We start from the raw sequence: 144,179 nt of genomic DNA on the forward strand, positions 1-144,179 counted from the left end.
AGGAATAGAAACTAACATAATTGTAAATTCACTAATGGAAAAAACTATACCAAATCATGCTTTTTAAGTTTCCTATAGTTAAGATTTTCAAAGCATTTGTATTCTATCCACATATATTGAGTTGTTCTTAACTTCCTGAAACTTTAACTTTCTGGGTTGAAATTCATTAGGCTTAGTCTCTGCCTGAAGGTAGGTACTTATGAGCTCTCTCATAAAACAGGAAGAGAGAATGAACTCCTACTGAACATCTGTCATTTAATTCTTTTTTCTAAATACCTCTTCTACCATTCCCTGTGTGCAAAATGTTCAACTTTGGTAGGGTAATGACTGTTCTTGTGGAGGAGTCACCTCAGGGCATTCTCATGGAAATCATTCTGACTTGGCTGACTTTTAGAAACTACTGCAATACAGGTTCATGAGTCAGAAGTACCATTTAAAGCACTTCTAGCAAAAGAAAGTGTAACCCAGGCGGTATTCCAAGGCCGGGTGGACCACAATATCTTTCAAGGTTAGGTTAACCACTATCACTGTAACCGGGTCTTGGTTGAGCCCTTTTGTCTTGATCACGCCATCAGGGACCCTCAGGGCACCAGGTCTCTCTCTCCCGATGGGGGTCTCCACCACCAGCAGCTTACTCTTTTCATCCTTCTCAATCCAATTGCATACAGTAGACAAAACCCATTGGCCCTGTGCAGGGACTTGCTGGGGCTTTGCTCCAGAGAAGTGCAGGGTCCCCACAACCTCAGAGTGACCCCACATCTCTCTATGCTCCCATCGGTCATACGCCTCTGAGCACAAGGCATGCATCGTTAACCGTTGTTGGTGATCTGGGCCAGTCTGTTGTTTACAGTAGCAAGCAAGAACCTGGAAAGGGATGGAGTTGGTCCCTAGAGTGGCCCCTTTCATCCACCCCAGATCAGGGCACACTAGAGCGATGGTTGACACTTCTTCCTCCACTGCAGCTATTTCAGCAGGGAATTTTAGCCTCACATTCACATAACCCCTGTAAGGATACTGTTCCTGGCTTAAGCCACAAAGTCCCAACCCCATAAGGGGAAGCAAAGCCAGGCGTCTCAGATGTTCCCCGTAGAGGGATTCAGATACGATGATAACCTGGGACCCGCTGTCTAGAATGGCCCAGCACGGGCGACCATTCACCCTCATGGGGACCTCTGCACGGGGTCCCACTAGCTCCCTTGGCAGTGAATTTACTGAGGGTAATGTGCGGGAGTCTGTCTGGGTCCAGAGCAGAGCCAACTCCATTGCTCTGCCCCTTCCCCATTTCCTGCTGCCCAGCACCCTTTTAACCTTTCAAATACCAATTCAGGGTTCTCAGGCTGGGTGCACTCCCGAGCCACATGCCCTGGCTCCCCACATCTATAGCAGAACCCCGGGGCCCTAGAGTGGGTATGGGGCCGAGGTCCTCCCGAGGCACAAGGACAGGGCAAGGGCTGATCCCTGGGGGGGTTCTGGGCATGGCAGCTGCTAGTGCTGGAGCCACAGGCTCCTCTTCCACTCCCAACAAGGTGTCCTTATGGGGAGCCACAGTTAGCACCCGACACATGGGTCCTCTCCGGGAGGAAACATCATCTGGGACCCACATAGTCTCTTGGAGCCTGGATATCTCTTCCTCTTCACGAATCTCTCGGAGGAGGTGACTGAAGTCAGGTGGGCTGCTACTGCTCCCCGCTACCTTGAGGTTCTGGAGTAAATCTGAGCTATACCATGCCTCAATACGAATTTGCTGTAACTGTATCTGATCAGTGTCAGTGACAGTAAGTGCTCCTTGGGTCACCAGGCATTGTAACATGGGCTCTAAGCGAAGGGCATATGCTGAAAGAGTCTCGTCCTTGCGCTGGAAAGTTCCCAGCAATTCGTAGTACGCCCCCCCCCTCCCCCCGTGAGTTGGCCAAAAGCATCCTGAAGGACCTGCACGCATTGCTGGGTGGTTATAGCAGGGTTCCAGAGTTTGGCAGTCCTCACAACCCCAAAGGCAGGCTCCCTCAGGACCTCCAGCAGACGGCATCCTCATCAGGTATTTGCCAAGTCAGTAAAGTCTCTTGAATCTGGGAGAGCCAAGAGTCAAATCCTTCCCCCCCTGCAGGGACTGGCAAGGTTCCCGAGAAACTCCGCGTCTCTTATAGGCTGCCTGGTCACTGGAGGAATGGGTCACCTCCCGCAGAATCTGCTGGAAAACCCCCACCCATTCTGGGGTAGCTTCAGTACCAGCAGTTTGCCCCACTCCCCCTGCACAGTCCCATCACTCGCGGAAGGTACAGCAGACTGGTCAGCATTGGACATGTCTCCTGGTGGCTCTCTCGCTCTCTCTCTACAGGGGTGCACAGCGCTTGAATAATATTCTAGCACCCGCTACGCAGGAATCCCAGACAAGCCCCCAAAATGTAACCTGGGTGGCACTCCAAGAGGAAACCCCTCTCCAATTGAAGGGATCAAAGCAGGTGCACAAGCTCTGTGGGAGGTGTAGGGACTCTCCTCCTCCTATAGAGCAGAGCCAGACCACCAGTGGGGACTTCACCATATACCTTTTACTACTGGGAACATAACAGGCATAAATCAGAGGGTATAGTGGACACTACAATGCCTCAAGGGGGCAGGATTCAACAAAGGTTAGACACTTACAGTCATTGACAAAAATACAGGGTTAACAAAATATAGAACACAAACAGCAGAACAAACAATATGGGTCGGTGAAATATAAAAAAGGGAGAAAATGCAAAATGTCAAATGACAAGGAAACATAGGGCATTGGTAACCTGGAGGGGGCGAAAAACACAACGGCCCCTTTCTACTGAAAGAAGATTTGCTTCTTGTTAGCTCATTCACCCCACACCATCTCAGCTGGGACTCGAACCCAGATATCCCATGTGGCAGGCAGACACTGCCACCCAGCCGGCAATGTTCCTGCCTGCTAGGGGTCTTGACCTTCCCGGAACCCCGGCCTCACATCAAGCTGCCTAGTCACTGATTGGAGGAACTGGAAGCAGAGCTGGGAACTTCTCATGTCACTGCTCAGATCCTTGCTGGAGCCGGGGGAGCCTCTGCTGCAGCCTCTCCCAGGGGATCCTGGAGCCCAGGGGGGAGCCTCTCCTGCCGGCCGCACTGCTGAGGGTCCCACTGCTGCCTGCAGGTCCTGCTCTTTCAGGCTCTTCTGGGGCACTGCTCCTACCCTGCTGGCTCAGCTCTTGCCAGCTCTGTGAAGCTCCTTCCTTGTTGTCCCTCGCTGGTCTCTCTCCTGAGTCAGCCCATGCTGCCCCTTTTATCCCCCTCCAGGTGACCCAAAGGGCTAATCGAGACACGGGAGGTGAGTCTCTGGGGCCTGATTGGTGTGGAAAGCTAATCCCAAGTCCTCCAATCATCTTTTGCCCTTTCAAAACCCCTGGGCCAGGTCACTGCCAGCCAGCCCGTCACAAAAGAATAGAGCTAGAGAAGGTACCAGAAGAAGAATAACTGGTATGCAGGAATGGATATAATTTGGGGAGCAAGATGAATCATTGGAAAGTTCTGTAGATGAGGAGGCTTGGGATTTCTCAGAAACAGAAGCTGGGGGGAAAAAAAAGAGAGACCGAGGGTTTATGGGAAGGGTAGAAACTTCCCTTAAGGGTATGCTGTATGGAGACTGCAGGCAAAGCATGGTATGGGAGCCTACAGGTGAAGCATGGTATGGGAGCAAAAGCCTATTCCATAGAAGCAAGAAGAAATCACAGTGATGCGAGACAGACAAGTGGCATGAGATGGTGGAAAGGAACTTGTAAAATTTGAAGCCAGAATGGATTAGGAAAGTTGGAGATGTTTTTATAGCACTGCAAAAAAATCTCTCTGTCCTCACATCTATGAAAGGCCTCTATTTCCAAGATAAGTGTTATATAGCAACACCTGGCTGGAAGAGACACATCTATCACAGTCCCCAAAGACATTCTAGACAGGTACCACTACAGTGTTGATTAAATTTATAGAGAAAAATATCAGTATTTGAGGAAGGAATGGAGACAAGACATTGATCTACCTTTAGATTTCCCAATATCAAATAGCAAGCCATTCAAATTGCAGTAAAAGCAAAATATTATGTTAAGGATCATAAAATCCAGTTATAGAAATTATACAATTTATGAATATTTTAATTTAATGTACATGCAGGAATATGCTTTTAATTAAAATATAGTATCAGTTCAAGAGATCATTTTTCAGTTTCCTGCTCTACACAAGCTTCCTTTTGAGACCTTAATAAATCATTTTCTCTAACCATGCCTCATACTCCCACCAGTAAAAGGGTGTTAATATAATCTCATCTCTTGCCTTTGTCTATATTTAGGCTGCAAGAACTTTGGGGTGCAAACTTTCTCTTTGTGTGTTTATCTAACACCTAGCACAACAGGGCCCTGATCTCAGTTGAGGACTCTGGGCGTTACAGTAATGCAGAGATTTCATAGAATCATAGAAGTCTGGTCGGAAGGGACCCTGTAGATCTTCAAGTCCGACCCCCCACCTGGGTGGGAGAAAAGACTGGGCTCAAATGAGTCCAGCCAGGTAGGCATCAAGCCTTTTCTTAAAGATCCCCAGGGTAGGAGACAGCACCACTTCCCTAGGAAGTTGGTTCCAGCTCCTAGCCGCCCTGACTGTGAAGTAGTTCTTGCGGATGTCTAATCTAAACCTACTCTCTAATAACTTGTGTCCATTGTTCCTTGTCATGCCAGGTGGTGCTAGGGGAAACAGTGTCTCTCCCAAACCCTTCTGGTCCCCCCCAGTGAGTTTATAGACAGTCACCAGGTCCCCCCTCAGCCTTCTCTTGTGAAGGCTGAACAGGTTTAGGTCCCACAGTCTTTCTATGTAGGGTCTGCCCTGTAGTCCCCAGATCATGCGGGTGGCCCTCCTCTGGACCCTCTCCATGTTGTCCACATCCCTCCTGAAGTGGGGCGCACAGAACTGGATGCAGTACTCCAGCTGTGGCCTGACCAGCATCGCATAGAGGAGGAGGATCACCTCCCTGGCTCTACTTGAGATGCACCTGTGGATGCACGACAAGGTCTGGTTAGCCCTGCCAACCGTGACCTCGCATTGTCAGCCCATGTTCATCTTGGAGTCTTACATATTTATTTACTTACATATTTATTTCCAGTATTACCTGGTGAGTCCAGCTAACCCCTAAAAACTATTACTATGAAAAGGCTAGTGCAAAGCCATAATTTTCTCTCAAGTCCACTTTTGACTTGGCATTTCTGGGATGCTGGGTTAAAAAAAGGCAAAAAAAAGAAAAAAAAGATGAGCACCACTTCAGACAAAGCATGAACATAACAAGCAGCGACCTAGTTTAGCAGGATTTTGGAACAAAGATAGGGAAAAATTTAAAGGAAGTTATTTGGAAGAACTGTATATTATTAAGCACATATGGAAACAAGGTATCAGCATTCACCTTTCTCTGTACACGTCATGCCTTAGTAACATGGAATATTTAGGTAGGGAAAAAAACCTGTATGAAGCTGCTGCAATAAACATTCAGTTTGGTATAACTGTTACTCAAAAGATGATGTGCTGGGAATAGCTAGAACTAAGACATTTTCCCACTTAGACAACAGTTCTTCAAAGCAAAAGCCCAAAAACACTTTGACTCCATGAATGGAAAATGTAAGTCACTGGAATTCTAGAGAGAGAGGTATGAAAAGCAAGTGCCTCTCACTTCAACAATCTCTCCTACTTCTGTATGAACCCTTCTTTACCGGACTCTCTAGAAAATACAGGAAGGAACCAGACAGTGGTTGGAAGCATTTTTGCTGGGTCACTGAAGCAGTAGGGGCATCAACTTTCATGTACAGGACAATGCTTTCTGTCCTCCTCTGAAGTACACACTGGGTGCGTCTGCACATTCATTAATGTGCCTTTGCTACTGCTGATTAAGTTTAGTACTTCTAAAATGAGGTACTAGATAAAGGCGTAGTAACTGCACTAATGTGCAGTAGAAAAGACAAACTTTTTGTGTAGACTAATTTTACTGCGCTTTAGCATGGTTTTTGTCATGGCGTGCTAATATGCAGTAGAACAGTCCACGGCACATTAAGGTGTCTCATTTAGAAGCAGCCGCTGTGTCCCATATTGTCACCCTGCACACACCCAAAGATAACAGGACAGGCATAAACAAGGTGCATGCACTTATGTGACATTCCAAGTGAGGCACACTCTGTGGAGTAGAGTTTTTTCTACATCCTATCCCCCTAAAACTGAACTGTAAAGACTCCTCACCTAGATGTCCTTTCTCCACTGAGGTGAAGGCTTTTGAAACATACATGTAATATATCTAAAGATATTCTTCTCTTCCTAGTGATATTGACATATCTGCACAATATTTTTAAATGCTCTATCACTTCTCCTTAAACAATGACCCTTGCTAAAGAACACTTGGTACTTCTAAATTTGCTAAGACTAGTAGGCATAGTTCTTTAGTGTTATGTATATTATTCTGCACAATTCAGTTTACCATAAGCCCTCTTGTATTGCTAATTAATGTTAAATATTGTTTTCTTAAAATTCAGTTAGACCCCAGACATTACTTCCATATCAAGTCTGATGGTTTTCTCAGGAAAAAAATGTTTCTTTCAAGTAAAACTCATTTAAGGACATATTGACCTGAAATGCATTATTTCTTGCATCAAATTTAATAACTAAAATTCACATTAAACACATTCTCTTACTGTCATATAATTACTTAATTTTAAATAATTACATGCTTAGCACATGCAAACAGACACACATACACGTACATGTGTTTTTTCTGTTTACATATGCTAGGTATGTAATTATTTAAAATTAAGTACATGTGCATAGATAATGAATCATAACTCGGTATACTATGCACTCTGTTTAATGGTTCATAATACTGTTATACAAATCCAGGCAAAGAGAGTCTGATTCTGATCTCTTAATGTAGCATAATTACCGTATTTACTCAAAACCAAGATGAGATCTGTCCCCCACATCAACATGGGGAAAAAAAAGCCTTGTGTTAGATTTGAGTACTAGCCTGGGGCAGGTGGTAATTCAGTCCCAGCTTCAGCCCTAGAGCCAAAGCCAGAGCTGAGTCACCATCTGGAGGGGGTGTGAAGTATGGGGGGTGCACAGTGGGGTGGGAGACACACAGAGGAGACCAATGGTGTGCAGCTTGGAGAAAGCACAGGAGAGACCACACAGCCACTGTCTCCCTCCCTTCAGCCACTTGCCCTCTCCCCTTTATTTCAGCTGTGGCTCCAGCCCCAACTTAGCAGGGCCCCAAGCTACTGCCAATACTTCTGTCTGGTCAGGCTGGGCCAGGGCCCACGGACTGCCCCAGAGCCAGAGCAGAGCCAGCGCAGAAAGTAAGCAGCGGGGAGATGCAGGTAGCAGGGGGGGAGGAATAGTGGGTAGAGGAGATAGGCCCAGGCAAAGCAACAGGCACAATAGGGTAGGGCAAGTTATGGGCAAGCAGACATCACAGCAGCAAGTGGAAGGTTGAACAGGTGGCAGGGGGGCAGGAACAGGCATGGGAGAGGGAAGGGCAGGGGTCTGATCCCTTGCCCCTCACTGCTGCTTTCCCAACAACGTTGGTGGAGGGGACAAATTTGAGATGACCCCCACCAATATTTAGATTCCATACATGGAAAATTATAACATATTTATAATTTTCCATGTATTTGAATCTAACTCTTAACAGGTCATCTTAGATTCAAAGTCATCTTAGATTTGGGTAAATATGGTAATTGTTATATCAGATAAAAAATAAAGTGCGATCAGACTAAGACTCATAATTGTCATTTGTTTTACATTTTTTTATCCACATATCCACTTTGCTATATACGTTAAGCAATATTAAGCCTCCCTTTTAAAAATTATTTTGCAAAATGTATTCTCAATTTGTACATTTAGTGTGACTCAGTACTCCAGTCAAATTAAGCATACAATCCAAATTTGGCATTTTCTTGCATTCCTTGATTTCCATATATAACAGCAACAAGTTATAAACCTAACCATTTAAAAATTGAACTTGAAAGTTGATTTTTTATTTTTACAACAGGAATCTGCAAACTCCAGAATACAGCTCAGATCTAAAATCTAGACTTCTTCCTAAACCACAAGAAGCCAACTTATTATTTTTCTTATTCCTCTTTCATTGCAGCACTTTTGTAGTGCATGCATTTCATTTCAACTGTGCCTCAGCATGACCTGAACCTGTAGCATTCAGGTTACAGTAAATGTATAGAGGTGTTCCTCATTTCAAACAATTCTCTTCCATGTGTCCACTGCACCCTGCAGTAAGAGGAAGCTAAATTTCAGCAATTAGCAGCCGTTTCATCCTCTTGTAAGTTGCCATGGTTTAGCATTACTAACTGCAGAAGGAAGAGAATGGACACAGTAGTTATAATGGATCCACTGACATGCACTAACAGGCCGCATCCACACACATGCGGACGTTTGGTTCGCTGGGGACAACTAGAAGTGGCGTACCTTATGCTGCTGCTACTTGTCCCCGGGAACACCTGTGCCACACGCCCTCTAGCACACAGCAAGTTACACTGGGTGGGGTAGCGGAGGCTGGGGCCCGCACTGGGGTTGTGGGCGCCTCCTGGGGCTACCTGCTGTGTGGAGCCTGGCTGGCAGTGGAGCACAGCTCCAGTTCTGAGTTGCACACACTGCCCCTGCATGCTCCACTCCACGTTTTTTCATGGGTTTTTTTGCCCCCTAGGTATTCCTCCCTCCCCCCACTCTGCACTCCCTCTGCCCTGCGCTATTCCCTTGCAGGGCAGAGAACAAAATAAACATGCAGTATGTGCTGCTGCAGATGTGTCCATGGCACCACATACCACAGTCGCGCTTATCTGAACACAGGCTCAGGTAGCAATTTCCCCCCCACTTTAAATCCATTTATGTGTTGAATCTGTCTAAAACCTAACACATTTAGGTGAAATTTCTTGTTTTACAGAAAACTAGTTAATCCTCATAACATGCATGTTTTATGTCCACCCCTTCCCCCCTCCCTTTTTTTTCAGTTGACAGTGCCAGTCCAGAGCAACAATTGAGAGAAGAATCTCATGAAGCTTGGATTACAGAGGGTGAAATCATAGCTTGACTGAAGTCAATGGCAAAATTCCAGGATTACAGGCAGTCTTTACAATGATTATAAACAAGGTAGGTGATCATGTCTTTTAAAAAAATGAGAGTACTTAAGAAACATTCCCCTCTCTGGAGAGCTGCCCCTTAATAAATATATAACCCAAAACTTTCAGCTCACTATCATACAGTAATGAGAGTAGCTTTAAGTAAAGCATTCAAACCTCAGTGGGTCTATTAATTTTTAACTCAAATCACAATTGACTTAGTGCACTTCTTGGTTTTAATCACTTAGGTAAATTTATTTCAATATTCAGGAGTACCCAAAGCTTATTTAGTAAGGACTGTCAGCGTAGTTCTGAGATAACTCAGTTTTCCCTTTTTTTGTTTTGCTGTATGCGCACACACGCAGAGTAGCCAACCTTGTACACACACGCAAAAATTCAGTAGCCTACTTTCTCAATGCACTTCCAGTTCTGTTTCATGGAGTATTTCTGACAGTTTCATTACACTCAGGTCAACAGAATGGGTATAAAAAAAATCATACCTGTCTAGCAGAAAAACTCTTACCCTTATTTGTTTGGCTTTGTATATATGTAACATGCTAAATTTTACATTAAAAACTTTCTCCTTATAACCTGTTTATGCTTAAAATGGCTGTGTCTCATTCTAGGAATTTAAGTTGCTTTTTCAATCTGCATTCTACAGGACCAGTGTGCAGCTCTATGTTATGCAAAATTCAGTCCTTCAACTGCTGGTTCCTGTAAGTTAAATGCAGAGCAGGAAAATATTCAATTTAACCAGCTTGTAAATAATTATTTAAATTTAATAAGGAATTGACAATTTGTTTCTGATTAAAAATGTTTTATGAAATTATCATGTTGAACATGTCCTCTGCTTCAGGATTTTGAAGACAAAGTCCTAGAAGCAAGAGCCTTTATGACTATGAACCTCAGTCATTTTGTAAGTGAATCTATTTAATCCTTTTACATAAGGTCTTGAATTCTAACAAGAAAATGCTCTTAAATGTTTTTCTTTTTATTTTAGACCAAGACCGTGAGCCAATCCATTCAGGAATTATGTAATAATTAGTAATTTGGTCAGTGCTTAACTAACAAGTTGCCCACGGTTGGACAATTCCACTGCAACATACTATAATGATGAGATACTATGGCTGCATGTTCCCCATCAGTAAAAGACTTGTGCATCATCAAAAGCAATTCACAAAACTGCCCCCAACTAAATGCATAATCTGATGGCACAGCAGTGTCTCGCTGTGCTCAAAAGACACCCAGTCCCATCAGCAAGGCTAACAGTCATAACACAAAGAAAAAAAATTATCACAAGATACCACATACGAACATAATGCAATCTTCATATTATAATAAGCTTCTGTTTCCTTGTTGGGGGGAGGGAAGTCTGTTGTAATTAAATAGGCATCTGAAGGAAAGGGAAACAACAACCTCTACTAGTCAGTTAAAATAAGACTAACATAACATACAGGCAGTACTCGGACTTATGACACAATTGGTTCCTGAAAGCCATGTCTTAAGTTGAAATGTTGCAACTCAGAACCAATTTTCTCACAAGAAACAATGTTATAAATGGGGGATTGGTTCCCGAACAAGGCCCAATACCCTATTTTCACCAAAAATACCCCAGAATTTTGTACTCGATCAATTATAGATGAGTAGTATAGCTACATTAATATATTTATATTGTAAATAGCAATCATATTGATTTGGAAGGACTTCTTTGAGGTGACTTTGCTGGACTTTTTGAAGGGTTCTTGGCTGGAGTCTTCTCAGGAGTCCTGGCTGCAGGTTTTTCTGGAGTCTTGTCAGCTTTCTTAAAGGAAGTGTCCAAGGAAGTTTGAATAGATGTTCTCCAGGGAGATGAGCAATGCAGCGAACTTGTTCGCTGGCATGGCGTGGCGTTGCATCAGATCAAATGTTGTAAAGTCAAAACTGACGTCAGAACATTGAAACAGGGTGTCGATTTATAAACATTGTAAGTGCAAAACGTTGTAAGTCGAGGATTGCCTGTATAACTAAATGAGCCCGTTAGAGCACAGAATGACTTCTGCAGCAGCTACATTGTAGGAGGTTGAAATGGGCCTATTTGCAAAGGAAGCTACTTGTGCCCACATAAATTTTAAACTGAAAATACATTTTAAAACCTGTCTATGTTTAACCGAGATCCATATACTTATCTAAATTTACTTGGCTGGTTTTAAACCAAATTAAGACAGAGTGGGTGTAGCTACACTTTCAATTAGTGCAACACAATAAACTCCAGCGCAGTTCTTGCTGGAGTTAACAGCTCCCAGGCACAGTGTCTACACATGCACCCGGGACTGCAGCAGGTTGAGACAAGGCAGAGCAGCCCTGGGCTTGCAACAGGCTCGAGGGGTCAGCCCCAGGCTCCAGGTTGTGGTGTCAGGCAGCAGAGTGTGCCCAAAGAGCAGAGCCATGTGGTTAGGCAGCAGGCAAGGATCTGGCACAATTTACACCTGAGTCAGCATTTATACACATGTTTAAGCACCGTTATTTTCACCGCTGTAAGATAGTACTATCTTACGGTGGCAAAAATTAGTTTGCTGTGGTCAAATAGCGTTGCACATGTAGACTGTGACATTTTACACCACAGCAAATTAGTCTACTGTGTAGTTAAGTGCACATGTAGATGCTTCCAGTAAGGCTAAGACCCTCTAGAGTCTGTATCATAATATTAACACCTTAGCCCAGGACTGTTCAAGTGATAGCTACACAGGCCACATGTGGCCACTCAGAACTTGGACAGCCCTGCCTTAGCCTACCATACAAGTATAGAATGCATGTCAACAGAAATTTTTCTTCAAAGAAAACACCAGTTTTCATTTCAGTAAGAGCTGTCACGACCCATTCTATCATTTTGTGCAGCCTTCATCTAGTGCAGTGGTTTTCAATCTGTGGTCTGTGGACCACCCGGGGTCCATGAAGCATGTCAAGGGGAACCCGTGGTTGTAAAGATGGTGGCCCTGCCCAAAGGGGAAACACCACCAGTGTCGCTGCTGCTCCAGCTCCCCGCACTGCCGGGGGCCACCTGAGCACCAGCAGCAGGCAGCCCAGCACCAGCAGGCAAAATACGGCCAGACAGCCTCAATTCATTGTGCTGCCACCACTGCGTCATGTGGCACATGGCAATGCTGCAGCCCCGTGGGTCCTCTGCTTGTCTGGTGATATCAATCTACAAACTGGAAAGGGCATGTGAGAGTGCGTACCAGGTTGGATGGAATTTCCATTGGGAAAACTGGCAGTGTCTTGAGGCATCTATGGAAAGCTTTATTTGGAATAGTAAGAACTGCATAACTTTTTACTGAAAGATTAGCTCCTACAAAACTGATAGAAGGGCAGGAGCAAAAGAGTGGTGCGGTATAGAGATAGCTCAGTCTGTGCCCCAAATTTTCATTTTCACAGTACACCACCTAATACATGTGAATATATGAGGATCTGATATGGAAATCTGGAGGAAACCCTGGGTGAATAGTTACCTGCTGGCTTTCATCAAGATGCTTAGGCTGTGTGTAGACAAAACAAGGGGCATGTGTGCACGACACTTTAAAGCAGGTTAAATGTTTTTGCACCACTTTAATGGTGTTGGTGTTTGCCCACATCAGCAGCAAATTGCACAGTAATTCCAGCTGCTGTAACAAATTTGGCAGCGTAATGGGCCTTAAGTGACTCGGGGTGCAGCAAACTAAAACTCCTCTGAGGAGTTTCAGTTTGCTGCCCTACAGCCGTACAGCGAAGCACCAGGCTCCATGCAGCTCAGGGGCGTTGCAGGAAGCTATGCAGACAGCTTGCCAGTAGCCTGGGAAGGCAGGCTCCGCCCAAGAAAAAAAAAGCAGCAAGCCTGATCTTTTTTTTTTTTTTTTTCTTTTCCTTCCCCTGGAGCCTGCCTGCTGGAGCTGGGCAGGGACCCGGTATTTCCTTCTGCGGCTTCAGTATCCCCCGGGACTGCCCGAGCCAAGTGCCTGTGGGCAGGTGCTGCAGGGGAGGGAGGGGTGGAGAGGGGGGCTGCTGCTGCTGCCAAGGGAAGCACCAGCCCCACCCTGCAGCCTAGAGAGTGCTCCACCTGCCGGCAGCTTGCCCTCTCTTCCCTACCACCAGAAAGGCAGGTAAGTGGACAGATGCGTGCATGGCACAGGGGTTTACTTGGCCCTAAATTGAAGCAGTACTTTTAAAAACCCACCGCGTCAATTTAGGGCCCTCAGTTCCTCTATACACACCCTTAAACTCTGGGTTTCTCAAATAAGAGAAAATGACTTCTACACATTTGAAACCCTTGACAGCTTTGGGCTGAAAATGAGTTGACGCTGGACAGTGATGTGAAAAGCAAAATTGAGGAACATTTGCTCGTGCTCAAATCTGTTTCACCAATACTTTCCTGAAATGGGCAAAGAGAATGAGCAGATACATAACTACTTTGTAGTAGACTACAACTTTAGGTTCTAACAGCAAGAGAAGAGCAATTACTCAAGTTATCCTGTAACAGGGGACTGAGACTTGAAAATCAAGCATGAACCCTTTACCTAATTTGGGGGGGAAACAGTATCCTGATCTGACAGATAAGGCCATTAAAGCCTTGATACCAATCACCATCGCATAGATGATGTTCACCATTAATTTAGAACAACTAGACTTATACACATCCATGGGGCCAGATGGAACGAACCCAGGGGTGCTGAGGCAGTTGACTGATGTGACTGAAGAACCACTGAACATCATTTTTGAAAACTCAGGGCAATCAGAAGAGGTCCCAGATGACTGGAAAAGGGCAAACATATGCCCATATTTAAGAAAAAAAGGAGGATCCAGGGCACTACAGACAGATCCAGGGCTCCCTTCTTGAGAGCACGGAGGCGGAAAGGGATCTTGGAATCATTACTGACTCCAAGATGAACATGGGCTGACAATGCGAGGTCACGGTTGGCAGGGCTAACCGGACCTTGTCGTGCATCCACAGGTGCATCTCAAGTACAGCCAGCGAGGTGATCCTCCCCCTCTATGCGATGCTGGTCAGGCCACAGCTGGAGTACTGCGTCCAGTTCTGTGCACCCCATTTCAGGAGGGATGTGGACAATATTGAAAGGGTCCAGAGGAGGGCCACCCACATGATACAGGGACAACAGGGCAGACCCTACAATTAGAGACTGCGGGACCTAAACCTGTTCAGCCTTCACAAGAGAAGGCTGAAGGGGGACCTGGTGACAGTCTATAAACTCACTAGGGGGGACCAGAAGGGTTTGGGGGAGACACTGTTTCCCCTAGCACCCCCTGGCATAACAAGGAATAATGGCCACAAGTTGTTGGAGAGTAGGCTTAGATTAGACATCCGTAAGAACTACTTCACAGTCAGGGCAGCTAGGATCTGGAACCAGCTTCCAAGAGAAAGGGTGCTGGCTTCTACCTTGGGGGTCTTTAAGAGGAGGCTTGATGCCTACCTAGCTGGGATCATTTGAGTCCAGTTTTTTCTCTCGCCCAGGCAGGGGGTCAGACTTGAAGATCTAAAAGGTCCCTTCTGACCCTACTTCTATGATTCTGAGACTAGTCTGCCTCACTTCAGTCCCTAGAAAAATCATGGAACAGATCGTCAAGGAATCCATTTCTAAGCATTTGGAGAAGGTGATGATTAGGAACAATCAGCATGGATTTACCAAGGGCAAGTCATGCCTGACCAACCTGATTGATTTCTGTGATGAGATGACTGGTTCTGTGGATGTGGGGAGACCAGTGGAGATGATATACTGTGATTTTAGCAAGGCTTTTGGTACGGTCTCCCACAATGTTCTTGCAAGCAAGCTAAGGACATACGGGCTGGACAGACTGTAAGGTGGATAGAAAACTGGCTGGAGTATCAGGCACAGAGTGTAGTAAACAATGGCTCGATGTCTAATTGGCGGCCAGTATCAAGTGGAGTGCCCCAGGGGTCGGTTTTGTTCAATGTCCCCATCAATGACTTGGAAGATGAGATGGAGTGCACCCTCATCAAGTCTACAGATGACACCAAGCTGGGGGAATATTAGATACACTGGAGGGTAGGGCTGGGATTCAGAGTGACCTAGACAAATTGGAGGATTGAGGCAAAAGAAATCTCATGTGGTTCAAAAAGAACAAGTGCAAAGTACTGCACTTAGGATGAAACAATCCCATGTACTGGTACAGGCTTGGGGCTGACTGGCTGGGCAGCAGCTCTGCAGAAAAGGTCCTGGGGGGTTACAGTGGACAAGATGTTTAATATGAGCTAGCAGTGTGCCCTTGTTGCCAAGGCCACTGGCATACTAGGCTGCATCAGTAGAGGTGTTGCCAGCAAGTCCAGGGAAATGGTTACTGCTCTCTATTCAACACTGGTGAGGCCACATCTGGAGTACTGTGTTTTGGGCCCCACACTACAGAAAGGATGTGGGCAAATTGGAAAGAATCCAGCAGAGAGCAACAAAAAATGGTGAGCGGATTGGGGGACATGACTTGAGGCAAGGGGGAACAAGGCTTATTTAGTCCAAAGAAGACTGAGGGGGGATTTAATAGCAGTCTTCAACTACCTGAAGCGGGATTCAAAACAGGATGGAGCTAGACTATTCTCAGAGGTGGCAGATCACAGAACAAGGAGCAACTGTCTTAAGTTGCAGCAAGGGAAGTTTATGTTAGGTATTAGGAAAAACTTGCTCACTAACAGGGTAGTAAAGCACTGGAACAGGTTACCCAGAGAGGTTACAGAATCTCCATAGTTAAGACTCAGCTAGACAAAGCTTTGACTGGGATGATCAAGTTGGGGCTGGTCCTGCTCTGAGCAGGGAGTTGAACTAGATCAGTGGTTCTCAACCTTTTTTGTACCAGGACCCGTTTGTAAACATCAATGGCCAGTCCCAATTCAGTGTCCGACTTCTGACCGGCTGCCCCCAGGTCCTCAGTGTGTGGAGCATGGAGGCCTCAATCAGCCCCTCACAGGCTGGAACTGAAGTCGTCACCTACCCTATCAAACGCTCATATCCTTGAACTGACAACAAAATAATGAGTTCACAAAGTTGTATTATTGTTATTTTAACACAACTGTTCGTCACTGTCTACTTATGTTCACTATACACAATACATTTCCAAAGGAGTCCATGCCACTAAAAAATGTTTAGGGGTCCATGAATGAAAAAAGGCTAAAAACCACTGAGCTAGTGGGAAACTCAAAGAGTACAGAAAAGCATGGATTTCATCCCTGAAGTTCGGGTCAAACTTGTCCAAGTAGTATTTTAAATCAAAAAGGTACCACATTAACTCATGTACCACACACTTTCCTACAAAAAAATAAAATAAATAAAATAAATAAATAAATAAATAAATAAATAATCAATCCTCCAAAACTGAGTGCGGGCGGCAGGAAGAGGTTAAGCATCAAAGTCGATTTTCTTTGCTGGAACAGAAACATGAAGATGCTGTGCTGCAAAATGGCTACCAGCTTCTCTCTCAGGAAGTACACAGGAAAAGCAGAGTCTAGTGTTAACCCCTACACAGCTGCACTCAGCTTGCTGGCTAGAGAAGGTAGAGAAGGTGGCAGCCACTGTGCAACATGGCCTCTCCATGAAAAAACCAGCTCCAGGCCATGACTCCAAAATATATATTTCCTACATTGTGCTTTTCAAAAACAAGGTGTGCATCTTAAGGTGCGTGAGGCATGTGCAAAACCACACTGTATTCAGTTAACTGGAATTAACATTGGTTGACTATTTACTTATTTTAAAACATGACAATAAGATATTTTCTTTCCTCACTGGCATGTCTTATTTAAAGACATTAGGCCTAAGAGACAACACCAATTCTGAGATTAGGCACTGTATATTACTTGCACATTTTCCTACTAACCTGTTGTCCAAAGCATCTATTTTATCTAGGGGTGAAGACAGAAGTGCAACTCTTAGCTGTACCTCAAAACATTTTCTGCAAAGTGTGCCAAGTTACAGCCTTACCCCAGACCAAACAGAAGTTTGCTGTTGGTTGCAGGGAGGAGGGGAATCTACTTGCAGGCTATGAGCCTGCAGCCAGGTTCCCATAGCAAGGGCCAGGGCTTTCTGCCAGTGCTCAGTTTTCAGAATGGGAGGAGGGAAAGGCAGCAGAGGGAGCTCATTCTTGGGGCTCCCCAGCTGGTGCTAAAGGGTGGGCTGGGTGAACTGCAGCCCCCCCCAGAGGGGCTCCAATTCACCCACCCTGCCCTCCAGGGGAGGCTTAAAACCCTCCAGACTTAACTCCCTCTGCTCCCTTTCCCCACCTCCCATTCTGAAAACAGCAACAGGCTGAGTCCTTGGCAGACAAGTTACAGATGTTATGTTTAGAAACTTCTTCATCTGATAACCTCATGCAATGAAAGGTTAGATTTTCACCCAATCAGCCATTTTTAAGCTGTCTGCAGCCACGCATTTGTGTTTGGTCACAGCCACAGACTGCTTTCTGTGGCCAGATTGGGCAAAAATTGGCACTGCTTCCTGCGCTCCATGAGAGCAAATAAAAAATTCTTTGGTTTGTGTCATTCTTATATCCCCATGCCTTTCATCAGAATTTTAGGCACAGTAAAATACATTAACCTCTCACAAAAAAGAAAAATCATATCAACTCTGCTTTTAGTTTTTATTTTTAATAAAACAAAAATAGCCTCCACCTTAGAAAGTCAGGTTGTTGCCATCTTAAATTACAGAATACAAATCTGGAAAAAAAGCTATAAAAACAAAGACAGGACTTCAGTCAAGTATTCAGCTTCTTATTGCTGTAGTTTTAACTCAAGTCCACAGGAAACCCTATGTTTTGGCAACTTACAGCAAGAACACATTCAAATGTTTGGAACACTACCTCCTATATAAAAGTTTAGAACCTACACAAATACCTCCCCTCCTCTGCAGTAGGACACAATCCTTGGGAGATTAGTACAATTACAGTCTATTTCAAAGCCAGAACAGCAGCATTAAAGTGCTATCACAAAACCTTACAAGAACCTAAATGCAGTGCATGAAAGAATGCAAGTCCTGCTTTGCAGAGATTCATTTGATCTAACCCTGGAATGAACACATTCATAGTTTTATCCCAAACATGATGGATGAAATTTTAATTTGGTTTCTTCCCTGTATTTTTCAAACAGAAGCTTTTAAAATTTATTGCTAAAGCCAAAATTAGTGACACACACAAATACTGTGTTGAACAAAATTTGGACAATAAACGGTACACCTGAGTTCAGTCTTACAAACTATTTTTGTAAGTAGTGATAAATTAATATATCCATGTCTCCAATATGAATCTAAATGCATTTCTTACAAAATGTGTTAATAAAAAATATCCAGGCAAATATATACCATACAATAGCAAAAAGCTTTAAGCCCCATTTAATAAGATGACATCTGATTAAAAAATAGGAGGCAATCAGAATTTACTCAAAGTTACATTAAGAAAAGCTCTCACAGTGCAATATTGAAACTGTCACAAAGTTAAGAAAATACTGATATCAAAGTACAGTCACAATATTTAATAGACAAAACTACTGTAGAAGGGCATCTTGTAAAATTAAAAGGAATGAACATAACGCAGGGGGTATTTAACAACCCTGCTCTAAACATCTGGTTTCCTAGTCTTTAGAGTCATAATCATGTGTTGTTTTTTCTGACATTTGTTGAAGTCTCATTAGAAATAAGGAGTTGGTCTTCTCAGTAGCATGAATCTTGGATCATGATTCCTTCATGGACATTCTTCATCATTGCACAATTTCAAAATAGTGTAATATAGCCATGATGTGCTGAGGCATGAACACGTAGCCAGTATATAATGCCATCCCAACGACAGAAACTAGCATGGAATCTGAGGAACAGTTAAGGAGGGATGTTGTCTGAAATTGTACTGAGTCACATAAGAATGTTTTAATACTGTATTAACTTGTCCTTTTACATTAGATATATTCAACTATATTTATGTATTAATACATGTAGGAAAAAAAACCTGTAAGTGTAACAGGTAAGAATGACTAGTATGGTAACAGCTTGCAAGTTTTCCACTGTGTCTCTTGCAATGAGCATAAGAGTACTGTCCATTTCTTGAGGTGGGGTACAGGGACAGACAATAAAGGGTGTTTACTGCAGAAGCTCATACACACGCCACATTTTGTAAGAGCCCCAGAACAGCTGCAGGTTCTAGAGTGGGAGTTCATCCAGTCAGCAAAAAGCAAGGACATGGGTTTATATTATATTTTCATAAAGTTAAGATATTGTTCTCTGAATACTGATCATAAGGGCTCTCCTAAATGTAACACAAGCCATTCTATTCAAGTCTGATTGAATCGATAAGGTGCAAATCTACCTTGCCTTATGCTTTACAAATAATTTACATTACAAATTTGCATGTTACAGAATTTACCATGTAAAATGCCTTGCAAATTAACATAATGTGTGCATGTACATGCCTGGACAGTGGTCTTTTAGTGTAAGCCTGGACCTGGATTCCATTCCTAGCAACTATAGACAGCTTGTATGCTTGAGGTCACTTAATCAACACATCTCAAAGTCTAACTTCAGTTTGAATTCCAACCACATTTGCAAGGCAGCTTTTTGCTTGTATAGTACTGAAAATAGTTTCAGCTCTTTACAAACCTTTTGTAATATCTGATCATCTACAAAACATCTCCAGGCTACTATTTTGCTAGCTTATTTCTAAGTTTGAACACCAACTTCCTAGGGGGGGGAAAAAAATAAAAGCTCTGAAAAAAGTTTTCTAGTCTTAGGCCCAATTCCAAGAAATGCAATAAGACTGAACCAAACCAAATCTCACTGCTTTTGCACTCTCTAGAAGTAAAATAACAAAGTAACCATAAAGCTCTGCTCACAAACTACAAGTGTCAAAATAATCAAAAACACAAATTAATTAGGCGTGGCGGGGTTTGAGTTCTGAAATCGAAAAATGCTGATTTTACCTGACACTTATAGATCAATGAAAAAAAAATATTTCCACTGGTAATCATTAAGATTTATAGAACACAATAGGGCCAGGGGTCAAACTCCCACCAAACCCAGACCAGTCCCTGCATGATCAGGTATGCTTTATTGATTTATGGATATAAATTTTTTTTATATTTCAACACGTGATTTTATTAAAAGAAATTACCAGTATGCTGAAGTAGCTAAACTGTCTGCCCCCATGCCCCTAATTTCACATAATCCTGAAAAAGTTAAATGGATTTAAAAAAAAAAAAGAAAAAAAAGAAAAAAAATCAAAAGAAATGCTTAAAAATAAACAGATTTTAGCCATCAAAATTATTTAAAAAATAAAAATCAGATTCTGCCAGACCTGCTAACAATTATCCAAACCATGCATGTATCCAAGCGAGGACATGCTGCCAATCTGCATGGTGTACAGTGCAAGCAAGAGCAACAAAAACAAAAAAGAAGCAGAACTGCTTTAATAATTGAGAAATAAGTAACTGAAATAAACTGAGAAAAGGCAAATCTGTTACCAAGCTTGCTGTAGAATATAGCACTGGAAAAAGCAATGGTAAACATCATAAAATTAAGCAGTAACAAAATTGAAGCTTACAGCAGCAAGTTATTTTCAGCAAAAGGCACTCAGGCATGAGAATGCTTGAAAACTGTTGATAATGAAGTACTCAATAGTGCTATTTATTTGTGGTATGTGTAAAAATGGAGCCAGAGTGTACTAGCATCATAACCAGTGATTAGAGAGAAAGAAATCTGGATGAACAAACAGATGGGAGGCGGTCCATCATTTAGATTAAGTTCTGGAGAGCTTAAAAACTTTCAGTCTCCAGCTGCCTGACAAACATTCTGAACGTGGAAGGGAATGAGAGGGGTAAGAGAATATGTGCACGGATATGAAGTCAGCTAAAAAATTTAAAAGCAGAAGTCTCATTTCTAGTACCGAAGAAAGACCTCAGTCAAGACAGACCAGACAGCAGCAGTGAGATAGGCTTTTACTGGAAAACACTTCCTTTCAATGTCTTGGCATCTCAACAAGGTGGGGGGTGGAGGGAAACAACACTTAATTATTAGTTTAGTAAGAAAGGACAACAGTGCTTGCATGTTGTAACATCACATGCTTATGAAAATTACCTTGCAGTTGCATGAAAAAAATAAAAATCAAAGAATCCAGAGGGCTTTAAAAACATTAAAGTGACAGACCAAGCATGACTAATCACAAAAATATGGGTGAATGAACACAGCTCTTTTCACCAACTGGCTTTATTAACTGTTTGTCCCAGCTGTGAAGAAGCAAACCAAAAATAAAATGAAAGTAAAAGGAAAATGTATCAACCTATCCATCTCAGAACAGCTATGGATATCAGATGATGCTACTGAATGTCTTTTTCTACCTTCAACATAATTTTATTCTTTCAGCTTTTAAATCAAGGGGTTTTAGAGAATTACAGAAAACAGCACTTAGATACCTGCCAATTTCTGAAATCTGAGTCTGACATCTTTACCTTATGGAAAAAGTCTGACTCAGAGATATGCATGTGTGCACTGAACTGTCGAATGTACACAGCTTCAAAGAAATGGTGGAAGCAAAGCCAGTGTCTATAGCTGATGGGAAACAAAAGCAGCAAAGTGGTTCAAATAACGCCCCCAAAATTTAATTATGATGTAAACATTAAGACTTTTGTAGATGATCTACAGAAAATTCCAGGACATGTGAAATACAATCCTAATGATGGCAGTTAGAAATTCAAACTCTACAGCTTCTAGATAAGAAAACACAAATGCAGCTATGCTGGAGAGATTGCCAATTAAGATAACATTGCACTGAACAACAGCTGTGAAATCACTGGTTGTTCTGAAGCTATAGTAATACTTTAGGAGGGTATTAAATGGTAACCCAAGGCAGAATCCACAGTTTGTATATTTAAAACAATTGAAAGATCTTGTTGCTGGGAGAAAGTTCTTCGAGACAAACAAGACTAACCATGTTTATTAAGCCTTCACATTCTTAGATGGGACTGTATACTGCATATGCTTCAAAATTAAGTTTATAATTGGAAAAAGTATTTGTGTGTTTATCAGATGTCTATCCTACCCTATTCTATAAGCTCAGGGCGTTAGGCACCCACTGATTTTATAAACAGGTTTTGGTTCTAATTGATTTGGATAAGTGGCACTCCACTGTACCTGCAATTACCTTCATTTTAAAATGCTCAAGTCTAGTAAACAGAAAGCATTATAAACCTTATAAATATTGTGGTATATATTAAGGGGCCTTATGATAGAAATATCTAGTTCCACAGTTTCAGGAGAAATCAAAGAGCATGAATTATTAGTCATTAAAACACTAAGATTTCATAAATCTACATATCAACATGACTACTTACTTATGATTTTGGGAGTCTAGGATATCAGATGCTAGAATTACTTAGCTCTCTGGGGCAGGTATCTTTTTTGTTCTTTGTTTGTACAGCATTTAGCACAGTGCTACCCTGGTCCACAACTGGAGCTCTTAGAAAGTATTGCAGTAGCAACGAAATCAGGAATACAGCCCATTATCAGCAATAGTAAGTAGTGGATCTTGATAGAGTCAAGCCTTCTGTAGCAATGCTGTCTAAAGCAGAGCTGCTTTCAATGGTCCAAGCAGAAAATAGTTACTTTCAACAGCACATCATACACCTAGTATTGACAGACAGTCATTAAAATCAGATCTCTATGTTGAGGTGAGGGAAGAAATGATAAGAGATGCAAGTTTAAAGAGCACATTTTTGTACAAATTTTGAATATTTTGTATAAATTCTACCCTCACTCTCTCAAACACAACCTAGAGTTTACCTTAACCAAACAGCTTGAGTAAAAGTCTGTTTTTTCTGTTTGATTATTTTGTGCATTTCCGTTTCACACTTACAGCAGGTGAATTAATTTCCCCTGGTCTAAATTTTCTTAATTTTTCCAAAAAGGGGAAGCATGTAATAAAGTCCTTTCCAAAATGGATATACCTTGGCAGAAAAACTGGGAGCTGTTATACTAAGAAGTTAAATAGTTTTTTTGGGTTTTTTTTTAAGATAGTGGACTTTAAACTGGTGATGTACACCTTTAAAAATTAAATAGAAATTTGATAACTATAGCTTTAAAAAAATGGTGTTGAACTATTTTACTAACCCTACTTGGTTTACAAAACATGATTTGTATTGTACTGTTTATTGCTGTTTTGCACCATATTAGTCATTGTACAGACACAGAACAAAGAGACAAATAGTAAGCTTTTTGAAGTTTGCATTAAAGGAAAACAAAGCGATGGAGAAAGACTTAAGAGTACAAGGGAACATAAAAGAACAGCTCTGTTGTATCAACAGACTCTCTCCGAGCAGACCAGATGCAACCTTCATAAAGATTACTGATCTCTTGGACAATCAACGATATATTCAGCTTTGGAAAAGGTTTTTGTAGCAAGTCTAGGAACTTAATTTATCATATATTTTAAATGCCTGAAGAGATTTCAACACCAGAAGAGATTTTAAATTTCTAGAACACTGGTTTAGACACAGCTGAGGTCAATCTCCATAAGCATCTGGCAGTCATTCAACAGCTTACATGAAGTAAGTTAACAATGTCAGGCAGTACCTGTCCTAAGAGGTCTAAATCACAACCAGCCACCTTACTGAAGCAATTAGAAAGACCAAGGCCCAAAAAAGGATGGTGGCCAATATAATATTCTCCCCCAAACAGCCTCATGTCCACTGGAAAAATACCACAAACTAAATTTTTTCCAAGTTTCATGTGAAGATTTGCTGTACCATGGGCATTCTTCCTTTTTAAAATGAGAAGTTAGACTCCAAGCATTCGAACTTGCATTTCTCCAGATGTTAACAAGCTGCAGCTTGCTCACTCTAAGAAAGTTTACAGTCATTGCTAAAGCAACAAAAGGTGATGGGCAATTGCAACCCCAGAATAAGCAGCAATGACATCACTGCAGTAAGAACAATGAAAGGTGTTTGTCAAATTAATTTTAAACTATAACCATCTTAATAAATTACTTAAGTTTACTACATATTTGTCCAAATAGAACTAGAAATTGAACATTAACTTGACAATGTTTCTGCATTTTGCTTGAACAAGTCCAAAGAATAAGGAAAATGTACATACTTTTCATTTGCTCAAACATTTTGCTCGCATCACAAAGAGAAGAAGAGATTCAAGCCCAACTACTGACAAAGTATGATGTGCGTAGACTTAGAAAAGAAAGATGTCTCATCACTAACACTTGGAATAATATAGCATTCTTCTGCACTCTTCCTATGTAGTCTACTTTGTTGCTTCATTTTCATAGTGGGCTAATCAGTTTTCCCTGTCCCTGAAAGTATCTTGTGAGCAATTTTCTTCTACAGAAATAAAAGGACGCTCCCACTTAACAAACAAGTGAAACAGACATTATGTGGATGTATGTGAACCTAACAGAAAGTCTATCTAATGGTCTGAAGTCTATCTATATGCTGTGCATTTTTTTAGGTTTAATGTGGTTATATAGCTGTAACTTGGGGGGGTTGTTTGTTTGTTTTTTGGGGGGTGGTTAACTAGAAGAAGCATTTTTGTAGACTGTCATCCCAATGAAGACACCCTATTAGTCACCCATTATCTCTCCTCTGTTATTGACAAGATAAAGTTTTCTCCTCCCCTCCCCGCTTTTTTTTAATAATATAGTGCAAATGCTTGTTGAGGTCATTAAAGAGCAACTTGTAATAATAAAGTGTTATTCTAATGAAGGATTGCCTAACTGCCTCTCTATAAAAATTCTTCTGGACTAAGCCCTGAAAAAGATAGCACACCACTCTCTAGAAAGAAATGAAAATACAGGTCTCTATGTAATCGTCCTGCCAGCAGAGTAACTGCAGTGAATTACACAAGACCAGTGACTTTAAGACAGTGTAAAGAATGATGTTGTAGCCACACTAGTTCAAAAGCCATGAGAGAGGTACTGATTTCTTAGGGCTGGGTTGATCCTGCCTCAGGCCCTAGATGACCTCTGGAGGTACCTTGCATCCCAACTTCTCTATGACCTACCTTTTGTTGGGCTGACTATGTGGTTGGAGAAAAGTCAGGCAAGCTTTCCAGTGCAAGGTATTCTTCCTCAGGTCTCCAAATATGGGAAGCCAAGCACAGCAAGCTGAGACCAGCTCAGGAGAGGGGCTGAGACCAGCTAAAACATGTTCAGGGGTAGCAGCCATACAGTGAGCAAAAGAAGCCACTGAGTACTGGAAGATCTCAACAGTTTTTCCTTTGATCCTTATGGGGCTGCTTCTCAGCCCCTCCCTTATGCTGTAGGGAGCTTGCTGTGCTTGCCTTCCCATATTCCAAGACCTGACAAACAAGGTCTTCCATAAGAAAGCTTGCCTGACTTTATCCCAACTACATAGCTGGCCCAATAAAAGATAAGTCATAAAGAAGTTGGGCTGCAAGGAACCTCCAGAGGTCATCTAGGGCCTGAGGCAGGATCAACCCTAGCCAAGGCAGCCCATACAACCACGATGTAAACTCTACCTGAAACTACCCTCAACCCCCAACGCAGACCAGCCGAACACCCTGACCTGCCGCAGTAAGGCGGGGGAACCACCAGCCAACATCCCACTTCTGTTCCTTCCTGACCCCAAATGTGCAGGACGGTCTGAGCCCCAGCAGAGGGTCAAGACCCTCCAGCCAGAAGCCTCCAGCTTTGCTTTTAGCAGCACAACCGGGTGAAGTCCCTCGTCCTCCCCTCCTGTCTGTAGGCAGCACCCAGGCCGCCTGGCCGCTCTCAAGCAGAGGATGACAAAAGAAAACAAAATCCCAGCCGGAAACCCGGGCTCGCTAGGTCAACCGCCAAACCCCCTCCCCGCCGCCTCCAAAGGAGAGACAGAGCTCGGAGGGCAGAGCCCGGGGCCCGGGGCCTCGCGAGGTGCCTCTGTCCCGCCCAGGCCGAGGCAGCGGCGGGGCTGGGGCCGCCCTCGCCGGCCGCTCGGAGCTCGCGCACTTCCCCGGCCCGGCCCGGCCCTCCCCGCCTCCGCTCCGGCCCGGCCCGGCCCCAGCGCCTGGCGAGGCAGCGCCCCCGCCCCCAGTCAGCGGTCCGCGCCGCGCCGCCAGAGGATACTGAAGACGGTGCGCTCCCAGGGCTCCAGCATGTAGAGCGCCGTGACGAGCAGATACTGGTAGTAGAGCCACGACACGCGCTGCCAGGCCGAGCCCAGCGCCATCGCGGGCGCCGCGAACGAACGGACCGACCGACCCCGCGCCTCCGCGTGCGGCTGCCACTGCGCCGCCGCCACCCCTCGCGGCCCCGGCCAGCGCCCCGCCCCCACTGCCCCGCCCAAGGGGCGGGGTCACTGGCGTCACAGGGGCCTCCCCGCAAACCTTTCACTTGGCCCCAGACCAGAGGTGGTCACCCAGGGTGCTTGGAGGGGAGACCTTCTGGGCCCCGCGCCAGGCCGGGTTGGCAGCAGGACTCACAGGACACACCACACTTACCCGGCAGGGGAAATACCGCATATCTGGGTCCATGAAGGCAGTATGCTCCTCCCTAGCTTGCCCCTGCGGCCATATGACTGAAGACGGATGAAACTCGGGGGCACCCAGACCCCGAGCCTCCAGGCTTGGGCCTGCATGCAGGATGCCCGCCAAAAGACTCTGGAAATATCTGAAGCCCCTGGTGGGGGTGGAGGATGTTTGCCAGTTGTAGGGCCACTTATGGTTCTGGACTGACTCATAGATTTCTAGGGTCAGAAGGGACCTTGTAGATGCAGAACCCGCTGCTCTAGGCAGGAAAGAGCGCTGGGGTGAAATAACCCCAGCCAGGTGCCTATCTAATCTCTTCTTGAACACCTCCAAGGTAAGGGAATGTACCACCTCCCTTGGAAGCCATTCCATATTTTGGCAACCCTCACTCATGGATATGGACTTGATTTGGCTGGGAACATGAAAAATGTCTTTAAAAACAAAAATTAACATAGTAACCCATGGCATTCAAAGCCTTCTGGCCTGTGTCAGGTGTTTGCAACAGAAGACTTGTTCTAGCATTTTCCTGTAGTCAACAAACAAATGAAAACTAAGGTGGCAATTTCCATGAAGTGCCTCGAGCCTGAAAAGGTTGAGAACCATTGCCCTAAAGTATCCCTAAGCATCAGTAAATTCTGTCCATGCCAACTAGGGGGTTCCCCCGTAAATACTGGGCTGGTTCTCACAGATACAATATACAATACCTTGCCAGTTTCTAAGTGGAACCCTTGCATCTATACCATAAAGGTGTACAAGTTGTGGCAATATAAAAATTGGCCCCCACCTTCCACATGGGTCCCTAAACATTGGAACAGGTCTCATAGGCAACACTTCCTCATCTGAGCAAAACCCAGCAATCTCACTCCTTTCACGAAGCATGGTTGCAGTTGGGGACTGGATGAAGGGAGCCAGCTGAAGCTGAATGCAAACAAGACAGAAGTGATGGTATTGGGCAGACCATGTGATTTTGGGGGGATTGGGACATTTATCATTGATGGGATATAGTTTCCTGCTGTCACTCATGTTTGTAGCCCTAGTGCTCTGGGTCCTCTCCTGCATTTGGAACTTCAGGTGACAGTGGTGCCTAGAAGCACCTTTTACCAGCTCCATCTGGTGAGAAAGCAGTGGCCCTTTCTTTCAGATTCAGATCTGGCTACCATCACCTATGCCTTTGTAACCTTGAGGTTAGACTACTGCAACACACTCTACATAGGACTACCCTTTCAGACTGTCTGGAAGTTGCAGTTTGTGCAGAGTGTGATGGCCCACCTGACAGGGATAGGCTTCCATGAGCATGTAACTCCAGTGATCCAGTCTGCACTGGCTCCCAATAGATTTCCAGGTATAATTCACCGTGCTGGTTTTGCCCTGCAAGGCCCTAAACGTATCGAGGGGACTGCCCATGTACCCAATTGCAATCTCCAAGGTCAGCCAAGAGCAAACTCCTACAGGTACCATCAATGCACCAAGTCTGCTTGGCAAAAGCATTTTTGGCATGTCATTCTCAGTAGGTGCGCCTCAGTTCTGTAACTTCCTCATCTTTTGGTATGCCAGAGCCTGAGCCTGAACATCTTTCAGAAGGTGCTGTAAGACCTTTCTATTTGGGCCGGTGTTTAACAGACAGAGGTAGGCTAGGATATTGGTTAGAGCAGTTCTGATTTATCTTAATGGTCCAGTTTGTCTTTTAAGTTATGTTGTTCTCTTGCTCATTCTCCTGCTTTATAATCAATTTTGTCCTCTTATTGTAAACTGGTTGAGTCTTTGTTGGGAAGGGTGGCATATAAATCAAATAATAAATGAACCAGGTAAATGACTGTGAGAATATATTGGGCAACACAAGGCCTGATATGTAAGCACTCTGGAAAGCGCCAGTGGCCTAGAGAACATACCATCACAAAACCATATGCTGTTCATACGATTACTCGTCAGGTTTGCAACAAGGAAGCCAAAATAACCTGCAACATCTGTGTATAGTTCTGGTACAGCTCCTAGTTAAAATACAATTAAAAACCACAAAAGTAAGCGAACTATCCAACAGAAGCTAATTCAGTGCACAATAATCAACACTATTGCCAAATAATACTCCCTTCTGCTACAGCTACAAATGATTTTTCTCATGTATGTAGCATAGCATATATAAGACAGTGTTTCCCAATCAGTCAGTCAACCCAAAGGGACTGGAAAAGGTTATCAGGAAAGGAATACGCCAAAGTAAATCCTGCTCCACTACACATCAATTCTGGCTTCTTATTCTCCTTGATGCACAATTTTTCTGTCATGGTAAATATAAAAATTTGTCAAAAAAATTTACTTTATGTAGTCATCTTTCTAAAGAGGTTGAGAAATACTCAGCTACCCAGAAATAGGAAAGGTGCTCTTAGCCAATCAAAAGCAAGAGTTTAGCTATTCAGCGGATCTAGAAATTAAACATTAACTTGACAATATTTCTGCATTTTGCTTGAACAAGTCCAAACTAAAACAGAAGAAAAGCTATGTATTGTTTCCATACAGAAACTGTCAGTCTACTAAGCGAAGTTAAAAAGCAAACAGGCTATTTCTGTGGCCTGTTTGAATTGATTATGCAAAATTTTTCCTAAAATGTGTCCAGTGACTATAAGCAAAAAAGTAACACAAAAATATCACACTTCCTCACCTCCAATCCATGATTCAAGCTACTTAACTAAGATTTAATATATTTGTTTACAAGAGATGCAGGGAACAAGCCAAAAAGAATGTAACATGTAAGTAAAAAATGTCCATATTTAGATATTTTAATAGCATCTGGATATTGCTACATCTACAAAATTCTCTCCTCTAATACCCACCTTCAATAAAACCAAATCAACTGGCCAATAAAACCAAATCAACTGGCCAACTTAGCGAGTCCACCAACCAATCTAGTTCATCAGCACTCCAAAAATCATACTATGTAGGTAAAGAATTTATATAGTATTTAGTTTAAGAAACAATTCTAACATACATCAAGATATTTCCTAGTAAGTACACAAGTAATGGTTCTAATACACAACAAATACTGCACACTGCATACACAAATTTAAATTTTTTGTTCTCATTACATGAAGGTCTGATAGAATACCATTCTCAAATGCAACAATTTACTGTTTCCCTTGCATAAATTTTTAAAGAGATGCCAGAAAGATAACAGAAAAATGCGAGTTTAAAAATGTTTAAGTGATATGAAGGGACATTTAAAAATATATACAATCAATATTTTTGAGGCGTCTCAGTCTTGATCTTGAAGTACTGAAGTTCTTTTTACATGTTAACAGTGGCTGGCTAGAATATTGAAGAAGTGAAAAACTTCATCTTTATCCATGACAGCCACTTCAGTTGAACATTCATTACATCTGACTGGATGATATATTTCCTCCTTTTCCTCATCTCCTTGGACACTGGTGGTCTCATTGCTTTGTTTCATTTTCTTATTTCTTCTTTTTATTCTCCTGTTCGCTGGGGCTTTATATTTCAGAATCTCCTCTTTGCTAACAGAGCAGTTCATCACAAACATTGCTCTATACTGTGTTTTGTACGATTCATGTCTGCAAAGAAGGGGAAAATGCAACAGTCATTTCCTATACATAGAACATTCTTCAGGCACAAAACTAGTCACTATTGCTGAAAATGGGACTGAAGACAGAAAATACCAAACTAAAGAACTAGGAGCCAGTCACAAAGTATTAAAACCAGAAAATGAACTCTTTGGTTTTTAAATTAAGCTATTTTGAGATTGGTAGATGGATTATTTTGATAAAATATCCCTGAAATATAGAGCCATCTTGCTATGAAGTAACAAAAGACAAATTTACAACTAAAGATGGGAGAAAGATTAGATGGAAGAATTTGAACCATCTTTTGCCCATCATCCCACCCAACCTGTCTGTCCCCAACTCCTGCTAAATTGGTTACTAAACTCTGAAATTGTGGTTCAGCCCTGAAACGGGCCAAAATATGCCTATTGTAAAACTCAGTTGTGCCTACCAAACTGTTTCTCAGTATGTCAAAGACTCCCTACATTTCACCAAAATAGTCTGCTCAAAGCCTGAAGTTGGCAAATAGACATAAAGAAACAAAGGCCTGGAAAAGAATTCAAGTCAGTCAAGTCCAGTTCCACACAATCCTTGGTAAGCATATAACGAAAATTTGCCCAAAATGGTCCACAAGAACATTCATTCTGTCCCCTCCCACACATCACAACCATAACATACCCCTGTAACAAGTGTAGGGGAGGAGAGGTGGAACTAAAAATCCTACCAAGTGCCACAGGAAGGCAACAAGAGAGACAAGGGCAGGGCTCATGTCCTGGGCCCCTGTAACAACAGGGAAATGCTTTAAGATAAACAGAAGTTGGAAAAATCTGAACAGTTCTTAGGATTGGACCCTTTTAAATATCTTTATATAATCCCTACAGTCTAATCCCTACAGGTTGCTCCAGGTGAGTGTGGGACCTTTTTATACAGCACAGAGCCTCAACTCTAGAGAAGTAGTAAGCATAGTTCAAGGGAATTATGGAAAAAGAGAGGCTGATTTCTCTTTCTAAGCAGACAGGTTTATGTGAAAAAACTGATGCACCCAAGTAAATCAGTACCTAATGAGAAAACTAGTTTTGTGGTTTATTCATTGGGCAGTGTGCCCAACCCACTAATAAACAGCTTGAAAATACTGGTTGCAAAGAAACCTTGATAAGAACAGGTTGTGTACAGCATTAGATATTGTCCAAAGTACGCATCATAAATACTCAGCTAATTCAGAAATTGCTCTTCTACAGAGTATTTATTTGTTTGCTGATCCTTCCTTAATCCCTCCCTAACAAAATCTGAGATTTGTTGTTGTTTGAACCTAGGTGCTGTTCAACACTTTGCTGGTGAACCTAGGTGAAATATAATTTAATATACGTGAGCTAGATCCACACATTTGCTTCAACCAGGCTACTACAGAACTAGCACATGAAAATTACATATTGCATTGTGCCTGAAATTAAGACAACCTAAAAAGATTATGTCATTTTTAGTACCTCTGACAATCTAGACACAATGTTATCAAGCAAGCAGGACAGTTCAAAACAGCATCACTGTTTGGAATGGCTTGCGATTTAAGCTGCTGCTCCAGACCTCTTCTTTGATTGTGATACCTACCAACAGAAAATCCAATGGGTAAAAATATTCACATTTATAAATAAGAAATCTAAAAATTGAACCTCAAAAACCATATTAACATCCAATCACATCCACGCGTCTATAGATGCCCTTCCCCCACCCTCCACCCCCTCAATTCAAAGATCCTGGCTGGAAAAGCCATCACCATTTTTTTGGTATTTGTTTGGCATGAGGGGTTTTCCCTTGGCTGGATTTATGTACATAGCTTTTACCTCAGGTAAATAAAAGGGTGAATTTTTTTCTGTGGGCAACACATGAGTGGCATAAGAACTGCTGAAGCCAAAGATACAAAAGTTGGCTTGTCTTGCATAAGCAAGACTAACCACTTTTTTTTTTCCAAGTTTACTGCAGGAAAAAAATCTCACCCAAAAAGCATCTCTGGGCTTTCCCTTTTATCCAAATACAGTATAACCCCACAAATGCAGCATGCTCAGGACTGGGCACCTGCCAGAAATTTGAAAATTCTGAACTTTTAAAACCAGAGCAGCAGCTGGTCACAGAGCAGGGGAGAGGGGTTAGCAGCACCCAGTCCTGGAGCAGTGGTGGCACAGGGTGGTGGATGGTAGCAACAACCACCATGTGCAAGCTTCCTCCTCCGCTGCTCCAAGACCAGCTGCCACTACTCCCCAATTTAGTGTTTTGGGTTTTTTTTGTTTTTTTGGTTTGGTTTTTTGTTTTTGTTTTTGTTTTTGTTTTTGTTTTTTTTTTTTTTTTTTTTAGAAGTGTTGGATTTTCAAGCATTCCAGACTTTTGATATCCAGCTTTATGAGGTTATACTGTAGTTCTGCCTCATTAAATTCCAAGACTGGCATAAAAAAACAGCATTCACATTGGTTTTAATTAAACACTAACCAATTCAGTGATCAAAATATAATAGTATATTAAAAGGAACAATTCACCAATCCTGTAAGCTCTCTATTTATCTGGAGCATCTGCTGAGATCTCTATTGTAGAACTGGCTTAAGCATTTGGACCATTTTTGTAAATAAATAAATAAATTAAAAACTGTCATAAGAGAAAAAACACTTACATCAATTACTTCCTTTCCCAAGGTCAAATCCTGCCATCAGCGGGGAGTTGGTAAAAAATAGGTTTTAGCCCTGAGTACATACTTACTGATTCACATAACTGGTAAACACTACATTAAAACAGGCTTTTACATTTCACATTCTTTAAATTAAACCCTGAATAAAACAACTTTTAGAAAAAGTTGACATTATAGCTAGCACTTTCAACAGTATTTTAAAATTTGAGTTGGAATATTTACAGCCTCTTACCCTCTTCTCTGCGAATCTACCCATTCCTGGTCTCGATTGTCTTCCTCTGGATCATACAGTAGCTCATCATTAGTAGGAATCCGGCGTTGTTGATGTCTCCTTTTCTTCCTGGCAACCTCTGTAACTAAGATTTGTGTAAATGAACTTTTATGCCACCTCCCAAACAACTTGATTTATTACACAAAGCACAGTTATCTATTTCACTAATAAAAAACCTAAACAGCTGCTTCATGTTTTATTGTCTATACTCACAAAATCCAAACCAGACATAAAGGCTAAGGTTGTTCTAGAAGGATTAATGCAGCACCAAACTATAAGAATTATCAGCTACTTTGCAGCACCGTAGTATTGGCAAGATAACACTGGTCTCCCAAACCTCCCTTCCTGCCGTCAAAACTCCCAGCAACATATCCTGACTCAAAGAGGACTCAGTAGGGTCTAGAGCAGAAAGACACTGCTGTAAAGCTGCCAACTCCTTTCTCAGTCGTTTACCTACTTTATCTTCATCCTCTGAATCAGAGTCAAAATAAATATCATCGTAGTACTTGGAAGTGGTAGCTGTTCCAGCTGATCCAGTACTTGTGGGAGTACCTATTTAAGAAATTAGAAACAAATGGTCAAAATCAACAATATTGAATCCCACTACCCTGTATCTCTGAGTTAAAGGAACATCACTGGCACATTTCCCCTGGGGCCTATTCTAGGAACTTCACTGCACTTCAGGCTGGTGAGTTTCTGTTATAAACAAGTTCCTAATTGGTGTGCCCTAATCCAGTTCTTTAAATGTTATGTAAACCCTATTAAACTGACTAAACTATACTCCATTCATTGACTACAGTGGGACTACTCACATACTTAACTTTATACATTGAAAATCCTGGCAAGACTGGAGCCTAATTAATGTACTAATGATCTGTGACAGCACCCCTAGGCATAGATATACCAACTGCAAACAATTAATGGATGCAAGGTCAACTCAAATGGATAACCAGAACACAGTTCAGAGCCAGCTTTCATTTGCAAGTTAACAGAACACCACCTGAAGAAGTGTCATGTTATCTCTTTTTAACAAACTGGAAACGACACCAGATCATGTTTGCTTATTCAACTTGAAAAATACAATTAACCTTGTTGACCCCATTTTAAAATGAACCTTCCAATTGGTAATTTGGGATTCTAATAAGACTGCCTCAATATTCATTTTGTAGCAGGAAAAATAGTTTAAAATTTCTTCTGTGCTCAGTTATTGTGTCACTCTGGATCAAAATAACTGACCTATGTCTAAAAGAAGCCCTCTCAGTAAGATACACAATGCATTCAGAGGGAGGGCTCTGACCACTAGCAGGTGTTCTTCAGCCCTGCTGTAAATGGGATAATTTTATTGTCAGTTTAGTTTAGTAATCGATTTTTTCTAAGTCAAAAAGTTACTATTTAAAAATTCCTGTTTTTTTCCTTCCGGATTTTGATTTTAACTAATATAAAACCGATGTTGTTGGAAATGCTGTCCCTGAGAAACATTTCTGGATTCAATATACACCTCCTACTAGTAGCAATTTCACCTGTAAAAACACAAACAGCATGCATCCAGACAAGCGCACACATACAGTCAGCAGGACTGTACATGCCACACAAGCAGACATTTCCCATGCTGCTAATTTGCAACACAGTTGGAAAAAGTGAGGTGGTGCATGTGGCGGGAGCATGCACTGCCCAAACCCAGAGCCTGGTCAGCCAGAACCCCACTCCAGCTGCCGGATTGCCACTGGTAGAGCCCCAGCAACCCCCAGGACTCCAGGTAAGGCTGCTGGGGCCTGCCCAGTTGCTGGCCCCAGCCTCCCCTACCCCACTTGGGATAATATACCACACACCAGAGCACACATGAACAGGCATTCCTTGGGGACAAGTAGCAACAGCACATATTGTACCGCTGCCATCTGTCCCAGGGAAAAAAGTGTGTTCCTGCAAGTCTGGATCCGGCCACAGTGGCAACAACCTTCACTTACTGTGACAAGTTATCAAACACTTTAAAACGTGACTAATTCAGGAGTTGATGCTTGCAGCATCCACCATGGAAGAAACTAGTGTAGGTGCTGCTGGAGCTTCAATAGGCAGTTACATTTTTACGTAAAAAATCTTCTAACCAATGAAATGCTCAGAAATAACTTAAAACTTGGCAGATTCCAAAAGCAGCTACGTGGATGTACCTGACATCTTTACATTTAGACCAGCACCAAAGGCTGAAAAGTGACAGTGGCATCAAAAAGCTGCAGGTTTATTATTATGCAGAGAATGTGAACTACAAACACTAATGTGGCATACCTGACATTAATAACCATATTACTCAGCTGACTTAACTGACAATCAATTAACTCAAAAGAACAACCTCAAAATCTAGTCTAGACCAGGGGTTGTCAATTAGAGGTGTGTGTACTCCTGGGAGTACTTGAGAATGCCCAAGGGGGTCTGCGCAGGCAGGCAAGGATGGAACTCCACCACGCACTCCCCTGCGCCACCGCGCAGGCGCCACCCACTCGACCGAATGTGGGGAGTAGGGGAAGCTTGCGTGCGGCGGCTGCTGCTACTCCATGTTCAGCCACGTGCCCCCCTGTCCCCAGCTCTGTGTCCAGCTGCTGGGGGTACATCGTTCCACAACTGGCCACTGGGGTTACACTGATCCAAAAAGGTTGAAAACCCCTGGTCTAGACAAACCCTTAGCACAGTCCTATTCTCCAAATACATTTCTGATTCAGGAGGCTCCTAGTACAAGTAAAAAAAAATACTTTTCACTTTGGGGAAAAAATGCTATTTATATTTTTCTCCTATTTCCTGTAGGTGAGCATATCTTCTAGTGCCCTATGTCCACGGTGCCAGATACTAACCACAGGAATGATAGCTGACAGATTCAACTACAATCTGCAGTGGATGAAAGAAACCTGATGTTATTCAAATCCTGGCAATGTCTGGAAGGGGTTTAAAGGAGGGGAAGCACAAGATGCTGCAGTGACAGCAAAAGCCCCCCTTAAATGTATGGAGGGAAAGGCTGAAAACAGGAATGGAGACCCTTAAATAAGACTAGTCCAAGAAAGGCAAGTCATCAGCAAAGGAATATAATCTAGGAAAAACCAGGAAAAGAAGAAAGTCCCTAGAAGTCTGAATAACCCTATTCAACTAAATGAGTTTTTCAGAACATTACAGTAATCATTTAAGTGGCTAAGAAAAGTATTTCACTGCTGACCACTTTACCAAGAAGCAACCATCCATTCTTCAATGATCAGTGGATTGTCAACAGAACTCTTCTTTTCCATACCCCAGGGGCAGAATAATGCATAACGTAACTCCTTAGTGAGCCCACACTTCACTTACAACTTGACAGAAAAGCAAGTGTTAAAATACATGTACCTGCTTCTAATGCCTTCCACTTCCCCTCCATGGTTTTCATAGTGCAGTCAAGTTCAGCCTCCATCTCCTTCTGGAATTCATCTTCACTAGAAGACTCACTCTCCCCAGTGAGGCACGCCCGGATCAGTTTGCGCTTCTGATCAGGGGTGCCATGCAGGAGCACGTCCACTTCATCTTCTGAGCTATGAGAGATTTAACCATTCACATTGGTTATTAACAGTCCAAAAGTTCCATGCTGCCAAGACCCCTCCTCCCCCACTTCAAATGGTTTGAAGGCCTTGAGAAACACGTTACCGACTTATGAGAAGCTTTTGTGGATCCCACTCTATCCTACATGCTAAAGCCCCAAGCCCACAGGTGACACCCCGTGACCCAGCACTGTCCCTGCAGGACCCAGGTTGTGTGCTGTCAGCAGGGCTCCATGCCAAGGCAGCAGCTTGTGAGACAGCACTGGGATTTCTCACTATTTCCATTTAAACCAAACCCCACCTCCCCAGACTCTACTTGTAAACAAGCTTCAGCAAAGACCTTGGAAAGCAGGAGGGGTTTTCAAAGACGATGATGAGGCTGGAGTGCGGGGGCTGTGCAAACTGCCACCTCACTGCACATGTGTATCTAGTCCCACCCCACTTGATGCACTGCGGGGCCGGGGCAAGTGATGGGTGACAGGTAGGGGCAGGAGTCTACTCCCACTGCCATCCCACTCCCACACCCATCACTGCCCACAACTCCCTGGATGCTGCTTCAACCAGTGCTGCCAGGTCTTAAATATGAAATTACTATATGGGAAGCTCAAAATTATCGTATTTGCTGAAAAACTACTGTACACTGAAAAATATGCAAATAAGTATGCATATATGTCTTCAGCTTACTTTGTATTACTCACTATAACTCGCCAATGAGTGAGTGAGAACTGGGTCAATTGAAACATTTCTTTTAGGGTATGCTAATAGAAATATTTTTGGCCTGATGGCCAATTAATGAACCATATTGGCCAATACCATATGGACCAATGTATTGGTGCACTTCTAATTTCTTTATTTGGAGACAAACAGCCCTAACAAAGTGCTGACAGCAAGCTCAAAAGCCAGCTAAGACTCCTTGATAATGACCTGGGTTTTGCACCTGCTGGGTCAATTTGCTGCCTCAAATATTATTGTACATTTGGCAGGGGTGCAGGTTGTGGCTGTGTTGGTCTAAGGACATAGGCAGACACAGTTCTTTGGGTGAATCTGTACAGGTACTTAGCAAGAAACATTTTCCTATCTATTTAAGTTGGTCTAATAAAAGATATCAGATTCACCCAAAGAACCTCGTCTGCTCCCATACATTTTGAGCACTTTTACTATTGATCGTACATGTACGAGGACTTAAGTTATCGTGCAGATACGACACCGGCTTCGCTCAGGCGGCCCAAGCGGGGCAAGGCCTAGCACCCCAGCAACAGCCAGGCTCCGGGAGGGGGGCAGCTCGGTACCTGCTCTGCCCCGGCTCCTCGTCGCTGGGCTCCTCAATTATGTAGGGGTCGTCGTCCTCCTGCAAGCGGCTCATGACAGCGGCCACGCTCCGCGCACCCCCAGGTACAGCTGCGTACTCAACCACCCACCGCTCCCGAGCCACCCGGAAGCGCTCCCGGCGCACTTCCGCTTCCGGCAGGCGCCTGCTGTACTCTCGGCGCGCGGTGCCTGGCGGGAGGAAGTCAGCGCTGCGGTAGCGGGGTCGGGTCCGCCCCCGCAGAGGCAGCAGGCAGCCTTGGTGACAGCGCAGCTGCGGCGTGCGGCTCGTCCGCCTTCCCGCCGGAGGCGCCGACCCGTGACGTCAGCGATCACCGTCACCGCCACCGGTGCAGCAGCAAGTTATAGAGCTGCCGTTTCCCTCCCCCTTTGCCCACATGCGAGGTCAGTGACGTTTAAACGTAGTTCCCGAGAGCGGCCCTCAGGTTCAGAAGAGAGGAAGCTCCCCTGAGCCGGCTGGCCTCCTTCCTGGCTCCCGGCCGGCTCCGCAGGGGAGGCAGTCAGTGGTCCGCATAGCAACACGGCAGCCCTGGCCAGGGTGATTCATGGAGCAGACAAAGTGGAGTACACAGCAGAAAAATGCAGGGCAAAAAAAGACTTAAGAGTTCAAATGAGACGCACAAAACAGCTCATCAACAAAAGGATGCACAGGCTACACGGTCTTAACTCTAAATTGTTATTTACAAATCTGGGGCAGAGAAATGGGACTCTTCCTTGTCACCGTCTCACTGGATTTTTTAGGACAGGGTGGGAAGGCAGAGCATCTTGCCTGTGACCAAGAGGAGATGCCTTATTTTTACCACTTTTCTTCTCCTTGCCCACCAGAATCTGGAATTAAACATTACTTTCTTGTAGAAAGACAACCACGTGCAAAATAGTATTTGAATGCAAGCACTTTTAACAAAAAGGCAAAAAACCAAGACATGTCAAAATCTGGGTGAGAAATGGCACGGTATGAATCCAGGGAGAAGTATGATCAGCCCAGTCCACTACCCTTGTTCATTTAGAGAATAAGTAGCAAAAGTGTTGATCAAAATAACCAGACTTATTAGGAATACTATTAAAACTATTACAGATGATACAATCTCTGCATAATTTTAGAAAAATCATGGATTTCACAGTTTATTTTACAATAATTGGGATTAGTCTACAAGTTAAGGCAAACATACTAATGCATTTGCTTTTCTTTTTAGATCATAGTTATAAAGATTACATAAAGTTTCCTCCAAAATCTCTAGGAAATGGTTAATTGAAAAAAAAAAATCAAGTTGTAAGAGACTTGATAATATCAGTACATGGAAAAACTAAGACAATGTATACAATGTTTTATAGTAAGAATATTCAAACATCTAATGGCAATATTTAATCCATCTGAGCAGTGTAATTCAAATGGACAACTTTAGAAGTTACTTACAATGGTAAATAAGATTGGCAGCCATACCATAATACTATTCATAACATGAACATAATTATATTGGCTACTTTCACAAAAAACAGAACATTTGGTTTTTGAACAATGAAAGCATACAATGATTAAATAAACGTATGTGCGAATATGCGCGTATAATAAGTATGCTGTTGCTTCATATAGTCTGGAACTGCTTTCAGGTGGCTTCAGTTGTTTTGTTTTACTTGGTTTTTGTTTGTTTGTTTGTTTTTAAAGAAGAGGAGCTTGTTTATGTGCACTTGGTCAACTGATTTCTCCAGTGAGCTGTAAATAGCTATCTGAAATCATGAAAACAAAATCCAAGAGGGCAGCCCTTGTTAGAGGAGGGATGGATAATTATTTATGTATCTCCATTTAACACTGCCAAGCAGCTCTGCAACAGCTGTAAGTTGCCCTGTAGAAATAAAGAAAACTGTGACAATTTCTAAGTTTTACTCTGGTAAAAAAAAGTGTTTAAATACAGTTGCAATTTGTCACTCATGAGCAGGGATCCTGGTTTTCTCTGAATAAAGATTGAAATCTGTGATAAAAATTAAAGGCCTCCTCCCCCACAAGCCCCACCCCCCCAGCGCTGCTGGTGCCGCCCCACACTCCCCCCAGTCTCAACAGCCCCCGTGATGTCCCTCACAACAGCCCCCCACACATGCAGACACTGACACCCACCCCAGCAGGTAGGTGTGGGGTGGGGGGGGGGGGGAAGTGTCAGGGGGGGAAAAGAGAAGGTGCTGGGGGGGGTAGATCAACAAGCGGGGAGTGTGCCCCTGTGCCCACTCCTAGGAGCAGGGCCCAGGGGTGAGGGCAGGGGTGCCACTCTATGGGCCACACACATGCCAGCGAGCTTGACAGGAGGTTCACACACAGAAGCCACCACTGCAAATCTGCCACCGCACCCTGCGATACCATCCCACGGCCACCTGCATGGTTGTGGGCACGGGGCGCAGCAGTGGCAGCACAGTGGCAACCACTGCGTGTGGGCCACGTATGTGCCGCCCAGCGGGGGGGGGGGGGGGGGGGGGGGGGGGGGGTGAAACGGGGCTTGCATGCAACAGCATGCCCCGCAACCGGCTGCACAGCTCTGCGGTGGTGCAGGGTGGTAGCAGCTGCATGGGGGGGGCTATGCAGGCAAGCACTGCCACTGCAGAGCCATGCCCTACGCCCCTGGATCCTAGAGATAAGTGGGGCTTGGGGGCTGTGGGGTAGGACTGGGGAAGATAGTTGGGGGCTGAGGGAGTGGGGGGGTGCTACCAGCCCCAGGCGGCACACCACAGCTGGGAGCAGAGCCAGGGGTGAGGGCAGAGAAGCTTTGCAGGCAAGCGATGCAGGGTGCAGCGTGGTGGTGCCCACCATGTGCAGGCCGCACACATACCACCTGCCCAGGGGAGGGGGAGGGGGACGCTGGCATGCAGCCAGAGCACAGCTCCATGGCCGGCTCTGCAGCCACAGTGACAGATGGGGCTGCAGGCCTGGGCTTGTACGCGGCGCTGCTGCTTACCTGGAGGCCTGTGATGGCAGTGACGGTTGCTGCCTAGAAAGCCTCCCACTGCCGCCACAGAGCCATGCCCAGAGCTGTGTGGCTGGCCGCTTGGCGGCAGCAGCAGTGTGGTGGTGGCCAGGCAGCAGGCAGCCATCCCCACCACCATCCCGCACTGTGCTGCTGTCACCAGCCGCACAGCTCCTAGCACAGCTCCATGGCTGCAGCGGGAGGTTTTGTACACAGCATCCATCACCTCTGTCCCTCTGTCTATGTTTATCTCTGGCCATCCATCTATCTATCTCTGTCTTCATCTGTCCATCTGTCTGTCTCTCCATCTACCTCTCTATCCCTCTCTCTCTTCCCTGGTATTTCTTTTCGTCTCTCCATGTATCATTTATTTATATGCATCTGTCCCTCTCTATCCATCTCTTTGTCTCTATTGTCCTCTCTCTCTCTCTCTATTCTAGATATCCATCTCTCTCTATGTCTCTGTGTACCTATATCCCTCTTTCTCTATTCATCTATCTCCCTAGATATCTCTATCCATACATCTATCATCTACCTATCTGTCCATCTCCATCCATCCATCCCTCAAACCAGTCCATCCATCCAATGAGCTAGACCATCCATCTATCTGTCTGTCTATCCATCTTTCTCGATCTGTCTACCTACATAGATATTTCTATTAGTCTATCCATACGTCATCTAGTTATCTGTCCATCCGTCCATCTAGCCAATGAACCAGTTGGCTATTTGTCGGTTTCCATAACCCCATTCACCCATCATCCAGCCATCCATCTCCATAACCCCTGTCTATTCATCCATCCCTTACTCCCCTCCACATACCAACCGTATAACCCTATCTACCTGTCCACCCACACATCCGTCATCTCTCTCTCTACCTAGGTATCGCTATGCCTCTATCCATACATTTGTCATCTAGCCGTCTATCTCTATCCATCTCCACCTCTCACCATTCCTGTGTTCCTGCTTTCTCTCTTTCTCCCCCCATCATCTTTCTTGTGGTGCAAGACCCACTGAGCTGCCAAATGGTGGCAGAGACCCAGAGCAGAGCCTATCAGACCCCTGCCCCACTACCCACTTCCCCCAAGCCTGGTGTCCAGCTCAGCCTGGGGTGCCCAACAGCATGGAGCAGCCCCCAGCACTAGGGAGGGGAGGCTGCAGCCCAGCTGGGGCTCAGATCATCCCTGCCAGGTGCTCAGAACCCAGACCTCTGAGACACACATGCATCCACCCCCAGGCATTTGGGACACACACGCATACATGCATGCACAGAACCTGGGCATCCAGGACACACATACGGAATCCAGGCCTCTGGGACACGCATACAGACAACACCCAGGTTTGAGACGCACCCATCCCCAACCCAGCCATCTGGGATGCACACACACAATCATCTCTCCGTACATCATCCAGGCTTCCAGATACATATACACACACATACAATGCAGGCATCCTGGACACACATGCACATACATGTGCATACATGCATGCATAGGACCCAGATGTCGGGGACACATGCACAGTACCCAGGGGCCCAGGACACAGAAACACAGACACATGCTCACAAAACCCAGACATCTGGGACATGCACATGTGCACACACACATGCTTTCCACATAGCAGCCCCTGTGGCAAGGTCTGAGATCCTAGGGCTGGGTGCACCAGACACCCCCACCCCAGGCTATGCAGCCTATCCTTCCCAGCTCAGTGTCCCCAGGGCTGGGGGACCTCTGCAGCACCACAGCCCCCGAGGGCAGGCCCCAAGGTCACTCCAGCTCCTCTTTCACCCTACAGGGTAGCGGCAGCTGCTGCTTACCTGTGGGGCCACCTGTGCCAGCAGCATCTGTTGCTGTGTACAAACATCCCCCCCCGCTGCCATGGAGCCATGCCCGGAGCTGTGCGGCCAGCGACAGCAGCGCAAAGTGGTGGTGGGGATGGCTGCGTGCTGCTGGCTGCACAGCGTTTGCATAAGGTGGGTGCGAGATAGCTGCCCAGAGCAGCACCTCCAGTGAGCAAAAGCAGCAGGGGCAGTTCTGCAGACATGGTGCAGACGCGGAGCTCAGCTGCCAGGGCCCCCGCCTGGGCATAGCCAGCTGCCATGGGCTCTTCTGAGCCCTCCATCCAGACGGCGCTCAGGGCAGGGTTGGTGGCCTCTTGCCCCCTGTCTGGGGGGGGGGGGGGGGGGGGGGGGTCGTCCCCTTGCCTGTCCCTCCTGTGCATGACTTAGGGCCCTGGAGGAGCAGGTGAGGGAGCTCCAGGCTGAGGTGAGCAGACTGAGGGGAATCAGGGATGCTGAGGATGAAACTGATGCCTATTTCTGTTCTCTGCAGGCCTGGTCACCCACTGTACAGCCCCCACAGGAGACGCATCCAACACAGGAGTGGCAGAAGGTGTCCAAATCCAGAGCTGCTAGGCCTAGAGTGGTGGAAGCTCCCCAGGTTCACCTGTGGAACAGGTTCAACACCCGGGCAGCTGTGATGGAGAATGACAGAGAAATTGGCTCCAGCAGGGACGCTGCCACTCCCCACATGACAAAGAATGGGCAGAAAGCAACACCAGCAGGAAGAAACGCCGGGTCCTCGCCATCGGAAACTCCATCCTACAAGGACTGGAAGGTCCCATCTGCCGGCCTGACCCCATGATGCGAGAGGTCTGCTTCATGCCTGGGGCTCAGGTTAGGGACATCACAAAGAGAATCCCGGCCTACATTCGACCTGCAGACCAGTACCCCATGGTTGTCATCCATGTGGGGACGAATAACGCGGCCAGAGGCAACCCTGACCACATTATGAAGGATTTCAAGGCTCTGGGGGACAAGCTGAAGGAGATGGGGGGGCGCAGGTGGTATTCTCCTCTCTTCTTCCGGTGAGCAGGCGGGGACGGCGACACAGGGCCTGCACTGGCGAGGTCAACCGGCACTTAACGCAGTTGGTGCCACCAGGCAGGCCTTGGGTTCCTAGATAATGACCCATGCTTTCAGGCAGGGGACTTGCTGGGGTGGGATGGGCTTCACCTCTCTCCTAATGGCAAACGTGTCTTCTCTTCCAGGTTGGCTGATCTCATATGGCGAGCTTTAAACTAGCCTTACCAGGGCCGCAGGAAGATGAGGAGACACCACCCAAGCAGGACAGGTGACAAATGCAAGGAGTGCCCAGGTAAGAAACAGGGGTTCGGATAGTCTCCCAATCAGGGGGGTGGCACACGCAGCTAGGCAAGGCCTTAAATGCCTATATACCAATACTCATAGTATGGGGAATAAACAGGAGGAACTCGCCCTCAGAATAGCCAGTTCAGACCCAGACATAATAGGGCTTACAGAAACGTGGTAGGATTCATCCCACAACTGGGCAGTTAGCATTAGGGGCTATAGGCTTTACAGGCAAAATAGAGAAGGAAGAAAAGGTGGGGGTGTGGCACTCTATGTCAAAGAGCAATACACATCCTCTGCCAGCAAAATGGGGTCAGAGGGAGGGGCAAGCTGAAGTGCTCTGGGTCAAGATACAAGGGGGCTGTCGGGAGAGGAATATAACGGTGGGGGTCTACTACAGACCCCCCAACCAAGGGGAGGAGCTGGACCGGGAATTTTCAGGCCAGCTTTCAAAGGCACTTAAGGCAAGGGACGTAGTTGTCATGGGTGACTTAAATTACCCGGACATCTGCTGGGAGGAACAGTCAGCCAAGTCGGACCATTCCAGGAGGTTCCTGGCCGAGATACAGGACCTCCACTTAATTCAGGAGGTGCACAGTCCCACTGGAGGAAATGCCCTGTTGGACCTGGTCCTGGCCACAGGCAACGACCTGGTAAGGGGCCTCCAGTTTCTTGACCACCTCAGTGATAGTGATCATCGCTTGCTGGAATTCACCATCCAGCACAGGGTGTCAAGGGCCTGCAGCAAGGCAGTAGCCCTAGACTTCAAGAGGGCCAACTTCAATGAGTTGAGATTCGTGGGAGAGGTGCTGGGGTTCTTGAGAGCAGGGGAACTCAGTGCCCAAGATGAGTGGTTGTTCCTTAAGGAGACGATACTCAGGGCCCATGGGGTGACCATCCCAACAAGCAGTAAGAGGGGCAGGAGTGCCCGAAAGGCCCCCTGGCTCACCAAAGGTGTCCGGGAATGCCCAATTGCCAAAAGGACGGCGTACACCCGGTGGAAGGGGGAGGTGCTAATCTCCAAAGAGGAGTATACCTCCTCTGTTCAGGGCTGTAGTGGGGCTGTCAGGAAAGCTGAGGCAGACATAGAGCTAGGACTAGCCTCCAAGATCAAAGATAATAAAAAGTCCTTTTTCAAATATATAGGGAGGATGAAGAAGGCACCGGGAAATGTGGGGTCCCTGCAAGATTCTCTGGGCAATCTGGTGGTTGCACCAGAGAAGAAAGCAGACCTCTTTAACCAATTCTTCACCTCTCCGTTTTCTTGTTCAGGGACTGGGACTTCCCCACCGTGATGCAAGACAGACTCGAGGGGAACGCCTCCAGACCTCAGGTTGGGGAGGACCGGGTTAGAGAGCTTCTGGAGGGGCTGGACGTGTTCAAATCAGCGGATCCAGATCCTCTCCACCCCAGGGTGTTGAGGGAGCTAGCAGGGGTTATTGCAGGGCCTTTGGCACGGCTTTATGAGCACTCATGGTGCTCGGGCCAGGTGCCAGATGACTGGAAGATAGCCAATGTGGTCCCCATCTTTAAAAAAGGGAGGAGGGAGAACCTAGGCAACTATAGGCCCGTCAGTCTTACCTCAATCCTAGGGAAATGAGAAGATCATCAAGGAGCACATCTGCGATGGGCTGGCTTCATGGATGATGCTCAAGGGCAACCAGCATGGTTTCATTAGGGGCAGGTCATGTCAGACCAACCTGATTGCCTTTTATGATCAGGTCACAAAAGCACTGGATGCAGGTGTCACCGTGCATGTAGTCTTTCTGGACTTCAGCAAGGCCTTTGACACAGTCTCCCACCCCATCCTCATTAAAAAACTAGGCGACTGTGGCAGTGATGCCTACATAGTCAGATGGATTGCAGATTGGCTGAAGGATCGTACTCAGAGGGTGGTGGTGGACGGGTCATATTCGACCTGGGGAGAAGTGGGCAGCGGAGTCCCCCAGGGCTTGGTCCTTGGGCCTGTGCTATTCAAATCTCTTTTATCAGCGATTTGGACAACGGGGTAAAAAGTAACCTGTTTAAATTCACTGATTATACCAAAATTTGGGGTGAGGTGTGCACACTAGTAGGGAGGGAAAGACTGCAGCAAGACCTGGATAGGTTACAGGGGTGGGCTAACAAAAACAGGATGTGTTTCAATACAGACAAGTGCAGGGTGCTGCACTTGGGCAGTAGTAACCAGCAGCACACTTATAAGATGGCGAACTCCCTTCTTGAGAGCACGGAGGCAGAAAGGGATCTTGGAGTCATTACTGACTCCAAGATGACCATGGGCCGACAATTGAGGTCACGGTTGGCAGGGCTAACCCGGACCTTGTCGTGCATCCACAGGTACATCTCAAGTAGAGCCAAGGAAGTGATCTTCCCTCTCTACGCAACACTGGTCAGGCCACAGCTGGAGTACTGTGTCCAGTTCTCTGCGCCCCACTTCAGGAGGGATGCGGACAACATTGAGAGGGTCCAGAGGAAGGCCACCCACATGATCTGGGGACAACAGAGCAGACCCTAAAATGAGAGACTGCAAGACCCGAACCTGTTCAGCCTTCACAAGAGGACACTGAGGGCGGACCTGGTGGCCATCTATAAACTCACTAGGGGGGACCAGAAGGGTTTGGGAGAGACCTTGTTTCCCCTTGCGCCCCCTGGCATAACAAACAATAACAGCCACAAGTTGTTGGAGAGGAGGTTTAGATTAGACATCCATAAGAACTACTTCGCAGTTAGGGTGGCTAGGATCTAGAACCAACTTCCAAGGGAAGCGGTGCTGGCTCCTACCCTGGGGGTCTTTAAGAAGAGGCTTGATGCCTACCTGGCTGAAGTCATTTGAGCCCAGTTTTTCTCCTGCCCAGGCAGGGGGTCAGACTTGAAGATCTACAAGGTCCCTTCCAACCCTACTTCTATGATTCTATGAAACAACAACTGTCTGAAATGGAAGCAAAAATAGATTCCAGTTACCTTAGCATGCTTCAGTTCCAGTTCTGCCAGTTCCACCAGATTTTTCCTGAATGCTGCAACTCTTCTTGTTTTAAAGTCTATAAGTTCTGTAGAAAAAACAAGTTTGAATCCCATTAAATTAAATGCAATGATGTTATTTACATTCTACTTAAGACATAAATATCAAGCTTAAATCTGATCCCACAACCTTGGGCACAGAGCTACTGCTGCACTGTTAAAATAAAGAGACACTTTAGGTCATGTCTACAAGGTAAACTTACTGCACTGGCAGTAGCGCACGCTGTACTGTTCACAGCAGGCTGCATCCTGAACTAGCTAGCATCTAGCTGCATCTGTGCAGCACTCTGGGTAGGCTCACTGCATGGCAGAATGTCTGGGCCAATTAGTCTGTCTGCTAACTAGACTTTAGACAAAGCCTTAAAGTGCAACTGGGCCATCTTCTCCTAACAACAGCTTTCATATATGCAAAGCTTTTTCAAAGAGAAGCAGTAGTTTGGGCACTAAGGGTACTTACACATATGCAGGGAGCCTGCTCCAACTTGCTGGAAATTCAGCACATCAGAGCTGACTTGATTAATTATGTCTGCTGGAACACATAAATTGACACGCTCTGGCAGCCTTGCACGTTGTGTATCAGTGCTGCAGCGTGTCTCCATGCTGAGAAAATGGTGGCGGTAAGCCTTGAAATAAAACGTGTTCAATGTGCTTTAATTCAAGGTGCCCTGCCACCACTGTCTTAGCATGGGTACATGCTATACCACTGATACACGACAAGCGGGCACTATTAATTAGCACAGCTCACTAATTAAAAGCGCCTGGTGCCACATCAGGAATACATGTAAAAATGCCCTAAATATTTAAAGAGTGAATTCCATCTCCCATCCCCACTACTTTCTGTCTAGAGACTCCAAATATGAAGAATCTCTTGGCAGACATGGGATCAAAGGCAGTAAGAACAGGTGAGACTTAAAAAGACAGAACTTGCTTGAATACTTTCAGGAGCTCTCATCCACCATTTTCTGCAAAGAATCAACTTTGGCAAATGTACAAAGCCAAAGAAATCTAGCTACTGGTGTTGCCAGGTATCTAAGGTGCTGACCAGGGACAAAAAGTTAGGATAAGGGATGCAAATGTTGGGAGAGAAAACCACTTTTCTAGACCCATCCTAACTGTGAAGGGGAACAGACTCCCAGGACAGATCTCCACACTGAATAGACCCTCTTCTTTGGAGGAGCTCCTTCCATCCCCCAAAGTTGCTCCAGTTTGGACCAAACTCCAACAAAACCTCCCTTCACTGTTTCATCTAACTTGACCCAGAGCCACCTGCAAAAAGGTGCTGCTGTCCCAGACAGAGGACAGATGGGCTTGTATGGGGCACTTCAATTGAACCTGAGCTTAGGTTTGGTGTTACTGTTTGGAGTCCGTTATGCTATTGTCCAGAGCTGACCAGTTAACAGCCCAAGAGACATGTGCAGCCCCTGAAGGGAGTTAAGCTGCATCCCCCAGACTCCTAGTCTGGAGGCTGCTGCCCCCACCACTCTAACTGCTGCTGCCCTTCTGGGAGTCTCCAGGCTCCCCCATAGGCAATGGAAGGCCGGGGCTAACAGGGCTCAGCTCCCCAAACGTGGAGCAGTGCATAGGGCTATGGGGCAGCCCAGACACAGGTTTCAGGTGGCTGCAGCAGGAGTGGGGAGGGGCGCACACACAACCAGGATTGCAGCCCAGCATGTGTATGACTGGCTACCCAGCACAGCAGGCAAGTATCAGTCTGTCTATTCTCTGAAGGGGAAGGGGCAGATCAAGGCCCCCCACACTGAGGGAAGGAGTGGGGCAGAAGCAGGGGCTGGGGTGAATGGGGCAACTGGGCCACGTGGTGGGATAATCGAAGCCTGGGCGGTTCATCCAAGGGTGCAGGGGTGCTCCTGCCACTGTATGCACTCTGGCAGAGGCCTGGGGGTGGGGCATGTGCTTCCTGATCTGTGCACAGGGTGGAGGCAGCTGCTGCTGCATGCTGGTGCTCTGGGCCCTGCTGCTCGTGCAGCTGCCTTGGGAGCTGCACAATGCCAAGTGCATCCTGCTGCCAGGCAGTCAGGGGGTGTGGTGCATGCAGACCAGTGGCAGCAGGACACATGTGGCATCATGCCTCTCCCAAGGCAGCTGCACTGGCAGCAAGGCCCAGAGCCCCAGCACGCAATGGCAGCTGTCTCTGCCCCACACAGATCAGGGGGCATGTGCCCCTGGGCCCCCGGCACCCCTCGACAAGCCACCCAGGCTCCAACTTTCCCACCACCTGGCCTGGCTGGGGCCCCATTCACCCCTGCCCCTACCCCACTCCCTCCCTAACAGCAGGGGTTTCAATCTGCGCCCCCATGGCACTTCCCCCACACACTTAACCTGCTGGTCGGGGTGCACATGTATGCATGCGCTCAGTCCCCCCAGATAAGTTTTTCTCCCTCCGCCTATGGGCTGCCCCCAACCCTTTTAACTTCTGGTTTGCTCCCAAAGGAATGGGGCAGCAGACAGCAGCCACAGGAGCTGAACAGGAAATTCACAAGACCATGGGATGACGCGCACAGTGCATGAGCACAGTGCAGTAGAGGGGTGGAGCACACCAAAAGAGGCCACATGTAGCAGTGCATGGGAGACAGCATGGTGTGCCACACAGCTCTGTAGTGTACCACTTAAATGGCATAGTATTTGAAAGTTGGACAGCCCTCATATATACCAAAACAAGAAATGACTAATTTGCATCTTTGCTTTCAGAAAATCCAGCCACTTAGTTATAATATTGGAATCAGGAGGCTCCACTAATCCTGAAGGAAATCTGAATGACCCAAGATAAGAAGTCACAAATAAATATGTATTATACATCAACAAGGGCCTGTTCGGAAGAAAGCAAAAAACAGTTTACAGATAATGTTCAACAAGTTAGGGCCATTCAAGTAACCAGAGACAAAGATAGCATGTGATTGTTCAAATACCTTGCTTTGCCGATTCAGATATTTTTTCGAATTTCTGACAGCAGAGTTGCTGGGTGGTTTCAGCTTGCAACACATCTTTGTTCTTTGCTCTTGCTTTATCCAATGCCTTGTTAGCATTTTCATAGTCTACTAGGGACCTAGATCTTCTATATAGGAGATCCTGCAAAAACAGAGTAAAAGATATACATTTCTACAAATACCTATACTTGGATATTTATATACTGTCATCTCAGATTCATTTTATTCTTCCTTGAGATTATTCTTATTTTCATAAATCTCAACATAGCTATTTTGTTTTTGCAATTTATAAGAATTGCCATACTGGACAGATCACTGGTTCCATACAGTTTAGTATCCTAACAGTAGCCAACACCACAGTTCGAGTAATGTTTAAAAAAAAACCCAGAAATGGATCAACATGGGGAGTTCTACACCCTCCCAGCAGGTCAGTAGCAAATTACCATTTTAAGTTATGAATCTGAAAACACGCATGGCCTGAGAAACACTATTTACTTGCATTTTTAATATGGTTGACATAATCACCATTACAACTGTTTTATGTAAGTAACCGTTGCTTGTACACCATTTCCTCATGACATTACCGTTTGCCATCACCAAGCATTTTGGTACTAAATTTGCCTACAATAAATTTAATTTAAAAATTGTATCCATGGTTTTAAACTGCTTGAAATAAGCCATTTATTTTTTAAGTTAGGACATTTAAAGTACAGGTGGTCCTCCAGACTTACGACACAATTGGTTCCTGAAAACCATGTCTTAAGTCTAAACATGGTAACGTCGTAATTCGGAACCGATTTTCCCATAGGAACAACGTTATATATGGGGGATTAGTTCCTGAACCAAGGCCCAGTACACTATTTTCACTAAAAAATAACCCAGAATTATCAGTTACAGATGAGTAATATAGCTACATTAATGTATTTCCATTGTAAACAACAATCAAATTGATTTGGAAGGACTTCTTTGAGATGACTGCTGGACTTTTTGAGGGGTTCTTGACTGGAGTCTTCTCAGGAGTCCTGGCTGCAGGTTTTTCTGGAGTCTTGTCTGCTTTCTTAAAGAAAGTGCCCAAGGAAGTTTAGACAGATGTTCTCTTCTTTTGCTTGTAAGTTTCTCTGTAGCAACTATACATCTTGGATATGCTCCTATTCACTGATGCAGTGTGTTCAACACTGGGGTCATGTTCCTCAAACAGGGACTTGGCAGCTTCCAAATATTGAAATGCCTCAGCCAACACTTTTGTTGTCAAGACTTTACAAGGAGTCTCTTAACCAGAGGGTACATCTTCCAAAACAGCCCAGTTTCATTAACCTTGCCGACCACAATAGCCACCCTCTTCAATGACTGCAGCCAATATCTTAGTAAAACCACAAGCTGCCTCCTCATCAGCACTGGTAGTTTCACCTGAGACACTGATGTTATGCAAATTGCCCCTGGCTTTAAAATGTATAAACCACCCACTACTTGCATTAAAAGGCTCAGCATTAGAACTCTCCCCCGGTTATTTCTTTAGATAATCACAAAGACTCCTAGCCTTTTTCTGAATTATGCCTAAATTCACAGGAGCATGGCATTGATTTTGATCCTCCAGCCAAATGATTAACAGTTTATCAACCTGAACAATAAGTCCAACACGTTGTTTAGCTATCATAGTTGATTGTATAGGAGACAAGCCCTTAACATGTTCTTCAGTTCTTACCTTGTCTTTGGATATCCCCCACAATAGTTGTTCAGGGGATATCCGAAGCTCTACCAATTTCAGTTGGCATCTCACTTTTTCTGGACCTCTTAATTATTTCCATTTTTATTTCCATAGTAATTGTTCCACGTTTCTTAGAAACATCACTTGCACCAGATTTACACTTTTCTGCCATTATTATGGACAAAGACAGACTACATTTTAAGAAAAAGTTTGGAAACACAAAGATTCACGTAAAAATGGAGTTGGAACAACAACTGAGCACCCTGTGTCAGGAAGATGGGCGGTGCAGGGAAATGGGCAACACAGCAAACTTGTTTACTGACGTGACATGGTGCCAGATCAAGCATTGTAAAATTGAAACTGATGTCAAAAAGTTGAAACAGGGTGTCAATTTATAAACATCCTAAGTGGCATTCGTCATAATTCGAATGTTGTAAAGTCGAGGACTGCCTGTAGTCTGTTGTTTACCCAAGTCATTCCTCCATTACTTCCAACTCCACTAATGAAATAATGCCCTATGGAACAAATACTATAACAAACACTGCTATGAAATTCTGCTACTATTACTTCTCAAAATCAAAGTTCTAATGTGACGCTTTTGGGGAGGGAAATCAAGATGGGAAATTCTGGCTTATTCACTGGATGAGTATCAGTTTACATTGCTTTCGGTATCTCTGCTGTTTCATAAAATGCACTACTTCACTAAAAACGAGGCACAGCAAATTCACCTTAGCAGCTTGAGATTCCCTTAAGTAGTATTTCAGAAGATCAGAAAGTTTAAGATCTTCATCAGCAGAAACCCGGGCCTCTATTTTCTGTTGAGAAAAATAAAATAAAGGAATGTGACAGTATAACTGGACTTCCACTTTTCTTCATTTCTTTGATATTAGTACAACAAACTATTCTCAAAGTAGTAAAATAAACAGTACCTGCCAGACACTGACATTTAAAAAAATAAAACAAATGTTCCATGTGTGGCATGATTCAGTAGTCATCTGTATTTAAAAAAAGCTAACACCAAGTAACTATGCTGTATTTTATTAAAAGCCTGTTTTTTTTAGTGTTCCCAATTTCAAGGATACTAGAACAAAAGGTGGAAAATTGTCAAATTCATTCAAGTACAGTGGTGCTCAACCTTTTCCCCCCATGGGCCACATTCGGCAGGTGGTCTTGATCTAGCACCCAGAAAGGGTGCAGTGGGCACTGCCAGGCCATTTAGAGTGGGGATGGGGGCAGCCCAGCCCCAGCCATGACCCATGGAGGGAGTGGGGGAAGGTGATTGATGGGAACATGAACCATCCCTAACTCAGTCCTCTGAGGAGGAAAGGGGACATGGCCCAGCTCAACCTGACCCTACAGCTGGCACAGGAAGGAGGCATGGACTGGCCCCAACCCAGCCCCACAGGGAGAAGAAGGGGGCATGGGCTGGCTGAACCCAGCCCCAATCCAAATATGGAGGGGTGGGGTCATGGCCTAGCCTTGCTGGAAAAAGGGGGCGCAGCACAGCTCCGATTGCCCATGCAGGGCTTGGAGTTCAGGAATTTGGTGAGGGGAGGGGGAAACAAGCAGGGGGAAGGGTTGGCTGTATTAATGGCCACTGTTCCCCCACCATCAAAATTTTCCCAACCCAGGAGGCCCATAGGCCAGATAACAAGGCTCCATGGGCTGCACCTGGCCCACAGGTGAGAGGTTGAGAACCCCTGACAAAAGGCCTCAAAAAGGAAAATACTGACATTGTTGATCTCAACAAGAGTATAAACATTTCATCCTAAACTCCATTCCAGTTATTTTAAGTCCAGACATTCCCAAAAAATACCAATTCCATTATGAATGGTCTGGAAAGGTCAAATTGGTAAATCTTTAGCACTAAATATTACTTCAGTGACTCATCCACCTTTGACTACATCTGTGTCTGTGTTCAAAAGGTCTGCTTGCAAAACTAACTTATGAGAAAGCTGTAAATCAAGTCAATGCATGTCCTGAATAAAATGGGTCCCTAGTGTACTATTACAGCCAGATGCAGGTAACAGAACATAGTACTACATCCACTTGAAAACACTCCTGCTTCTAGAATGTTTTATTATTCTCTGGCTAAACCAATAGGTTTTGAAAGTATTCTCATTTATAGTATGTAGTTATTTTCAGGGTCCTATTAGCATACATTTCCTTCAAACTATTAGATTATGTTCTAGGTCACAACTGCCTCCAAATCTACCCTGTAACATCACTATCTTCCTGTAACGCAGTTTTAAATACAAATCATCCTTTTAAGATATGGAGACAACACAAATTTCTGCTAGTTTATTGTTAAATTTAAACCTGAGAGGATGGAAGTTTCTTATCTAATTCCTTCAAATGAGAAACTCGTATTTTGGGCCAGAATGTTAACTATTCTTGCTCATTTAATTTTCTTAAATATTCACATGCAATCATTTTGCTGTGCACATAGCAGTTACTTTAGATATCTTAAAAAGTATAATTTTTTCTTTACATTTGTTCCAAGAGTGCTCAGAGCTATAAGATACAACTCAGACAAAGCAAATAAACAAGGCAGAGTAGACAAGACTCTGGAAAGTCCAGAGAAATTAGTAAGCAGCAACATTATTGTGACTCACTTCCCCAAGAAGTGATCTTGACTCCAGAGAAAAGCTTGGATCCTGCAAAGAGATTTCATATGGGTGCAAAAGCCTGCCTACATGGGATAGTTTGTGGGGTTGGGGCTTAAAGAAAGCCCTGTTTAAAGAGAAAGTTTCTATTCTATCAGATATCATTAACCAAGCAGCTTTATAATAAAGCCTTCTTAATATTTTTACCCAGTAAAATAAACTATTCCTCCAAAATCCAAAAAGAGGTAACTATACCGTTTCACATACAGCCTAGAAAATCGTTGCAAATACTGGTTTCAAAGATTAAACATTTGTGTGTTAAAAAAATAATGTAGTTCATTAGGATTTTAATTGTACTTCTTTTCCTCTTTACAATCATCCATGACAAATACTTGGCATAAAACACCCTCCAAAAGCTGATCAAAGAACCATTAACCCCATGATACTGATTGATAACCACAGTATTTTTCAGCTGTACAAAATCATGGCGTACACCAGGATGAACAATTAAACAGTACTTTTCACGTAAGAACTGATTTCATAATACGTACCCTTGTTTTGTCAAATAACTCGGATACCTTCAGAAAAAATCTAGGGAAGGAAATGCATGATCAATTAAAAGTTTTCATTACAATGCAAGTCTAATGATGCACTTCCACATTTCTCCTTTAGAAATCAAAGGAATAGGACCTATGCTGAGTGAAGTGCCAACTCAGCAACTGATTATGATTTAAGGAATCCTGGAAGACTGAAGTGACTGATTTCAACTTGTGATACATCTGAAACTGCATTTTTTGCTCAAATGTTATATGTAAGAATTCACAGTTAACTAAGACTCAACAGGAAAGTAAATCAGGGTTAGCACCTTAAAGACTAAACAGTTCAGAGAGGCATGGGTTGTAGCTGTGCTGGTCTAAGGTCATAGGCAGACAAGGTTATTTGGGTGAATCTGGTATCTTTTATTGGACCAACTTAAATAGCTGTAAAAAAATTTTAGCAAGCTTTCAGGCTTAAAAAAACCCAGCCCAACCTCTGGCTTTACTATTCATTCCATCCAGGAAGAGCACACAACAACTGCAGAGACTTCCTCAGCCTGATGAAGGGTTTTTAAACCCAAAAGCTTGCAACAAAAATTTTCCAACTATTTAAGCTGGCCTAATAAAATGTATCAGATTCACCCAAAGAACCTTGTCAGAGAGGCATAAGCTTTCACAGGCAACAGCCTACTTCATTAGATACTATGGTACTATGGTTTGCTATTTCTTTAAAGAAAAAAGAAACATGGGAACACTTGCTCAAGGACTGCCTTTGCTTTGTATAAAAACCTGAACTGTTGTACAAAATTCTCTTCAAAACACAGTACATCCTCATTGGATAAGACAACGTAAAGAAGGAAAGCTTCTCAGTGGATTTAGCCAGGAACCTAGACTGCCTCAAGTCATAAATGAAACAATTTGCCAGCTGCAATTTGGAGTTTAAACAGACTGATCAAAAAAGTCAACATTTGGTACAAAGCAAAGGAGACCTATCACCACAATTAGTGGTGTGCTGCATTACCAGAACTGATGTGACCTGACAAATACACCAGTGTTAACTTTTCTGTAGAGATCCGCCTCCCTGCAGTAACATTCAAGTCCTATCTGTCCAGTTACGCTGCTATTTTCAAAATGTTTCCCTAACATTTTTTAATTGCTTAAGTTTGCCACATACTCAATTAGGCCAAAGTACCACTACACTGCTCAATACATCGGACTATGGTACTAAAACCTTGAAAGGGCAGAAGTCTCTACAGGTACACATATATTGTTTTCAATTCTTAACAGAACAGGGCTGCCCAACTGGTGGCCAGTAAGCCTCATGAGGCCCCCCATGGGTTAACATGCAGCCCCCAAGCTCCTGATCTGGTTGCTGCACACCACATTGCTCCACGTAGCTTCTGCTGCCTGGGCTTCTGGGCTCCCCCTGCCTCTTCCAGCTTTTGATGCCTAACCCCACCCCTGGTGACAGGGCCGAGGGAGCCCACAGCTACGTGGCGTGGGGCCCTGCACAATGCAGTACTGACAAAGTACAGCAGGGCACCTGCTGTGTAGCACAGCAAGAGGGACCCATGTGGTGCAACATGCAGGGCATGGGGGTGCTGGGACTGTAGGAGGGGTACCCACACACCCATGGTGCAGGGATGGCTTGCACAGTATGTACAGTACAAGCAGAGGTTGCACATCCCCGTAGTAAGGAATGAAATACACAGAAGGCATGGCCAGTAGTGAAGTAGCCAGGCCTTAAGAGATCATCTTTCATGATCTCCATGCAGCTAGTATTCACAAATGTTTCCACACCAGATGTATCCATACTTGTTTGTACATATTCATGATTTTGCAAATAAGTACAAAAGCAGCTGTGTATTTTAAAATCATGTTTTTACTTTCAGAGTCTCTTCCTGTTTTAGGAGGACTGCTCCGTTTTCTCATTTATTAATCATTTTTTTAAAATTATTATTTATATAATCCTAAATATTCCAAGAAACAGCTTTTTTTTTTTTTTTTTATAACTTCTTGTGATATTAAAAGACTTTCACAATACAAAAATGAAACATGGACAAGGATGAGAAAGAAACTACTATTTTGGATATAAAAGAGTAATACAGCCATTCATTTTTTTAATCAAAGTGCAATGGACACAGGCAGGTCACAACTGACACACTTGTGCTACACACAATTGTGTAGCAATTTGTCCTGTAATTTATCACAATTAACAGAATCTTACCTGCATATTTCTGTGGAGTCTTGCGTTCCTAACGTGTATAATGAAGAACCAATTCTATTATAATCATCCGCAACATCTAGAAAGAAAAAAAAAAAGAAGAGGCTTACATTCAACATTTCATTCTTTCCTTCTAAAAAAAATTCTAAAGAGCATGCAGTTCTCTTTTTGAAAAGTACCTGATTTTAAAGAAATGTCTCCCCAAACTCAAATAATAGTTATAAGCTTGCTGCAAAAATTACTAAGTGAAATTTGGCCGTGTCATATGCAGGTCAGGAAGGTGACTGGAAGATCACAATGGGCTTGTCCTTCTGATCATGAAGTCATTAAGTATTAATACAGTTTTTATTGAGTAACATCTCAAAGGTGTTATGTTGCAAAAGATGAGTCTTATCTTTCATATGAGGCAGTGTCCTATGAAGTCAATTGTTCTATATTGGAGACTGTACTCCAAAATAAATCCATTTGAAAATATCACTGTCAGAGCATTGAAAAATAAATCCCTAAATGTATTAAATTCACCAATTTGAACAGAAGCTGTGAATTTGGGTACAACTTACTGCCTGTATGTGGTACTTTGTTAGGTATTAATAAGCTTTGTTGGCTTAACTCTTTCAAAAAACCTTTATCTGGCAGAATTGCTGGTTTACAGATAAAACATTTATTTTAATTACCATATTTACTCAACTTGAAGACAAACCTGAATTTAAGATGAACCCCTAATAATTAGATTCTACACAAGGAAAAAATTTAATTTGGTATTATTTTTATAAACAGACCTACTACAAAAACTATAGCAATACCAATTATTCAACATTATACATTCATACATTCAACATTAGCTTCAATTAAATTCAAACATGACTTCATGCTTAATTTACATTAGGTTTTGTTCAGAACTTGGTGAGTGCTACTGCCTTCTTAGATCTGGCAAATTAGGACTGGGTCACTTTCGCATGCATCCTCACTCTCACACTTCACTCATCTTCCCACAAAACATCATCTTCAGTTCCATCCATGGCATTGGATATACAGCACTTCTTGAAGTCTTTAATAATAGATTCTGAAGATATCTTCCCCCAATAAGTTGGAATCCTTTGGCAAAGCAGTGCTATGGTTGGCTTCTTAATATCTTTCCACCAGGTGTAAGTACATGGTTCCCTGCCAAGAGCCAGTCTGAGTATTAACATTGTAAATGGTCCTTAAAGGGCTTATTCACCATGACATCCAATACCCGTAGTTGAGATGTCATGACTACAAGATCATAATTCATTGACTTTTTGCTTTCCCATCAAGTGTTAAATGCTCTCTGACACTAACATTCCTCTTCTCTTTAGCAGTGCCCCAGGTCTCCATTTCCACACAACATCTAATCAGTCATTCATCAGTTCACTTAACATCCATCCTTGTTCCTGGCATCTAACCACTATTCCTGCTGGCAACTTCTATTTTGGCAGAGTTTTACATTTCAAAATCACATTGAATTGCAATTTTCTCCGATCTGCCAATACTACTAAGATCAGTGTAATCTGTGATTTTTCATTTCTTACGTTTCTCAGAATTATGGATTTTTTACCTCTCTCACAGATAGTGACATTACTCAGCATATCAAAATAGACTAGAGTAGGTCTCATCAGGATTACCCATCTTGCCCAGCAGGTAATCACAAGTTTTCCATAGCCCAATAAAATACTGCTGGAATCAAACAAGTTGTATGCTGAAGTCTGATGTTAGCTTTTATGCAAATGATGTTCTTCATCTCAGGGCTAAGCCACTGTCACATCATTCAGATATGCCACCCACTATTTGTTTTGAATTTTTGAAGAGGAATGTTCAATTTCTTTGCTATTTCCAATGCCTTGAGTCAAAGTGCTTCATGGATGATTGGCATTCCCTCCTTTCTTTATTCCTGAACATACTTGAGCACTTGCTTATCAATTTCAGGAAAGCGACCTTGTTTTGGACTCCCAAATGTTCTCCCTGTAGACTTAGCATTCTTGCATTTTCCTTTTCATTGTCTCCATTGACACACATTTGATTCAGTAACGTTATACTTCCTTCCTGCCTCAATTATTTGTTGCCTTATAACCTCCATTTTAAAGTCTGCACCATAGCTGTGCCTCATTTCTTTTGCTATCTTCACATTTATATTGCTACTTCCTTTCATTTCTACATGGTCTGTCATGAGGGTTTCCCTGCTGCCACTCAGGGTTTACTATGGGTTTCTGTTTTTAAATTTTGACCACTCAGTGGTGATCTCAGGCCCTATAATCTGCTACTTTCCCTGCTACTCTGCTAAGTGCTCCCTTGCCACCTGCCCCTCTACTGGGTACCTTGCTGTCACTTGCCTCACTGTAACTGGGTGCCTCGTTGTATGCTGGTTCCCTTGGCACCACTGACTGGAACCTCACTCTGTGCTAGATCCTTCACTGGCATGCTCATGCTGAGTCCCTTGTCACACACTGAGTTCTGAGAGCTCAAGCAGCTAGTGCTGGAGCAACCCAGCACACAAAGGGACCCACCCAAGCTGTCAGCATGTGATGAGTTGCACCAGCACACATCGCTGGGGCAGCAGCTCAGAGCAACTTAGCACATGCTGACCAGAAACCTCACACACTATGGGAATACTGCTGGGTCATTTTGAGCTGTGTGGGGTTTCCAGCCAGAAGGTACCAAAGCAACTTGGCATAGGCAGGAAATAGTTTCAAGTGACCCTGCACATTGAAGAAAGCTCTAGCATTCTGTGCATTTTCTGGTTTCAGTTAAGTTGTATGCGATTATAAGACCAGGCTTGATTTTCCCCATGTTGAATGGGGTGGAACCTTATCTTACAATCAAGTAAATACAGTAATAAAAGTAAAAACTATTGTTGCTGTGGTTCAACATTAAACCAATTAAGCTGATGTGTTAAAGATAGTTCTACTGTACATTATTAATGCACATGAATGCCAGTAAAGCTCTTTTCTTGCAAGTACCAGACCTGATTTTAAAAATCATTTTTGTAGAGAAAGGCTGGACATCAAGGTTGAATGCAAGCCACTTGAGAAGTCACTGCCTAATGTGGACAGGTATTCACATCATGTAAATGGCGTTAGTTTGCCACATGCTATTGATTTTTAAATTAAATGCCTCACTTATGAGGAATTAAACATACCTTTTATCTCCGAAATAGCTCAGCTGTACCTCCCTGTTAGCATCCAATTAAGGCTGGTTACATTGTTATGAACAGGGATCTGGGTTTTCCACTCCCCATGGAAAAACAGAGTAAATCGTGGATTTTACCTTTTACCAGAGGCAAACACAGATTTCTTGTTTAACAAGAGAAACCTTGGGATTTTGCCATTTTGTAGTGAGCTCCCTGCCACCTGGCAGAGTTCCAGCCTGCAGGGAGCTGAAGGGGGGTGGGAGTAAGGACAGTGGGACAGGGGGCTCTATATGCATGTTCATGCATATGGCCCTGGGTAGCCTGCAAAGTAGAGCAGTTCCAGCAAGTAAGGTGGGGAGATGGGGATTGAGGCCCTGTAGGGAGGGAGCTGGGCAGGACTGGGACTGCTGCCCAGCTGGGTGGGGCTTGGGGCCTGGGGCCACAATGCACGGCTGCAGGGCCCCAGCAGGGAGCAGGATGTGGCCATGGGTGGCCCTCCTTCACATGGGGCTGCAGTGAGAGCAGCAGCACAGGACTGTGCCTCTTAAAGCAGCGGCAGGTGCAGGGGGCATGTCGCCAGAGCAGCGGGGGGATGGCTTTGCAGCAGCGAGGAGATCCCTGCACAGCCCCACTGTCCTCAGCTGTGCCGGATCATGCCCAGTGGGCTGCAGAGGCCCAGGGGAGGGAAGCAGGACAGGAGCTTGAGCCCACAGCCTGCACCTGCCCCATGTACATATCTGGGGGGTGCAGGTCCCCCAGGAGTGCACACAGCAGCACGGAGCCACCCCACCCGAGCCCACAGCAGGCAGCAGGGGACAGCAGGGGCATGGGGCTGCAGACCCAGGTCCACAGCCCTGGCAGCTATGGGACCCCTCCAGCAGGGCTGGGGGAGCAAGGGCTGTGGGTGGAGGGTGAGGGGCAGCAGCAAGGCTGTGGGGACAGGGAGCGAGAGGCAGAAGCAGGGCCAGGGGGCTGTTGGGGGGTTTACTAGATTTTGGGGGTTTTATGAGAGAATTTGTGATTTTTTGGCAGAGAATTTGGTATTTATCAGGGAAAACCAGGATCCCTGGTTATAAAAGGCCCCAATAAAAGCAATCAATCAAGCAGCTGCCTACAGTTTGTCTTAAATAGCTGCAATGCTCTAGTTTTTCAAGCCACAGGTAGGCTAGCTCAGTGTAGAGTAGTGATCATCAAGCACCAACTGACACAGGCTTATGGGATCAGTCAGTCACTGAACACATCACCACTTTCCTGGTTGTCACCTGAGCTTGCCATATGCAAAACTAGAGGCCATATCACTGTGGGTACAGGCAGAAAGTAGAGCAGGGTTGCACCTTAGAGACTAAATGGTTCAGTGAGGCATAAGCTTTCACAAGCAACAACCTACTTCATTAGACGCTAAAAGTGTAGGTATACACTAATAAAAAATACGATATTTACATAGCTATTTTGTTCACTTTATACTATGAATCTTACAGATGAATTTATACCAAGGAAGAGAAGTATAGCTACTCTAGTGATAAGGTTACAGACAATAAGCTTGGACCTTTGCATTATAGCCTTTGAGAAATAAAGTTAAAAAACTGACTCATTTAATCTCAAGAATACAGGAAAATTAATACCCATTTTTGTTCTAATAGTGCTTCATTACAGTATGAAGGAAGGATTCTGTAGCACAGACCTTGTTTCAGGCATACTGTATATCAGGTCTTACACAAGTCTTAATCAGGTACTCAAGGACCCGATACAAAAAATTGATGCCATGCTTTAGAGACAGCACAAAAATGAATAGAATACAAGAAAGCTAGGGATTTTGATTAAAATGGAAGATAGAGACAGGAGTTTGGGGACACAGGGCTCATCTCTGTGACAGATCAGAACAACATGGCTCTCACTAACCCCTAGTACTGATAACTGAAGAATGTAATCTTCAGATAATGAATGTCTCAGAATCAGAACCAGGGCCCCAGTGAGCTTTTCAAATACCACTCTCTGATTTTGTTACAAGGAGGCTCAAACAGAAGGTTTATGGAGCAAGCCCTGATTACTGGCAGACAAGCAGAACAGACACCTTATGCATTAGAGGACAGAAGGCCATACTGCTGGATGAAGCTATAGCAGAAAGCCCAAAACCACAAGTGATGAAGATTACTTCCATTCCAAGCTGCTCAAGATAAGTTCTCCCATTTTATTAAGTAGTAAAATCATACAGTTGGACTTCTACAAAATATGCAACACAGAGTTCCCAGCAATCCAGAGATTTAGCACAGAGATTAAAAAGGACTTAAGAAGTTTGGGTGAAGAATCTCACTCTGATTGAAACAAGAGATCTGGGATACCGAGATGAAGGATTTGAAGTTCTGATCTCTGTCACAGGATATACAAGAACAGAATCTGGATAACTCAAGTCAGAAATAACACCCTCAAGCCTTGACCAATATGCTGTCCTTCAGCAATAAAGTTCCCACAGATGTGAAGTCTCAGAAGTCCAAGAAATCTTCATGTTGATGTTTGATTATAAAAGATATTTGTGTCTATCTGACATCTGAGGAAACAGAACAGTATAACATTTTCCCAGGGCAGAGGACATGCTCAAAAGACTAAACTCCTCTCAGCTAGCTAGCTGCAAAGAAATGCAGATAGTCCTTTCCCCAATTCTTTCCTAGAGAAGTAGTGCTACTTTAGGATGCACCCCTGTCACCAAACTTTATCATCTCAAATTTGAACAGGACCAGGGACTTCAACGCCACTTCTGCCAGACCTCAAAGCAGCAACTCACTCCAAGAGAATCTTTGGTATCAACATGCCTTCCAGTTCTACCAGATCACACAACACATTTTTCAAGTGTTTCTTCCTTCAGTAAGGATTCAAAAGATGGCCCTCTTCCTTTTCATGTTTCATAGCAAAACGGAAGATTAAACATCTATCAAGACTGTAAATTTTCACAAGTTATAACTGGTGACTAGCACAGAAATTTGTCATTGGAGAGCCCATCCTGAAGGGAACGGAGGGTCCTATCTGCCGAGCCAACCCCATGGCACGGGAGGTCTGCTACCTGCCTGGGACTTAGATTCAGGATGTCACAGAGAGGATCCTGGCGTTCATTCGACCCTTGGACTAGTACCCCATGGTCCTAATCCACATGGGAACAAATGACGCAGCCAGGGGCAACTCAGACCACATCATGAAAGACTATGAGGCCTTGGGGGCCAAGCTCACGGACACGGGGGCACAGGTGGTATTCTCCTCTATTCTCCCAGTAAGTAGACACGGACGGCGTCACGAGGTCTGCATCAATGAGGTCAACTGGAAGCTTCAGAGTTGGTGCCAGCAAGCAGGCCTCGGGTTTCTGGACAACAACCTGCATTTTTGTGCAGGGGGCATACTCAGGTGGGATGGGTTTCACCTCTCCCCTAAAGGCAAGCGTGTCTTCTCTTCCAGGTTGGCTGATCTCATACAGCATGCTTTAAACTAACTTTGCTGGGGGGTAGGGCCACAGGAGGACACCTTCCAGCCAGGACAGGGTACAAGCACAAGAGGTACCCAGGTAAGGAACAAGGACAGTCCTAGGAATCCAGGGGGAGGGGGGAAGGCATGCACCAATAGGAGGCCTTAAGGGCCTTTACACTAATGCTCAAAGTATGGGGAATAAACAGGAGGGGCTCGCCCTCCAGATAATTGGTACAAACCCAGACATAGCAGGGTTCACTGAAACCTGGTGGGATTCAACACATGATAGAGCAGTAAACATTAGGGACCACAGACTATACAGGTGGGACAGAACGGAGAGGAAAGGCGGGGGAGTGGCACTCTACGTCAAAGAGCAGCACATGTCCTCAACTAACATGATGGGGCCAAAGGAGGGGCAGGCTGAAGTACTCTGGATCAGAATACAAGGGGGTCATGGGGAAAGGGACTTAATGGTGGGTGTCTACTACAGACCACCTAACTGGGGGAAGAGCTGGACCGGGAATTCTTGGGTCAGCTCACAGAGGCAGTTAAGTCAAGGGACGTGGTCATCATGGGTGATCTAAACTACACGGACATTTGCTGGCAGGAGCAGTCAGCCAGGTCTGACTGCTCACGTAGGTTCCTTGCTGGGATACAAGACCTCCACCTAACCCAGGAGGTCCAGAGTCCCACCAGGGGGAATGCCTTGCTGGACCTGGTCCTGGCCACAGGCAATGACCTGGTGAGGGGACTCCAGGTCCTCGACCACCTAGGCGATAGCAATCATCGCCTACTGGAATTCACCATCCAGCGCAAAGCAGTAGCCCTTGACTTCAGGAGGGCCAACTACAATGAGCTGAGAAGATTGGTAGGAGAGGCACTGCAGTTCCAAAGAGTAGGGGAACTAGGTGTCCAAGCCAAGTGGTGGTTCCTTAAGGAGACAATCCTCCAAGCCCAAGGGGTAACAGTCCCAATGCGAGTCAAAGGGGTAAGAGTGCTCAAAAGCCCCCTTGGCTCACCAAAAGCATTCAGGAATGTCTGAAAGCCAAAAAGGGGGTATACATCCAGTGAAAGGAGGGGGCTATCACCAAAGGGGAATATACCTCCATTGCAAGAGTATGTAGGGAGGCTGTTAGGAAGGCTAAGGCAGAGACAGAACTAGGGCTAGCAAGAAGGATCAAGGACAACAAAAAGTCCTTTTTTAAATACATAGGGAGCAAAAAGAAGGCACCAGGCAACATGGGGCCCCTGCAGGATACGCTTGGCAATCTGGTGGTTGCGCTAGATTAAAAAAACAGACCTTTTTAACAAGTTCTTTGCCTCCATTTTTCTGAGTAGGAACCAGGATTTCATCCTGTATCCTGGTGGGGGAAGACTCAAGGAGAGACTCCGCTAGGCCTAGGGTCAGGGAGTACCAAGGTAGGGAACTTCTGGAGGGGCTGGATGTGTTCAAATCAGCAGGTCCAGAAGTTCTCCAACCCAGGGACTGAGGGAATTGGCAGGGGTCATCGCAGGGCCCCTGGCACAGCTTTACAAGCACTCGTGGTGCTCTGGCCAGGTGCCAGAAGACTGGAAGAAGGCCAATGTAGACCTCATTTTCAAAAAAGGGAGGAGGGAGGACCCAGGCAACTACAGGGACCTGAGCAGATCAGCAAGTCCAACCCCCTGCCATGGGCAGGAAAGAATGCTGGGGTCAAACGACCCTGGCTAGGTGATTGTCTAGCCTCCTTCTGAAGACCCCCAGGGTAGGAGCAAGCACCACTTCCCTTGGAAGTTGGTTCCAGATCCTAGCCACCCTGACTGTGAAGTACTGCCTCCTGATATCTAGCCTGAATCTACTCTCAGTCACCTTAGGATTTTGTGACCTGGTCATAGAAGGCCATCAGGTTGGTCTGACAGGACCTGCCTCTAATGAACCCATGTTGCTGCCCATAAGCATACACTCCCCCTGCTAGTACCTCACAGATATGCTCCTGGATAATTTTCTCAAAGAGCTTCCCCAGGACTGAAGTAAGACTAACAGGCCTATAGTTTCCTGGGTCCTCCTTCCTCTCTTTTTTGAAAGTGGAGACCACATTGACCCTTTTCTAGGGTCCTGGGGAAGCTCTTTGAAAAAATTATCCAGGAGCACATATGCAAGGGACCAGCAGGAGGTAGGATGCTGAAGGGCAACCAGCATGGGTTCATCAAAGGCAGGTCCTGTCACACCACCCAGATAACCTTCTACAATCAGGTCACAAAATCATTGGATGCAGGTGTTGCAGTGGATGTAGTCTTTATGGACTTCAGGAAGGCCTTCAACACCGTCTCCCACCCCATTCTCATTAAAAAGCTAGGTGACTATGGCATTGATGCCTACACAGTCAGATGGGACGCAAATTGGCTAGGGGGCCACACCCAGAGAGTGGTGGTGAACGGGTCATAGTCAACCTGGAGGGAGATGGGTAGTGGAGTCCCCCCAGGGCTTGGTCCTCAGGCCTGTACTGTTCAATTTCTTTATCAGCAATTTGGACGAGGGGGTGAAAAGCACCCTGTTCAAATTCGCTGACAACACCAAGATTTGGGGTAAGGTGAACACACTAGAAGGGAGGGACATGTTACAACTGGACTTGTACAGGTGACAGGGATGGGCAAATGTGAATAGGATGGGATTCAATACTGACAAGTACAGGGTACTGCACTTGGGCAGGAAGAACCAGCAGCATACTTATAGGCTGGGGGATTCCCTTCTTGAAAGCACAGTGGCAGAAAGAGATCTTGGAGTCATATCAATTCCAAAATGAACATGGGCCACCAATGTGAGGACGAGGTCAGCAAGGCTAACTGCAGCTTGTTATGCATCCACAGATGCATCTCGAGCAGGTCCAAGGAGGTGATCTTCCCCCTCTATGCAACACTGGTCAGGCCACAGCTGGAGTACTGAGCCCAGTTCTGGTTGCCGCACTTCAGGAGGGATGAGGCCAGCATCGAAAGGGTGCAGAGGAAGGCCACTCACATGATCGGGGGCAGCAGGGCAGGCCCTATGAGGAGAGGCTAAAGGACCTGAATCTATTCAGCCTTCACAAGAGAAGGCTGAGAGGGGATCTAGTGGCCATCTATAAACTTATCAGGGGTGACCAGAGGGGATTGGGTGAGACCCTGTTCCCCCCGAGCACCTCCCAGAGTAACAAGAAATAACAGCCACAAGTTGATTGAGAGCAGGTTCAGGCTAGACATCAGGAGGCACTACTTCACAGTCAGGGCGGCCAGGATCTGGAACCAGCTTCCAAGGGAAGTGGTGCTGGCTCCTACCTTAGGGGTCTTTAAAAGGAGGCTAGGTAACTACCTCGCTAGGGTCATTTGAGCTTAAACTTAGTAGGGGTCATAAGAGCCCTTTACTCATTTCTGCCTAGGGCATGGGGTCGGACTAAATGATATACTCAGGTCCCCTCCAACCGTACTTCTATGAAACTATGAAATGTTGCTAGAAGTACAAGTGTTGAGGACCACTTGCCTAGTGGCCTCAACCACAGTGCCACTTGGGTCAACATACCCTAACAAAAAGGGAAATAAAATTAAAAATAAAACAATACTGAAGTAAATGCCAGGTAAAGCAGTGCAATGACAGCTTACCCCACTTGATAATATGCAAGCACTGAAATAGTTTCTTTACAAAAAATAAGCATATTTATCTGTTCACAGTCAAAAATCCCCAGAAGACAAAAGGATAAAACCCAGTGAAGGAAGCAGTGCACTGCACTCTGAGCAGGCTAAAGGATGAGCAGTTCCACACCTCCTCTACACTCCTGGCATTCACAACAAGAAGAAGGTAAGTGTACACACAATTCTAGCAAACATGACTTGCCAGAAGTTTCAAGCTGGCTCATACCAATAGTACCAGTAAATGGAATATTTGGATCTCCTCTTGAGACTTAACAGTGCTGGCATTTCCCCAATTTGGGCATTCCAAAGTCCTCCAATCCTCTCCACCCCCTTGTTACTGCCATTTTGGTTGACGAAAACTAAACAAACTTCAGCTTTCCTGTAGCTGAAGTGTTTGCTACTGAACAAAGAAATGAATTCTTGGCATGGCCCAGGTGACTGTAGGGGCACCTAAATCTGTTCTAGTCAGGGACAGCTTTGTGATACAATTTAGTCATGAAAGTTCCTGTACAATCCACCTTCAAATTTCAAATCCTAAAATCAATTATTCTCCCAAGGGAAAAAAAAGTGTTAAACAGTTAAATTCAGCTTTCAGTTATCTCTCCAAAGACTATCTCCAATATTATAGTAGGATATTTTTATTTCAACCAGTCTATTCAACTGGGCTGGAAGTCCTGCAACTGAAGGGACTCTCAGCCCCAACAGCTGCCGACTCTAGGCCCCAGCAGCACCCCACAACTGCAGAGTCTAGCAGTCCTGGAAGCCATAGGGCACAGCTGCAATCTCCCAGTCCCAAGAGGCTTCATGCATAGGATGACCATAATTATTTTAGGGAAATCCAGGATGGGGAGGCCAGGGGGCACATGCACACATGCCAGGGCAGTGTGTGGCAGCAGGCAGGACCGGAGCAGCCATCAGGAGTGCAGTGTCTTTCTCACCGGGGCTGTGGCCAACACATGCTGGGAAGCGTGGTGCCTGTCTCACTGGAGCCAGGGCTGTGGGCTGGGGCCAGGGCTAGGGTGCCAGCCAAGCTGGGGGCGCTGCATGGGCTCAGTCTGCCCCATGCTAACTCATAGCTCCAGTCCCATCCTGGCCCCTGCAGCTGCATCATGGCCATGTGCCCCCGAGCCAGGCAGGTACAGCAAGCCCCCAGCCTTGTACTCCACCTCCCCCGGTTAGGGCTGGGAGCAGCCAGGCCAGGCTGAGCTCTCTGGATGGGGGTTGTGATGCAGCTGGCCTGGGCCATCCCAGAAGCACATGGCCAGGCTGGTGCCAGAATGGGGCCAGAGCCCTGAGTCAGCGCAGGGCGCACAGAGTCCACTCAGCACCCTCAGCCTAGCCAGTGCTCCAGCCCTGGCTCAAGCCTGCAGCCCTAGGTCCACTGACAAAAGGCACCAGGCTGTCCAGTGCATCCTGACAACTGTTACAGCCCTGCCCACTGCAACACAAACACACACAAACATATGCACAGTCTCCAGTATATTAGCACTGCAGGAACCAGGAGCAGGACCAGGCAGGACAGCATGTCACACACACAGAACCCTGACCAAGCAGCTCTCAGGTTCCCACAAATCTGGGACTTTTGCTTAAATTTTCTCCAATGGCTCAGACTCTGAAAGGCTACAAGATCTGAGATATATGGGTATCCTATTCACACATCCTTGGGACTGGGAGATCACATCAGTTGCATCTCCCAGCTGCAGGGGTACATGGAGTATCCTTGTGGCTGGAAGCCGCTCGGCTGGGGGGATCCTAGTCATGGCAGCTTGCTTCTTGCTGTACTGGCAGTAAGGCACAATGGGATCTAATGCACGATCCCACAATCACACTTTCTACCATGAATGTGTGGCATGGCAGGAGGCGCAATGGTGTGGATCGCACATTAAATCCCATTGTGCCTTTACCTGCACATGTAGATGGGGCCCAAGACACATTACAGCAATGTCAAGTTAGGGTTTTGTTTTTTTTTTTACTTCTGTTTGCACAAAAGCTTGTAGTCAGAGAATTTAATATTCCCTGGATGTGAGAAATGTTCTAAAGTGAAGGTTATTGCTCTTCCCAAAGCATTAGGAAGTTTTTAGTATATGGCAGAACTAATGTGGCTTCTACCAAGAAAAATTACTCACTTTTGTGCGATCTTGTCATTTTGTCCGATTTGGCAGAAGCATCTTTGACTCGGTTGTGGTATTCTACAAGGAATGTCCTTTCATGCTCAAAGAAGTCATCTACATCCTATAAGACAAACCAGACTTTTATTCCTAGTTTGTAAGTCTGTGCAATCACCACAACTGCATAAAGTTAAATAATTTACACTGCAAACAATCATTTTGTAAGCCACATAGGAAAGTTTGTTTCTCTTTAATTACTTGTTGAATAACAGATGTAAGAGTAGAAGCCTTTCTTGCAATATTTTAGACTCTGTGGACATGTCTACATGAGATGCTACTGCATTGTGGTTATTGCACATTTATCCAGTAACTAAATAAATGCACAGTAACCAGAGTTACTGCGCAGTACCACCACCAAACGTCTTAAGTGATGCTACTGCACAGTAGCCTCATAATACTATGCAGTAGCACATCACACCACGGACAATGCTAGTATGCTACTGCACAGTATTATTAGGCTACTGCGCAGTCAGCATCTCGTGTAGACACACACATTAGAATCCCAATGTCAAGATGAGCATATGGATGAATTTAGATTTTAAATGGAGAGTTTCTTCATTCATTTGCAAGAAGTATCTTTCACCTCTAGGTCATCAGCTACATTCTAACCCAAACCAGTTGTCATCTTTCATTAAACTTATTCCCATCCCTCAACTGTATGTATGCTCAAGCCCTCATAGACAGGTATCTAACTACATAGAAGGATTACTTATAAAGATGTCAAATGGTGTCACTTGTAGTTTCAGGAACCTTGAACTCCTCTGAGATCCTGATCATTCAGGTCACCCAGTACATGGGTCATTCAAGCTGGGGTGTCAAAGGTAGTTTGACAAGATGCCAACCATACCACTCCTGTGCCATCAACTGGTATGACAACCTAGTAGCCCTCAGGGCTAATATGGTTTAGTCAGACCTCTGGTCTACACCACTTTCAAAACAATAACTATAATGATTGGAAGAAGCCAAAATGTTTTTAAATAACACTAAATTTGCCTAATGTAATCTTGCATACAAGATTGAAAAATGACACTCATCTATTCTGTTTTATTTTTCTTCTTGAATAAAGGCTGTTATCTACCTTGCCCTTTGGATTCCCTTCCACCATGATCAATTAATGGTTGTATTCACCATGTCCGGTGTCTCTTAAAAATTCAAGAGCACACAATTAAGAAAGTTAGGGGACTTGAAATATCCACTCACTCACTTGTAGTAGCAAGTGAGAAACTTTTACTAGAAACTAAGTCAGGTTCTAAGTCAGAAACTAATCAGACCTTAAATGTCTGTTATTGAAGCATTTTATTTGCAATGAACACTGAACCAAGAATATCTTGACAAAAGTTAACTAAGTGCCAATTGCTTCATCATGTTCTTCCTGAATTTGCAGATAGCCCCCGTGACTACAGCTACTCACAAGTTTGAAAAGCTGATGAAGAGCAAAATTTACGAAGTAGCAGTCAAATTCACTTCTACATTTAGAACTAGTGTACTGTAGTGAAATGTTTCACACTGCTATTTGGGAAAGCTACAAGCAAAATCAAAGTAAGTACCACTTTCACAGGTGGACAAAGATGCTCCCTCCACCCAAATAAAGTTGGGAAAAGAACAGCTTCATGTAAGCAGCAGTGAAGCAGCTCTAAAGGAGTAATGAGGGTGGAAGGAGAACCCTTTTCCAGCAAATAAAAAGGGATCTCAATATTCCAATACTACTAGTCAAAGGGGGAGGGACATGAATGACAACACCTACAAAAGTGATCCCAGTATACCACTTATCTGTCTCAATAAGCTGGTGTTTCAGGGAGACTAGTTTTCTGACCAGGCACTCACTTAAACTTTGCCTGTGGGGTCTCACATCCACCTACTTGCATCTCTTTACCTCTGCCAAACAAACACTGACACATTTGCAAAACTGAAATTACATATAGCCAAGGAAAAGGGTAATAATGTACCTGATGAGCACAGGGTATATCTCTGTTTTTGTAACCATTTCAGACTTACCTTATACTTATAATACATTAGTTTAAAAAAATTAAAAGTTAAAATAGCCAAGAAAGGAATCACCTTTACTCCTGACACAATGACACCATCTGCTGATTTAACCATGTTTTTAAAGAAGTCTTCAAGTTTCTCTTTCTTATTTTTTCCACGAACACTCAACTGAAAGATAAGATCACATCTCAAGTCAGCATGTTCAAAGGCAAGAAAAGCAGCAATTCTGCATTACAACTACAAGCAAATTTCAACAAACAACACAGCTCCACTGTCCGTCTCGCTTTATCTAACGACCCACTGTTTGCTAATCTAGATCAAGCAAAGTATACTACTATATTTAGTAGTTAAAAGGACTCTGATCACTGGCAGTTAACACCTAATACATGGGGGAAGGAGTTTGGGGGGCAGCGTTATAAAAACATGCATCTTTATAGTTTGGGAAAAAATACTAAATTGATTTGCATACACTCACATTTCTTTTCTAGTAACTTCAGTTACACACATATTTTCAAACACAATAAGAGGTTAGAACAAGCCCCTATTCTTCCTTACAACAGCAATTCCATCATCTTCAGAAATTTGTAATCAGTTTCCTTCTCACTACCACTGAACTCAAGCCTCCCACAGAATCTCCCCACATCCTTCTTGTCCATTTAGCCTCTCTAGATTTATTCAGAATTCCTGAACCAGTATTGATATTTCTACATTAGGCAATGAGGGGACCATTTATAATCCAGAGAAGTGAAATCCACTGTTCTAGTTGAACAACTCAGTTGATTAAACTGATTTGTTTTGCTTTCAGTCTATCCCTTTTTCAATTTTAAGGATTCAGTGTTTAGGTAGTACAAGACATATTTCATTTGGTTATATTAAAAAGTTGCTGAAATCAGTATTTAGATAGTGTAAATCTCAAAAGCTGAATTTAGCCTTTAAGACTGGTGGATATTAAGTACCAACTTCTTTATATCAATATTAGAATGCAACTCACTGTATGCAGGATGAAGATAGCAACCCTAGTTAAATATAACAGTATAGGCTTATCACTAAATTATTCTGTTTTCTAAACATGTCATGCTGGCATAACATTTAAGTGTTATTACTTAAGAGTTTCCCTTTAGTAAAAAAAGGATCTTTCACCCACCAAAGAGCTTAATCAAAAAATTCCTCTCAGAGGTCTTGACTTAAACAGAAATACCACTAAGTATTGAAAAGAGTTTTAAAAAAGTAACAGTTATGCTGAAGATTTGTTTCACCATGTTTTATTTTTCCTGAATTCAGTTAGGAGAATGGGCAATTAAAGCACCTTATGGAGACAGAGCCAAATCTCCCATAAATATTATTTTATAGCCAAGCTACAAGTCCAAGTTGCTTCCTGAATACCAGTTTCACAAGCTGCAGGAGAAAGGACTCCGTCAGAACTAGCTAATTGAATTTCTAAATCCAAACTTGTTTAGTATTAAGGAATCATTGTAAATTGCCTGAATAGATGAGAAATCTTATTTATTTCTGTCATATCATGAAAGTACAATTGAATACTCTCACTACAGATACAACTTCCAATACTCACATCCTGATTATATTCCAAGAAGACATGGAAATTTAAATCCTTTCTCAAAATTGGATGTGCTGCCACACGGCACAAGAATACTTCATGCATTGCAACCGTCTTCTTGAATATTGCCAAATATTCACTGAAAACAACAAAAAAAGAAATTAAAAATTTCCAACTGAAGCAATTAAATTTCTATTCAGCCTATTGAAAAAATTAAGATGTCTTTATCTATAGAAAAAAGTGTTAGCTGAAGTATCTAAGTTATTATTCCAGCTCCCAGTGCACTTCAAATCAGTATATGACACAATGTGTGTATGAAAAAAAAATAATGCTAAAACATGAAAAAAATCATACCTTTACAATACTACATAGACTTCAGAAATAGTAAAAGAGTAGATATAGGTCTTTTAAAGCAGGATTCAAATGAAATCTGCATGTTGGATTCACAGGGAATATATTATAGATGTAACCAAATTTAAGCTTCCCATATATTATCAAAAAATTAACAAGGTGCAGACTATCACACCAGTCACTATATGGCTTTATTTACAAAATCCTTCCTTTCACATCTCCATCTGTTTGCTCCCACCTCATTTGTTTGTATTTTGTTAATTTAGTTGAGCTCATATTTCAAAGAATATAGAGCAGGTCAGATAAAATTTATGTGCCTTTTTTCCTTGCTTCTGCCTTTAAAATTACCATTAAGATGTTAAGCTTAGCGCACAGATCCAAAAGAAAGTTTCATCAGGATGAGCTTTCAGTTGCCCAGTTCAACCAACAGAGTTTTAGAGTAACTGAGAATTATGATGAAGAGAATTATAGAGGAAGAATATCTATTCTTATCAATACAAACAAGCTGCTATAGTTGATTGTTTTACAGTCAAATGGATAATTTTATTAAGTTGTGTTGCTTGAAGAGAGATTACAAGAAGCCTTCTTCCCCATCCTCAAATTAACAATGTAATGATAACTGGCACTCTTTGCTTCCACTATGTGCAAGGATAAGATTTACATACCAGCAAACCAGCAGGCCCAGTGTTGGGGTGTGTTTGATCTCTGTGACAGTAGTAGTCATTCAGTGTAGACAGAAAAGAAGGATTCAGAGGATGAAGGTGGCAGTAGAAGAAACCCAAGGTTTCTGTGTTATCCGGCCCCTAACCAGACCACAAGAGAATCATGATCAGGGCCACCAGAAAAATCACAGATTCTTCCAAATTTATTATGTTTTGCCAATTTTCAGTTTTCTGGCTTATGACATCTCTTTCGCACACTGGGCCAACATGATACTAACACACTTGCTCACAATGGTTGGATGTTGGCAAATGGAGTTCCCTTTGCCAATCACTTTCAAATTCTCTTCCTACCACTTTGGTACTTGAGAGAAGCAGTCTGGTAGCCGTGTAAACATGCACTTGAGAAATGAAATCAGTGAAGCAGAAGAAAGAATAAAGAGGTTGTCTCAAGAGAGAAAAAAGCAGGACTAAAAGAAAAGTACTCCATGTTAAGTCACATAGTACAGCCTAAGCCCTATAGCAAATTCTCAATCACTTAAAATTGTGCAACTAGGAGAGTCCTTATTTTCAAGAAACACATTTTTTTTTGCAAAATCTGGATTCTCCTCAAAAAAAATCCAAGCAATTATCAAATGTCCATTCAGCAACTGCTTACAAACAGCTGATGACAGCTATGACTGTACAAGCCCCTGTTTCTTTACAGCTTTGCAAGCTCTTCAACTTCTCCTATTTCATTTGCTAGGAAGAATGTAAAATCTGCATTTTCAGTTGCTACTAGCAAAAGTAGCTCAGTTCCCAAATACAGTGAAACAGAAAGGTCTATATAAGTGCATAGTGGGCATGTCTACATGTCACATTAATGTGCATTAAAGCATTGCAAAAAAATATATTAGCTAATGCACATTAAAATAAGCTACTGTGCCTTTTTCCAGGACCTTACAATGGAGGTAGTACATTTAATGTGCATTACCTAAAGAACATTAATTGAACATGCAAGCAGCCTAGTGAAAACCAAAATGCAGGTCAGAAAAGACTGGGGATGCAATACGTCTTTTACTGTTTGCTTTAAAAAAAAAAAATGAATTGATGAACAAACTGTTGTTTGCTTTTGGTTTTCAGCAAGTATGTATATCCTCTATAGAATTCCCATCATTCTGGACAATAATTTCTACAATTTTCCTGATGGTTCTGATCATGATCACTGAGATAACACTAGTTATATGGTAAGTCTGGATACTCAAAACTATATCTTCCAGAAGGAATCACTGTGTTGAAATGATCAAAAGCATGAGACAGCAGAGAGCACTTAAAGTGAATTGCAATCCACACACAATAGTGAATAATAGGTACGCACGCTTCCAGTTCTTGTTTCATCTTGGTGAACTCTTCTTTAGTCATCGATCCTTCCCCTTCTCCAAGTTTCTGTAGTTTTTCTCTAGAGGCATCAAAATCAGGCCTGGGTGGTGCCGGTGGGATCTGTCAAATGAGTCAATCAGGGAGTACTTTTGAATTCCTCACCTTCTTAGTCAAAGTTAAAGCCCTTCAAATAAGGATACAGTAAGATGCTTGTAATTTTTAGACCCAAAATCTTCATCCCCAACCCATTAACACACCTAGGGAGAAGACGACTTACCTTATGAATGATTTGTGGAACACAAGAGCCCTAATAGTTCATTTTCTAGTCATGGTTTCCTTTCATATTACTAAAAAAATTAAGTTCTGATTTCACAACAGTCTTATATAAATTAAGCAGCATTTAATTCACTGAATTAACTTGATTCAACCAGTTCGGAGGTTTTCTCTAAGGTATTTTCCAAAATGAAATTACTATCCTCCATACATTTTCTGGAAAGCTAGGACTCAAAGTCACTGTTCCCAGGGTTTGCACATGCCGAACTGTTATTGCTAGCTAAACTGTTGGCATTAAAGAATAAATTGACTGGAAAAGAAGTTAACATAACACAAAGTAAGAACAGCACAGTAAGTAAACTTTGAGCTAAGCTTTCAACTGTATTATGATGCACACTGTATGTGGAAGAATTCAGCCAAATCGTTCTTGCATTACTATGAAAAAGTATATTAGGGTAAATGAACCAAATTATCCCCCCAGTCTAAACATGTAAGCAGAAAGAACTTTCTTAAGAAAAACTTTTCACTTCGCCATAACCTATTACCGCATACAAAGAAGGTCTTAAAGGCTAAGAAACCAGTCAGACACTTCCATTTATATAGCTTACAACATCTTAAGAGAGAGAGATATTATTTTCCAAGTAACTTTTAATTGTGAAAAAGGAGTAAAATGCAATATGAAAAGTAAAAATGTGTTGTCAATATGCATTTGAGCACAACACATATGCTGTAGGCACTACCAAAACAAAAGGGGTTTTTTCGGTTATACATTGTTTTTAAAAAGAGCATTCAATGAAATGTAGAAGCCTCTAGCGAGTTAAATATCTAAGATTCCTGTATTATAACAGTAACTCATTGTTAGTTGCTTTTTAAATAGCCACTTTCATCATGCAACTATGCTAGGGACATCCACTCCCTGAAGGCCTAGACTAAGTCACAAATGGAAAGCCATCTCAATTGTGCATTAGTTTTCATTGTAGTATTCTAGACCATATTTGCCCTTGCCTTTAAATAAATCCAACATAAAAACAGATTCTGCTTATTTCATTGTATACTATTCCCTACAAAAAATTCGAGAGAAGCAATGACTTTGAAGCTTAATGCTCCACCCTTCTGCCACAAAGGAAACTTGAAACTTAACAGCAGTAAGTTAAGTATTAACTCAATATCACCAAGTTTCAGAGGCTGTCCATTTTCTGTGCGTTCAAAGTTTTAAACTAAACTGCCTCAGGACAAAATAAAACATTACGCCGCTCTGAATTCTTAAAAGTAAAAAACACAACAACAAGCACGATGCAAATGTACACACAATGAAAGACTACAATGAAATTCCTAAAAATTGTTAAAGTAAGTTGAGGGTGTAATGTGAGGGGCTTAAAGAATACCCACAGCTCCCACTCGTTTTAAATGAAGAAATGGATACTCAGTACTTCTGCTAATCAAGCCTTCAAATAATAACTTTTCATAAGAGATCTAGACACAGAAAATAAAAAGGGCATAATACTTACAATGTAACCTGCATAATCTTCATTTTCAACAAAGGAATCATGAAGCCAGATGAACTCTTCATGTTGTCGAACAACAGAAAATTCATTTTGTTTGAAATTTGGTAAAGAACTCTGCAAAGGAAGGGGGAGGGGTTATTTATTTTAAGAGTGAAAGAATATTACATTACAAAAAATAGCTTTCATATAGAAGTACAGTAAAATTTCCTTCAACTGTGAAAAACAAATTATTACTCTGGATGCAGTTTCTCCCCCAAACTTTTTTGAAAATAAAATATGAGTTTGATTTTACTGTATTAACATGTACTCAAATAAGCCAAAGCATACTGTGAAAACAAACAAACAAAAACATGAGGTTTTGGGAAACTGCTTTGGAAATTGAAATCTAAGACTGAATACAGCTCTATACTGAAGACAGAAACAACTAACAAAGAAATAGAATGTACATCACAGTGAAAAATGCAGGCGTCTGTGGAAAGGCTCCAACTGCAAACATGTCAATAATCCATTAATATAAATGTGGGACTCTCAAGACAGAATACTGTAATACATAGAAAATGGAGCCAGTTTTTAAAAACTAAAACTTACCTTTCAAAAGCAATTTTTTTTTGCATACACTTTGAATCTTCTTTGTTTCATAGTTTCTAGGGTCGGAAGGGACCTGAGCAGATCATCGAGTCCGACCCCCTGCCATGGCAGGAAAAAGTACTGGGGTCAAACGACCCCAGTAAGGTGAATGTCAACCTCCTCTTAAAGACCCCCAGGGCAGGAGCCAGCACCACTTCTCTTGGAAGTTGGTTCCAGACCCTAGCCGCCCTGACAGTGAAGTAGTGCGTCCTGATGTCTAAACTGAATTTACCCTCTGCCAGCTTGTGACCGTTATCTCTAGTCACTCCTGGGAGTGCTCGGGGGAACAGGGACTCCCCCAGTGCCTGCTGGTCCCCTCTGACTAGTTTGTAACAGGCCACTAGATCCCCCCTCAGCCTTCTCTTTTGGAGGCTGAACAGGTTCAGGTCCCGTAGCCTCTCCTCGTAGGGCCTGCTGACTTAAATAAATCCAGTCCTTTCAAGTGCCTCTTCACAAACAGTTGGTGGGCTGGCATCCCTTTTATGCCTGTCTAGGATCCAACCGGGAGATCTGTCCTGATCCATGTTCAGGAATACAGAAGCAAAAAGCTCACTGAAGAGCTCCACCTAGTACCCCTCCCCACCATCTATCACTACTTGCCCTAGTTTGTCCTGTAGGGTTCCTATGCTAACCTGCACCCTCTTTTTACCCGCTATAGACCTGAAGAAAGACTTTTTAGTTGTCTTCAATTTTTGTTGCCAGCCTAAGTTCCACGTCTGCTTGGGCCTTTCTAACTGCCCCCTCCCAATTACTTTAGGTCTAATAGTGCCCCTTCAATAACAAATTGTTACTTCCTCATTTCCTAATTGTTTGGGAGATTCTTTTTTCACATTTGCTTTATACAAGCAGCTATGCTTTTTTTATAATTACCAGAAGAAGAAAATTTCATTTAGGGTGCAATGCTGCATTTTACCTTGGTATGGACAGTGAACTTCACTTTGTCCCTCTCGCTAAGAGCATCTGAAATATCCACTTGCAGGGCAGCATCCGTCTGAAGATCTACATTTATGGCTCTAAGCTAAACAAAGAAAATCAATTTAGCCTTAACAAAAAATAAAAATAGCACTTCATTTTTTATTTCCCAATCAACAAGAGCTGAGATAACTACTGTGACAAATAATTTTAGAATGCAATAGATGGACAGAACAAATGAGCATTAGAAAACACTCCCTGTGGGAAAACAAATCCCAACATACATTTCTTGTAGAGCACAAAAGTACATCTCTTTCATTTACTATACTTCCTTGCTTGTGTACAACTACTAGCATTTGCCTATTTATTGAATATTATTTCTCTATCTGCCAGCAGTTAAGAGCAAAATCCACTGCAGATTTTAAAAAGAGGTAACAACAACAAATTCTAAACCAACTCAAGATTTTTTTTTAAACACACACACACGCACACCCTTAAAGAATACATGATAAGATTAAACAATTTTAAAGGTGCCAGGGCAGGGTGTGATTTAGAGTTTTGTCTTTTTGCTTGTTTATGATACACAAATTTATCCACACCATTTAGAAATTCCTTTTGTAATTTGTCAAAACTATATATCAAACACACCAGACCTTTAATTATGGGCTTAGAAACTGAAGAGAAAGTATTTAAATCAGGGGCAGGCAAAATACGGCCTGCTGGCCAGATCCAGCACAGCAGGCACTTTCATCCAGCCTGCTGTGATGTGCAGCACTAGCCGGAGCCACACAACACTGGGCACCAGCACCGGAGCCAGGCACAAGTGCCCCAAATGTCCCTGCCTGCTGCTTGCTGTGCCATGGGGCGGGGGGGAGTCTCCACATAGCCACACCCCACTCTACAACTCCCCACATATACACAACCCCCCAATATACCCTATGCCCCACACACATACAACCATGCCCCCACAACCCCCCCACCCTACAACACACACTATGCAAGACTAAAAATTTAATTTTGAGCTATTATCCAATCACCTCTATATACAGTATGCAAACAAAATCACAAGAAAAATATTCTAATATTATAAAAGCCCAAGTCTGTCTGTCTGTCTGTCTGTCTGTAACGCTTTATTCACACTCTGATTGGTTGACAGAAACAGCCAATTAGAGTGCTCCAAGCATGGGGGAGTGCCGCCATGATTCTAAAGCCGCACCATGGACTGGACAGAGGGTGGGGGAGCTGCTGGCCTCTGCTGGTGGCCCCCCCGGACTTGGGAGACACCAGTTGCCCAGCCCGCTCCCTGCAAAGAGGCAGAACAGCAGCAGCATGGGATATTAGGTGGCAGCACTCCATCCCAGTCCCCTCCCCCGCCCTGCACCCCCATCATTCTTGATGGGCAATTGGCTAGTTTTTGCAATAAAATTAAAGTATGTTATAGTAGGTATCGGGGTGGGACTTCCAGTTGCAAGATGGTGACCTGGGGAAGGGCAAGGGGTGGAGCTACCCACACGGCCTCAAAAAGCTCACCAAACCTTTTTAAGTGGCCCTCCACCCAAAATAACTGCCTGCCTCTGATCTAAGTCCTCCCCCAACAAAGTAAGGCCAGATTTTACATTTATAATCCTGGTAAAGTGAAGTAAGATGAGATCTTTTAAAAGCACGACATTTCAGATTTTCTTAACGCAGAAGCATAAAAAAAATGAACATAAATGCCAATCTTTCTTTTCTTGTCTTCTGCAGATTATGCGTAAAGTAGTTCCAATTGGGGCTCCAAACCAGTGCATCAGGAACCAACCTAAATTCAATTTTTAAATTAAGGTTTTCCATTATTTTAATGTCTTCACGGATTTAGGCTAAATATTTGGGTATGGCAGACTGGGGACCAGATGCTCCACCTGCACTGGAAGAACTCCTACCCCTCTGTGAGCAGGTTGGGGACTTCAAGCTTACAAAACTCCCTCCACCACAGAAGCCTCTTAGCAGGCATAAAAATAATGTCAGGCTCTGAAGACCAGAATGGGAAGAGAGTGCCTGTCACTTCTGCCCTTGCATTGTGTAGTCTGCCTGTGAACCTTCTGAACAGATGTTCTTCCTTAAGTTACTGCAGTTTCTAAACTGACAAAAAGAAAAGAAAACACAATTAAGGAAAAAAGGATCCAAAGACATGGCAGCTTTCCCCACTCTTACTTCAAGATATTCCAACTAGCATCTTGGCATCCTCACGAAAAATTTCAGCTTTCCCAACAACAGTCCCTTTTACTGGCATGCAGTTGAAAGGCCATTCCCACCAAGGAAAAAGTAGGATAGTATTTCTGAGACTATCCATTTGTAAAGAGGAGTGGACAATCTATTTTATGGATGGGGGGAGTCAGTTTCTTGTGCTGTTCTTCATTATTGCTGGGAACAAACAGGCATCCAAGCATTTTTTTTTAAAGTACTTAGGTGAACTTAAAACATTTTAATTTATTGTTCTCTAATTACACCACCAATTATTATTTTATTTACAGGTATATCCAAGCCTCCTTTTTGGATGTAACAGTCATATTTTCTTTGCCCTTATAGGATCTCCTGAAGGCAGTTTATCCTTAATAGTTCAACTGACTGGCATTTTTATACTGGATTTTGAAGCCCAAAATGCCTCCAAAAAATATTTTCTGTTGTGACACTATACATTTCATAACACATGCATTTTCTGACAGTAATCTCTTTACCATCTGTTAATCATTTTGTTTCAGAGAACAATGGGTAAAAATTCTATATTTTTAAGCTGCCTTTCAAAGAGCAAAAATTAAGAAAGTAAACCTATATTAGCATGTCTTGCTTTCGTTCACCATTTCCCCCCATACACAAAACTAAAAACAGTGCAGCAATATGATTTTAAGGTTCAAAACAATGGCAGCTAAAATGTTTCGTTACATTACATGCTTTGTACAATGCAAAAGTATCAGTAAGCCATGTTTCACCAGATAGATTTATCAATAACTTCAACCATAGACTTTTTTTGAACAAGCTTTGATATTTTAAAGACAGAGTGAAGAGGCCTCAAAAGTAACATGTTAAAACAATATGCAATGGACAGCGTGCCTTACAAAATGCACTTGCTGCATAAATCTTGGGGAGGTTAATAATATGTTAAATTATGCTATGTAGCCTGCCTGGCAACAGGGACCATTTTCATTTGCAATGGAAATGAGGCATTCTGTACAAGGTATCAAAGACAGAAGAGAAAGTTAAAGGACTTTTGAGAATCATGCAGAAATTCACTGTATTACTTGGAACTGTCCTGAAGTTAAGCAACTTTTTCAATACTTCAGAAGAAAAATACCTCAAAAGATGGCTTCCCAATAATAAGGGCCAGGAGAAGGAAGAACCCAGGATACTGTGCAGACTTCCAACGTCTAGTTTAAGTGACAGTGTGAGTCAACCGGCTGTCAAAGCCTGAAATGTCTGGTTTGGGGTTTTATGGGAGGGGGAGGGGCAGAGATGGGAAGAAAGACTGCATGCAATTATACCAAGCTGCACACATCAACTGCTTGCAGACATTTAAAAAAAAAGGGTTTTACTAGAAGCAGCAGCATGTTAGCTCAGCCTGGCTCCGCAGTGTCTGTATAGATTGGGCGCTTCAGCAGGGCTTTTTGGTGCTTTTATCTAAGGCTGAATCAATCAGCTATTCAATAAAAGCACCAAAAAGCCCCACTAAGGCACCCAATCTATACAGTTGTCAGGCAAGTCAGGTCCAACTAATGTACTGCCTCTTCTGGGCAGTACATTAGTTGTGCTGGGCTCATCATGGGAGCGCAATGAGTTTACAGTAAAGTGCCATTTTGGCGTTGCTGGTTTTTTGTTGTTGGGGTGTTTTTTTGTTTTTCTTTTTTAACATCTGCAAGCAGCCATCAATTCTACACTTCATATTAATGCAGCATACCCATGCACAGCTCCCCATAGAGCAATATATGCCATTAGAGAAATCACAATATAAAAACCAACTGATAAACTATGCCCAAAAAAAAAAAAAGTAATCTTTGAAGCAACCCAAATATGATGTGGAAACCCAAAGTAAGATTAACTGTTGTTGAGGTATGTTAGAGAGATGGAACTGGACCTGAAAATTGCCTGAAGTACAGTACCATCTTGCACAATACTGAAGGAACTTGGCACAGCAGAGACCAATACCAATGCCTACCAAATGTTCAGCTCCTTCCAAAAATTCAAGATGAACCCTTCTCCAAGAAGCACTCAAAGCTTAGTGGGAGGAGCAGAAAGAGAAAAGGGAAACGAATAGGCAATGACATTTGTCAAGGAAAGGTCATTAGATGTCATAATCTTATAAACCCTATGGAAAGACTTCTGCTCACGATTTAAGTGAAACAAGTACAAGCAACCCCACTTAATGCTGTTTTGCTTAGTGCTGTTTAGCTATAAGGCTCGTTTTTAAATTGATACCTGATTTCACTTAGCGCTCAGCAAGTTTCAATATAATGCTCGCGGTTGCCATCTTGGGTCATTAAAAACAATTGCAGTCGCCATCTTGGGTCATCAAATACTTTCACTTTCAGTTAACGCTCAGTTCTTCAGGAACCAATTAAAAGCACTAAGCGGGGTTGCCTGTACTAGATTAGTTTTTTTTAAACTGCAATTAGTAACATTTAAAAAGAAACACAGTCAGCAAAAAACCATACTAGACTTGTCTTGCACACATTTCTGTATACATAAAAATGTCCAAAAATGCCATTACAAGTAGAAATTCTACTACGCAAAGGATGTTTAACAAGTACAGCAATTTTGTGCTGCTACAATTTAGGAAGTGGTTTTTGCAAATGCCTATTTATGAAGAACAATTTATAATGAAATCCAGTCATGGACCACAACCGTAACTCCCCAAATTTTGTTCTTAAATGATCCATATAACAAGCCATCAGAAAAGTTTCCAAGTGGTGATTTACTTAACAGTTTGAGAATCATGCTGTATGGCAGGGATTGGCAACCCGTGGCACAGGTCCCAGAGCATGGCACATGAGGCCATTTTCCTCAGCACATCACAGCTGGCTCAGGCTCTGGGCAGCTGTCACCAGCCACGGAGCCCGATGGCCAGGAGGCTACAAGCTCTGCTGCAAGCAGCCCAGGCTCTGTGGCAGGCAGCAGCTGCCCAAAGCCTGGGCTGGCTACAGCTGGGAAGCTGCAAACAGTTGCATGGGGCTCCACAGCCCTGGCATCAGCTCCATGCACGTGCAGTAGCTATGCACGTGCCTCCAGGTGCGTGGTCAGGAAGGGACCTGGGGCTGCACAACCCTGGCCCCTCCCCTGCCATCCATCCTGAGGTGCATGTGCCACCACTGCCACCACAGAGCCAGTGTCACAGAGTCCCATGCAGCTGTTTGCAGCCTGCCCGTCGCCTGTTGCAGCTGCCCAGAGTCCATCCCAGCTGTGGCAGGCAGCTGGAAGGCTACAAACAGCCGTGCCAGGCTCCAGAGCCCTTGGCCAAGTTCCATGCCACCAGCAGCAACATGCGCACCTTGGAGTGAATGGCAGAGGAGGGGCTAAGGTTGCGCTGCCCCGGGCCCATTCCCAGCTGCGCATCCTGAAGTGCACACATAGCAGCCACCACCACAGAGCCAATGCCAAGGCTGCAGAGCCCAGCACAGCCATTTGCAGCCTTGGGGCTCTCTGTTACCGCTGACCCAAGCTTTGGGAAGTTGCAGCAGGGAGGCAAGTTGCAAACAGCTGCACCAGGTTCCAGATTCCTGGCACCGGCTCTGTGACAGCAGTGGGTGCAAGCACGCCTCACAGCCCACAGCAGGGAAGAGCCCGAAGCAGCACAACCCCAGCTCCTCTCCTGCCGTCTGCCCTGAGGTACGCACACACCCACTGCCAGCAATGAGTATCGGGCCCCTTGTGGCTCCCCTGTCTCTGGCATGCTAAGTTGAAGCATGGGTGGAGGCCGGGGTGTTTTCAGCGCTCTGGCCAAAAACACGGCCAGCCCCTGATCTATGGTATCAACAGACACCTGTTTTTTTCTTCCCCATCTGATCCTATCACCTCAATGGCTAAATACAACATATTTATAGCTCGCAGAGAATGTAATTTTGGTGTGAACAAGAAATCACCCTTATCTAGAGTGGAAAGGAAATCTACCCACTTCAGAAGTCAATTAGCCAAATCAAAGGTCATTATGTTGCCTTGTGGTAAAAATGAAGAGGTTAAGCTAGTCTCTTTAGCACAAGTACAGGAAGAAAAATATACTCAACCCAGAACTAGGGAAATATCTATTTATGAAAACACTGGAGAGGGGGGTAGGGCTTTCCTGCTACCAAGAAATGCCAATACTGTTCTAAAGACAAAATCATAATTGGAGTCATTTATAACAGCTTCCCTCTTCTACTTTGAGTGTGCTTACCTTATTGGTCACTACCAAAAACCTGTAGAGCCCAGGCCTGTCAGTTACTCATGGAAATTTACAATAATAGGGCAAAGAAAAACATCACTAGAAACAGGAACAGCAGGTGAAACACAAGAGGAAGTGAAGAGATTGTGTTATTAGCACTGGATATTGGAGGAAATGAAAGAGATAGCTCTTGGCCAGCTAATTTGCTCAGTAGCACAAGCAGTACAGTTAATTAAGATTTTTTTATTACCAAAGGTATTCATAGCTTTAGTAGCAAGAAAACATAAGGTTTTTCTATAAAAGAACAGAGTACTGATATATAAAGATAAGAATTTTCTTGTAGTGGTAACCATTATTGAATACTTCACAAAAAAAACCCAACCCAAAACTAAAAACAACTTATCTATACGTTTCAAATACAATCCTGTCCCCAGTGCAGTAGGTCCCACCATTTTTAGACTTAAGGCACCCCTTGGAAAATGCCAATTCTTAGTTTTCACTCTATTTTTTTTGGAACACAAAAAATACTAGAGCAATTAATCTGTTACAAAGAACTCAGAAAGGCCACAACAGGACAGGTTTTCAACACTATGGATTCCCACGTGAAAACTTTGAGTTTATCTTCTGACTCATGTTTGCACATCTAACAATGCTAACATTGTGGGGCACCCGGTGGCGCTCTGCTTGAGAATCACTGCTCTAGAGCCTAAATCTAATGGACACAATTAAGAAATCAGTCTCTCTGATATCAAAAGATTCTGCAGTACTTGGCACCACAAGCGTCCACTGGAAAGGTCATGCTCCTCACCTACCCTTTCCTCTTTATTCTGTATTCTTAAATAGGAATTATATATGGCAAAAGCTCCAGAATGCCCTTGACCAATAACACAATGCAGACAACACACCCCTCCTTCTTGACCTCCTAGGGATTGGTATAGAATAAAATGCAATTAAGTCATATCATGTACAAATATTAATGGTCAAAATGACTCATCCCTCACTTGAAAAACCCCCAGTCAGCACACTTCAAACTTTATGCCTGAAGCCTCAAACACACAGCCTGCAAAATGCTTTCTACCATCAACAGGGCATTTCAAAACCTCAGCATCATTTACCAAATGAGTTCTTAGTCTTCAGGGGCTCTGTCTAGCTCACGGGTGACCAACCCGTGGCATGGACACCAAAAGTGGCACGGGCAGCCCGTGTGTGCTGCACAACATGCCGGAAAGGGGACAGGCAGCACAGTGGCAAGAAGGGCAGTGAGCGGATAGCAAAGAGGCAGATCAGGCAGAGGAAGGGGACTGGAGTGGCACTAAACCAGGACAGGGCTAAAGTGGTGCCAAAAAGACAGGCCCAATTGGCCTAGTTTCTGCTGGGTGAGCTCACCTCCAGCCTATGCCTCATTTTCCCCTCTGATTTACACCTTAAACCAACTTGGTGGGTGAAGGTCAATCTTTCCTAGGGCCCTGCCAAAAGTGAATCAACACTAACAAGGTTGATACCAATGTAAGTGCATCCACTTAATGGGTGTCACGGGGCTAAATTGGTTTGAAGAAGCAGAAAGCCTGCTTCTTCAAGGGTGATAAGAAAGGAAGGGACCGAGGCTGAGCCACACCATGTCCCAGTGGCACTGCCCAGCCTGGCCAGCGGCTGTGCCCTGGGCACGGCTCTGAACTAGTGCCCAGGCCCCGGGCCCTGGCTTTGGGTGGGGACTGGGGTCCACAGGCAATCTCAGGGAGTCCGGGCAGGGGCAGAGTGGGGGGGGGGGGGCGCAGCAGCTGGGACCGGCCAGAGCCCGCCCCCGCCCCGTACGCCCGGGCCCCCGCGACGGCACTTACCCCGCGGTCCTCCTCCGAGAGGAAATCGGGGCCGTCGTCCGAGCCTTCCTGCTCCGCCGGGGCCGCGGGCGCGCATGGGGGGAACAAAGCGCACAGATTAGTGCCCAGCCCCGGCCCCACCGCCCCAGGCCCCGCGCCCGCGCCCAGTCCCGCCCCGCGCCCGCAGCCGCCGGACACCCACCATCATGGCTGCTCCCCGCGCGCAGGCCCCGCCTCCGGGCCGCGCCGGGCCGGGCCGGGCCGGGCGGGGCGGGGGCGGGATCGGGGTCGGGCCGGGGGAGGTACTGCGCACCTGGCTGACCTGGGCCTCGCTTCCCGCTCGGCTCCTCCGGGCCCGGTGGCATGCGCCAACCCTGCTCTACCTCCGCGGCCCGGGGAGAGCCGCTGCCGCCGGGAGTCAGCGGGGCCCTGGGGCAGAGGGAGTCGCGCGCGGCCCAGGGCTTTCCCGAGGCCCCCGGGGCGCGGGGCCTGCAGCGGGCAGCGCCCACGGCAGCCTCCGGACACCTCCACCTTCGCGCTGCGCTGGGACAGCCGTGCTGGAGGGCCGAGCGCCCTGCTCCCCTTGACGTCGGCGGCGGGCGGCCACTGCGGTGCCGCCGCGGCCGGCCTTTGGCTGCTCCGCGACTCCGTCAAGGGTCGGGGCCTTGGGCGCAGTCTGGGGCTGCGGGACAGGACGGCACTGGATGGTGGCGCTAATTTAAAACCAGATAAGTCACAGCACAAGCTGGTGACTGCAGCACCCCAGCTTTCAAGGTGTTTGTAGGTGTCACATCAGATTTTGCATGACCTGAACAAATGGGGCCTCAGGCCGCCAGGACCAAGGCTCGCTGGTGCCACATTTAGCTGTACCTGGAGTTCACAGTCCTCCATTAGCCGTCCAGGCACCATGTCTAAAGCCTAGCATCCAAGAACAGGACCAAAAGCTAGGAAGCTTAGCGAGGCACCACCTAAACTTTTCAGTAAAAACACCTAGGACAGGGGTTTTCAGCCTTTTTGGATCAGTGTACCCCAGTGGCCTGATGTGAAGCAGCATACCCCTTCAGCTGCATCCGGTCTCCTATTAAAGCAGATCTTCCATTGGCCCCATCCATTGAGCTGGGTGTTTCTGTCTCTCACTGAAGCTATTGCACTTTGTTTGAAACAAAAATTCACTGAAGCAAGGAGATGATCCTCTCTCTGGTGAGTTCACCAGGCCCCAGACAGGGGAGTCACTTAAGCTCTCTCTGGCCTAAGGAATAAGGGTGGATCCAGGAGAGGAGTGAGTGCAGTCATAGCCCCTGCTTTGCTCCCAGTTTGCCACAGATCTCTGATATCAGTTGCTTCACTCCTGTACAGTGAGCTCTCCATTGCTGCCACACATTCTTCACCATCCTGGATCCAGTACTGCCAATGAATATTGAATTATTTTATAAAAATAACAATGCAAGATCTGATCCCCCATCTCAGTAGTGCTCAAGCTTTTTCCCCACGAGCCAGATGAGTGGTGCTTAGCAGCCTTGAAAGAAGCTCAAGGCAGGATGCCCTAGAATAAGTATAGAAAGGGGAACACCTGTGTAACCCGGGTAGTACTCCAAGAGGTACCCCCTCTCCAAATGAAGGGATCAAAGCAGGTGCACAAGTGCTATGTGAGGTGTAGGGACTCTCCTCCCCCTATAGAGCAGAGCCAGACCACCAATGGGGACTTCACCATATACCTTTTAATACTGGGAACATAACAGGCATAAATCAGAGGGTATAGTGGACAGTACAGTGCCCCAAGGGGGCAGGATTCAACAAAGGTTAGACACTTACAATCATTGATAAGAAAGAGGGTTAACAAAATATAAAACACAAACAGCAGAACAAACAATACAGGTTGGTGAAATATAAAAAGGCACAAAATGCCAAGTGTCAAATGACAAGGAAATATAGGGGCTTGGTATCTGGAGGAGGAGAAAGGGGGGAAAACACAATGGCCCCTTTCCACTGCAAGAAGATTTGCACTGCTCCAGTCTAGTAGGGGCCTTAACCTTCCTGGAGTCCCAGCCTCACATCGAGCTGCCTGGCCTCTGATCAGAGGAGCTGGAAGCAGAGCTGGGATCCTCACTTCCTGGAGCAGGGAAGGCCTCTCCTGCTGGCTGCAGCCTCTCCCAGGGGATCCTGGAGCCTAGTGGGGAGCCTCTCCTGCCAGCCGCATGCCGTGCTGCTGAGGATCCCACTGCTGCCTGCAGGTCCTGCTCTTTCAGGCTCTTCCGGCAAACTGCTCCTACCCTGCTGGCTTAGCTCTGTGAAGCTCCTTTCTTGTTGTCCCTCGCTGGTCTCTCCCATGAGCCAGCCCATGCTGCCCCTTTTATCCCCCTCCAGGTGACCCAAGGGGCCAATCGGGACACGGGGCAGGGGGGCAAGTCTCTGGGGCCTGATTGGTGCAGAAAGGGAATCCCAAGTCTTCCAATCATCTTTTGCCCTTTCAAAACCCCTGGGCCAGGTCACTGCCAGCCAGCCCGTCACATCCTCCACCACAGAACCCTTCACCATCCCCGGTGAAGCGCAGGCCTCAGCCTGGGGGACTACTGGACCCAAGGGGCAGCAATGGGGACCTCCCCCAGCACCGCTGGAGCATCATAGGTGAAGCGATGGACTGGCCGAAGCTCCCGCCTTGGTCATGGGGTGCTGTCTGGGGCAGGACTCCATGAGGGCCCTGGCAGCTCAGGTTCCCTCTCACTGGAGGAGTCTGCCCTACTGGTAGGTAAAGGCGTGGGGATGTTTTCTCCTTTGGTCTCGCCAGGTGGGGCCCCATGAGCAGCAGTCCCCATCTCCCTTCGCCCTGAGGAGTGGCAGGTCCTAAGCTCGGGTGAAAGTCAGCATGGTACCACCAGTCAGAGTCTGAGTCCTCCGGAGGAGCTGCAGGTACAACTGCTGGCTAGGTGGCACGAGGCCTCCATCTACAGGGAGACCTAGGCCTCTTTTCTCGTGGCTCTCTCTCGGGTGGAGGGGGCTACACCAATTCGCCAGTAGGCAGCAGGAGGTTCCAGCAGACCACGCGACTTCGACCCAGTCCAGACTCAGGGGAGATTTCATATACTGGAAGGTCTTCCAGTTGTTGCACTGCTGTATATGGTTCAGCCTGCCACCGATCAGCGATTTTGTGTCTCCCAGTTAGCCCCAGGTTTCACAGCAGTACCCGGTCTCCTTCTTGTAACCCTTGCTCACGCACGTGAGCATCATAAAGCCGCTTATGGCGTTGCTGGTTTCTTCCAGCAGTTTCGGCTGCCAGTCGGTACGCATGATGGATATGGTCCCAAAGCTGTTGTGCATATTGACCATGAGTCAAATGTTGCTGGTAGACTCATTTTACCCCAAAGCACAAATCTATGGGTAACCGGGACTTCCTCCCAAACATGAGTAAATATGAACTGACCCCTGTTGCATCATTCCTAGTGGAGTTGTAGGCATGCACCAGGTATGCGATATGCTGGCTCCATGCGGCCTTCTGTTCCTGCTGGAGGGTACCCAGCATATTCAGGAGAGTGTGATCGAAGCACTCGGGTTGGGGATCCCCTTGGGGGTGGTAGGGTATAGTCCTTGTTTTCTGTATGCCAGCCACTGTCAGTACTTCACGCAACAACTGGCTCTCAAAATTTTGCCCTTGATCGGAGTGGATTCTTGCGGGCAGCCCAAACATGGAGAAGTACTTTTCCCATAGTACTTTGGCAACTGTTCTTGCTGTTTGATCTCGCATAGGGAAGGCCTGGGCATATCAGGTGAAGTGGTCTGTCACAACCAGCACATTCCCCTTTCAGTGCCCTTCCCCTTCTATGGCTAGGAAATACATGCACACAAGCTCCATGGGTTTTGAGCTCTGGACGGTGTGTAGATAGGCAGTTTGAGCGGGCAAGGTCTTCCTCCATACACACCGATCACAGTTTGAGCATTTAGTCCTTATGTCTTCAGCCATTTTGGGCCAAAAGAACCACTCATGGGCTAGCACCAGGGTGCGCTCCACCCCCACGTGCCCAAAGTCATCATGCAAGGCCCATAACACAAGGGACTTAGACTTCCAAGGGAGGACCAGCTGCCAATATTTCTGTCCTTCTGGGTCCTGCACCTCCCAATGTAGCACTCCATCAAACAAGCGAAGGCCTTTCCCACTCCCTCAACAGGAGGTGGGCTGCTGGGGTAGCATTATTAAGGGTCATGGGGTGGGTATTCCCTGATCTCCGGGCACGCAGCACCTCTCGCACATCTGGGTCCTGTTCTTGCGCCATCCGCCATTCTGTGGCTGTGACCTGGGGCAGCAAAGAGGGAATCAGTGTGGTGTACTGAACCCAGGCCTGTGGGATCCCCTCAGGGGGCAACCCCAACACCTCAGCCATGCAAACAGTACTTTCCCTCATCCCCACAGGGTCTTGTATCTGCAGGTCACAAATGGTCTTCTCTGTTTCGGGGCTCCAAACACTCCCAGGGTTTCTGGGGAGTTGTCGAGACAGGGCATCAGCATCCACATTCTTTCATCCTGCTCGATAGTGCAGGCTGAAGGTGTAGTTGGCTAGTGCCGCAATCCAGCGTTGGATGGTCACATCCAACTTAGCGCTGGTGAGCACATAGATAAGGGGATTATTGTCTGTCCACACCTGGAAGGTAGTCCCATACAGATAGTCCCGGAATTTGTCAGTGACAGCCCACTTGAGGGCCAGGAATTCAAGCTTATATAGTGGGTACCGCATCTCGCTGGGTAACAATCCCCTGCTGGCAAAAGCCACTGGTCTCCAGTGTCCCTCATGTTCCTGGTACAGTACATCCCCCAGTCCTGACAGACTAGGATATGTGTGCAAAATAAAAGGGCGGTTGGGATCAGCATATGCCAGCACAGGTGCCTGAGTCAACCGCAGGATCACCTCCTGGACAGCATCTTCACACCGTGAGTCCCACCAGGGACCAAAAGGCTCTGTGGGGCTTCGTGTCGCAGGAAGCCCATTTAAGCCATTTCACCCCTTCTTGCGGAGCGACCTTCCCACCTGGTGTCCGCAAGTTAGGGCATTTAAAGGTCCAGTTATTGTAGCATAGTCTTTAACGAATCGCTGATAGAAACCTGCAAATCCCACTTTTTCAGTTCCCTAAAGTTCTTGGGTTCAGGCCAGGTGGTCACAGCACTTACTTTCTCCAGATCAGTGCTGACCCCTTCCTGTGATACAATATGTCCTACGTACTTCACAGAGGCCTGGCAGAACTTATATTTATCAATGGCCAACTTAAGTCCAGCAGTTTCCAGCTGATTGAGTACCTGGAGTAGCCATTCTTCGTGTTCCTCCAGGGTCTTTCCAAAAAACAATAATATTATCTAAATAAACTAGTACTTAGGTCATATGCATATCCCCAACCACTTCTCCATTAGTTGCTGGAAGGTGGCAGGAGCCCCAGATATCCCTTGGGGCATTCGTTCAAACTGACAGAATCCCAAGAGGCAAATAAAAGCAGTCTTCTCTTTGTCCTCTTCCCGCAGAGGTATCTGGTAGTAGCCACTACAGAGGTCTAGTACTGAAAACCATTTGCTCCCTACTAAACAGTCCAAAGCCTCCTGCACCCACAGGACAGTGTATTGATCAGTGACAGTCTAGGCATTCAAAGTCCAGTAATCAATACACATACGGAGTTGCCCGTTCTTCTTCCGCACAGTCACAATGGGAGAGGCATAAGGTCTTAGATTCCATGATGATGCAGTGGTCCATGAGCTCCTGCAGATGACGTCTTACTTCCCCCATCTTAGCGAGGGGAATGTGCCGAGACCTTTCGTGAAAGGGTCGTGGGTTGCTCAGACAAATGTGATGCTCCACTCCCTTAGCCTCCCTCACATCCCAGTCATGCAGGGAGAAAACACGGGCTTGAGCCACAAGCTTGTCCCTGAGCTGAGCTTTACAGGCTTCAGGCACTGGAGAGTTCCTGAAAAAGAACCCCAAAGGGTCAATTGGAGTGGGGTTTCCCTCCTGCTCAGGGTTTACCGCTTCAGCTTCCTTTATCAAGGCCACCTTCTGTCCCGGGTTGGTCACAATATCTTTCAAGGTTGGGTTAACCACTATCACTGTAACCGGGTCTTGGTTGAGCCCTTTTGTCTCAGTCACGCCATCAGGGACCTTCAGTGCACTGGGTCTCTCTCCCGGTGGGGGTCTCCACCACCAGCAGCTTACTCTTTTCATCCCTCTCAATCCAATTGCATGCAGTAGACAAAGCCCATTGGCCCTGTGGCCCTGTGCAGGGACTCACTGGGGCTTTGCTCCAGAGAAGTGCAGGGTCCCCACAACCTCAGGGTGACCCCACATCTCTCTATACTCCCATCGGTCATACGCCTCTGAGCACAAGGCATGCATCGTTAACCGTTGTTGGTGATTTGGGCCAGCCTGTTGTTTACAGTAGCAAGCAAGAAGCTGGAAAGGGATGGAGTTGGTCCCTACAATGAGAGTGGCCCCTTTCATCCACCCCAGATCAGGGCATACTAGAGCGATGGTTGACATTTCTTCCTCCACTGCAGCTATTTCAGCAGGGAATTTTAGCCTCACATTCACATAACCCCTGTAAGGATACTGTTCCTGGCTTAAGCCACAAAGTCCCAACCCCATAAGGGGAAGCAAAGCCAGGTGTCTCTGATGTTCCCCATAGAAAGATTCAAATAGGATGGTAACCTGGGACCTGCTGTCTAGAATGGCCCGGCATGGGCAACCATTCACCCTCATGGGGACCTCTGCACGGGGTCCCACTAGCCCCTTTGGCAGTGAATTTACTGAGGGTAATGTGCGGGAGTCTGTCTGGGTCCAGAGCGGAGCCGACTCCATTGCTCTGCCCCTTCCCCATTTCCTGCTGCCCAGCACCCTTTTAACCTTTCAAATACCAATTCAGGGTTCTCAGGCTGGGTGCACTCCCAAGCCACATGCCCTGGCTCCCCACATCTATAGCAGAACCCCGGGGCCCTAGAGTGGGTATGGGGCTGAGGTCTTCCTGAGGCATGAGGACGGGGCAAGGGCTGACCCCTGGGGGGTTCTGGGCACGGCAGCTGCTAGTGCTGGAGCCACAGGCTCCTCTTCCGCTCCCAACAAGGTGTCCTCATGGGGAGCCACCGTTAGCACCCGACACATGGGTCCTCTCCGGGGCAAAACATCCTCTGGGACCCACATAGTCTCTCAGAGTCTGGATATCTCTTCCTCTTCACAAATCTCTCGGAGGAGGTGACTGAAGTCAGGTGGGCTGCTCCTGCTCCCCGCTACATTGAGGTTCTGGAGTAAATCCGAGCTATACCATGCCTCAATACGAATTTGCCGTAACTGTATCTGATCAGTGTCAGTGACAGTAAGTGCTCCTTGGGTCACCAGGCATTGTAGCATGGGCTCTAAGCGAAGGACATATGCTGAAAGAGTCTCGCCCTTGTGCTGGAAAGTTCCCAGCAATTCGTAGTACGCCCCCCCACCCCACTCCCTGTGGGTTGGCCAAAAGCATCCTGAAGGACCTGCACGCATTGCTGGGTGGTTATAGCAGGGTTCCAGAGTTTGGCAGTCCTCACAACCCCAAAGGCAGGCTCCCTCAGGACCTCCAGCAGACGGCGTCCTCATCAGGTATTTGCCCAGTCAGTAAAGTCTCTTGAATCTGGGAGAGCCAAGAGTCAAATCCTTCCTCCCCTGCAGGGACTGGCAAGGTTCCCGAGAAACTCCGCGTCTCTTATAGGCTGCCTGGTCACTGGAGGAATGGGTCACCTCCCGCAGAATCTGCTGGAAAACCCCCACCCATTCTGGGGTAGCTTCAGTACCAGCAGTTTGCCCCACTCCCCCTGCACAGTCCCATCACTCGCGGAAGGTACAGCAGACTGGTCAGCATTGGACATGTCTCCTGGTGGCTCTCTCGCTCTCTCTCTACAGGGATGCACAGCGTTTGAATAATATTCTAGCACTCACTACGCGGGAATCCCGGATGAGCCCCCGAAATGTAACACAGGGGGTACTCCAAGAGGTGCCCCCTCTCCAAATGAAGGGATCAAAGCAGGTGCACAAGCGCTGTGGGAGGTGTAGGGACTCTTCTCCCCCTATAGAGCAGAACCAGACCACCAATGGGGACTTCACCATATACCTTTTAATACTGGGAACGTAACAGGCATAAATCAGAGGGTATAGTGGACAGTACAATGCCCCAAGGGGGCAGGATTCAACAAAGGTTAGACACTTACAATCATTGATAAGAAAGAGGGTTAACAAAATATAAAACACAAACAGCAGAACAAACAATACAGGTTGGTGAAATATAAAAAGGCACAAAATGCAAAAGAAATATAGGGCCTTGGTACCTGGAGGGGGAGAAACATAATGGCTCCTTTCCACTGCAAGAAGATTTGCTTTTTGCTAGCTCATTCACCCCAAGTCATCTCAGCTGGGACTTGAACCTAGATATCCCAAGTACTAGGCAGGTGCTGGTGGCACTGCCCCAGCCTGCTAGGGGTCTTGACCTTCCTGCAGCCCTGGCCTCACATCAAGCTGCCTGGCCTCTGATTGGAGGAGCTGGAAGCAGAGCTGGGAACCTCTCTTCCTGGAGCGGGGGAGGCCTCTCCTGCTGGCTGCAGCCTCTCCCAGGGGACCTTGGAGCCCAGTGGGGAGCCTCTCCTGCCAGCCGCTCACCACACTGCTGAGGGTCCCACTGCTGCCTGCAGGTCTTGCCCTTTCAGGATCTTCTGGGGCATTGCTCCTGCCCCGCTGGCTCAGCTCTGTGAAGCTCCTTCTTTGTTGTCCCTTGCTGGTCTGTCCACTGAGTCAGCCCACACTGCCCCTTTTATCCCCCTCCAGGTGACCCAAAGGGCCAATTGGGACATGGGAGGGGTGAGTCTCTGGGGCCTGATTGGTGCAGAAAGGGAACCCCAAGTCTTCCAATCATTTTTTACCCCTTCAAAAGCTCGGGGCCAAATCATTACCAGATTGGTGAAGAAAGGGAATCCCAAATCTTCCAATCATCTTTTGCCCTGTCACACCTGGTTTGTGAATCCCTCCAGGGCTTTGGCTTTGGGCAGCTCATTGACATCAGGACTTAGCGGGCTGTGAACGTGCCTAGCAGCTAAAATCTTGATGCCCAAGGAATCTTTGGGCATTGTTACATGTGCTCTGGCATGGAGGGCACTTTAATGCAAGCAACTCATACAAAGTAGCTTTTGATGCCCAATTAATTTTCACTTTGGATGTGTCAGAACACAGAACAACTTATTTAGGATTTAACTGTGAAAATCCCAAAACCTCTACTGAAGAATTGAAGGAGGGTTCTTTAAGACCCATGAGCACCATGTTTTCTTCCCTTTACTCTGTTTGCTGCCTAACACCTAGCTCTGTGGTGATGCACTCTGCCCATCCCTCTCCCCCACGTGAGGAAGGCTGGACTCTATTCCCTCCAGAGCCCATCAACACCTTTATGCACTGGCTACACACAGAATGGGGAGAAACATTTGGCAGAGGTCAGAAGATGTTCCATCATTGCATGATGGTCATGCTGTTGGCACTACACAGCCCCTGCCACGTCAGGGAGAAAGAGAGTGGGTAACAATAATTACCCACCTTTGTTAAGTGTGTTGAGATCTTCAGGTGAAAGTACCACTTACACGCCTACTATTGTTGTTGTTATGTTACCCATTTTAGGAAATTATCCTCTAAGGTCAAAAATAATCAGATAGTGGTTTTCCCGGAGTTGATGTGAGAAAAATGTAACAGTTTAACTGTCATCTCACAGGCCTTTCTAGTCTCTCTCATCCCTGCTCCTTTTTAGGGCACACAAGCGACCTCACTGATATGATGGGATATTTTGAATAAGCAGATACTGGAAGAACTGGGGATGTATAAATACAAATCACCTTGGGCCAAATGGTCCAAAGGTCTTCTCCACTGAGAAGCAAACTCATGTGGTTCTAGCTATGGGGTGGGCAAAATGGTGGACCTGGCCAGAAGCTAGACTCCATTTCCAAGCAACTCCTGCCCACATTGCTGCAGCTGGTGTCCACAGAGACCCCAGCAGCAATAACACCGTGACCGGTTTTTATGGCGGCCAACCCCAGCAGTGTTGGTAGGGAGTGCAGGTAAGCAGGGAGCTGTTCTAGGACCAGGGCTGGGATCTTGCAGCAGTGACAGTGCGGTCCAGAATCAGGACAGAGCCACGATATGCTGCGTATACACCCCTGCCTGGAGCACATGGGCAGCAGATCACAGCTCTGCCCCAGCTCTGGACCACATTGTCACCACCGCAAGATCCCAGCCCCCAAGCAGCTCCCTGCTCAGCTGCACATCCTCCCAGTGCTCTCCATGGAAACCCTGGCCCAGTGCTCCTGGGGTCTCCATGGAAACTGACAGCAGTAACATGGGCAGGGGCTGCTGGGAAATGGAGTCCACCATGGGTATAGTCCACCCATAGGCCAGACTTTGCCCACCCCGTTCTAGATGATAGAGACCAGCAGATGTGTTTCTTAAAGTAGAAGAGACATGCTGAACCTGTTACAAAATCCCAGAAGTAAAGATGGCCAGCAAGAGAAGTTGTGGGTCTGTTCCCAGACTTACAGAAGGTGGACAACCTTAGGGAGACAATGGAGTTTCAAAAGGAAGCAGAGCAGTGTAAGCCTGGATACGTTCTGTGACGAGAATCAGCAGTCCCCATAACACAGATTCAGAGCTGTTCCCTCAGTTGGAGGAGGGCCCTGAGTGAAGTAGGCATCTCCCTATAAGTACTGATGTGGCACATGCTTGTCAACAATTCTTACTAGATAAGGGTAGCCCCTAAGGTTTTCAAGCCTTGTCCCAGGGAAGAAATGTTTAGCCAATGATCCTACCTCTTCTTTCAAGGCCACTAAAACTAAGTTATATCATTACCTAATATTATAAAAGCCCAAGTCTGTCTGTCTGTCTGTCTGTGATGCTTATTCACGCTCTGATTGCCTGACAAACAGAGTGTGAACAAGCGTTCCAACAGGAGCTGGCACCCAGTGGAGTGTCAACATGATGGTGGGGACAGAAGGGGGCGGGGCAAGGCCAGCACAGCTGCCCTTGCTCCCCCCACCCCCGCCCTCCTCCCTGAAGGTGGCAATGATGGAGCGAAGGGGTGGGGGGGTCAGGTCACTGGAGCTGGCATCACCCCCCCCACTCCTTGCAGGTGACAACGTGGGGGGAGCAGGGTCAGGATGCTGCAGGGGAGGTGAGTCCACAGCTCTGGCCTTGGCCTGCCCCTCCACACCCTTCCATCATCACCACCTGCAGGGCCCGACACAGGATGACATGGCAGCCATGGGAGAGCAGTGCGCTTGACGCGAGTTGAGGGAATAGCAGGCCCAATGCAGCAGCAGTGGTGGGGGGAGGGGAGGGGAGGAGTGGGCCGGGTCCCACACAAGGGGGAGGAGGACCAAGTCCAAGCCAAGGGAGAAGCCGGTCCGCTGCGGTGTGGGGAGCAGCAGGCCTGGGCCAACCCAGCAGCAGTGGAGGAAGGGGTGGAACAGGCTCAGAGCTGACAGGGAGAGGAGTAGGGTGGGGGAGGAGTGGATCCGGGTCCAAGTCATGGGAAGATGCTCGCTCCTCCCCTCCCTGAGTTGCTGCCGCATCAAGCGAGGCCCACTGCTTCCTCCCACCGCCACAGTGGGCCAGCTTCTCCCCCAGCTCAGGCTCAGGGCACCTCCCCACCTTGGGCCCAGGGCCACTCCTCCCCCTTCTCCCCACCATTGGCTCTGAACCTGTTCCTCCCATCCCCCCACCACCACTAGGTCAGCCCAGGCCCAATGCTTCCCTCCTCACTGTGGCGGCCCAGCTTCTCCCAACCCTTGGGCCCAGTCCTCCTCTTCATCAGGCCTGGGCCTGCTCCTCCCTTCCCCACTGCTGCAGCGGGGAGGAGGTGAGCGGACCTGGACCCCAAGCAGCAGGAGGTAAAGGGGGAGTGGCCCTAGATGGGGGTGGGGTATGGGGCTCCATCCCCACACACTCCGCACACTCTCCCATTATTCCTGACCGGCAGTTGGCTAGTTGCCTAATATTAACCAGTTTCAATACAACTTTCCTTTCCCTTTCTATTATTTGCAAAAGCTTTGTGTGTGTTTTTTCCTAAAAATTCTATAGGACAAGGACTATATTTTATTTGATGTTTGCATAGTCCTAAAGAGAGTGGGGTTCTGATCCTGTCCAAATTAAGTTTCTCTAGGTGATATTGTGTCTGTGCGTGTGTTTATGATGATGATGATACCTAGGTTTCATCATTCTGATGAAGATTATTTGAACATATTCATCTGCAAAGACCCTCAGTGTCAGTAGATGGTGCTCCCTACGTAATTTTTAACAGCACTTACCCAGACAATGTGGAAAAGTTATTTCTCCAATTGCATGTTTCATTTACATTGCAGAGGCATGGATGTTAAAATGAGTATCATATCCCCGGAAACCTAGAAGCCACACAGTTTAAGGACAGCTTGGTTTTTATTAGGAAACCAGTGAAACATACATTAGAGCAGATGTCTGCAGACTTACAAGAGTTCCCATTCCTTGGAGTTTCATTCCAGTAAACGTAAAGTGTTTATGTTTCTAAATGTTGTGCCTCAAACATTTTAATTAACCAACTGATATATTAAAAAGGTTTGAATTAAACTATATTTTTGTGAATTAGTCTCTTGCTCTTTCTCTCCATGGCTTCTCACTGGCTTCCTCTCTCCACACAGGACCATCTCATTGTGTTGATCTGGGGCTTTCCCCAAGGTGCTCAGATGTTGCTATGACTAATAGATAAGCTCTTGTCAGCTGGAACATCTTTCCTATGTCTTAACCCTTAACTGACATCTCATTTCATCTTATCTCACAAATGAAAATGTTTCTTTCTCCTTTGCCTATATCTTTTTTACCTTAGGGTGGAAGCATGCCTGGGGGCAGTTGCCAAAGAGCAGTTTGCATGCCGTGAATTCAGATTCTGGTTTATGTCATGGCAACTTGCTTGTGTGCCTGTACACATAGCTCTGCTGAAGGCTAGCAAAGGCTATATTCTGCTATGCAGAAAGGATCCACACACCTAAACATAGCCTAGATATGAGACCCTAAAACAAGTCAGAGCTGAAGATGTCATCTAGTAACAGGCTTGAGTAGCAAGTAGGATGATGATGTTCTCCACTGTGATCAAGACATGATGCAGCAGGGAAGGCTTGGAGAGGGGTATACTGAGAGTGCTGTATTCACCAGGTTGAGCTTGAGGTAGGAGACAGGGTGCAGGCATCTGGAGCGGGTGGGGGGATCTTCCCTGAGGTTGAGGTGGAGTGGTGGGAATGGTGGGGGGTTAGAAAAAGGTTTCTTGTATCTCGACCTGAGTGGCAGTTGCAGCGTGTGGCTGGCAGTGGTAGAAAGCTTTTCTTGTGTGGGGATTCGGGCAGGGAGGCAGTGCCTGGGGGAAGGGGGACTTGGAGTTCTCGGGTTTTGGGGTATTGTTTGGGGAATCAATCCGCTCTGTGGATTGCTTGTTTATTGCCAGCGACTCTGAGGCTTTTGGGTAGGGCAGGATAGAAATCTAAAAGATACATGTATTTTTCTACTTCTGCTAACTGTAATTATGCTATTTAAAATGTATGAATACAATTTGTGCTAAACTAGAAAATTCAATACATCAGGAAAGGTGAATCAGTAATATTCACCTGCCATTTTCATTTTCAATAAAAAGGTACAAAAGTTCCTGTGGGGTTAAAGACCCTAAAGAGAGGAGAGGAGGACAATGTCTTTCTGTCAGACCTATTGTAAAAGCCCAGTTTCCAGTGAAAGCCTTCTATATGCTGCAAGACCAATTAACAGCAAAAAATAAAGCAGACCCGACACTGAGAATCTTTAGAAACACTGAGAATCTGTGGAAAGGAACAGAGAAGCTAAATTTCTGTGTATTCTGGAAATAAGTAAGTTATTACAGTAAAGACGTCATAAAGTAATTATTGCTCTGGAAGTAAGCATAAACAGGTCATATGCAAACATGCGGGAGGGGGATTCATTTCAGGATGCAGAAATCCTCAAAGTTCATTATGAAATTCTAAATAGCTCTTCCTCCTACTCCCAATACAGTTATATGTATCAAAACTAGAACATCTTTTTCTAAGTTATGGCACGAGATATATATATATATATATTCTTCATATGTGCAAGATTCTTCAGATGTACATAAATCTGCGCACGCACACACACACACACACACACACACACAGTGTTATAGCGTGCTAATTCCTGAACAAGGCTTCTATATATGGTATAGAGAGTGTATTGCAGTATGCTTCTTTCTCAACAAGGCATCTGTGATTATTAATTCACCTTAGTGGGTAATTCTAGCCATACTCTTTAGGGCTTATCTGCATTAAATAATTTTGCAAGAGAATAGCTGCGTAGATATAGGAAGTTGCTCTAATAAAAGCTACCTTTACACTAGTGTGGCACATGGACACTTGGGCAGCTGTACTGAGGTAGTTATGTCTATGCAGTACACTGGTACAAAACTCCCTAATTCAAGCCATTAGCCATTTTGAAGGGTCTTTTCTTCACTTATTAACTCTCCCAGCCTATTTTTATAATAGCTTGCTGGATATTTTTGTTTAGAAAAACCTATTACAGCCATACCTCGGAGATATTGCAGGTTCGGTTCCAGACCATCGCAATAAAGCAAGTCACACGAATTTTTTGGTTTCCCAGTGCATATAAAAGTTATGTTTACACTATACTGTAGTCTATTAAGTGTGCAATAGCATTATGTCTAAAAAAAAATGTACATACCTTAATTAAAAATACTTTATTGCTAAAAAATGCTAACCATCATCTGAGCCTTCAGCAAGTTGTAATCTTTTTGCTGGTGGAGGGTCTTGCCTCGATGTTGATGGCTGCTGACTGATCAGGGTGGTGGTTGCTGAAGGTTGGGGTGGCTGTGGCAATTTCTTAAAATAAGACAACAATGAAGTTTGCCGCATCGATTGACTCTTCCTTTCACGAAAGATTTCTCTGTAGCATGCGATGCTGTTTGATAGCATTTTACCCACAGTAGAACTTCTTTCAAAATTGGAGTCAATCCTCTCAAACCCTGCCGCTGCTTCATCAACTAAGTTTATGTAATATTCTAAATCCTTTGTTGTCATTTCAACAATGTTCACAGCATCTTCACCAGGAGTAGATTCCTTGACTTGCTCAACGCAGGGTTGCCACAAACCTTCAATTTGTAAAAAACGCAATATCTGCGAAGCGCAATAAAGCGAAGCACAATAAAATGAGGTATGCCTGTATTTCATAGAGGATCACAAGGAATTTATAGCTTCTGCCATTTTCATGGGCAGCGTTTTAGATCTAATAGTACTTTGATTACTTAATACAGATGCAAGGCCACTCCATCTGAAGCAGGTAGCAAACCTGTGCATTTTCACTGATGTTGAAATGGAAGGAGCACTAAAGTATAGCTGCTGTCATTTTTATCATCTTGTCAGATCAGACAAAGTTCAGTTCCAGTTTATACTAGAGTTTCTATCATTGTTAATTCAAGTGATGCTTTGCAAGTGCTAGTGAAATGGTGAAAGGTTTTAAGACAAACCCCAGCATAAATACAGTCCCATTGTTGATAGGATAAACCATGAAGGATGAAAACCCAGTACTGGTTCCACAGAGGCAGCACCAAGCTGGCTGGCCAAAACAGTGTTTATAGTACCTTGTCCTTGGCTCAATAATGGTTCTCAGAAAGGACTTCAGAATGCCTTTCAGTTTACCAGAAGTGTTTACACAAATTAACTATATACATAGCACTGATAACATTGTTTGTTACCCGTCTTACATCCCATCATTCCACTTGTCTCTTCCCTTCTCTCCTACAAGAGTAATAATCTAATGTCCTTTATCTTCCTAGAACTAGCAGTTGATCCATGCCTGCCCAGCATCCTAAAGATAGTTTCACCAATCACGTCTCAGCTGAGAAGACTGCATATTAGTAAAGACTGCATTGCTCTTTTATTATCTATGTTTTACAAATGGGGACAACATAATGGCTGGATTTGATGGACTTTCATCAACAGTTAAAAACCAAGCAGCTCAGTAGACTCTTCAATGGGCTGATGGCATTCTTAAGACAATAGACTACATCTTGAAAGCAAACTAACTTCCAACTTTATGAATCCATGGTGACCATGCAGATACAGACAGAACATGAGCATGGGAGCGACCAGCCCTTGGTCACCTTCATTTGTCATCTCATAGCCAACCTGGTTGCCTAACAGTCCAATTAGAAAGGACCCTGGACTTGTTCCAGACTTGTTCCTTTCAGTGTGTCCTCTTTCAAGTGAGAGGCCCTGGGAGAGTTAGGACTAAAGTGGAAACTATTCAGGAAGAAAATGGCTGAAATAAAAAGGTAATCCAGTGTACCATGGTCAATTTGTTAAATTTGACTAAATAATGGTGGGAAACAGATGCTTGATAGCAGCTGTTAGACTCCCTTTGTCTAACAACTATACAGCTGCTTGCTGATTTTAAGATGCATTATTTTTCCAGATGCTTTTTGAGAAAGGAGAAATGGCTCGTGGCTTGTCTTCACTGCACTATTATCTTCACTGCTAAATCAAGTTATCTACATTCCAGTTAGCCTTGCTTGAGTGGGAATGCTCACACTGCCTAACAACAGCTTTGCTGCATTGAATGAAAAGATTTATGGCATAGAATGGATGCATCCCTATAATACTACTGGCTCACTTGAGCTTCAATATGTGCATCCTGGAAGGGCTATTCACTCAATTTTAAAGCAACAATTAGTGCTAGAGTTCTTTGTGCATGAGCAGTAATTAGGGCCAGTAGTCAAACTGTACCTCAAGCTATCACTTCAATGAAGAAGAGCCTTCAGAGATAATTCTCAGATTCTGTAGTCTGTGGCTGGGTGTATAAACTACCACTACTTTACAAGCCTCTATCAGTGTGGCTCTGCCAACACAGCTGTGTCAGCAGACGCCCGTAGTGGCCTAAGAATAGTCTGGAATGAAGGCTAATGAACAAAGTATCTTGAAGTCCATTAACACCTTATTTAATTGCAACATTCCCACTGTCATGGCAAAGCCAATATATTAATATCATGAGATTTTTAAAGGCAGAAGTTAAAAAGTGTATTACACTGAAAAATTTGTACTTGCAGAAGTGAGCCTCATATTGCAATGTGCATAGAATTAAGGTGTTCAGTATTTCAAGCAGAAACCTGCACTCCATTAAGCTAACAGGAGCCCTATTTGTTGCTTATATCCATGGAGGCAGAATCAGATCACTAGGGTAGAATTCATCACAGTTAAAGCTGTACAGCTGTTGGGGGAGGGAAGCCATGGATTCCTCGATTTTCTTTTTTTTTTCTTTTAATGTTCATGACTTTTGACTTACAGGATTTTTTGCAAGTGAGTGGGTGGATCTGATGGTGAACAGCTGAACCAGTTTCACTGAGAACCTTGAAAGCTGCCAAGTTAAACCCCAGGCCACATGGGTAACTAATAGAGAGCAAGAGCTCAGCAATAAATGTTGAATCAAAGACCCAGACTAGAGAACTCTCTTATTTCTCTTGGGAAGAGAGGTTTCTACTTCCCAAGGTATAAAAAAAGAATTCAGAGTATTAGTTTGGGTTTAGAAAGGTCAGCTCTGTTATGGCAACTACTCTGTTCAGATGTGTCCACTGTTATCACAGCAACTGGTAGTGCATGGGGGACAAATGGTATTACTATATAGGAATGGCTCACATAGACACAATAAATTCTTCCATCAGAGAGTGGTACTTGACCTCTATGCAACAAAGTGTGGGGTGAGATTCAGCTTCTTGCACCTCCCAGAAATCAAGTTCATCTTTCTGGAGTTCCTGTGTCTCTGTCAGCTCTGGAGTGGCTGTCCCAAGGATCCCCACCAGCTTGGTTCTGTGCCAATGCAGTAAACACTAAAAAAGTTCATACATAAATTACAAACATGAGCTGCCCGAGGAAAAGGCGAGAAATTATGTCTATGGTCCCATATGCAAAATTCTTAGAATACTGTAGCAGGGCACTGGGGTGTGCCTGCTCTTTTAAGAGAGCTAGCAGCCTGCAAGGCTGCTTGCAGGTGAGGCAGGGAGCTAATGAGAGGCTCAACTGGCCAAGAGAGGGTTCCGGCTGGACCTATGTAGCCCAGAGCCTAAGCTGGTCAGGCAGTCTCTCCCCGGCAGCAGGAATCTTGCAGGGACTGTGGTGCTGCATGCAGATCCCCAGTAGGCTTCAGAAGCTCACTAGGATGGATATAGCCTAGGGCTGGAAGGCTACCCTAGCTGTGAGAGGAGGGAATTTTTTCCCTCTTACATGGGACAGATGGCTGCTTACCCTTTTGTTGTTTATGTTATAGCCTGGGCCCTTAGTGTTTGTGTTGAAATTATACTAGTAATTTGGGTTTGGACTGTAGGGGCAGTATTTGGAGGTCCCATTAGTGCCCGAGGGGTACGCGATCACCTTGAGCCCTGCCAGGGGCAGGCTCAAGGTTCAAGTGACTGTTAAGCCTGGAGGCAGCAAAGTACGAGGTCACAGAACCAGACAGGGGCCAGGGGCCTGGTGCCCGAGAGGGGCACAGCCATACAGAGGCCAGGGGCCCGGCACGCAAGACGGCGAACCACAGCCAGTGCCTCAAAACCAAGTCCAATACAGCAGGCCCAGGCTAGAAGGCCTAGCCATAGTAAAGGGATGGAAGCTAAGGAGGCCAAAGCCCCAACAGAACAACAGTACAGAAACACCCATGAGGTTTGGGGCGTGGTGTAGGGGAGGAATGGAGCCACACAATTAGCCTCTAAAGCTTTAGGTGCCCCACAGTGACACGATCTAGAGAAACCCAGTGAGGGCCCTGGGAACAATGAGACCCACCAGGGGCTTGGGAAGAGTGTAGTGGGACTAGAAGGGTCCAGTAGCCCAGCAAGGGGCCTGGGAATAATATAGTAGAGGCCAGTAGGGTGCTGAGGAGCCCCAGTAAGGGTCCAGTTGGATTGGGGCCCACATGCAGGCCCATGGGCAGCCTCCCTGTTAATCTTATGATTCCATCAAGGTGTGGTGAGTAAGAAGGGAAAGCACCTTAGGGGCAGAGCAGGGCACGGTCACAGAGCCACCAGGGGGCATCATGGCTGCTCCTGGGACCTCAACATGCTATAAATATTTATCCCAATTCTGCAAGATATTAACTTCTAGCAAACCAAAGGGAAACAAGGGTGCTTGGTATCCTGCAACAATGAACCTATATTTTTCCTTCTATCAGCTAGGACAATCAAAGATAGCTTTGACACCAAAAATGGAAATTCTGTAAACATCTAGGAAGTAAAGCAATGAAGATCCTAATATTTATTTACAGGAGCAACCTCACTTATTTCATAGGATTACTCACATGAGTAAAAGTTGCAAGAATATATCCTCTTCAACCTGATGGCTCAAGTCCTCAGCTTGTGCAAACCCACGTTGCTGCACTGAAGTCAATGAAGCTATGTCTAACTATGCCAAACTATGCCATCTGAGGATGTGGCTTGCATGCACAGTTTTTATATACTTGTTTTATAATAAACTAAGATACAAGACTTCTTTTCTCAGCTCTCTTGACAGAATATAAAGGAACTGCTCCAATTTAATTTAACTGTCTTTTGTTCCAGTCCCACCTCCACAAAAAATCCTATTGTTACTCCTCACTTGAGGGAGCAGTTCTAACTAAGTGACTGAATAAAACCTTCCTGTTACCAAGCCTGCATTCCTGTTCATGGGCCACCATTTAAGGCAAAACTGTTCTCAGATGTTGCACCTGTTAGAATCCTACCAGAAGAATCAAAGGATTAAGATAATAGTGGATAGCCCTGTAAATCCTCATTTTCTTTACATTAACAAGAGATGATAAAATGAGCTTTAGTTTAAATCTCAGGAGACACTTTACAGTCTCATCTGATAGGATAAATTATCTTTGTCCCACTTATCGTTTTGAATCTTCATATCAATCTCTCCATGGTGGCACTAAGGCCAATGAAGTTATAGTGATTTATACCAGTGGGGGATTGTCTCCTCCTCTATGATGACTGTCTTTATTACTCTAGATTTGGCCAATAGTTGAAGCCTCTTCATTGAGGCATATATTTCAATAATAAGCTAGTGTCAGTCAGTGATATTGATTTCATCTAATACCATTCATTGATTTCATTTCAATGTTCTATTTAATAATGCCCACATTACATTTTGGTATACATTAGTGGTACCCAAACTTTTGGTTCCATGGGCTGGATGAATGATGTGAGGTCAGTTCACGGGCCAGATCTAGTCCATGTGCCTGATCACTCAGGTATGTGAGATGTGCCCCACATGCTGAATCAGGCAGATCAGGACCCATGCCAGATTGTACCCATAACTCTGGTCCCATGTACAGAGTTATGTCATCTGGCCTGGAGGGCTTGAAAATTTGGTAGCAGGGGAGCAATGACAGTGTTAACTGCCACTGTTCCCCAGCTGCCAAATTTCCAGATAAAAGGGGAGCCTCACAGGACAGATGACATGGCTCTGTGGGTTGGAGGTTGAGCACTACTGATACCTATATATCTGATTTAAAAAAGACTCATGTATCAAAGAGCTGTATAGCACCACACCAAATCTTGCTAAGCAAAGTCAAGGCAACTCAGTACATGTAACAGTGGCCTCCAAAGAAGTGTAGCAGAAATTATTATGTTGGCAATTCATCAGGTGATATTTTTTCCTTTTGGACCCATACTAAACTAATGCTCAAGGCTGCTGGAACTCTTGGCTTTCCACTTATCCAGAAAATTTCTTAACTGCTTGCAATAATTAAAAATCCCATGGCACTTTTCATATGTTTATGGGGACTCAATATGCAACCCAGATTTCAGTACAGGGCTGAAATTTCAGGCTGAAATTCCTCCCTGAAATTTCAGCTGAATACAGTGTTCTTTCTCTCTTCCTTATCTAAAGCATTTTCTTGTTAAATTCTAGCTACATTCAGCTTCATCCTACAATGATATTGATACTCTCATCACAGTTTGGTGTCTGTGGGTAGCACAACCCCAAAGTCTTGTGCATTTGGGCAACCTTTCAGCCCCCTGGAAAGTGCTGCCTGTCCTGTTGGAAAGCTCCCTGATTAATGAGGGACGTTGTAGCTTTCTGTGCCTATCTGCCTGAGAGTTGCGCCTCTGGGTCTCCTTTGAGCCTTACCATCACCTTTGAGGCTGCATGGTCGGGCTACTGGGAGCAGCCTTGGGTCAGCTCCCCCAGGGGTCTTGCCTGCCATATCTTTGATGGTAATTAGTCTTCTAGCAGAAGGAAGGTGTTTGGTCCTGTGGCAGGACGCAACCTAGGGGTGCCGTGAACTCCCCTAGCACCCCGCTACCGTGCCAAATTGGTCTCAGATGCACCCTCTTTATCTCACCCGCCACGTCTTTGATGTTAATTATTGGTAAAGGGAGGCTGCCTTTCTAACCCTCCTTGGCACGGTGCCTTGATGTATCTTGGCTCTGTCTAGTTGCCCGGTGCACTCCAACCGCTGGGGCTGCACGTGAGTTCCACAGTCACCTGTGCCCTCACGGGTCCCCAGACTCATCTCCGTGCCCACCTGTGCCCTCGCGGGCATCTCCTGGCTTCTCCTGCAGCTCCTGCCCCCACCGGGGCCTGTCTCCCCGTGGCTCTCGTAGCCCGCACTGGGGCCTGTCTCCCCATGGCTCTTGTAGCCCACACCGGGGCCTTGTCTTGCGATCCCCGCCCGCACTGGGGTCTTGCCTTGTGATCCCACCTTGCCTCACAATCCCCGCAATCGAGGTTCAGGTGGCCGTAGCCGTGCCTGGCCTCCAGACCCCCTTTCTGGGTCTTGTGCCCCACTGGGGCTTCTCACCTGCGCCCACACTGGGCTCCTCCCGATACTGCCCACACTGGGGCTGGGGTCAGGACATCCCAAAACGCAGTGCCCTCTCTGGTGCCAGGAACCCCCACACTACTGGGGAGCTCCTATGAGGCCTCCTCCACCCCTACAGCCTCACCCGGTCCTCCGGTGGAATAGTAAACACCAAACACAAAGCCCCTAGGCCATAACGTAAACCAAACTGCCTGGTCAAAAATCCATGTTCTGTCCCTACCAGGGTTTCCTCCAGCCAGTATCATCACACCACAACTGCTCAGGCCATCCAGCTTCCCTGCTCTGCTTGCTCCAACAGAGTTCCACCTTCCTTGGCTGTCAGAGGGGAACTGACTCTGGTCTCAGCCTAGGCTGTTTATATAGGCCACACCCTGCCCCCTTCTGGTCAGCTGACCCAACTGCAGTTGCCCCAGCAACCAGCACCTGTCCCTCTTTCTAGGGGCAGGGCACTTCATTGTCCTGCGACAGGTCCCATCTCCCCTGGAACCACCCCTCAGTTGTCCTTGCAGCCTTTGCTTCTTGGGGCTCCACTTTCCCTACACCCTACCTAACGCCAACTGTGATGGTGACCATCTGGGCCAGTGTTCTGGCCCTCACTGATGCTCAGTTTCTCAAGGGCTGTGGCTGTGGGCTACAGATGGCACTGGCACCGAGCGTCAATGGCCGCCCTTCAGTGTTCACCGGTTCACATGGGGTCTGGTTCTGCCCGGGCTTTGGGTCCCCTTGGCAGGTTACTCCCTCCCGAGGTTCAGTACCTGTTGCCCATCACCCGTGTCTGCGTTCTGGCTTTGTTGTTTCCGTAGGTGTCCCAGTCACTGCTGCTGCTGGCCTGCACCCATTCCAGTCTCATAGGTGACTCCTTGGGCCCTTGCTGGCCTGACTTGTCTTCCATGGCTCCCCCCCTAGAGTGCCACCACATCTCTTCTGCTGCAGGACTTTTGGTCCTCCCTGACCCCTCCGGGCTCGTTGGGGACATCACTTCCTCTCCTCCCAGCTTCCTTCCTGCCAGACTTTTTATCCCAGTGCTAGGTGGCCACCTAGCCAATCACCCTTGGCACGCTCTTACCAGAGGAATTAAAGCTGTTTAGCAGTGCAACAGAAAACTGGAAGAAATGTAAGCAGAGTTTCACCAGATATATGATGGCCGGTGGAGCTACAAAGAAGGAACATTCACTCAAGGTAGCTCTTTTTTTAAATATAGCAGGCTCAGAAGCTCTGTTTCTTTGTAATTCTAATATAATAAAGAGCTTAGCATATCTGTCTGTCTCTAACGCTTTCGGCCAATTGCACACGTATCGTTGAGAAGGCAGGCAGCGAATGACTACGCAGGCCCAGACTGCATGGGCCCAAGTTTGAGCTGCTGCCCATGGAAGTTTGTGGTGGTGGTGAACGTACCCCAGATTCCCTATGCCTCCTTGCCTGAGGGCGAATGGGGGGGAGGCGGAGGGCAGGGAGGGAAGCGGGGCAGAGGGAAGCAAAGGGGGGTCATAGTGATGGCTGTTGTCAGGCTGGGCAGCAGGGAGGGAGGGGAGCAGGAAGGGGGCCCTGACAACAGCCAGCAGGGAGGGGGAGGGAGGGAGGCTGCACAAGCCTGGGCAGGCATGGGGAGCGGGGAGACGAAGAGGGGGTCATAGTGGCAGCTGATGTTAGGGCCAGTTGTTGTCAGGGCCGGGCAGCAGGGAAGAAAGAGAGGGAAGCAGGGTGGGAGTCACAGTGGTAGTGCGCCCCCACTGCCTGGCCCCAACAACAGCTGGCAGGGAGGGGGAGGTGGCAGGGAGGGAGGGAGGGGAGCGGGGAAGGGAGAGGAAGCAGCGGGAAGCCCTGATGCAAAAGAGAGGCAGGGAGGGGGAGAGAGCCCCCATGCCAGAGGCTGAAGTAGGAGGCATTGGCATCAGAGGGAGTCTTTACATGGCCAGCCCTGAAGGGTGAGAGGGGTACAATGGGCGGGCATGTAAACACTCCGTGAAATCCGTCTTCCTTAGGCAATTAGCTAGTATCCTATAACTGTCAGAAGCAGAAAAGAAAAGTTATGGCACAATAATAAAAAAGTTTGAGGAATATTATATACCCAAACAAAATGAAACCTTTGAATGATATAATTTCCATATGAGGCAGTAGAAAGAATGTGAGACAATAGAGGAGTTTGTCAAAGACCTCAGACTGCTAAGCCAGACATGTAACTTTGGAGACATAAAAGAGTCCATGATCAGAGACCAAATAGTATTGGGTATAAGGGATAAAAGCCTCAAGAAAAGACTGCTAGAGGATCCTGAGCTAAATTTGGAAAAGGCAGTTAGAATGTGCTGGGATAACAAATGCCAGGCTGCAAAAGCTAGAGGAAAAAGCAGAACAAGCTGAACTAGACACAGGATTACAAAACTGCAGAATCTAAGGCAACACACAAAAAATACAGAAAGGAGGACCTCACTGTGAAGCAGGCAAGTGGAGGCCAAAAAAAAATGCTTGAAGAAACAGCTGCAGATCCTGAGTTTCCACAAACCCATGCAATGTCCTGCATTTGATAAGCACTGCAACAAATGCAAAAGCTTCAATCACTTTGCAAGAATTTGAAGAAAGCAGCAGGGTATGACCTACAAGAAACAGCAGGTGCATGCTCTATGTAACAAGGGAAAGGAAGAATTTCTCATTGGAACAATGCAAAAAGTTAATTCTTCTGAAGACTGGAAAATCACCCTGGACACCAGTGGACTAATGGTAACTTTTAAATTAGATACAAGGGCAGAGGTCAGTGTAATACCAAAATACATTATTCAAAAAATGAAAACTAAACCTGTGTACTATGAGAATAAGAAAGTGAGACTTAGAGCATATCATGGGAACATGGTTGCAACCAAGGGTGTTTGTGCACTGCATGTTAGACACAAGGATAATATTGTAAAAAGTTCAGTTTGTAACAGTCCCAGGAAAGTTAGTGCCAATTATTGGGTTGCGAACATATAGAAGTCAATGTTTGATTAAGAGAATAGATGCCATTGAGAAACTAGGAAGCCAAAACATAGAAGAGTTTTATGATGTGTTTCAGGCATAAGGAAACTGTCAACTGAGTACAAGAGAACCAAATACTCCAACCATACATGCTCCCAAAAATGTTCCCCTTGTACTAAGGGAGACAATGAAAAAGGAATTAGAAAGATTAATTAACATGAACATAATAAAAAAAGTAGAGCAACCAACTGCTTGGGTTCATTCACTGATAATAATAGAAAAAGATGGATACTTGAGATTGTGTCTGAATCCTAAGCAAATGAACAGGTACATCAAAAGGGAGTATTTTCCCATTCCCACCAAAGAAGAGGTTTTTGGCAACATGGCAGAAGCTAAACATTTCTCCACTTTGGATACCTCTTCTGCATTTTGAAAAGTTCCCCTAGAAAAGAATAGCACTAAATTATGTACCTTCTTCAATAGGCCTTTCAAAAGATATTGATTTTGTAGGCTTCCTTTGGGACTGTGTTCTGCATCTGAAGTATTTCACATAAAGGTGCAACAATTTTTTGAAGGTCTTGATGGAACTATGTTTTACATTGATATATTAGTTTGGGAAATACTATGAAAGAACATGGCTTAAGGCTAAGAAAGGCACTAGAAAGAGCTTGCAAAGCAGGTTTGTAATTGAACAAACAATAATGGAAATTCAGGGTCCAAGAAATAACATATCTGGGAGAAAAGGCACCTGAAAAACAGGTGCAAATCAATCCTGCAAAGGTTAAAGCCATTACAAACATGCCACCCCCTACCAATAAAGAAGGAGTGGAAAGATTACTCGGAATGATCAATTTTGTAGGGAAATATCTACCTAGCTTAGCAGAGCAGACCAAACAACTTCGATCACTCCTACAAAAGAATGCTGAGTGGATATGGGAACATGAAGATGAAGCTGAAGTAAGAAATAATGAAAGCTCTGGTACTAAAACACTATGATCCTAAAAGATCCATTAAATTGTCAACAGATGCTTCTAAAACAGGCATTGGAGCAGCTGTGCTTCAAAAACATGGGGATAGCTGGAGACCAGCAGCATATGCATCTAAGGCATTCTCTAAGTCAGAGTGTCTATATGCATAAATTAAGAAAGTAAATTTAGCTCTGGTATATGGCTGTAAGAAATTTCATATATTCATATGTGGGAAGCCAGTGATAGCTGAAACTAATCATAAATGTTTGGTAACTATAGCAAAAAAAAAAGGTTAATCAATCAGACACACCAACCAGATTACAGAAACTTTTCTTTCAATTGAAAAACTATAATCTAGACATACACTACACACCAGGAAAATATTTACTTATTGCAGATACATTGTCCAGAGCATATGACACAATGGAACTGACAGAATTCCAGACTCAGACATAGTACATGTTAATCTTATTAAAAGAGTGATCCCTGTCACAGGTAAAATGTGGGCACTAATTGCAGAAGCTACTGCACAGGACATCACATTGCAAAAGGTGATAACAGATCCCCCCCTACTGGGACCCCCTCCGGCCCCAGGGGAAGCACACCCGGGCCTAGGGTCAGTGAGGACCTAGTCAGGGAACTTCTGGGGGGACTGGACGTATTTAAATCAGCAGGTTCTGACAATCTCCAAACCAGAGTGCTGAGGGAATTAGCTGAGGTCATTGTAGGATCCCTCGCACGGCTTTACAAGCACTCGTGGTGCTCTGGCGTTGTGCCAGAGGACTGGAAAAGGGCCAATGTGGTTCCCATTTTCAAAAAAGGGAGGAAGGAGGACCCAGGAAACTATAGGCCAGTTAGACTTACCTCGGTCCTGGGGAAGCTTTTTGAGAGAATTATCCTGGCGCATGTCCATGAGGGGCCAGCAGGGGAGATTATGCTTAGGGCAACCAACACAGGTTCATTAGAGGCAGGTCCTGTCAGACCAACCTGGTGGCCTTCTATGACCAGGTAACAAAATCCTTGAATGCAGGTGTCACGGTGGACATAATCTTTCAGGACTTTCGGAAGGCCTTCAACACTCTCTCACCCCATTCTCATTAAAAAACTAGGAGACTGTGGCATTGATACCTACACAGTCAAATGGGTCACAAACTGGCTGGAGGGCCGCACCCAGAGAGTGGTGGTGGACAGGTCTTATTCAACCTGGAGTGATGTGGGCAGAGGGGTCCCCTAAGGCTTGGTCCTCAGGCCCGCACTGTTCAACATCTTCATCAGTGACTTGGACGGGGGAGGGGTAAAAAGCACCGTGTTCAAATTTGCTGATGACACTAAGATGTGGCAGAAGGTGGGCACACTAGAAGGGAAGAATAGGCTGCAATTGGACCTGCACAGGTTACAGTGGTGGGTGGAAGAGAATAGGATGGGTTTCAACACTGAGAAGTGCAAGGTGAGGCACCTGAAGGGGAAGAACCAGCACCATATCTACAGGTTGGGGAACTCCTTTCTTGTCAGTGCAGAAGCAGAAAAGGATCTTGGCGTCATTATTGATGCAAAAATGAATATGGGCTAACAGTGTGGGGATGCGGTCAGGAAAGCCAACCGTACCTTGTCATGCATCCAGAGATGCATCTCGAGCAGGTCCAAGGAAGTGATCCTCCCCCTCTATGCGGCACTGGTCAGGCCGCAGTTGGAGTACTGCATCCAGTTCTGGGCACCGCACTTCAGGAGAGATGTGGACAGCATGGAGAGGGTCCAGAGGAGGGCCACTCGCATGACCAGGGGGCAGCAGGGCAGGCCCTACGAGGAGAGGCTACAGGACCTGAACCTGTTCAGCCTCCACAAGAGAAGGCTGAGGGGGGATCTAGTGGCCATTTACAAACTAGTCAGGGGCAACCAGCAGGCATTGGGGGAGTCCCTGTTTCCCCGAGCACTACCAGGAGTGACTAGGAATAACGGTCACAAGCTGGCAGAGGGTAGATTCAGGCTAGACATCAGGAGGCGCTACTTCACTGTCAGGGTGGCTGGGATCTGGAACCAACTTCCAAGAGAAGTGGTGCTGGCTCCTACCCTGGGGGTCTTTAAGAGGAGGCTGGATGAACACCTTGCCGGGGTTGTTTGACCCCAGTACTCTTTCCTGCCATGGCAGGGGGTCGGACTTGATGATCTGCTCAGGTCCCTTCTGACCCTACCAACTATGACTATGAAACTATGAAGATATTTCTGCTGGTTGACCTGGAAACCATATACCTAACCCCTACCCTCAGGTCAATGAAGAGCTGTCAGTGCTGGATGGCATTTTGTTCAAAGGCTCACAATTTGTTGTTCCAGCAGTGCTAAAGAAATACATGTTAAACAGAATACATAAAGGGCATCTAGGCATTGAAAAATGGAAAAGGAGAGCTAGGGGTGCTCTATATTGGCCCACCATAAATAATGACATAGAAGATGCTGTGAAGGCTTGTCCAACATTCCTAAAGTATAGATCAGCACAAAGAAAAGAGCCCATGATGGTCATGGAGGAGTCCATAGCTCTGTGGTATCAAGTAGGCATTGACTTGTTCATACATGCAGGAAAAAATAATGTATTAGTGCTGGATTATTAGTCTCACTATCCTGAAATTGCATTGCTCAAAAGCACAACAGCAAACCATGTCATAACTCACATCAAATTGATTTTTGCTAGGCATGGCATGTGAGCATGCCTCCCATGTTCCAGGAGAGGCCCAAATGGGAACCAGCCAGAAGGGAACTGCTGGACCCTGAGATAAAAGTGTTGGGCCTGGGAAGGGCCACAGAAGCTGCATACTAACCAGTGAACATCTCGGCAGGAGCAGGGGAGCAGTGAAGGGACTGCGGAGAGCCTCCAGCACAATTTAAAAGCATGTGCTGAATGCATGTTGGGGAGCATCCAGGTGCTTCTGGTTTGGACAGAAGCATGGAGCTGGCTTCAAAAGAGAGCCAGCAGTCAGCTGGTGGAAGGCAAGCCGGGGAAAACCGGCACTGGCAGTCATGCCTGCACGCCGGCGAAGACTGGCATGAGGACAGGCAAGCCAGGGAAGACCAGCCCTGGCGGTCATGCCTGCACACCAGGGAAGATCAACAACAGCCCACAAGCCAACAAGAGGGAAGTGGCTGGCAGAGGACAAGGTTGATCAGACACAGACAATCCACCCCAAAGAGGGGATAGACAGAGAGCATTTTAAGTCCTGTCATTTGGAGACGTGACCAGCGAGAGGGGCACTGGAGTAAAACCCAGACTGGAGATTTCCCGCGAAAAGGTCCACAACAAGGAGTGGAGAACCTGGATGTGGAAACATCTAACTATGAGTCCATCACCAATACAGTTTTCTTCCTAAGTTGAGATAATACCTTACTGAATTAACTGTTCCATTATAGCGATTGACACTGAACTTGTATAAAGAGACTTTGAGCCTATTCTAGAGTAACATCTGTCTGGTGAAATATTGGCGTAAAAGGGGAGGTAGGAGCCTCAAGGAAACAGCCATCGATCTTTCCTAAAGCTCTTAACCAGTTAGGAGCCTTCCGATCAAAATAAATTAAATTCAAGTCATGGTGGGTGAGAACAGAGGTGGAACATACAGGCACAGAGATTAAAATAAGCATTGGCTGTCAAACTAGGCCCCCAAGAGTGAGAACTACATTTCAGCACACCTAATTACATCCCACTGATTGAGCACCATGTACACATGGGATTCCCCAAATTGTGAGAACAGATAATGGACCTCAGTTCAACTGTCCTGAGTTTAAAGAGTTTACAAACAAATATTGATTCCATCTCAACACTTCAAGTCCTAAATACCCACAATCCAATAGTCTGGTGGAAAATGGAGTACAAATAGTGAAGAAATTGTTGAAAAAAGCTACAGATTCACACACCAATGTTTACCTGTCACTCTTAAATTACAGGGCAACACCCATGAAACATGGATTGTCCCCAGCAGAAATGCTGTTTAACAGGAAACTCAAAACCAAGCTGCCAAATCTTGTGGATGATGCTCATCAGAATGAAAAGTGAAAACATGTAAAACATTCCACAAATTCAAACAAAAATGGTGCTATGACAGGTGTTCCAGGGACTTACCCCAACTGCACAACAAAGATATGGTGCTTATTTCAGATGGAGGAACACAGAAACAAAAAGCACTACTTTCCTATCAAGTAGCTCCCAGGTCCTATAAAGTAGTCACACCAGAAAGACTGGGATTAAGAAGGAACAGATGACACTTGCAGCTCATAAAGAGGAGAAAAGAAGCAGCATCATGAGATTCACCAAAGGAAAAAGAGCTAACATCAAAGCAACAAAAAAACAACAGAAGAGATAGAAAATGACACAGAAATAGAGACATCTGAGCAAGGAAACCAAAAAAGAACTGAACAAATGAGGATTGAGAATGCAGAGAAACTGAGGAAGATCACTGTTTAAAACTAGAATCATAGAATCAATGAGTCGGAAGGGACCTAGACAGATCATCTAGTCCGACCGCCAAAAAATAACTTTTTATTATCCTTAATTCTGGCTGGTAACCCTAGCTCCAGCTCTGCCTTGGCCTTCCTGAACAGCCTCCCTGAAGTCCCGAGCTATGGATGTGTAATCCTCTTTTGTGATAGTCCCAAGCTTCCACTGTTTGTAGGCCTCCTTTTTCACCCTCAGGTATCCCTGGATGCCTTTGCTGAGCCATGGGGGCTTCTTAGCATTCCTGCCCCCCCTTGATGCACATTGGGAAAAGCAAGGGGGTACCTGGATTTGAACTAGGGACCCCTTAAGCTGCAATCAAATGCTCTACCACTGAGCTATACCCCCTTCTGAATCAGTGAGGTCCCTTTTGCTCCCTTTTGCTGGCAGCCCCACTCCCTGGTTGGCACCCACAGAGGGGCACTGGTGCTCCCACCTCCCCCTGCCTGCTGACTAAACAGGAAGCACAGCCTGACAGGGCGTGCACCAGAGCTCTCAGGGGGTGCACATGCACCTGGGTTGAATTAAATCGTCAGTGTTAGTATATTACATGGGGGTATGTTACATGTAAAGGGAGAAGATATGTGGACACCTTTAAGAGTGTTACGTCTAAGTTTGTTACGTTTGTGGGGGGAATTGCAGGAGAACTGTAAGCAAGATACTGCTGCTTTATCATTATATAAGTTTAACTATTTGGTCTATTAAAAACAACACAGCTGTCACACAGAAGTCTGGCCCTCCATGCAGCAAGCAGTTCAGCCCACCACTTGTCTATGGCTGATAGGGAACAGTTGTGAGCCAGAGACAACACATAGGAGGTGCACGGGGGTGCATGTGCACGCCCTGAAAGAGCTGGTGCCCCCCAAAAGAGAAAGCACTCTCGGCTTTTGTGATGGGCAAGGGGGGCAGGCAGAGCACTGGTGCCAAACCCCGACCCAAGAAGTGTCGCTGGCACTTTCAGGCATGTGGCCGGCACTTCTGGGATCAGCGCCTGGCTGCAGTGGGACTCCGTCTCCCCCAGGTGGTGATTAACTGTGGGAGAACCCCACCCCCCACTGCTGCAGCCTCCTGCAGACAGTCCCTGCTCAGCCCACCCTCACCACCAATGTCAGCACAGCTGACTATGGGCAGTCCCTGCTCGCCACCGCCATGACTGTGCTGCCATTGCCTGTGGGCAGTCACCATGCCCCCTCAGCCTCAGGAGGCGCATATTGCCTATGCTAACAGCAGCAGTTTGCTGCCCTGCTGCTCTTCTCTCTGGGGTTTGTAAGCTCCCAGTGAGCCACTCCCCTATCAGCAGCCCTCCTACAGCTGCAGGTATTTAACAGAGCAGGTTGCCCCCTCTAAAAAGGACAGGCCACCATGTTGCAGGGCCTCACTGGAGTTCACTCAGATCTGCTGATGTCTTATTCAGTTTCAGACAAAAGCCTTCTATGCATTGCACTTCACTGAGGAGACGCTTCTCATTGTCTCTTGTCATTTTTGAATTAAAATGCCTGTAGCTACTGTTTTATGCTGTAATCAATACTGCTGGTGTGTTAGGCATGTGCAGAGCACATCTACTAGACTGCGCCCTTCAGGAGATTTAGCTGGAAGAATGCCTAGATCCTATGCCTAGGTATAAGATAGCCACTGAACCACTTAGCTCTGCCAAGATGGTGTCACTTCTGCGCATGCACAGAAGTAAAACTCTATTGCCCAAGGTCATTTTCTGGCAAAGCTCATGCCCCTCTAAACCAATTAGTCTCTAAAGTGCCATCATACCCTACCTTCTGCCTATTGTACCATAGATAACTTACTTTTGATAAGAAAAAATTGGTAACAGAAAACTTGCTCCTATGTGGAGACCATGCATGTTGAATTCTGGCCTGGAATACATGTTCTAAATAACATGGAAATCCACTTTTACATGCAGTGAGGTACATAATGGTATCGCTGGCATTTTGTGTTAAACACAGCTATATTACTGTAACTGTGCTAATCAAAAGTATACTTGTACTTTGTCTCCTTTTTCCCCTTAACTTGCATCACTCCATTCCCAGTGTTTCCAGCAAATTCAGCTCTCCAAGAACCAGGCATAATCTCCTCTGATTTCAATGGAAGCTGCATTTGCATATGCTAAGCTTGAAATGGCCCTTACAGAATTACAGGTCAATATGCATTTTACTCTAGTTTTGCCCATCAACTGAATGCTAAATGCATATTAAATACAATGCTTTGCCCATTACTCTTGTTTTCTTACTATGTTATGGTAAGTGTATAAACTTATTCCACTATTCAAACCTATTCAACTAAAGTTGGCCCTATAACAGGGGTAGACAAAATGCGGCCTGTGGGCCAGATGCAGCCCATCAGGGCACTGTATCCGGCCCGCGGGGCCCCTAAAAAATTTAGAAAATTAATATTTATCTGCCCCTGGCTACCTGTCATGTGGCCCTTGATGGCTTGCCAAAACTCAGTAAGTGGCCCTCCACCTGAAATAATTGCCCACCCCGGCCCTATAAGAATAGCAAAACTGATTAAGATAGCCAAATCAAGTGTGTATCATCAAAAGGCTTAATAACCAATGCAAAAACAAACCTGCTTGTTCTCATAAGAAACATTAATCTCTGAATAGTCAAAAAAATGTATGTCATGCTCTACATGGAGCATGCCTGCCTACACCCATAGGCACACAACAGCATGGCAAGATGCCCAGTCTCTGAAATGCTCAGAATCAGCAGTTCAGAATCTCAGGAATCCAGTAAATTTCACATTGTGGCTCTCAGTGGGGGAAGGTTACCAAGGCCCAGACAGAAAGACATTGACAGAGCAATGGGGAGTTGGAGACAGGCAAGGGATTGCCTGTTTGCAATGCAAACCCAACCAAGATCTCAAGTTGAAATGATATTTTATCAGTCTCATACAACATCACCAACAACTGAGATTCAGAGCGCTTCTACACATGCCCCTATGGCGCCGTTGTTACCACGCTATCATTTGGTACTTCCTTTTAGAAGTACTAAAAGACGGAGCAGTAACCGCCTATACTGCACCATGTGCGCCTGCAGTTACTTTTAGGCACTACAGTGCCGTAGCAACGCACTATAATGAAGGAGTGCACTGCTACAGCGCCATAGCTGTGACATCAGTTTTTGCTCACTGACACTTCCTCACTGTAGTGCATTGCTATGGTGACGTATCATCACGTGTAGACATGTCCTCAGTAGAATAAATTCCTCCTTTAGTTCCACATCTGCAACACTTTGTCCCTGCAGATGACATGCAAGCAGGTATTGAATTTGCCTCACTCCCCTACAGATGAATCATTTCCTCAGTGTTAAGTGCAGCAAAAGGTGACAAAAAATATTTTCGTCTCTAAAGTAAGGACATTTTCACAAGCTGACATATAAATTATACACAGGAGTCCCATCATCCATCACTGAAATGCACAAAGGAATCAAATAAAGTCTGTGTTGCAGTGCACAATACCAAACAGGTTCTAGACAAGAAATTAATTATTATTAATTATTTCCACTTGACAACACAACGGCAATTTAGGGGGGGAAGGATTTATCCAACTAGACTAAGAAACTGAGGCTGAACAGCTCCACTTTTACAAAAACTGTCCCAGATGGCTAACTGCAAGTAGTATGGATGAAAAGATTTATCTTAGGGTATGTTAGATGATAAACCAGTTATATCAATTTAAAAGGTAAAGGGGCAGCTATCACATATTAAACTGATCCATGGAAACTGTTTCATATGTCTGCTTCTCTGCAGCAATGCAGAGAAGCCAAACCAGTGATTCTCTACCAGAATCCAACATCTACCTCTGCTACTATATAAATTAGCTTTTGAAACTGGGCGTCACTCAGTTCATAAAAGTTATAGAGGAATGCCTCAAGTTCAAGTTCACAATCACTGAGCTAACCTGTCATAATTCACTCAATTAAACTTGTGCAAGTTATTGTGATTTAGCTTTTTACTTATGAGATAAAACAGATGCACAAAACTGTTGCAATGGATCAGCTTATGCACACTCACAAGTAAGGGTGCACTGATAAAGTTTTTTTTGGCCAATACCAACTACCAATTATTAACTAGCCATTTCGGCTGATACCGATCCAGTAGCTGATATGCAGCCCAGCAGCTTGGATATCAGCATCTGGCCAGTAAATCTGTGGGAGGAAAGGGGTGTGAGGGAGGAAAGGAGCATGGTGGGGAGCAGATCAAGGCCACCACAGTGCAGGAAGGAGTGGGGCTGGAGCTGGAGCAGGCACTGCCCAGCCAGAGTGGGGCGCAAAACAGAGCCATAGGCGGCTCATCTGGGCCATGCAGGGGGGGCAGGGGCCAGCTCCCTATGGCTGCACGCACCCCCAAGGGAGGCATGGGGAGCATGCGCCCCCATTTGTGTGCAGGGCAAGGGTGGGCCGCCGCTGAGGGCTCAGGGCCAGGGACTGCGCCAGCCTCCTCCTGGTAGGAGGGGCTGAGCCAGGGTTGTGCTCTGGGTGTGTGGCAGCAGCACTGGGAGGAGGGAACATGGGGCTGGGCTATGGTGAATTTGGGGCTGGCTGTAGCCCACACTATAGCTCCCCCTCCCAGTACTGCCACCCCCTGTGCCCTACCCCCGCCTACCCTGAACATAGCCCCGGCCCAGCCCCCAGTGGGAAGAGGCGTGCAGCCCTTGGTCCTGAGCTCATAGCGGGCAGCCTGCCCTTGCCCCATGCACAAATCCAGGGGGCACATGCCCCCCATGCCTCCCCTGGGGCAGGAGCTATCCCCCTGCACCCCCCGGCCGAGCTGCCTGCAGCTCTATCCCATGCCCCATTCTAGCTGGGCAACTGCCCCTGCTCCTACCCTTGCCCTACTCCCTCCCTAACCACAGGGGCCTTGATCTGCCACCCCCACATACCCCTTCCCTTCCCCGTGCCCTGGCAGTCAAATGTACTTCTTAAAATGGGAGAGACTCACTAAAGCATGCTTATATCCTGAGGAAGAAGAGACAGGATGTGTTTAGAGTAATGGAGCAGGTGAAAGTAGGTCCAGAGGGGATTAGGGACTGGGACAAAAGAAGGCAGTAAAGGAAGAGAGAAGCTGAGAAACTTCCACATTTATGAAGGAAAGAAAAGGGAAAAGAGAGTAACCATTAAATAAGTATACCTGACCTTAATGTCAAAAGACTTCCAAGCACCACAATTCATGTCATTTATGCACTTTTCTTCCCAGCATCCACCTCTAATAGCAGGAAGAGTAATTTTAAAAGATAACATTAAAGTAATCGCTAAGAAATAGATTGAGAGAAATTGTTGTTCACTGTAGGAAGGGAAACCATATGTTTTTTGCTTTTTTCTGCAGAGAGAAGACCAGTGTCACACCAGTATCATGATGTTTTTAGTGAACTATGTAACAAAATGGTCATCACATATTTAACTATACTATTCTATATTTATCTCTAAGGCTCAATATTTATAACAATAGAAAATGATCTCAGATGCATACCACAGAGTATCTGCAATATTCGTCTCTTTCAAGTACTACTACATGATTGACGAGGTAGACCATGATTATTTCAGGATTAAGAGCTACAAATAATAATCCCATTCCTAGTGAGCGATCTCAAATTGTCTCAGCAAATCTATTTGTGCATTTTCCTTAACTGATTGACTTTGATCCCAAGTTTGTTCCTAAATTAGGGAAGAAATAGCTCTAAAAATGGGTCAAGCATACCATTTATTCTTTTCTCCACAAGAACTCCATGTAAGTCTCTGCTCTGAGTACAGTTTTACATTAGCAACTCTTCTTCACCCTAATCAAAGATATTGTGTTAAATGGGAACAATGGAACTTGGTCTATATACTGGTAACTGGAAAATGTGAAACTGAGGCCCATGCTTCTCCACTTTCTTTTGTGTTTATTTTACAAGTTGTTCATAGAAGGCTCTCCAGCCATGAAATACATGCATTAAGCTTTCTTCTTTATCTCACAAATGATTTGTTTTCTGTGTAATTCCCATTAATAGTTGGGTATTACAATTCATGCCTATACAAAAAAAAGTTTTACTTGAGACATTTTGTATTAAAAGCACTAACACTTTTTAAAGAAAACATATGCTTCAACTATGAAGATTCTTCTAACACAAATAAACAAAGAAGCACACATTATGAACTAGCAAGCACTCTATGAGGTGGGAGCAGGGAATTACACCCACATGTTGAGAACTAAAAAAATTTCTGGAATAGTCATCAGTACAGTTATAAAACTCCTTTCTTTGAAAGCAGTCTAATCCAATATATAATTAGATTACAGTGGGATACAACTCTTGTGTGTGACAATACCACTACCTCTCAAAAAACTGCGAGCCTTAAAGGGAAACAAAACATCATTAAAAACTTCAGCAGAGATCACAGTGAACTTAAGAAAGCTACCAGTCTTCTACTAAGTATTCATTTTATGTTTCGAAGCTTAATGTTGCGCTGGAAACAGCTGCATAAAAGTGTGTATTAATTTTAATTTTAAAAATGAACTTTAAAAAAAAATGTTTAAAAAAAGGCTCACATTTTTGTTCATTACCCAGACTTTCATCTAGGCATTGTTTTAAAAAGCATGTGACATCAGCTGTATGCATGCCTCACTTAAACTGCTGATGCAAAAGGAAATGAGTCTTATCTTCCCAGATTGCCTTGCTGTTACAACAGCAAAACTATTTTTAACATCATCAGATCTAAAGTAAAAAATGGTAAAAAAATGGAGAAAGCTCTAAGTTCCTTCAATCCTTTCAGCTAGACTGTATTTAATTCAAACCCAAATGGAATTTCTTCCACTTCAAATAATAATCCATTTTTAATATACTGTGCTAAGTCTTTTCAAAATAAGCAAGTGCTTAGAAATACTATTTATGTTAAATATATATTCATCCTTGCATTTCCTTGGTACATAGAGACCACTGCTGAATCAGATGCCATAAATAGATACATTAGCATAGAACTGTGTTCCCCTGATGTCTGGCATATGCTAAACTGTTTTGGGAAACATCCTACCTTTACACTAACACAAGTGGTAGCAACAGTAGTATACCAATGCCTCGTGAATTCTAGCATTTATTACCACAATGGCACCTAAACTGCCCTGAGCCAGTGGCAGTATAGTGGTATTAATGCAGCAATGGGAGATTTCCCAAAGGTCTAGTGAAGACACAGCCTCCACAATATCCAATATAAGCTCCTGTTACGGCCTAACCAGAGTATCTGCAGACCTGCTTCTCTTTTCTAGCATACAGTGCCCGAACAAAATTTCTACTTTTCAGTGTAACACAATTATCTGTTACAGTAGCCGCCACTGGAAGACAGCTGGGTTGGACTGCAGGTGTTGACAGCTAAGCTACACTTTGGTCACATGTTCCATATTGTAATGAAAGAAGAAATATAAGGAGTTATTTTTTCCTCTCTCGAAAAGTGTGGAAGGCTAAAATTCCAAAGTTTACTCAGACAGATGGGCTACCGAGGCCATCAGCAACATAAACTGTCTATCCATTCTATCTGCAAGCAATTCTTCAAAGAAAATTATGTTCCAACAGTTTCCATGAAGGAGGGCATCTTTACACATTGCTGCCACACAACTCCAGATATGACCCAGCCTAGGCAATTTATCCACCTGAGACAGCAAAATAAGCTGTTCTGATCCTAATGGTCTGACCCGTTCTCAACCTTTTTATCAGCATCTGTAACAGGCACTGCCCATCTGGAAGAGACCTAATCTTTTGTAAGAGACATCCTTGTTGGAAAATAAATATCAGGCCGTCAAATTAAAATTAATGGCATTTAAACAACTGCTGATTTTGACAAGACTGATCATTTAAATGTCATCAGGCTGCAGTTAGTTGGATTCTGAGCATTAACACAGCCACACTGAATAATTACAGGTAGGAAGAGTTACATGGTTAAGTTACACCTAAAGCCTAAAGGCCTAAAAGCTACATCCACAAGTTAATTTGGAATTGTCCAGTAAAAAACTGTAACACTTCGCCACAATTCCTAAAGCTGGTACGTTTCAGCTAACAAACTGGACAGTTCAACCAGTCTTTAAACAAATGTCAGGTACATCTATTGCAAGACTTTCAAGACCACAAGATGTCTCACTATCCCATGGCTTCATATTTAAAAGATTTTAAAAAATGATTTAATTTTTATTTCACATTTTTAGATTTCCATTTTATCCTCTAAAACTTTAAACGGGCTCAGAGATACTGTGGAATAATTGTGTACAAAGTAAGAAATGATTAGAGTTTGGTTTTTAAAGCTGAAAAATTCACATTAGAAACAGACAGTAAGTAAATCTCTATTTGGTTTGACGTATTTAAGCCTTTGCCTTCATCATGTTTTTCTATGAAGTGCTTGCTCTTTATCTCCCTCCCCCACTTTCTGCATCATCTTTGCTGCATTCAAGTTCGATTTTCTGTTGAAACAGCTGAAATGGAAGAAAAGCTTAGCTCCCACGTTAGCCTTAATCAGAGGGCACAAATGAATGCAGCGTTGCTGCTCATACAAGAAAGCAGCTACAACTGGGGCTGGAGAAGCGGGGGGTGGGGTTACTATGTCTTTTTCAAGCAGATACATACTCTGTGACTCTGCTTAAAGCTTTTCTGATACTTTGAACTTAAATTAGTAAGGCAGCTATGCTAGAAGTGGTGTAGAATTTTGTTCTTAGCTTTTCTATACTACATTCATACAGAATAGTCACAAAGAGATGAGAAAACATACTAAAAGGTAGAAGAGGAGAGGCTGCCAGTAACAGCTTTATGGAACAGGGTGGGCAGATGGTAGGGATTTGCAGTGACACAGCTGTTTTTTTTTAAATATGAGGCAGAAGAAAAAGGAGACGTGGTTATGGCTACACATTCACAAGTCTGTTCAGTACAACAGAAAAACATTGGGGGGGAGGGGCAAGGTTTGTATGTTAATTTTCTACCACCCTTCTACACTGATATTTCTGAGGATTCTAGCAATTAATACTTCCACAGCAACTTCCAGGTGTTTTCTCCAACACTCCTTCCACTCTGTACAAAAAGAGTATAAACAAATAAATGTACAACAGAAGTATTAATGTTATATTAAGAATCAGAAAGAGGCAACATTCCAGAAATGCAAGGTGTCAACAATTTTAATGAAACCACATAGCACACGTTTACCTTCATTACTGATGTATAAGAATTTGCAATATGGTCAAATTAAAAAGGAAAAACTTATATATATACCAGATGATGTAAATGAAAAATACCTAAAACACTTTGGGATTTTTTTTAAGGACTGAACAAAGAAGACCAACATGAATATGACACCCAGCTAACAGTATGTTTAACACACAATCCACTTTTAATGCCGCATATTTGTCAAACATAAGAGATAAAAATTACTTCAAAGATCAATTTATCATGCTTGTTCTCTGAGTAAAACCACATATAGCTTTTTGGGGTCTTTTAACATCTACCAACTTTCTTCAAAATATCATAGGCAACCTGACTAGTTTGTAGATTAGTTGCAAACTAGTAGTTATTTCTTTGGTTTGAAGAAAATGAAAAGTAGCACTGAAATTACATTTGTATCCATCTAAAGGACCTAAGACTCTTTCTGTGGAGCCAGTGAAGGGCATTCAGCACAGGCTGAGGCAGAAAGAAGGTAATTAGGGAAGGAAATTATGAAATAGGAGACTTGAGAGAATGGAGATGTAAACTAATAAGCTTGGTGCTTTTGACATGCTGCATACATTTTGCTTCGGTATTCATTTCTCTCTCTCCTGTTCTATCCAGTCTAAAGTAAGAATTTCCACTGTCCCTCTCCTAACACAAGCAGAGAGGATTGCAAAAACAGTACAGGGCAACAAATTTCAGATCCAATAAGACAAGGTTCTTATCATGGCTACAACCTATACCCCTGTAGATCTGATAAAGAAATATTTTTAGTAGAACTCCTTGCCACAGAAGGTGCTGAGTTCACGAACTTTGTAAAATTATGTATGTATACGAATATCAGTAATACAAAGTTATAACACAAGCTCTGAAAAGGATATAAAACTCATTCCTAAAGACTTATGCCGATCTATTAGACAGCAGAATACGCCACATTATAAGGGCCAAAATATCCAACAACTGTTTACGATGGGGCTCATATATTCTCTTTGGTACTGGCCTCTCCTGCAACTGGATGGACCACAGATATGATCTAGTATGGCAATTCCAGTGGATTTAGACTGCAAGCTCTGCCTCACAAAGCAGCCAAAATTGGAGAGTAGAAGTGTGGTCTCTAACACAAATAAACTGAACACCACCTGAGGCTATTGTTTTAAATGAGTTTTATTTAAGCCACATTTTCAGAATCTGAGATAATTTAAAAGAAATTTAATACCTTGAACAGATGCTGCACTGTGAGCCCTCTGAATATTACTGGTGTGTTTCTCTTCAATACATGACCATTAAAATTCAAATCATGAATATGAGACTATGGGAGAGGTTGATAAAAATATGACTAGCCATGAACTCATTTCTGATATAATAAGGGTGCTACTCAGAATTAAGATATAGCAATTAGGAATTAGATTTTTGTAGAATAACACTGCTAGTTTTAAATAAACTATATGAAAGCAAAAGGCTCTTCTACTTGAAGAACCCAAGCTCTGTCCCAAGTTTGAGCTCAGAGTGATTTTTGTGATGGTCAAATTACGTACAACAGCTTTGGTAACATCACTGAGAGGCTTTACTTTACTGGTTACCTCAATTTCTTATTCATATCTGAAGAATGGTCTTAGATGCATTCCTCACCTATTCTTATTCAAGGTTGATTTGTTTGAGAGGGGAAATCAGTCCCTCTTGTAAGTTGGAAAGGTGAGCATATTAAGCGGGAAAAGTGATTTTTATTAAAAAAAGTGCCGTTTCTGCACAAGCTACTCTCATGAAAACTTTTATTTTACACTTCTTTATCAATTAAATAATTGAAGACAAGATACCCAAATGTCACAGAGATACAAAGAAGATATTCGGCTTGAGAGGCTTTTCCTTTACTTCTAGATCACAATGAGGCCCTCATCATTTTGCATGACAGAAAACAACAGCTGACAGGCCATTTTGGAACAGATGCCAGCTGCCTCTCGTTTGTTTTATAATTCAAACAGCAACAGTTCTGTAGCACTATTTTTAAAAGCAAGCTATGTTTTACCAAACTGGACCTCACACTAATCAGTACCGTTTCAAAAACAGATTGAAGGCAGACTAGAAATCTTTAATCCAAAAGCTGTTTTAGATCCAGGTCTCAGCTCTGGACCCAACATAAAATAAATTTTGAGTTTGATTTTTTATTCATTCATGTGGATTTGACTGAATACACACTTAAGCTAGCTTTAAAAAAGTGTAACCTCTAATATTCAATTAAGAAACCACAGACATCCTTCCAAAACTATTTGCAGCAGAGGACAACATTAAATTTCAACAGAGAACATCTTTAGAATGCTGACCACCTAAAATGGGATTTTAACGGTTTATTAAAATTTAACATTTTAATTAGACAAAGCCAAAATACTTTAAAATGAAGTTGCACATATGATCAATAATTTAAAGACTATAATTTTAATGGATTAGACTGTACTATAGTGACCTCAAATTAAAAGAAAGCATTGAGCACAAATTAGACCCTTACATTAACCAAGCTCTGGACACAACATAACTGGAAATAAGGAAACTAATCTTGATGAATCAAAATATCTTATCAATAACTCTGACACATATCATCAGTTACTTCTCAAACTTAGTAAAAGAAACCAGAAAGGAAAGGTTTGAAATACATGGTCAAGACTCCTTATACATTTAGTACTGTGAGTGTGTATCGTGCCTTATTAGTTGTATAACCTTTCATCTACATAAAATACATATCAAAGTGTGCAAGACATAGGGACAGCTGAAAGTCTAAAATAAAGTCTTAAAAAGTTCTATGGGGACAAGAGAGTCTAATTACAACTTTACTAGGTCTTTTGATTTATATAAAAAAAAGAAAAACCCTGTCATCATCTGCTTCACTGAGGAAGGGCTCAAGACTAAAAGTAAAAGTACCAACATTTAAAACTTCATTATCTCTACTCTACCAACTTTTTAAAATAAGGTAATGTTAAAAGCATTCCTTCTAGCAGCATGTACATTTCAGCTGTGATTGGCTGCCTAACAGTGTTCCTTTATGCATACCAGCGGAATCATGTCCAGTTTTGCCATTTGTGGATAACGATGACAAGATACAAAAGCATGTGTTTGCCATAAATAGCTCTGGCTAACGGAGGATTGCTCACACAGAGCAGATCAAATTCTCTATAAGGAGAGCTGTGTCTGGCTTTTAGTCAAATCATGTCCCTGATGCAAGACTTAGTAGTGGCAAACACTTTCCAGTTCTATTTACACAGAATTACTAAATGAAACAGTTCATTAAAAATATTTCTTGTACCAAGTTAGTATTAAATGGCAGCTTTTGTAGTTGCAGCGAATATTTAACAATTCATAACCTGTAATTTAAATACCCTATGATATTTTCTCCCTATTACTATATAACAAAGAGCTGTAAAATTGTATTAAAGCATTTGCCTCTGACTTATAGAACTTTAAGAGTCTTCAAATAAGTGCACTACATGGTTGACGGGTTCATATTTTGCACATTTCAGATGAGTTTGGATCTAATGCTCCCTAATAAATGGTAACTTGTTTGGTTATAAGATATGATCTGTGACTAGGTTCTCTATCCATTCAACAGAACAGTCTTAAAAGTATTGTAAAGCAGTGCCTAAACCATGGCTAGAACCAAAAAAAAGAGTCTGTTATTTAAGCCAAAATTAACAATTGTTTACCTTTACAATACTTCCCACAGAAGTTAAGTTATTCAAAATATGCTTACTTTAAACATACTTAAAAACTATATTTTCCAATGAAAACAAGGCAACGTTCTGTAATAAGCCACAAGTTTTATTGCAACGTGGCCAGCTGGGTTGTGTTTTTTTTTGATCTCAAAAACAGTGTTCCATTTAAGGCTCTTTTTAATACAGAAATTGCCATCATGAATGATGTTTTACAAAACAACTTTAGTGTTCCGAGACTCACATGGTAAACAGATAACCTCTACTCCTGTTCAGTAGTGTACATTCAATGGAAAACAAAAAGGCATCGTAACAGCTACTTCATTTATAAAGATATGCATGTAACAGGAATGAAAACTGAGGTACTACAATAGTTTGATGACACAGTTACAGCAACTTAATTGGCATTCCTTTGAGGGGGGAGGGTAAAACATATTACAAAAAAGTGCTTTAAATGCATAGTGTTGTGTGCTGCCATGTCACAAAAATAGGCTTGTCAAGGCAGGTGAGGTGTATGAATGCACAAGAGCCTCATGGAACTGCAATCAAGTGCAACTGTAAGTAATACTGAATAGAGTCTACCATCCGACCAGTGGACAATACTTTCAAGGCATTCAATTAGCTTACCCTTTGCTGTCTGCTAGACTATTCACATTAACTATCACATTCATTGTACATGTTGCAAGGAATGCATGCAACGTCAGTTTTGGCTAAGAGTATGACGTGAAAGCATTCCTTGGGTTCTACATAAAACTACCAGGATTAAACAGTCTAATGGCAATCACTGGTAGACTGCTTAACTTAATAACATCTTCTTCAGATGTGTAGGGAGGGGAAGTTGGCAGAGGGAGGGGACTGGGGTAAGGGAGACTAATGCTATTCCAATTGAATGAGCTGCAGAAATGGAAGCTCCTTAGGATCCAGATGGCACTTGTCTGTCTTTTTATAAGGGTTTTCCTTCAAGTGAAACTACCACATTGCCTCCCAGTTTCTCTCCAAGCGTTGAACGGTCCTTAATATCATCCAAACCATTTACTTGCCACTCATGTTTAATACCTGAAAGACAAAAGAACAAAGATGCATTTGCTCAGTACCTTAACTTCAAGAAGATATTGCAACTGTTTTGTGGGTTATTTGAAGTCTGTACCTGTAAATTTCTTTTTAATGGCATCTTTAGAGCTCGCGTAGATCATCTTGCTTTTTAAAGGTGCACTTTCAGGAGCCCTGTCCAAGGAAATAAAGTAGTTATTCAACTACCCATAATTAGGCAGGAAGTCAAGAACATCTGGTTTAGACAGCAAACTTTGATTTTACACACCAGAATATAAATACCAGATCTTCTTTCTTAGACTCCTTTGTCTCGTATGTGGCATCATACAAAGCATATCGGCAATCATTCAAAGGTAGTAACTTGACGAAGGATGTATAGGGGTCCTCCACGGTATCTCCAATATCGCCAACCAATATCTGCTTTGATTCCTCCACAATGATTTGTTTCTTGTCATCGCTTAAGCAGAAGAGAACAGCTTTCTTTCTTTTTTTGATCTCTTCTGGGGTTGATGATTTCCTTACTTTCATGTCATTAAAAACCTTTATGACTTCATCATTCACTGTCACTCCAGAAGCCTGCAAAATGAGACGAAAGGCATAATTTAGCCTCAATACAAAGCGCTCACCAGAGGACTGCACACTTGCCTGTACTGTAAGTTTACTCTGCAAACTATGAGCAAAATTCTAGCGCTCTAAAAACCTGAGGGATACAACACAAGGCAAAAATTGGGCCCTGAGTTACTCATTTGTGATCCCAGTAGGATCCTCTTACATAAAACTGATCAGTCAAACCAGACCAAAGATCTAATCCAGATGTCAAGTGACGACCTACGGACCTAGCGGCTTGACTCAGCCAGGTACAGGGGCAGCCGCTTCTGGTTTTTTTCCTGCGGTGGAACAAATGCGGCAGCGGTGCCTCCCCAGCCCTGTCATGCTTCTAGTTTTGCTGGGTGATGTCAGGCTGTAGCAGCAACACAAATGTTTTCTGCCTTGTGTCAGCCTAGCTTCAAAACGCGGGATTTGGCTTCATGCTAATACCCTCGGGAACAATAACGGAGGAGAAACCCCCCTCCCAGCAGTGCGGTGTGTGCGGGGGGGGGGGGGGGGCTGACTCTCCCGGCCCGGATCGGCTCAGAGCCGCGGCGCTGCCACAAAGAGCCGGGAAGCGGCTCCTTCCTCGGCCGCGGCCGCGTTGTCAGGGCCCGGGGCCGGGGCCGGGGCCGGGCCCACGAGCCTCCGCCGCACAAAGGAGCCGGCCCGGCAGACAATGCCAGCGCCACCGCGGGCCCAGGGCGGCGCCCGCGCTCTGCAGCGGCCCCCCAGCGCGGCGTCCCGGCCCACGCGGCTCCCCCGGGCAGAGACCCCCCCCTACCCCGCCCCGGCCGGCAGCGCGGGAGGCGGCGGCCGCTGCCCACCCCAGAGGGCCGCGGCCGCGGCTCCCCCCGCGGTGCGGGAAGCCCCGGCTGCGCCGCCCCCGGCCCCGGCCCCAAATTAGATTAAGATGGCGGCCACGGGCAGCGGGGCTCGGCGGCGGGGCCAGGCCCGCACAGCCCCCGGCCCGGCGCCGCCCTCACCATGGTGCAGCCGGGGGTCCCTGCGGCGGCTGCGTGCGGTGCTAGCGGAGCGGGCGCGGGGAGCGCTGTGCCGGGGCTGCGGGCGGGGACTCGGCCGGGCGGGCGGGGAGGGCGGTCACATGGGCGCTGTCTCCACCACGTGCCGCGCGCGGCGCGCGGCCCAACCCGGCCCCTGCGGCGGGTGGCTCAAGCCCCTGGCCCCCGCCCCGCCGGGCCGGCCGGAGCACGCGCCGCGAGGCGGGACGAGGCGAGCGGGCCCCGCTCTTGGCCCAGCCCGTCCTGCTCCGGCGGCACCGGGGCGGAGCCGCGCTCTCCCCACCCCCAGCTGCAGGCCTGGGGCCCGCCGCCGCTGCGAGAGACTCTGGCGCTGCAGGGCCGCGCTCCCTCCCCTCGCAGGGAGAAGCGCCGCGCGCGGCGGCCGCCCCAAGAGCCCCCGGAGCAAGGGACGCTGCTAGGCCAAGGAGGCGCCTCGCTCGCTTCTCCGCTGCGATAAGGCGGCGCCCAGCCTCCATGAGTTGATTTTCGCTCTGTTGACATAGGCCTTGTGTACGGGGCGCTTTACCCGCTGCGACCCCTCCACAAAGGGGATCCGCGTCCTCTGGGCACAGGGCCTTTACGCGGCGGGTTGTCACCCCGGAGACCCATGTGGTGGTTACACAGGCAGTGGCACTGTGCCCGTCCTCCCCACAGCCTAGGAGAGCCTGGAGAGGACGCCTGGCGGGTGAGGTGCCTGGGTGACCTGAAGGCAAGACCTGACCCAGGCAAAGTGAGGTCAAGTTGGGGTGGGGTGCCAGCAACCATTTCATGCCACAGGCTGGTGCTTCATTTAGGCTCATCTCAACTGCCTCCTGCTCAATGGCACCATCTGCTACAGCCATTGTGACAAGAGGTGCAGCTACGAGAGCAAGTCCCACACGAGCATGGCACCTCCACCACAACACCATGCAGGACTGGCCAGTGAAGGCCATCTAAGCATCATTTGGGAGGACAGCTGTGAACCACACCATCCCAGGCTGCAGTAACCTGACACTGTCTTAACAGATGAGGACAATAAAAAGATACTGATTATTGACATGGCCATCCACATCAACGGCAAGCTCTCAGTGAAGACCTGCAATGAAAGCTATCCAGGTACAGGACACTGGCTAATACCCTGAGAGAGAAGGGGTGTGAAATGACACGGCAGGCATCAATCAATGATCATTGGGGCACTTGGAGCATGGGACCCAAGCCACACGAGCATCCTGAGAGCCTGCAGAGTATCCCCCAGCTACTGAAAGTTGATGAGGCGCCTCACGATAGCTGACACCATTTCATGGTCAAGGGACGTCTACATCAAACAGTATTGGCCATTGTCAAGACCAAGAGAACAGACCAAGACCACCTGCTGGAAGGGGGATGGGGTAACACTAAACACCCCTTTGTGATACAGCTTGCAAAGACTGTTAAGGCCTTTGAATATTCCCCACGCTAGAAATTATATGCCACTTTATTTGAAGCCAGTGACTTGGCAATCCTTACAAACTTTGTACCAGTGTGGTTACCTTGCATGGGGTCCTGGCTTTCTCCTTTACAAAGCGTCACATTTAAGTTTTCTAACAACTTTACCACAGTCTAATTAAGGGTGCACGACTAACTGCATGTCTTAGATTGTGACAGTATATACAAGCCATGTAATAACTATCATTTTAACATTTTAATCTTAATCAAGGTGTATATCTGTCTGGTTGCACACCGTGATACTGGTCCTGCAGGTGCTTCCCACCCTGTTCCAATTGTTTTGTGTAATTGCCTGCGAGCCATCTGTTTCTCAGGATCAGAATGTCACCTCCATGTCTAAATGCCACTGTACTCATGTGCTTGCAGGAGCCATCATACTGTGCGTTTTGTTCTAGCCTGTCCCATGCTTTCTCTTCCTGCTGCTGTTGGGAGCCAAGCTGAGGTCCTGCATTCCTTTCTACCAAGTACAGGAAAGTACAAGTGCTAAACATGCTCATAGCAGGACTTGGTACAGTGCCATACTTAAAAAAAGAGATACAAAGGTGCTTTATAGGACAAAATGGGGGGGAAAAAGGAATGATTCTCCAGGAGTATTCCAGCCACCTCTCCATCTTTGAGAACTTGCCATCCCATGCCAAAATTCTGTTCGTTGTCACTTTGCACTTCATCTCTGACACAACTGATAGACAACAGAATGTCAGGCATTAAGAAGTAGGGCTGGAAGGGACCTCCATAGGCCACCTAGACCAAACTCTACCTAACAGCCCAAAGCTCTTCAGTATGCAGGAACCCAAATGAGACCCAAGAGTAACAGACCTTGATACATACCAGCTCCCCCTCCCCCCAGCATTCCTAGCCATTCCAGCCTTTCTTCCTGGTCAGTGCTCATGTTATCAGCACTGCAGTGGAGAATGGTAAATGTGATGTGTGTCTTTATTAGAAGTTATTTGTATTTCATTGATATATACCTGGTGTTTTTTCTTGCACCAGAGCTAGACAGCATCTAGAAAATAGGGCTGGAAGGGTCTTCAAAAAGTCATTTAGTCTATGGGTAGTCAGCCTTTTCTGGCTACAGGCTGGAATGACCCATCTTGGGTGGATATAAACTATATCCCTATCAACTCCACACTCTTGAGTTATAAACCTTGTCTGCACACTCAAAACACCTGCATTCAATGAGTCCAAGAGTTGGCCTGTCAGCATTTATTTACTGGTACAAAACTTAGAACTAAGTTTTTTTTCACCAGTATAAATCTTAGTAAGGCATTTTATATCAACAAAAAATCTCAAATGGATTTTTATTGCTGCATATTTATGGGAAAAGTACAATGTAGAAATATGCAAATTCTATTACATGATACTGTTAACAGGGTTTCAATGCTGTTTAAGTGCCAATATGCTTGAAATTGGTTGCAAAACAACATTAATATCAGAGCATACTTTCAGCATCTCCACAATCAATATGGGATAGAATTTTTGATATAGAATGTTTTTGAGCCAGGCTCTGACATAGCAAGGTAGGGCTATGTCCTTCCAGGTTCCCAACAAGATGGTTACATCCTATTCACATGAAATATCAGGGAGTACCATTCTGATGAATAATGATCTAGTATATCTAGCTGGGATCCTTATCCTTCATAAACAGGAAATTCCTTTGCTTGTTGTAGAATGTGTCCCTGATGCTTGTGACCAATGTTAGGACTACCTGTGGAAGCACAAATACAATCAGTAGCCTGCCCTCATCATCAGGCTCTCTATAAGTACCCCCAAATTGCTTGTCACTAGCAGGTCCAATGGTGTCTGACCCTATATTAGATCTTTAAATTGAAATGTCCTATAGCAAAACTGGAATGCAATGTATCACATGTAGTAAAACTTATATTGCCGTATCCTGCATACAGCATCTATGAACTATGGAGGTCTCCAATGCTGTGCTTTCAGAGCGCACAGGAGGATAGGTAGGCCTCTATTACTGGAAGAGTGATGGAGAGGCTTCATGAACTTCTTTCATGAAGTTGACTTGCTGAATCATAGAAATCATAGAAAAAAGGTTGAAAGGGCCGTAGGTAGTCCAGCTGCCTACTCAAGGCAGGATCATCCCTATCCAAACTACTCAAGTGTTTTTCTAGCTTATTCTTAAAACTACACAAACAACCCTGTCACACAATCATCAGGAACATTGCTGCCAAATGCTAAGAACACCCTAATCTATCACAGACAAAGCTGATAATCCTTCCAATGATGCCAATACTGAGGCATCATGTATCATAGCATCATAATTATCCCAATACTGACAGACCTTATGCCATGCTATGTGCTGCATCTCCAAGTAAACTGCTGACTTTCTACTCAGGTGACTCCAAGACTGGTTTGATGACAGTGATGTAGCAAACAGGTTCCATACATTCTGTGTCAAGGACAGCATTTTATAGACCACTGTTGGATGTGATGCCACTGGTCAAAGTCAGACATGAAGATACTGGTCATGGATTGCAAAGACATAAAGCAGCAGTGAGTGGGCCCAACACTTCTAATATCTGCTCCATATTGACACAGGTGCCAGTGGAAATGCAATGAGTTTTGACAAGCAGCCATCTACATACAAGATTAACACTTCAGCAGCACCTATGAAGATGCACAAGACAGAATACACACTTCATAGTAGTAGAATACAACCCTCTTCCTACCAAAACTCTATGGAGAAAGCTTTGTTCTAGCTCTGACATTTCTTATATTCAGTATGGAATTAATCACCGGATAAAAACCATCTTTTCCAGTCTGCAACTTTTTCTCCACAATGAGCTAATATATATATGTATCCCACACAATCCAGCAGGCTCTGGCACTGGGCTAAAAGCAGTCACATATTACAAGCTAAAACAAGCAATTCAGTAGGTTAGAAAGACATATCCAAAGCATGCAGTTTCCTCAAAGTAGATACCTAAGCATCCCTGATAATGTGTCCTTGGTGATTATTATTCAAGTGCGTCAGCATGTGCTTTATACTTGCCTTGCTCTACCTAACACCTTTGAAAATGGTGTTAGGTAGAACACTTCCCATTTTTCCCATGAACGCTTCCCATTTAACAAGTCCAGTATCTTCAGTGGGAGTTTTGTCTTCATAAGGACTAAGTAAAGAGCACAGATTCAGATCTAAATTTATATTATATAGAGCTACTGAGAATACTCTAGAAAAACCCAGTTAGAGATAGGCACAGAGTTTTAAAATCCCTGTGGTCTAATCAAGAAGAATCTTCTGTAAAATTAGACCATCCATGTTTCAATTTTAGTTTAATGAAGTTCCTGGTGTCCCCTGTTATACTATCTGCTGGTAGTCACAAAACCTATAACAAATGGCTGGGTTTTAACCTGGGCTACGTCAGAACAAGAAACTCAGATTCAAGGTGTTAAGTCAGAACAAGAAACAGGAAAACAAACCCACTTAAGGAATTTCCCTCTAACTGACACCCCTTCTAGACTTAAAGTAGCCAGTCCTATCCTTACTGCCTGCTGGTGCACGTGTGCATGTGTGGTGTCACAGCTGCTGCTGGACAAGGATTCAAGCCATGGAAAGTTTCCTCAGCTAGCAGCAGAGGTGACGTTTGCTCTTAACTGTTGCACCCTCTTCTCTTAGCTTCCCCTGCCTTGAGTTTGTCAATAGACTCTTAAAATTGCGCCCAATGCCCCTGGAAGCTGTTATTGTAATCCTTCAATGGTAACTGAGCAATTTTGTTGCACCATGAAATATTGCGCTAATTGGCTTCACATGCAAAGGGTGGGCTATCAGTAGGGGGAAAAAAAAGCAGCATGCAATTCATGCTGCCAGTGCTTGCCAGCTGGGGAAGGTTGAACTGGCCAGGATTAGGGGGAAAAATGCCACCTACACAGTGGTGGTGGCATCATCCTTGGCAACCTCTTAGGTCTATCAACAGTTTTGAGCTGTTTTGTGCTCTTCTCATTCAAAATACTCCAATATTCCATACTATATCCTGGGAATTGTCCACTTCAATCCCTGTCAGGTTACTCATATCCACTAGTTCCTTCCACCTTACATTCTGTTTTGACTCTGCTTGTCTCTGCCATTGAAGCAGTAGATAAAATATCTGTGGTACTGTACTTCTTCACATTAATTATGCTTCATGAATTCTGCTACTTCTATGCTTAATGTAATATCACACATGAGTCCAAATCTAAAACCCCCAAACTGAGCAGGGTCTTGATGACTGATACCCATATGTGCTGTGGGGAAATCAAAACTCTAAGTTTGTGTAATAATAAACACTAATAAAAAGAAATCTAAGTACCCTACAAACTTTGGGAAAATCTGATGCTGGATACTGCTGAGTTTAGGACCTCATCTTAAAAAAGGGTGGTCTTCCTCTTGGACAGGGGCAGGCAATTATTTTGAGGAGAGGGCTGCTTACTGAGTTTCAGCAAGCCATCGAGGGCCACATGACAGGCAGCCCAGGGCAGATTAATATTAATTTTCTAAATTTTTTAGGGGCCCCACAGGCTGGATAGAAAGGCCTGGCAGGCCACATCTGGCCCCCAGGCTGCATTTTGCCCACCCCTGTTCTTGGAAGACAGCATTTGTCTCATAATATGATTTCTATTCAATTCCAATCACAACCAAATCCTGGTTTCTTTAAAGTCAGTTCCAAAAGTCAAACTTGCTTTAACTGGTCACGAGATGCTGACTGTGCAGTTGGTACTGCACAGTCACTTAGTGCTTACATAACCATGTACTAAATGACTGTGCAGTAATCGGCGTTATTGCGCAGTAGTGTCCTGGCATGGGTGCCTACCTTGTGATGCTTACTGTGCAGTAGCTCATTACTACTGCGCAGTAATCAACATCACAGTTTATGTTCGGCAATGCTACTGTACAGTAGTAGTGAACTACTGCAGAGTAGTAATGAACTACTGTGCAGTAAGCATCTCATTTAGATGCAATCAGTGGTACTTATAATTCTGATCCAACTCCCATTGAAGTCAATAGGACTGGGGACAGAAGTTGCACATAAACTGGTTTAAGTGGTCAGAAACTGGTTTAAATCCGTAATAGAACAGAAGTTCAGTGCACATAAACCAGTTTCAAAATGGCTGAAACCTGGCTGAGAAGGGCTGGGGGCAGGGAGTGCTCTGCCCAGGCAAACCCTGGCTGGGGTCTGGGGCCAGGGAGGCGCGAGTGGAGTGGGGGTAAACTTTTAGCTGCTCTGCCTGAGTAAAAACTTACTGCTGGCTGTAACTGTGGACTACATATCACAGAGGCACCTGGAAGCAGGAAGAGGAAGTGATGAGCAATGCTGAAGAGTCCTGGTGCTGTAATTCTGGACTGAAAATCCTGAAGACATTGGGGGCAGCAGGAAAAGCAAACATACAGCCCATGGCTGTCAGAGAGCCACACTCTAGCACCCCCTGGTGGCTGGCTTGAGCTACTGCAGGCACATGGCTGCATTTTCTGAATCAAAAGTGAATGTCTGTTCAGTTGTTCCTCAGATTAATCTCTGCGGTTTAGACTAAGCTGCAAAGACTGAAATGATTCAGCCTCAGGCTTTTTGACTGTCTGTACTTAGCCCTGGAGCTTTTATTTTACATCAGACCCTTTAATTCTTCCAAGCTAGCTCAGTCACTAAGCTGGCCTGCCACAGGTCCCATCACAACTGTGTTACTCTTGCAATACCCCCTCAGCCACAGAGCTGCCTTAATACTGCCCAGGGCTTCCTTTTATCCTTATCGTTTAGGCTGGCAGTGCCTCCTAATAATGAGAGCTTTTGTTTGTCATGGGGTTTTGCTCCCATTAACTCATTAACCAATGTCATGCTCACATTAACCCTTTTCCTACTGTGTGGGGTTTATAGTACCCCATGGTACCTCAAGGCAATATGAATTATCAAACAATGTCTGATCATGAAACGAACATGTAAGGGAAAAGACTGCCTGTTTGCTAAGGATGTGTGTCTGAAAGGTACAGTGATATCTGGCTACAGAGTTGCTTTATGACACTGAAATTGCAACAAGGGAGCCAAAGTCACCTTTAGAAAACTTCAACTGACATATGAATCAGCAAAAATTTTCAGTCTGCTCCAGGAAAATGTAGCAAAATGCTAAATGATAAACAGGTTTCTACTAATAAATAATAACAGTAACCAGAAATGTTTACTAACAACCAAAGTGTTCTGCCTACTTGGGAAACCTTGTGTGGATCATCATTAATTTTGTATTTTCATGGAATGTGCAACATAAGCCTTTTCCATCACCTAGACATGTGTAAATGCTGCAGCCACTTAAAAAGTGCCAGTGCTTAAAATTAAGCAAACAAAGAAACCTCCCACAATATATAAAAAAGAAAAAACCAACCAACCCATCCTTTGCTTCTGTTTTTAGCCAAACAGCACTTCTTTTGGCTTGAAATAGTTTATTCTCTCTGATGTCCCTGTGCAGAGAATTGCTGCATGTAGAAATGTGAGGTAACAAGAACGTGAGGAGTGCCTGAGCTCCTAATCCTAAACCAAAGAGAACACTGATGAAAGGAATCCAAGTCACTGCTGCCTAATAGCACAAGTCTGGGCAGAAAGTAAGTATGTAACTAAACACCTAATTGGCATGACTTACTGTATGTGTTTCAATGTGGAGGACTCTGAGCGGTGTTAAACCTCATTTCATCTCCCAGCCCCAGCACATAGTATCTCTTTGCATTTGCCAAACTGCTCAGCAACTCTGTGCTCCTTTTTGTCATCCTGCAAGGATGCTTATGTATAAAACAGACTCCACTGGGAGTCTTGCTGGTCTGTGTCAAGAATTTGCGGTGGTGCAATAAAATGTTGGTGTATAAGAGCAGAGGGATGTTATCCAGAATGATGGTCACAGGAGAGACTCTTTTTCCATAGTAATTTCACCCTGTGCTACCTCTGCAAATATGCTGCAGTGTTTATGGCAAAAATTCTTTTCCCATGCAGTCAGAGGGACATGGCATGGATGGTTAGGAAACTGTTCTTATTATATGCCTTGTTTAAGCTGTGCTTTATGCTGTTGCTGTGTCTTTTTGCTGAGCACATTCCTCATCACCATGCAATAGTTTTTGCTTTCTCTTGAACATCAGGGCTTGGTACTTGGGCCTGTACTCTTTAACATCTTCATCAATGATCTGGATTCAGGAGTCAGATGTGAACTAGCCAAGTTAGTGGACAATACCAAATTATACAGGAAGGCGGTCACACCACAGGATAGACTGGGATACAGGCCAACTTGGATACACTCTGAAGGTGGGCCGACCAAAACCTGATGGCCTTCAATGCAGAGAAGTGTAAAGTGCTGCACCTCGGTAGGAAGAACCCCCAGCGCACTTACAGGCTTGGCAGTGCTATGCTCACTAGCACCACGACTGAAAGGGACTTGGGGGTCTTGACTGACCACAAGATGAATATGAGCCACTAATGTGGCTGACAAAGCTAACCAAACTCTGGCGTGCATCCACCAAAGCACCTCAAGCAAAACCAGGAAAGTCATCCTTCCGCTTTACTCAGCCCTGATGAAACCGCAGCTGGAGTACTGCATCCAGTATTGGGCCACCGTTTCAGGAAGAATGTAGAGAAGCTTAGAGAGTCCAGAGGAGAGCCACTTATATGATCCAAGGCCTGGAGGAAAAGCTGTACGAGGAGAGGCTGAGGGATTTGGGACTCTTCAGTCTGGAGAAGAGAAAGCTCAGGGGGACTTGCTGGCAGCCTACAATTACATAAGAGGAATGCATCAGGACCTGGGAGAACACCTGTTCACCAGAGCTGCACAAGGGATAACAAGGTCTAAGGGCCATAAACTCCAGGAAGGCCGATTTAGATTGGATATAAGAAAAAAGTTCTTTACGGTGCATGTGTCCAGGGTCTGGAACAAACTCCGTGCAGAGGTGGTGCAAGCACCTACTCTGGATTCCTTCAAAAAACAGGTTGATATACTTAATGCTGGCGTCAGTTGACCCCAGCTGACTTCCTGCCTATGGACCTGATGATCTCTTGAGGTCCCTTCCAGCCCCTAATGTCTATGAAATCTCTGAAATCTATGAAATCGTATGCAACTTTGGGAGCAGTATTGGTTAGCAGTTCCAGATTATTCTGCCTTATTCTCTATATGGTATGTCAGATTCTGCTCTATGTTACAGCAAGACTTCAACAGATTTGCTGAAACAAGTTCGGTACATTTTCCTTTAAATGTAGCCTGGATATAGGGAGAGAACTATCCAATTTCATAGGTTCCTCTGTACTGAACCTAGCAATTTATATAATTTTATTATATGAAAGAGGATGCAATTTCTGACCTACAAGAGATACCTGATTTGCCGCAGTTCTTTGCAGTAGAGACATCACCAAAATAAGATCCACATCCCCAGTTCCTACCACAACAGATGCTAACTGTTCCTCCTAGGACCTTGGTGGATCAAGTTACCAGCCACTCCCCAGTTCTGTGTAGGACAGGCTCTTTTTTTCTGACGCAGTGTTCAGTATCATGGTGGGCATAATCTTTCTTTCCTTGAATTTAATGGATTTTTTAAAATTTACATTGGTGTGAGCAGGATCAGGAAATGTATTAGATTCCTCTTTTATTCACCTCAGCATTGACTAAAAGGTTGTATTAGTATTGGATGTTTCTTCACTCTAGTAGAATCATATTGTAACACAGGTTAATTATGAAAAAAGGCCACAAACACCTTTCCTCATCTTGTAGGACCACATACAGGCTGGCCACAACTGCAGGAAAGACCCAAGGACTGCTTCATCTCTGTGACCCCTAGAGTTTAATCCACCACAAAAGGTACAGCAAGAGTCCTATCTGTCTTCCATGCTGATCTGCATAGGGGCTAGACAGTATGCAAGGTGCAGCCCCTGAGAGGGGATCACAGGTGGGCTAGGGACAGACACTACACATAAATCAGTTTAAGTGATCAGAAACTGGTTTAAACCTGTAACAGAACAGATGTTCAGTGCACATAAACCAGTTTAAGAATGGCAGAAACCAGTGTGAGATACACCTGGTTGAATGTAGTATCAGATTTAACTGATTTGGCTCAGACAGCGCTGACCCCAGTCCCCCCAGCAGAGGGGTTTGAGGATGCCTTCACGCCACAGGAAGTGGAAGCCCACCTCAAGAGAACCAGGGACACCACCCCTGGCAGGGACAGTATCAGGTACAGTCTCCTCAAAAAACATGACCTGGGCTGCCTTGTTCGTTCTGTTCTTTTCAACAGGTGCAGAGAGTTCTGGCGCATGCCCACCGTCTGGAAGAGGGCCATGATGGTCCTCATCCACAAGAAGGGGGACCCGACCAACCCAGACAACTGAAGACCCAACGCCCTGTGCTCCACTATAGCCAAGCTGTATGCCAGCTGCCTGGCAGCCCACATCATGGACTGGGTGGTGACCACCGGGGCTGTCAGTTGGAGCCAGAAGGTCTTCATGTCAACAGAGGGCTGCTACAGACATAACTTCACCCTCCAGATGGCCCTGGACAATGCCCAGAGGACCAGGAAGCAGTGTGTGGTGGCATGCTTGGACATCTCTAATGCCTTCGGCTCCATGCCCCACCACCACATCTTCAGCACCCTCCGCGAGCTTGGCCTACCAGATGGTATTCATCGACCTGGTGCAAGAGCTGTACAATGGATGCACCACAACCATCAGCAGAGAGACTGTGGAGATCCCCCTCTGGTTGGGGGTGAGACAGGGCTGCCCCCTGAGCCCCATCATCTTCAACCTAGCCATGGAACTGCTCCTTCGAGCCATGGCAGGTGTTCCTGGCAGGCTCAACTTGTATGGCCAGAAGCTGAGCATCCTGGCCTATGCTGATGACCTTGTTCTCCTTGCCCCCAATGCCATCCAGCTGCAGCAGATGCTGGACGTGACATCTGAGGTGGCCAGGTGGATGGGCCTGCGGTTCAAACTCGCCAAGTGTGCCTCCCTGCACATCGATGGCAGGCAGAAAAGCCGCATCCTGGACTCCACCCTCAC

The 144,179-nt window shown here is 44.9% G+C and overlaps 4 protein-coding genes and 1 non-coding gene across 8 annotated transcripts; all 5 read right to left on the reverse strand.

Moving 5' to 3' along the window:
- Nucleotides 1–18,471: 18,471 nt before the first annotated feature.
- SPTSSA (serine palmitoyltransferase small subunit A) lies at nt 18,472–26,405 on the reverse strand. Its single transcript, XM_090033588.1, has 2 exons — nt 26,205–26,405; nt 18,472–18,956 (listed from the first exon to the last, which is right to left on the reverse strand). The coding sequence occupies exons 1-2, from the start codon at nt 26,305–26,307 to the stop codon at nt 18,853–18,855; spliced, it is 207 nt and encodes a 68-aa protein (XP_089889714.1). The 5' UTR covers nt 26,308–26,405; the 3' UTR covers nt 18,472–18,852.
- A 2,861-nt stretch (nt 26,406–29,266) lies between these two features.
- Nucleotides 29,267–38,136, reverse strand: EAPP (E2F associated phosphoprotein). Of its 2 annotated transcripts, none has more exons than XM_090033593.1 (6): nt 37,933–38,136; nt 36,456–36,637; nt 33,549–33,647; nt 33,057–33,174; nt 31,638–31,754; nt 29,267–30,165 (listed from the first exon to the last, which is right to left on the reverse strand). In XM_090033593.1, the coding sequence occupies exons 1-6, from the start codon at nt 38,004–38,006 to the stop codon at nt 29,889–29,891; spliced, it is 867 nt and encodes a 288-aa protein (XP_089889719.1). In that variant the 5' UTR covers nt 38,007–38,136; the 3' UTR covers nt 29,267–29,888. The 2 variants fall into 2 exon arrangements, with proteins under 2 accessions (XP_089889719.1, XP_089889718.1); XM_090033592.1 differs by having other exon boundaries at nt 33,057–33,180.
- A 928-nt stretch (nt 38,137–39,064) lies between these two features.
- On the reverse strand, nt 39,065–87,227 carry SNX6 (sorting nexin 6). 3 transcript variants are annotated; one of them, XM_090033589.1, is made up of 15 exons: nt 87,130–87,227; nt 86,949–86,996; nt 78,727–78,831; nt 77,190–77,300; nt 75,407–75,528; nt 73,055–73,178; nt 71,557–71,652; nt 69,457–69,562; nt 57,097–57,172; nt 54,885–54,924; nt 54,343–54,384; nt 52,456–52,542; nt 50,005–50,164; nt 47,024–47,109; nt 39,065–39,810 (listed from the first exon to the last, which is right to left on the reverse strand). In XM_090033589.1, exons 1-15 carry the CDS (start codon nt 87,133–87,135, stop codon nt 39,757–39,759), a joined length of 1,263 nt encoding a protein of 420 aa, XP_089889715.1. In that variant the 5' UTR covers nt 87,136–87,227; the 3' UTR covers nt 39,065–39,756. The 3 variants fall into 3 exon arrangements, with proteins under 3 accessions (XP_089889715.1, XP_089889716.1, XP_089889717.1); XM_090033590.1 differs by lacking the exon at nt 54,343–54,384 and having other exon boundaries at nt 87,130–87,226; XM_090033591.1 differs by lacking the exons at nt 54,343–54,384; nt 87,130–87,227 and having other exon boundaries at nt 86,949–86,999.
- Nucleotides 87,228–117,475: 30,248 nt separating this feature from the next.
- Nucleotides 117,476–117,547, reverse strand: TRNAC-GCA (transfer RNA cysteine (anticodon GCA)). Its single transcript has one exon. It is a non-coding gene; the product is annotated as a tRNA-Cys (tRNA).
- A 12,598-nt stretch (nt 117,548–130,145) lies between these two features.
- CFL2 (cofilin 2) lies at nt 130,146–132,981 on the reverse strand. The gene is made up of 4 exons (XM_090033594.1): nt 132,682–132,981; nt 131,376–131,683; nt 131,205–131,281; nt 130,146–131,113 (listed from the first exon to the last, which is right to left on the reverse strand). Exons 1-4 carry the CDS (start codon nt 132,682–132,684, stop codon nt 131,001–131,003), a joined length of 501 nt encoding a protein of 166 aa, XP_089889720.1. The 5' UTR covers nt 132,685–132,981; the 3' UTR covers nt 130,146–131,000.
- Nucleotides 132,982–144,179: the final 11,198 nt, after the last annotated feature.

Source organism: Crocodylus siamensis, chromosome 2 (genome assembly GCF_052110815.1).
Source record: "Crocodylus siamensis isolate JL-2025a chromosome 2, ASM5211081v1, whole genome shotgun sequence".
NCBI classification, from domain to species: domain Eukaryota; kingdom Metazoa; phylum Chordata; order Crocodylia; family Crocodylidae; genus Crocodylus; species Crocodylus siamensis.

What these genes read in the sequence shown, in the direction of transcription:
- SPTSSA (XM_090033588.1), bottom strand. Translation starts at nt 26,307, where the DNA reads ATGGCGCTGGGCTCGGCCTGGCAGCGCGTGTCGTGGCTCTACTACCAG. An exon ending in CTGGGAGCGCACCGTCTTCA is followed by an intron (nt 18,957 to 26,204) that starts GTATCCTCTGGC and finishes ACTGTTCCTCAG; the next exon opens with ATTCCATGCTAGTTTCTGTC.
- EAPP (XM_090033592.1), bottom strand. Translation starts at nt 38,006, where the DNA reads ATGAGCCGCTTGCAGGAGGACGACGACCCCTACATAATTGAGGAGCCC. An exon ending in GAGGAGCCGGGGCAGAGCAG is followed by an intron (nt 36,638 to 37,932) that starts GTACCGAGCTGC and finishes AATCTCTCATAG; the next exon opens with CTCAGAAGATGAAGTGGACG. An exon ending in TTGTGTCTAGATTGTCAGAG is followed by an intron (nt 30,166 to 31,637) that starts GTACTAAAAATG and finishes CCTTCTTTGCAG; the next exon opens with ACATGAATCGTACAAAACAC.
- SNX6 (XM_090033589.1), bottom strand. An exon ending in TCTCGGAGGAGGACCGCGGG is followed by an intron (nt 78,832 to 86,948) that starts GTAAGTGCCGTC and finishes TTCTTTGTTTAG; the next exon opens with CTTAGAGCCATAAATGTAGA. An exon ending in ATGAAACAAGAACTGGAAGC is followed by an intron (nt 73,179 to 75,406) that starts GTGCGTACCTAT and finishes TGTTGTTTTCAG; the next exon opens with TGAATATTTGGCAATATTCA.
- CFL2 (XM_090033594.1), bottom strand. An exon ending in GATCTGGTATTTATATTCTG is followed by an intron (nt 131,282 to 131,375) that starts GTGTGTAAAATC and finishes TTCCTTGGACAG; the next exon opens with GGCTCCTGAAAGTGCACCTT. An exon ending in CATTAAAAAGAAATTTACAG is followed by an intron (nt 131,114 to 131,204) that starts GTACAGACTTCA and finishes TTTGTCTTTCAG; the next exon opens with GTATTAAACATGAGTGGCAA.